The sequence below is a fragment of the Mustela erminea genome, chromosome 2, assembly GCF_009829155.1.
Source record: "Mustela erminea isolate mMusErm1 chromosome 2, mMusErm1.Pri, whole genome shotgun sequence".
Lineage (NCBI taxonomy): Eukaryota > Metazoa > Chordata > Mammalia > Carnivora > Mustelidae > Mustela > Mustela erminea.
The window spans coordinates 101,494,553-101,638,398 of NC_045615.1; the positions used below are offsets into that span (position 1 = coordinate 101,494,553).

Genomic DNA, 143,846 nt, shown 5'->3' on the forward strand with positions numbered 1-143,846 from the left:
GCACCTGCTGTTGGTAAGCTGGTGCTCACATTGGGTCAGACACAGACGGTTACTTTACATTCCACGTGACTTAATACAACACCCCTAAGCATCCCCATTTTACGAGTCAGAAGCCTGAGGCTGCATGCCAGCTGTCGGGAGTTGTGTGTCTGCCCTGCTCCAGGGTGGTGTTGCTGACATGAGGTGACACGGGTGGTCAGGAGGAGCAGCTGGGATGAACTTTATACACTACCATGGAGAGCAGCCGGGTCCTGCAGGGAAGAGGGGATGGGGGTCCATCCACACAACTAACGTCACATGCTCTTCAAGAAGAGAGAGCTCTTCCTTATTCCAGGTTCTGGGTCCTGCAGGGGACCTACTGAGCCTCCTAGTGGGGCGAGCTGTCGGTGAGGACCATATTAACTGCACACACATGGACGTGGACTCATAAACAGACCGTATCTATGGAGGAGGCGTGGGAGGCCATGGAAGGTGTCTGTGAGACAATTTCCAGCCAGCTGGAAAGTGGAGGGAGCTGCTTCTTCACCAATGAAAGGGCACGTACAAAGGGCCTGAGGCAGGAAAGGGCTTGAAGTGCAGGGAGGATCTGGCCATACAGCACCAGTGGAGGGAGGAAGCCAGCTCACTGCAGCTGGAGGAGCCATGGCAACCAGGACACAGCAGAGGACAAGGGTCATGAGGATGGGGACAGCGGGGGCTGGCAACAGCTAAGGGAAGGATGCATTTGTAGGGATTGGGAAGTGAGGCCAGAAAGGCAGGGTGGGGCCACTTCTGAAAGGCTCTAGGACTTGGGCAGGGGATCAGGGTCTGGTGGGGAGACACTGGGAGCTATGGAAGATTGGAGGCAGGATTCCATGGTCCAGGCTGCCGGCCAGGGAGGTCATTGGCACTGGGGGCAGCTCCCAGGCACATTGACCATGAAACAATCTAAGCCTCCAGGCCTGTCCCAGCTGCTCCAGAGGACAGACAACACTGAGTTCACAAGATTCACTGGGCCATGGTCCAGGGTGCCCGTCTGCAACCCCCACAAAGAACGTTCAGGATGTTCCTTTTTCTAATTGCCCAGAACAAGTCCCAGGCACCTTCGTGTGCAGCGGTGGCTGGATCAGGAGTCACAGGCCAGAGAACCCAGGTGTGACACTGGAGACATATTCCCTTTGCCACCATGGAGCTGCCGGCACCCTGCATTCTTTTTCCAGAACTTTGACTCAAATGTGCAGTGTCTGGGGGCATCTCACTGGAGCGGGGAAAACATGTCTGTCACTGGCTTGTTCCTGACAACAATGTGCTATTAGTGACTGAAGCCAAAGAATCCAGAAACTGAAATAGCTTCCTGCGGCTGGGCCCACCCAAGTCTGTTGCCAGGAAGTTCCATTCCTCCTTGGCAGCCTCTCTGGGCAGCCAATGCCAGCCGCCGAGTCAAGGAGAGCCGGGGCTCTGACAGGGTCACACAGGCCATCCTAACCTTGTCCCCAGCCCTGGCAGCTTCCAGCCTCCAGAGCCTGAAGGCAACATCGGTGTTGGAGTCCAGGCTGAGGGATCTTGTGTTGGCTGTTCCAGGAGACGATGCCGCCGCCGTGAGGACCATCATGCAGGGGCTGTGGCTCACACAAGCGGCTCAGGAGGGTGGAGAGGGTGAAGACCACTCAGGGAGGAGAGGAGATGCCCAGACAGAGGGAAGAAGAGGGATCAGAGATTCAGACAGGTGGACATGGGCGTTCGGGATGATAGTGTTTATAGGTGAGATCCCTCCAGGGGACAGTGCTCTCCGGAGGCCCCATTTCTCAAGCACCAGCATCACTGAGAGCTCAGAGATGGGCAGCTCCCTCCAGGCCTCCTTGATGATTGAGACCATGGCAGACCTAGGTGGGCTGCTAGCTCGGGGTATGGGGGGATCACCGGACACAGAATTAAGAGGCCAGGTGACGGCACGGAGCCGTCAGAAGCAAAGTTAGGTTGATCATGGGAACACGTGGAGGTCGGCATGGCATGGGACCACTGTAAGCCATGGAGGTGATAGTACACAGCACTCATGTGGGAAAATAGATGGACAGGTGAACCACACACCGTCTGCATGACCTCTCTGGGGCCATGAGGATCGCTGAGTCCAGAAGCTGAGGGTAGTCACACCAATGACACATCTGGATTCCTTGCCCAGGTTCCAAACTCAAAACCCTCTGATGGAAGGAGAGCTCGTCCCTGGGAGGAAGGAGGCTGCAAGGGCCCAGCAGGACCCCATGGAAAGGATTCCTCCATCCCTTCCCCAAGGTGGCTCCTGGTCACTGGACGCTGGGATAGAGGATTGGCACTGTTTTGAGGATGAGGGACTTCAAGCAGCCTCAAATACCCATTAGCACCCGAGTTTCTGGGGTGAAGCATTCAGGAGTGATTAGCAGGATGTTTCTCGCTCCCTGTCCTTCCTGAGGTTACAGTGAGGACTCAGCACGGACTCCTGAAGCTGGGGCTGGGCCAGAGGAATGGCTAGCTTGTGGCTGGCTCTTGGGGCTTCTGAGCCGGTGCTGGCTGTGGGCAGGACAGAGCTCCTCCCTGTGTTTCCCTTGCACAGAAGGCTGCGGTGACCCACGATGTGGCTGCTGGCTTCCTCCAGACAAGTCTCTGGGGGAGAGCACACTGTGACCACCGCCCTGGGGCACATGGTACTTGGGAGTCTGCTGAGAAGTGGACAGCACTGGTTTATCCTAAGCTAAATAAACCAATCTGAGAATGACAATTACTATGGGATTTCACTGATATGTGGAATTTAAGAAAAAAAAAAAAACAGGATCATAGGGGAAGGGTTGGAAAAATAAAAGAAAACGAAATCTGAGAGGAAGACAACTGAAAAGACTCTAGCAAAAACTCTAGGAACAAACTGCGGGTTGCTGGAGGGGATGTGAGTGGAGAGATGGGGTAACTGGGTGATGGGCATCAAGGTGGGCACATGATGTGATGACCACTGGGTGAACACGTTATTGGTTAAATAATTGAATTTAAATAAAACAATTAAAAAAATTGACATCAGTGCCCAGACACTGGTGATGGGGGTGGAGCACCAAATAGTGATGTCCAAGGGCCACCCCCTCTTCTGGCTCAGATGACAACACTGCTGTGAGTGCCACTCCTCCTGCTCCTGTCCCCGCCTCCCCATGTGTCGGGAGCACTGTTCTCTGCTAGGGGGCCAGTCACCAGTGGACAGCAAGTGATGGCCAGCAGTAGCCCTTGCCCACCAGCCACTGGGATGGGGCTGCCTGGCTGGCTTCCCATTCTCACACAGCTGGTGGTACTGCGGTTCCTGGTGGCCCAGCCCATGGAGCCCATCAGGGTCTTCATGGTTCCCCACAGTCACATGGATGTGGGCTGGATCTACACTGTGCAGGTAGGTGCCCATTCACCATCCCCCAGAACCCCTGGAGATCAACTTCCTTTTCCCTGCCAGATCCCAGGGTGGATTTGAAGCCTGGTGTTGGCTGACAACCTCAAGGCAGCAACCTAGGTTATGACCTGACTCTGCTGGAGACCAGGGAGGCTCACTTGGGCTGCTTGGCTCCGTCTATGGCCTCAGTTTCCCCATCTGTGCAAGGGATAGTCAGGTGAAGATACATGGGCTTGACTCAGGCCATGGTCGCAGTCCATGACTGGGCCACCACGGGTGGGCTCTGTTCCCGTTCTGAGCCCCATGTCCCCCTTCTGTAGGATGGTACAGGTCTCCGACCCTTCGTATGAGCTGTTCCCTCTTCCCAGAAGACCTTCCTCCAACAAGTCGGCTTGTCCCCCCCATCCTGTGTGTGGCTCCACAAAAAGCATTTTCTGGTGGGGCCTTCCTGGCATCCCTGTGTGTGCCCCTATTCCCTTCCCCTCCTCCTTTCCATGCACATTTGGTAGGGGGCTTGGTGTTGGTCCCTTGTCCCCACCAGAAGGCTAGCTTCACAGGCCAAGGGCTTCTTACGTTATATTTCCTGGCATGTTCTCACCACCCTGACAGACAGAAGAGGTGCACCAGCTATTGCTGAGTGAGTGAATGAATGGGGGAATGAACAAACGAATGAATGAATGCAGGAACAAAGGAATGAATGAATGAATGCAGGTATGAAGTAGTACAGGAATGAATGCATGCAAGAAGGAACGAATGCAGGAAAAGGATCAGGAAGAGAATGAGATTTGCTCAGGATCCTGGGTCAGGCGACTGCATATTGTCACCAAGACTGCCTCTAGCTCTTTTGTGGGAACAGGAAGAAAACCCAGAAGAGAACAAACACTCTCTGGGATTAAGGATATAGTAACTTTTCTGAGGACATTTTTGAGGGGCAGCTGGAGAGAGACTCAGCAAGAGAATCTGATGCTGGGGGAGGCGTGTGGAGTCCAGTTCTGGGACACACCGGACAGCCTCTGGGGGGACACTCCGCTGCCTGTGGAGATTGCTGAATGGTGGGGAAGCATGCTTGGTGCCCTTAGTTACAGAAGAGAAAACTGAAGCCCGGAAAGCGTTGGGGTTTTGCCTGAGGGAACCCAGGAATGACCCCTCTTTCTGAGGCCTCCCTGCCAGGGATCTTTACATTTCATTAAGGAGCCCCTCTGGGCACCACCTTGTGCCAGCCTGGAGACACATATAGGAAGCAGCTATGGCTAATCCCGAGGAGCCTCTAGCCTGGGGGAGGCAGGTCAGGAGATGTCCATGACCACTCGTGGGGCCAGGAGTGGCTCCTCTCCGTCTCAGTTCTCAACATCAGTGCCTCTCATCTCAGCCCAGGCAGGCCCCATGGGGTCCCTGGACCTCCTCCCTGTCACCCTATGACTTCACTGGGATGCCTCCCTACTGCACCCTCAGGCCCAGCTACTCTGCCCCTTGGGGAAGCTGTCTCTGTCCCCTGGGCACATCCTGTGTCATGGTCTGGAACATCACCTCTCTCCCTAGAACAGCAGGATCTCATCAGAGGCGGGAAAGTCATACCACTGTCTCAGGGCCAGCTGGCACTGTGTGTCCAGCACAGAGCAGTCCCCGTGGGTCTCTGTTGGAGTGGCAAAGGAGGAAGAGAAGAAGAGCCCAGGGCAGATGCCCAAAGGGAGTTGTAGGGTCCAGGGACCCTGTGTCATGGGGATTGTAGTCCTGGATCCTTGGGGACAAGCCTCTGGGATCATCCATAGGGACTGGTGTGATGGGGTGCCCCCTCCACAGGAAAGCCTACAGGCCTATGCATCCAACGTGTATACCTCCGTGGTGCAGGAGCTCATGCTCCAGGAGCATCGCTGCTTTATCGCCGTGGAGCAGGAGTACTTCCGGCTGTGGTGGGATGGCATCGCCTCGGAAAGGCAGAAACACCAGGTATTGCTGTCTGCAGGGGCTTCTGGGAGGGAGGGATGCCCAGGCAGGGAAGCCCTGTGTCCGGGGCTCTGTGGTCTGAAGCTCCCAGGCCAGGTGCACACATGACTTGTTCAGCTCTGGTTTGTGCTCAGCCCAGCCCAAAGGATGGGTTTGGTTTTATCTGCTTTTGTGGCTGTTGGTGTGAAATGGCGCTCTAACAAGTCAGCCCTGCACTCATCTTGTGTGGAATGGGGTCTCTTTGGACCCCACCTCCCATTTCATCTACCATCTGCATGGCCCTGTGACTTGCAGCTGGCCACCCTGCCCAGGGTGCCCCAGTGCCTTCATTTAAAGTACCCCTGGGGATAGAGTATTATGCCTCCATCAGAAAGGATGAATACCCAACTTTTGTAGCAACATGGACGGGACTGGAAGAGATTATGCTGAGTGAAATAAGTCAAGCAGAGAGAGTCAATTATCATATGGTTTCACTTATTTGTGGAGCATAACAAATAGCATGGAGGACATGGGGACTTAGAGTGGAGAAGGGAGTTGGGGGAAATTGGAAGGGGAGGTGAACCATGAGAGACTATGGACTCTGAAAAACAATCTGAGGGTTTTGAAGGGACGGGGGGTGGGAGGTTGGGGTACCAGGTGGTGGGTATTATAGAGGGCACGGATTGCATGGAGCACGGGGTGTGGTGCAAAAATAATGAATACTGTTATGCTGGAAATAATAAAAAAAATAATAAATTTCATCATAAAGAGCTTAAAAAAAATAAAGTGGGTCACAGAAGGCATCATGGGGTGCAGGGTTAGAGAGGCCCTGGGAAGCCAGTCTCCAAGCGGTGGGCCAACCTAGGATTCATTCCAGCCTCAGGCAGAGGTGCATTCTGTGAGCTGTAGGTCCTGCCTGTGTGAATGGGAGTGACCTCCCCCTCCTCAGGTCTGCTGGGTTCTGATGAATGCAGGATGTGTGAACCTGGGAGGACACTGTGGACCTGGTCCCCTCCCTGACATTCACCTTCCTCTAGAATGGTCACTGACAGAAAGGTGAGAGACTTGTCCAAGTAGCAAAGCTGAGAAGGTGAAGGGAAGACTTCACTGGATCCCACTTGAGGGGTGTCTTGAACCTGCACCTTGTGGAGTCATAAGAAGGAACCTTGCATGGTGTGGGCGCTGGCCAAGTGCCAGGAGCTGGCTTCTACTTTTCACGGTCCATATCACTACGTCCTCCCAACAGGGTGTATGGATAGTTACTCCATGCTGCACAGATGATCCTGGTTCAAAGAGGGTAGGTGAATGGCCCATGGAAACAGAGCTGATACTGGATGGGTGGGACACTGAGCCCGGCAGGTCTGAGTGAAGTGGGTCTCTCAAGGTGTCCAGGGGTGGGCTACCCTCTATGGAGACACCCCAGACCCAAATGTCTCTCCTCATCCTTGAGGAGGGATGTGACCCAGCAGAATCCTGGGCAGACCACTCATGGCATGGCTCCCTGGAAGCAGGGACTTTTCTCTACTTGCTCCTATGAACCCCCAGTGTCTGGAAAGTGCCTGGGATGTGGTAGGTGCTCATGTAAAACAGTATGCAGCAGGAGCCCATTCAATCATCTTGGAGTGAATAATCATATATTCATAATATAATATTCAATAATTCAATGATTCAACAATTCAATAATTCAATGATTCAGTAATCATAATCATATCAGGACCCTGATAGTCCTGAAAGCAAATGGGAACTACAGTATCCAAAGAATGCACTGGACTCACCACCACTAACTGTCTCTCCTTACTGCCCATCCCTCCATTCTTTCATTTATTTAAAAAATACTTATCAGCCAAAAAAGCAAGACCCATTGATATACTGTGTGCAAGAGACTCATTTTAGACTATAAGTCGTCTCCAGATTGAAAGTGAGAGGGTGGAAAGCCATTTATTATGCTAACGGACATCAAAAGAAAGCTGGGGTGGCAATCCTTATATCCAACAAATTATATATTAAACCAAAGACTGAAATAAGAGATGAGGAAGGACACTATATTTTAATTAAAGTGTCTGTCTAACAAGATCTAACCATTGTAAATATTTATGCCCCAAACATGGGAGCTGCTAATTATATAAACCAATTAAAACAAAATTAAGGAGGGGGAGGAGTCAAGATGGCGGAGAAGTAGCAGGCTGAGACTGCTTCAGCTAGCCGGAGATCAGCTAGATAGCTTATCTAAAGATTGCAAACACCTGAAAATCCATCGGCAGATCGAAGAGAAGAGGAACAGCAATTCTGGAAACAGAAAAACAACCACTTTCTGAAAGGTAGGACCGGCAGAGAAGTGAATCCAAAGCGATGGGAAGATAGACCCCGGGGGGAGGGGCCGGCTCCCGGCAAGCGGCGGAGCAACGGCGCACAAAATCAGGACTTTTAAAAGTCTGTTCCGCTGAGGGACATCGCTCCAGAGGCTAAACCGGGGCGAAGCCCACGCGGGTTCAGCGTGGCCTCAGGTCCCGCAGGGTCACAGAAGGATCAGGGGTGTCTGAGTGTCGCAGACCTTGCGGGTATTGGAACGGGAAAGCCGGCTACAGAGACAGAGCCGACAGTAAGCTCACAGCTCGGTGTTACCTTGAACTGGTCCAGGCTCGGAGAGCTCGGAGCGCGGCCGGAGGTCAGGCAGACGGGAGTAACTGGGCGCTGTTTTCTGAGGGCGCACTGAGGAGTGCGGCCCTGGGCTCTTGGCTCCTCCGGGCCGGAGACCAGGAGGCCGCCATTTGTATTCCCGTCCTCCGGAACTCTACGGAAAGCGCTCAGGGAACAAAAGCTCCTGAAAGCAAACCCGAGCGGATTACTTACCCCGGCCCCGGGTAAGGGCGGTGTAATTCCGCCTGGGGCAAAGACACTTGAGAATCACTACAACAGGCCCCTCCCCCAGAAGATCAACAAGAAATCCAGCCGAGACCAAGTTCACCTACCAAGGAGTGCGGTTTCAATACCAAGGAGAGCAGCAGAATTCCAGAGGAGGAGAAAGCCAAGCACGGAACTCATGGCTTTTTCCCTGTGATTTTTTTTTAGTCTTGCAGTTAATTTAATTTTTTTCTTTTTCATTTTTTGTTTTTTTTTTTTTCTCGCCTTCGGGTAAAATTTTTTTTTTTTTTAACTGTTACCTTTTTCTTTTTTAACGATTTTTTACTAGTTTATCTAATATATATATTTTTTCTTTTTTACATTTTTCTTAGGTGTTTTCCTTTTTTTTTTTATTCTTTTCTTTTCTTTTTTCTTTTTTTTTCTTTCTTCCTTTTTGAACCTCTTTTTATCCCCTTTCTCCCCCCTCACGATTTTGGATCTCTTCTAATTTGGTTAAAGCATTTTTTCCTGGGGTTGTTGCCACCCTTTTAGTATTTTACTTGCCCCTTCATATACTCTTATCTGGACAAAATGACAAGACGGAAAAATTCAACACAAAAAAAAGAACAAGAGGCAGTACCGAAGGCTAGGGACCTAATCAATACAGACATTGGTAATATGTCAGATCTAGAGTTCAGAATGACAATTCTCAAGGTTCTAGCCAGGCTCGAAAAAGGCATGGAAGATATTAGAGAAACCCTCTCGAGAGATATAAAAGCCCTTTCTGGAGAAATAAAAGAACTAAAATCTAACCAAGTTGAAATTAAAAAAGCTATTAATGAAGTGCAATCAAAAATGGAGGCTCTCACTGCAAGGATAAATGAGGCAGAAGAAAGAATTAGTGATATAGAAGACCAAATGACAGAGAATAAAGAAGCTGAGCAAAAGAGGGACAAACAGCTACTGGACCACGAGGGGAGAATTCGAGAGATAAGTGACACCATAAGACAAAACAACATTAGAATAATTGGGATTCCAGAAGAAGAAGAAAGAGAGAGGGGAGCAGAAGGTATACTGGAGAGAATTATTGGGGAGAATTTCCCCAATATGGCAAAGGGAACGAGCATCAAAATTCAGGAGGTTCAGAGAACGCCCCTCAAAATCAATAGGAATAGGCCCACACCCCGTCACCTAATAGTAAAATTTACAAGTCTCAGTGACAAAGAGAAAATCCTGAAAGCAGCCCGGGAAAAGAAGTCTGTAACATACAATGGTAAAAATATTAGATTGGCAGCTGACTTATCCACAGAGACCTGGCAGGCCAGAAAGAGCTGGCATGATATTTTCAGAGCACTAAACGAGAAAAACATGCAGCCAAGAATACTATATCCAGCTAGGCTATCATTGAAAATAGAAGGAGAGATTAAAAGCTTCCAGGACAAACAAAAACTGAAAGAATTTGCAAATACCAAACCAGCTCTACAGGAAATATTGAAAGGGGTCCTCTAAGCAAAGAGAGAGCCTACAAGTGGTAGATCAGAAAGGAACAGAGACCATATACAGTAACAGTCAACTTACAGGCAATACAATGGCACTAAATTCATATCTCTCAATAGTTACCCTGAATGTTAATGGGCTAAATGCCCCTGTCAAAAGACACAGGGTATCAGAATGGATAAAAAAACAAAACCCATCTATATGTTGCCTCCAAGAAACTCATTTTAAGCCCGAAGACACCTCCAGATTTAAAGTGAGGGGGTGGAAAAGAATTTACCATGCTAATGGACATCAGAAGAAAGCAGGAGTGGCAATCCTTATATCAGATCAATTAGATTTTAAGCCAAAGACTATAATAAGAGATGAGGAAGGACACTATATCATACTCAAAGGGTCTGTCCAACAAGAAGATTTAACAATTTTAAATATCTATACCCCCAACGTGGGAGCAGCCAACTATATAAACCAATTAATAACAAAATCAAAGAAACACATCAACAATAATACAATAATAGTAGGGGACTTTAACACTCCCCTCACTGAAATGGACAGATCATCCAAGCAAAAGATCAGCAAGGAAATAAAGGCCTTAAACGACACACTGGACCAGATGGACATCACAGATATATTCAGAATATTTCATCCCAAAGCAACAGAATACACATTCTTCTCTAGTGCACATGGAACATTCTCCAGAATAGATCACATCCTCGGTCCTAAATCAGGACTCAACCGGTATCAAAAGATTGGGATCATTCCCTGCATATTTTCAGACCACAATGCTCTAAAGCTAGAACTCAACCACAAAAGGAAGTTTGGAAAGAACCCAAATACATGGAGACTAAACAGCATCCTTCTAAAGAATGAATGGGTCAACCGGGAAATTAAAGAAGAATTGAAAAAAATCATGGAAACAAATGATAATGAAAATGCAACGGTTCAAAATCTGTGGGACACAACAAAGGCAGTCCTGAGAGGAAAATATATAGCGGTACAAGCCTTTCTCAAGAAACAAGAAAGGTCTCAGGTACACAACCTAACCCTGCACCTAAAGGAGCTGGAGAAAGAACAAGAAAGAAACCCTAAGCCCAGCAGGAGAAGAGAAATCATAAAGATCAGAGCAGAAATCAATGAAATAGAAACCAAAAAAACAATAGAACAAATCAACGAAACTAGGAGCTGGTTCTTTGAAAGAATTAATAAAATTGATAAACCCCTGGCCCGACTTATCAAAAAGAAAAGAGAAAGGACCCAAATAAATAAAATCATGAATGAAAGAGGAGAGATCACAACTAACACCAAAGAAATACAAACTATTATAAGAACATACTATGAGCAACTCTACGCCAATAAATTTGACAATCTGGAAGAAATGGATGCATTCCTAGAAACATATAAACTACCACAACTGAACCAGGAAGAAATAGAAAGCCTGAACAGACCCATAACCAGTAAGGAGATTGAAACAGTCATTAAAAATCTCCAAACAAACAAAAGCCCAGGGCCAGACGGCTTCCCGGGGGAATTCTACCAAACATTTAAAGAAGAACTAATTCCTATTCTCCTGAAACTGTTCCAAAAAATAGAAATGGAAGGAAAACTTCCAAACTCATTTTATGAGGCCAGCATCACCTTGATCCTAAAACCAGACAAGGATCCCACCAAAAAAGAGAGCTATAGACCGATATCCTTGATGAACACAGATGCGAAAATACTCAACAAAATACTAGCCAATAGGATTCAACAGTACATTAAAAAGATTATTCACCACGACCAAGTGGGATTTATTCCAGGGCTGCAAGGTTGGTTCAACATCCACAAATCAGTCAATGTGATACAACACATCAATAAAAGAAAGAACAAGAACCATATGATACTCTCAATAGATGCTGAAAAAGCATTTGACAAAGTACAGCATCCCTTCCTGATCAAAACTCTTCAAAGTGTAGGGATAGAGGGCACATACCTCAATATCATCAAAGCCATCTATGAAAAACCCACCGCAAATATCATTCTCAATGGAGAAAAACTGAAAGCTTTTCCGCTAAGGTCAGGAACACGGCAGGGATGTCCATTATCACCACTGCTATTCAACATAGTACTAGAGGTCCTAGCCTCAGCAATCAGACAACAAAAGGAAATTAAAGGCATCCAAATCGGCAAAGAAGAAGTCAAATTATCACTCTTCGCAGATGATATGATACTATATGTGGACAACCCAAAAGACTCCACTCCAAAACTGCTAGAACTTATACAGGAATTCAGTAAAGTGTCAGGATATAAAATCAATGCACAGAAATCAGTTGCATTTCTCTACACCAACAGCAAGACAGAAGAAAGAGAAATTAAGGAGTCAATCCCATTTACAATTGCACCCAAAACCATAAGATACCTAGGAATAAACCTAACCAAAGAGACACAGAATCTATACTCAGAAAACTATAAAGTACTCATGAAAGAAATTGAGGAAGACACAAAGAAATGGAAAAATGTTCCATGCTCCTGGATTGGAAGAATAAATATTGTGAAAATGTCTATACTACCTAAAGCAATCTACACATTTAATGCAATTCCTATCAAAGTACCATCCATCTTTTTCAAAGAAATGGAACAAATAATGCTAAAATTTATATGGAACCAGAAAAGACCTCGAATAGCCAAAGGGATATTGAAAAAGAAAGCCAACGTTGGTGGCATCACAATTCCGGACTTCAAGCTCTATTACAAAGCTGTCGTCATCAAGACAGCATGGTACTGGCACAAAAACAGACACATAGATCAATGGAACAGAATAGAGAGCCCAGAAATAGACCCTCAACTCTATGGTCAACTAATCTTCGACAAAGCAGGAAAGAATGTCCAATGGCAAAAAGACAGCCTCTTCAATAAATGGTGCTGGGAAAATTGGACAGCCACATGCAGAAAAATGAAATTGGACCATTTCCTTACACCACACACAAAAATAGACTCAAAATGGATGAAGGACCTCAATGTGCGAAAGGAATCCATCAAAATCCTTGAGGAGAACACAGGCAGCAATCTCTTTGACCTCAACCACAGCAACATCTTCCTAGGAACAACGCAAAAGGCAAGGGAAGCAAGGGCAAAAATGAACTATTGGGATTTCATCAAGATCAAAAGCTTTTGCACAGCAAAGGAAACAGTTAACAAAATCAAAAGACAACTGACAGAATGGGAGAAGATATTTGCAAATGACATATCAGATAAAGGACTAGTGTCCAGAATCTATAAAGAACTTAGCAAACTCAACACCCAAAGAACAAATAATCCAATCAAGAAATGGGCAGAGGACATGAACAGACATTTCTGCAAAGAAGACATCCAGATGGCCAACAGACACATGAAAAAGTGCTCCATATCACTCAGCATCAGGGAAATACAAATCAAAACCACAATGAGATATCACCTCACACCAGTCAGAATGGCTAAAATAAACAAGTCAGGAAATGACAGATGCTGGCGAGGATGCGGAGAAAGGGGAACCCTCCTACACTGTTGGTGGGAATGCAAGCTGGTGCAGCCACTCTGGAAAACAGCATGGAGGTTCCTCAAAATATTGAAAATAGAATTGCCCTATGACCCAGCAATTGCACTATTGGGTATTTACCCTAAAGATACAAACGTAGTGATCCAAAGGGGCACATGTACCCGAATGTTTATAGCAGCAATGTCCACAATAGCCAAACTATGGAAAGAACCTAGATGTCCATCAACAGATGAATGGATCAAGAAGATGTGGTATATATACACAATGGAATACTATGCAGCCATCAAAAGAAATGAAATCTTGCCATTTGCGACAACATGGATGGAACTAGAGCGTATCATGCTTAGCGAAATAAGTCAAGCAGAGAAAGACAACTATCATATGATCTCCCTGATATGAGGAAGTGGTGATGCAACATGGGTGCTTAAGTGGGTAGGAGAAGAATAAATGAAACAAGATGGGATTGGGAGGGAGACAAACCATAAGTGACTTTTAATCTCACAAAACAAACTGAGGGTTGCTGGGGGGAGGGGGTTTGGGAGAAGGGGGTGAGATTATGGACATTGGGGAGGGTATGTGCTTTGGTGAGTGCTGTGAAGTGTGTAAACCTGGTGATTCACAGACCTGTACCCCTGGGGATAGAGTATTATGCCTCCATCAGAAAGGATGAATACCCAACTTTTGTAGCAATATGGACGGGACTGGAAGAGATTATGCTGAGTGAAATAAGTCAAGCAGAGAGAGTCAATTATCATATGGTTTCACTTATTTGTGGAGCATAACAAATAGCATGGAGGACATGGGGACTTAGAGTGGAGAAGGGAGTTGGGGGAAATTGGAAGGGGAGGTGAACCATGAGAGACTATGGACTCTGAAAAACAATCTGAGGGTTTTGAAGGGACGGGGGGTGGGAGGTTGGGGTACCAGGTGGTGGGTATTATAGAGGGTACGGATTGCATGGAGCACGGGGTGTGGTGCAAAAATAATGAATACTGTTATGCTGGAAATAAAAAAAATAATAAAATTAAAAAAAAAACAAAAAAAAAACAAAATTAAGGAAACACATAGATAATAATACTGTAATCTTAGGCAACTTGAACACCTCCCTCACTACAATGGACAGGTCATCTAAGATTAACAAGGAAACAAGGTCCTTGAATGACCCACTGGATCAGAGGAGCTTTACAGATACATTCTGAGACTTCCATCCCAAAGCAAGAGAATACACATTCTTCTGAACTTCACCTGGAACAATCTCTAGAATAGATCACATACAGGGTCACAAATCTGGTCTCAACTGGTACCAAAAGAATGGAATAATTCCCTGTGAATGTTCAGACTACAATGCTTTGAAACAGGAACTCACTCTCAAGAGGAAATTTGGAAGGAATACCCAAGTTTTGTATCAACATGGATGGGACTGGAAGAGATTATGCTGAGTGAAATAAGTCAAGAAGAGAGAGTCAATTATCATATGGTTTTGCTTATTTGTGGAGCATAAGGAATAACATGGAAGACGTGGGGAGATGGAGAGGAGAAGGAAAGAATTAAAAAAACATGGAGGGTAAAGAGCATCCTAGCAAAGAATGCATGGGTCAACCAAGAAATTAAAGTAGAATTTTAAAAAATTCATGGAAACAAATGAAAATGAAAACACAACTGTTCAAAACCTTTGAGATGCAGAGCACCTGGGAGGCTCAGACATTAAGCATCTGCCTTTGACTCAGGTCATGAACCCAGGGTCCTGAGACAGAGCCGCACATCAGACTCCCTCCTCTGTGGGAAGCCTGCTTCTCCCTCTCCCAGTATCTCTGATTGTATATCCTCTCTCTTGCTTTCTCTGTCTCTGTCAAATAAATAAATAAAATATTTAGAAACAAAAGCAAAAACAAAAACTTTGAGATGCAACAAAGGCAGTCCTAAGAGGGGAGTATATAACACTACAGACCTTTCTCAAGGCACAAGAAAGTTGTCAAATAGAGAAGCTAACCTTACACCTAAAGGGGCTTGAGAAAGAACACCAAATAAAGCCCAAACCCAGCAAGAGAGAATTAATAAAGATTAGAGCAGAAATCAATGAACTAGAAGCCAAAAGGACAGTAGAACAGATCAAGGAAACTAGGAGATGATTCTCTGAAAGAATTAAGATTGATAAGTCCCTGGCCAGACGCACCAAAAAGAAAAGAGAAAGGACCCAAATAAATAAAATCATGAACAAAAGAGGAGAGATCACAACCAACACCAAAGAAATACAATTCTAAGAACATATTATGAACAACTATACACCAACAAATTAGGCAATCAGGAAGAAATGGATGCATTTCTAGAAACATATGAACTACCAGAACTGAAACAGGAAGAAACAGAAAACTTGAACAGACCCATAACTGGCAAGGAAATTGAAGCAGCCATCAAAAATCTCCCGATAAACAAGAGTCCAGGATTGAATGGCTTTCTGGGGGAATTCTACCAAACATTTAAAGAACAATTAATACCTGTTCTTCTAAAGGTGTTTTAAAAAATAGAAATGGAAGGAAAACTTTTGGACTCATTCTATGAGGCTAGTGGCATCATAATTCCAGACTTTAAGCTCTCATCAAGACAGTATGGTACTGACACAAAAACAGGCACATAGATCAATGCAGCAAAATAGAGAGCCTAGAAATGAACCCTCAATTCTATGGTCAACTAAACTTTAACAAAGCAGGAAAGAACATCCAAGGGAAAAAGATAGTCTCTTTAGTAAATGGTGTTGGGAAAATTGGATAGCCATATGCAGAAGAACGAAACTGGACCATTCCCTTACGCCATACTTTTGAGTCCATCTAAATGGACTCAAAATAGATGAAAGCTCTAAATGTGAGACAGAAACCCATCAAAAGAGGAGAACATAGGCAGCAACTTCTGCAACCTCACCCATGTCAACTTCTTGTGAGACATGTCTCCAAAGGCAAGGAAAGCAAAGGCACAAATGAACTACTGGTATATCGTCAAGACAAAAGTTTTTTTTTTTTTTAAAGACAAAAAGCTTTTGCACAGCAAAGGATACAGTCAACAAAACCAAAAGACAACTGAGAGAATGAGAGATGATATTTGCATGACATATCAGATAAAGGCTAGTATTCAAAATCTATATTGAACGTATCATACTCAAAACCAAAGAACAAATAATCCAATCAAGAAATGGGCAGAAGACATGAACAGATATTTCTCCAAAGGAGACATAAAAATGGCCAATACGCATGAAAAAGTGCTTAACATCACTTGATATCAGGAAATACAAATCAAAACCACAGTGAGATACCACCTCACACCAGTCAGAATGGCTAAAATTAATAAGACAGGAAACAACAGATGTTGATGAGGGGAACAGTGTTGATGAGGGGAACCCTCCTACACTGTTGGTGGGAATGCAAGCTGGTGCAGCCACTCTGGAAAACAGTATGGAGGTTCCTCAAAAAGTTGAAAATAGAGCTACCTTATGACCCAGAACTGACACTACTAGAAATTTACCCTAAAGATACAAATGTAGTGATCAAAAGGGGCATGTGCACCCCAATGTTTATAGCAGCAATGTCCACAACAGTTAAACTATGGAAAGAACCTAGATGTCCATCAATAGATGCATGGATAAAGAAGATGTGGTGTATACACACACACACACACACACACACACACACACAATGGAATACTACTCAGCCATCAAAAATGAAATCTTGCCATTTGCAATGATGTGGGTGGAGCTAGAGGGTAATACACTAAGAGAAATAAATCAGTCAGAGAAAGACAATTATCATATGATCTCACTCATATGTGGGATTTAAGACACAAAACAGAGAATCATGGGGAAGAGAGGAAAAAAATAAAACAAGACAAAATCAGAGAAGAAGACAAACCATGAAAGACTCTCAATCATAGGAAACCAGCTGAGTGAGGGTTGCTCAGGTGAGGACGTGTGGGGAATGGGTTAATGGGATGATGGGCATTAAGAAGGGCATGTGATGTAATGAGCACTGGGTGTTTTATAACATTGATGAATCATTGACCTCTACCTCTGAAACTAATAATACATAATATGTTAATTAATTGAATTTAAAGTTTAAAGGGTTTATAAAAAATACCAGCCAGTCATGAGGCAACACAAGCAGGAGGACACTCTCCAACATGCCTGGCCTGTAATCCCCACAGTGATCAAGCCGAGCAAGAAGACATAGGGGTTGAAGAAGTGTTGGGTATACAGGACAATGACAAGACATGACAGGGGAGGCTGGGCCCCATTCTGGACTGAGCCCCATACCAGTAACAGGGCATTCATTGAACAACTGGAAACATTTGGATGAAGTCTGGATTAGTTACAGTGTTGCATTAATGGTAAGTGTCCTAATTTTGAGAATTGTACTATGGCTATAATTACTCTGTCCTGACAAAACACACAGTGAGGGAATAGGGAGCAGGTATTCTATGTCCAACTGGTACTTCTGAATGGCTTAGAGAAAACTGTACCAGGTTATAAGGAGATATGGGAGCTCTATGGCAAATAGGTAAAGAAAGTTCACAGCGAACAAAACAGGGGAAGGGATCCACAGGAACTGTTTGCACAATTTTTGCAAGTTTTTGATACATCTGAAGTTATTCCAGCAGTGACAATTTAACAGATATAGATACAGACATGGAGACAGAGGAAAAGGTAGACAAGGAGGTAGATACAGAGGTAGATATGGCGGTAGAGACAGAAGTAGAGACAGAGCTACAGGTAGTTTCAGGTGGAGGTAACACAGATCAAGTAGCAACCATGGGCCAGGTGCTGGTGTGGGTGTTGGGAGGCAGGTCTGACCTGCTGCTCTTGCAGAATGAATGCACATGTGGGTGTGGGGGAAGGCACCATGGGACACCAGAGTCATGTCCCCACAGACCCAGCCCAACTCTGGGGTTCTAACCTGGCTTTGTTCTCTCTGCTTGTCACCAAGGTCCGCCATCTCCTGGCCACAAGACGCCTGGAGTTTGTCATCGGGGGCCAAGTCATGCATGACGAGGCCGTGACCCACTTTGATGACCAGATTCTGCAGCTCACAGGTTAGGTCTCCCTTCCCCACCTCAGGTTATCCTGGGGCCTCCAAACACACTGGGACTGGGTTCCTGAACCCCAGCTCTGGACCGGTCTTTCCCTCTGAGCAGGACACTGCAGCCGCGTGAGTGCGTGGTCTCGAGACCAGATGACCTGTATCTATCCTGTGTCTGTGCATCCCAGCCCCAGGACCCTGGGCAAGGGACGTCCCCTCCCTGGGCCTCCCTTTCCTCATGGCCCAAAGGAGTTTGACGGCACAGCCTCCCTCACCTGTGAGGGACCAAATTGGGAGGTCCCTTGTGAGGATCAAATTGGATCAAATTGGGACAATTCCTTGGGGCACACGAAGTGGAGCCCGTGGCTCCCAGGAGATAAACAGTGAGGGTTAGATGCCATCCCCGTCATCCCCACCAGTACACACAGCACCACCTGCACCAGTGAGGCCCCCCTCTCTGCCTCTGTTACTCAGGCCACCACCTGCATTGACACTCTCTCCCCATCCACACTGACAGCCACAGCACCATGTATACCACCTGTGTCACCATCATGATGACCACCATCATCACTTCCAATGTCATCACCACCAGCGTCCTGAACGCACCGCCCCATCCGCACCCCACCCCACCGCCGCCACCTCCCCTGTCATCACCACCCGTCCTCTAACACATCAGTGGGCAGAGGCACGGGCCCTCCTCCTCGCTCTGAGGTGTCTCTTTGCCATGACAGGCCCCTGCAGGCTGCCCGCCGGGGAGGGAGGGAATGGAGGGGGCCCCATAACCCTGCCCTTGAGGGCCGCCCACCCCCACCTTAGTCTGAGACCTGACACTTCTCTGGAGGGAGAGGGACCTGCCCGCAGCACTCGGTGACCAGGGAAAGCTGAACGTGGCCGCCGCCCCGTCCTTCCACTCGCTGAGGGGCCAGCTCCCCAGCTGGGACCCCCCACAGAGGTGAGATGAGGGCAGGTCCCTGAGCGAGAGCTGCACACCCACTGCATCCCGAGTGGGAGAGCGCGTCATGGATCAGGCTCCTGGGCGCCACCACTGCAGTGCAGAGAAGTGAAAGGTCTGGCCAGGAGGAGGGGACACACCTGTGACCATCCGGGCCCCTCCGGTTCAGGGATTGTCTACCACTAGCTCTCGGTGGGGCCCCAAACCCCTACTCCTAGTTTGTCTTTGGTCTGCAGGGATGCTATGGGATGTAGGCCAAATGTCCTTCTCCTGTCTCATTGGTCAGGATGCAGTCACGTGACCCGAAGGGCCCTCAAGAGATGCTGGGGAATGGCCTCCAACACTGAGCTCACAGCCCATTGGTCAGGGAGAGCCACGTATCTTGGAAGGCGGGGTCTAGCCTAGGGACTCTGCACCTGCTGAAGCTGATAGGGAGGGTGGGCTTCTGAGACTAGAAGAAGTAGGAGGACCCCGGTCCATGGGATAATTAGCAGTTTCCTTCAGTAATCACCTCTTCATTTGGGGCTTGGGGGTGCTTTGGGCTAGAGGGCCAGGAACCTGAGGAGCAGCGACTTGAGTCTTTTTTTTTTTTTTTTTTAAGGTTTTATTTATTTATTTGACAGACAGTGATCACAAGTAGGCAGAGAAGAAGGCAGAGAGAGAGAGAGAGAGAGAGAAGAAGGAAGCAGGCTCCTTACTGAGCAGATAGCCCTATGTGGGACTCGATCCCAGAACTTGGGGATCATGACCTGAGCCGAAGGCAGAGGCTTTAACCCACTGAGCCACCCAGGTGCCCCTGGCTGTTTTTTTTTTTTTTTAACTTAATTTTTTCCCCCGTGTTCCAAGATTCATTGTTTATGCACCACACCCAGTCCTCCATGCAATACGTGCCCTCCTTAATACCCACCACCAGGCTATCCCAATCTCCCACCCCTCCCTTCCCAAACCCTCAGTTTGTTTCTCAGAGTACACAGTCTCTCATGGTTCGTCTCCCCCTCCGATTTCTCCCAACTCACTTCTCTCCTTTACCCAATCTGACTTGCTGTTTTTAATGAAGGTGGGAAATCTTTCCCCAAAACAAAGCAAGCTTAAGGCACACATCTTTTTGGCTCCAACTGGGGTCCATGCCCAACTCTGGCTTCCAACCAGGCTGAGAAAACAAGTATCTGCCAGAGGGGAATGAACTCGCCACGAGCAGCTGAGACCAATGTCAATTCATCCTTTGGGGTGGGTATGGCACCCCCTAACAAAGTGAGGATTCTCTGAGTGCAGGAGAAGGGGATACTGAACAGGCAGCAATCAGGTCTGCCTGGCTCTGGCTCCCTGTCTATAGAGAGGGCTCTTCTTTGTACTACCTGCCCTCTTTCCTGAGATGCTATTGTCCACTCCCTCATAATCCCTGACCCACAATCCCCAGATCTTCCTTTGCCTCCACTGCTCCCTCCTGGTCTCCTCTGCTTCTTGATCACCCTCTGCTTCCTCCCCCTGCTGTCTCTGAGGGCCTGGAATCCCATGCCAGGTCTGTGCACCCTGGCTGGTCCTCATGCCCTCCCGGGTGCCTCAGACCCTGACCTTCTCAGCCACTGACATCTGGCAGCACTCCCCTCTCCTGACTTGGCCAGGCCTCTGGTCTGTTCATGGCTCTGTCCAACAGGCCTGGGGTCCTCTGGAATGGCTCAAGCCCACGTGGTGACTCTAACGTCATGGACGAGTGAAGGAAACATCGGGGAATCCTGGTGTGGCCCCCTCAGTGTTAGGATCTCCTGCAGCTCAGCCCCAGATGACACTCTAGCCCCATGGAAGGTCAGGGACCCTGAGTGAGCAGGTGGCAAGGGGCCCCCTCCTGTCACCAGCAAGGCGGTGCTTTCTTTGCAGAAGGACACGGGTTCTTATATGAAACCTTTGGGATCCGGCCACGGTTCTCCTGGCAAGTCGACCCCTTTGGCGCCTCTGCCACGACCCCCACCCTATTTGCCCTGGCGGGCTTCCACGCCCACGTCATCTCCCGGATCGACTATGACCTGAAGGGTGCCATGCAGAAAAACCAAGTGAGTCATGAGCCACATGCGCTGCTGCCTCTGGTCGCTGCCTTCTTCCCTCTGTGTGCAGGGCCTGTTCCCATGCCCCTGCAGGAACGAGTATCCTCTCCAGCATGACTCAGGCAAGAGTGGTCTGAGACAAATGCAGGCTGCCACGGGCAGCAGCAGATGAAGGTGGACTTGGGTTCTAGTGGGCGAGAGAAGCAACGTTGTCCTGAGCCCCTCCACAGGCCATGTTGTGCATGGAGTTCCCTTCCCACATTGGTCCACTTCTCCCGCAGCTGACTCTGTGCTGCTTGGGCCTGGGTGGGGCCTCCCCATTTCCCCCACGCAGAAACTGAGGCACAGAAGAATCAGGGAACATGTGTGTGGTTCCAGCATCCCGCTGGCTAGTACTTAATAGAAGCAGGATTTCTCTGTCCTTTGTGACCCAGACCGGGTTCTAACCATGAGGGCAATAAACAACAGACTGCAGGCTTTGTGAGAGGCGGGCAGCTCCCTGTGCCAGGAGGTAGTCAAGCAGAGCCAGAATGAGCTTCTCTAGCGGGCCTTGGCAGAGACAGTGGTGCTGGAGGTGGAAGGGTGCAGGAGCAGGCTGGCTCCTTCTGGAGGGCAGTTTCTACCACCATATGAAGCTGTGGGTGGTCCGAGGGAGTTGAGAGGAGCCCGCAGAGGGGATGGAGTCCTGAAACCTGGAGGGAGGCCCAGGTGGGGCTGGGGGAGGTGGAACCAGGGCAGCTGTGTTGTCCCTGGGCCTTCATTCTGTTTTCTTGGGGTTTTCAGGGTCTACAGTTCGTGTGGCGAGGGTCCCCATCCCTGGCGGCTAAGCAGGAAATCTTCACGCACGTCTTGGACCAGTACAGCTACTGCTCGTGAGCACCTCCTGGGGTGGCCTGTGTTCTAAGCACCCTCCCTGTATTACCACAGACACTGCCCACTCTTCATCCACCCCCTCGGCAGATGCTCTGAGCTCTCCAGCTAACAGAAGGAGAAACCGGGGAAGGGCCACTTAGCCCTGGCCATGGTCAGCTGTGTCGGGGTCTGGGTGGTTCGGGTGGCCAGCTCCAAGGTCTCCACATCGTTGGAGCAGCCAGCCTGAGGGCTCTTCGGGTGGGAGGCCCTGGGTTCAACCCGCTCTGGCCCTTTGTACCTGGGAGGCTGTGGGCAACAGGCTTGCCGGTCCTGGAACAGGAGAGATTAGCAGGCAAGGTGAAGGGCAGATGGCGAGAAGGATGCCAGACACGGACTTCAGGACCGATCATTCTTGTTTGTCAGGCTCCGCTCTGTGCCAGGCCTGAGCCCAGTGTTTTCTACTGATGTCTTTCCTTTATCCTTCATGACAACCATCAGGACATTTTATGGATGAGGAGACAGGCTGAGAGGATCCAAGTGGCGGCTCCTGGTGGCTGGTCCGGTGTCCACCCTATGTTACCTTGTGCAGCCCAGAGTAAGGCAGGGAGGACCCTAATGGGGGCATCGACCCACAGGGTCGATCTTGGGTTCTCTGCCATGTGGACCAAACTGGAGCCTGAGGCAAGAGGGAAAATCCAGAATACTGCCCTTGTCCTTAGAAAAATGTTGGGCTTCTGTTCATGACAATTTGCTTTGCATTAAGTCTGAGTTTTGAAATAGGACATTAACTTATCTCTATGTCCCATACGGAGACTCAGCACTCCCTTACCATTCACCCTGGGACACAGTGCCTCTCTTGCCTCACCCCACTTGGGGCCTTAGACCCAGGTCTGATGGTCATCTTATTGGCCCTGAGAATCCCGAAATGAAAGGAATCCCTTGAGATCCCCAGGGGTGGAAGTTGGGAGGCACGGACTGTGGGCTCCATGTGTTGAATGAGGCAGTGTGGGTCCAGGGAAGGGGCCGTGTTCAAGATACACAGCTGGTCAACCATGACATGTGTGTTTGAGCCCCATCGTTCCGCAGTGCTCTTGTGGGACAGCATTGAGCTGCTCATCACACAGGTGGGAGAAGGAGGGCATCTGGGTGGCTCAGTTGGTGAAGCATCTGCTTTCAGATTAGGTCATGATCCCTTGGTCCTGGGATGGAGCCTCATAGCAGGCTCCCTGCTTAGTGGGGAGTCTGCATCTCTTTCTCCCTCTGCCTCTTCCCTGGTTTTGCTCTCTGGCTCACTCCTTCTCTGAAATAAATAAAAGATTAAAAAAAAATACTGGGAGATGGAGGCCTGAGTGATGGTCTGCACTCCCTGAGCTGCCTGGGTCCAGCTGCACCCTGCCTGACCTTCTGGACCCCAAGCTTCCTCTCTTCTCAAGGTGGAATCAGCTAACCCTTTACACCCCTGCAGGGAAGGCTTTTACTGGGATGGCTCGGCTGTCTTCCCGGAGCCTCCCTCCAATAGGCTATTTCAACCCAAGTCTGCACCCATCACTTGGAACAACATGAAGTACTATGTAGATCTTCTTGTGGACAATGTGAAAGAACGGGCTGCCTGGTTCCAGACATCACATCTCCTCTGGCCCTGGGTAAGGCGGGGTCCCACACCCTAGTGTCCCCAACACAGCTTTGGACTCCTGTCTAGTCTCACCCAACCAGGCTCTTCAGGGACCAGGCCGGGCTGCCATCATCAGCCCTGGGCCATGGTCTCTTTCCTCTACACCACATGGCCTCACCCCTTCCAACAGCTCCTCCCAACACTTGGGACTCCCCCAGCTTCTCCCACCTGAAATACAGCCCCTGGCCCATGCCAGCCGCCAACTCCCCTCAGTTCCTTCCTCCTCATCTTTCCATCTCAGTGTTGGGATGTGAGGCCTAGGCTGGAATCCTGGCCCCCTGCTCCGTCGTTGTGTGCCTTACCCCCTGGGTCTCAGTTTCCTTGTCTCTGAAGTAGGAATCAGGACAGGTCCTGCCTCACAGGCTTGATCTAGGGCTGACAGGAGACATGCCCCATGACAGTGTTAGACATGGACGTCCTCCTCCTCACCATCACGTGCAGAGCTCTCTTTCATGGAGCACCCCCAGGGCACAGGCAACTTCCATGTGATATATTTGTCTCATCCACTTACTATGCCTTATGGGCCTAGGATGCAAGCATGGCCGGTATCCCATTTTGGAAATGAGGGACCTGAGAACCAGAGAGGTCAAGGCATCGTCTTGAGGCTGCACAGCCACATTGAGGGGCAGCTAGGATGGGGATTCATGCTCAGACCCCAGCAGGGCACTCCCTAGCCTGTCTTCTTACATCTTGACTGCTTGTGGAAAGGGGCACAGAAGGTCTGTAATTGTGGGTGATAGCTGTTATCCCTGTTATTCATAACTGTCAGGTGTTATAATTAATGATATTGATGGATAGTAATACTGTTGATCTTTTAAAAAGGCCCTGGGGAGAAATAAGTCAGACAGAGAATTCCAATACTGCATGATCTCATTTAATGTGATACTAAAGTCATCAAGCATAGATGAAGAGATAAGTTTTGCAGTCTCTGGAGTTGAGGGGTGAGGGAGGAGGCTCTGGGCAAGGTGGCTGAAGGTGCGGACTTCCAGTTATACAAGAAACATGCTCTGGAGATGTAATGCACAGTATGATTTAAAACTAACAAGATTTTAAAGTGAAAAAAGTAAAGAGGAAGGAAAGAAGGAAGGAAGTAAGACAGGACAGAAGGGAGGAAGGAAGGTAAGTGGGTGCAGGGATGCCCCTGGGGAGCTGGTTGGAGGTTCTGCCAGGGAGCCAGGAGGGCCCCTGATGGGGATGATGAGGGCTGGGCTGGGTTCTGCCTGGGCTGGGCTCTGCAGAGGAATTCCAAGGTTTTGTGCTGTGTCCCTGCATGCAGGGGTGTGACAAGCAGTTCTTCAATGCCTCGCTGCAGTTCGAAAACATGGACCCTCTGCTGGAATTCATCAACAGTAATACACCCAAACTCGGCATCTCTGTCGAGTATGCCACGCTGGCCAAATACTTCGGTGCATTGCAAGCTACCAATGTCACCTGGCATGTCCGTGAACACCAAGACTTCCTGCCTTATTCCTCAGGTATGACCCCGTGCAGGTTGGATGCAGATCTGGTGCTGGGGAGGGTGCCCACCAAGTCTGCTCTGCCGTGCTGATGGAGCTTTTGAGGGTCACTGGGGCCGAGATGGCCCCTGCTCCCCACACCCGCCCCCACACCTTGTCCCACCTAGCTATCCTAGGATTGACACTACACTCACAGAAGGGCTCCATAGCTTCCTATTTCCACATCCACAAGGCCTTGGCCGCCTTCACCCAGGAGGGCTACAAGGCTGTGAGCATGGTTACAGCTGAGGTGGGAGGGGCAGATTGATGTGGGCGGGGTTACACTTTCGTTCAAGTGTAACTACCTCCTTGTGTGCGTGGTTACAGTCCAGGTAGGGGAGGCTACGTGAGTGTGGGCGCGGCTATGCTGAAGTGGGCGGGGCTACACCGAGAAGGGAGGAGATAGAACACCTGCAGGTGTTCTGAAGGGGCTTGATTTGGTGCAACCCTCCAGGAGAGATAATGTTTATGTGGAGAGTGGACAGGTGCAGTGATCCCTGGTCCCTGCTCTGAGTCACTGGGGATTTAGAGCTTAGGCTGCAGGGCGCCCCTGCCTGACCAGGACACTCGGCCTGCTGGAGGAGCTGTGGACAGCTGTAGACAGCATACACAGCCTGTACCCTTTTCCCAGATCACAGGGCTACCCTTCCTGGTGAGTTCAGGTCATGTGGGAGAAGGTCAGGGAATGGAGACACTCCCCAGCCTGGGAGAAGGCAGAAGGAAAGAACTATAGGGATAGTCAACAACCTGTGAGACCCAGCCATGCTGCCAGGAGGCACCCAGCCCCCCTCCTACCACCCAGTCTTAGTCAGGAGTCATTCCCTATGTGCAGGTCCACACAGCAGACACGGGATCCCTCAGCTCTCCCCGATCCCACCTCCCTGGGTGGCCCACCAGGGCACTCCCTAGCCTGTCTTCTTACATCTTGACTGCTTGTGGAAAGGGGCTTGTGGAAGGTGGCCAGTGGAACCCCAGTGATTGCAGGCTTGTCTCGGACTCCCCATTGCCACCGAGTCACATGCCAGCACTCAGGGCCTATGTCAGCTGGATGCTGCCAGCTTGGCTCCCATCTTGCTCTCCTATCCAGGCCCTAGGCTCATGGGTTGTTCCAGGTTTCCCAGGTCCACCCTGGGCTCTCTGGTTCCCTATCCCAGGCCTGGTTCAGGCCAACCACATACTCACACATACCCCAACCCCTCCCTGGAATCCCTGCGCTATTTCTGGCCTACCTGGAGCAGGAGTCTTTGGCTGCCCTCATAGGTGACCCAGGCAGAGCCAGAGCCCAGGCCCCAGCTTCCTCAGCTCTCCTGGGACTTGGTCTCGGGAAGTCCCCAGGCCAGGGAGACTCAAGCCAACTGCCAGCCCTTCTCTCCAGGTCCACATCAGGCCTGGACCGGCTTCTACTCATCCCGCAGCAGGCTCAAGGGGCTGGCCAGGCGAGCCAGCGCTCTGTTGTATGCTGGGGAGTCCATGTTCACACGCTCTGTGTGGCCAGTCCCCCACCAGCACCTGGACCTGGACTGGGCCCTGAAGCAGCTTCAGCAGCTCCGCTGGGCTGTCTCTGAGGTAACGGCACCCCTCTCAGCAACACGATCAGGTTGGAAACCTTCTGGTCAGTGCACTTTCCCAGTCCCTGGTCACTAAAGGTCCATGTTTCAGAAGAGAACACTGAGGTGGCCTGTGGTCTCATGACAGGTGCAGGTGGACCCTGGGCCAGGGTTAGAACCAGGCTCTGATAGCCTTCAGCTTGTGGCTTCAGTAAGCTTTAGCCAAATTTATCCAGAGGGCAAAGGGCAAAGAGAAGCAGCATTAGTGTTCTACAGTCCTGCATGGATTCAGTCCCACTCCACTGTGTGTCCTCAGGCTCAGGACTTTCCTCTCTGAGCCCTAATTCCCTCCCTGTACACTGAGAAGCTCATGCCCACCCCAGGATGGTGGGGCAACTGAATGTGAGAATGTACATAAGCTGCTTGGCACGGTGGCTACCCCACAGCAAGTTGTTCCCAACGCTCTGTCTCCATGTGTCCCCACTGTACAGATGGGAAAACTGACAGAATATGACACTGTGTTGAGGGTGGAGTGGATAGACTTGAGTCCATTGGAGTGGGTGAGATCCGTGGCTTTAGCTGGTGGGGCCTCAGTCTCCCTTTGAGGAACACAAGCTCATCCCACACCCACTTCAGTACAGAGAATGGAAGGTGCCTGGAGCGTCCCAGTGGCACTCACAGGCACACTGCACAGCGGAGATGAAGCTGGGGCAGGTGCCTTGCAGATGTCTGTTTTCTGCCCAAGCTAGGGGACTCGGTGGGTTTCTGTAAGGTCGTCAGTCTTGGGGCCTCAGTTTCCTAGTCTGGAATGTGGTAGGGACTCTCATCTGCTCCACTAGCACCTGGTGAACGGGAAAGGAATGCCAGCCCCCAGGAGGTGGTCTGCAGAGGCAGGCCCGATCCAGAGTTTCCCCCACTTTGGTTGGGATGCAGGTGCAGCACCATCATGCCATCACTGGGACTGAGACCCCCAAGGTGAGAGACATGTATGTGAAGAATCTGAGGTCAGGGATGCAGGGTGTGCACAAACTGATGGTCTCCATTGTCCAGGACAGGACCCCGGCATACTCAGGTAAGTGAGGTCCCTGTGGGATGGCCCTGCATGTCTGAGAGGGGTCTCTGAACCCTTCTGAGCAGAGAGCTGGGGGTCACAGAGAGGACTAGAACAATCCGAGCCTCAGACTCTGTAACCACATCCCTTATGAGGCCTGAACCTTGCGTGATCCCTTCCACTTTCCTCTTCCTGGGGACATGACACAGAGCCCTGAGCAGAGTATGGGGCCTGCTGGGTATAGGAGTGCACTAGCCCACTGGTCCTATAGTCAGCTGCCCTGGTAGCTCTGCAGAACGTGTCTCTCCTGCCTCAGTTTCCCATGTAGCCAGGGGCCCCCAGGTGTGTTGGGTGAGTCCAGTGGCAGCAGGTAAGGGCAGTTTTCTGTGTGCAGACTCAGAAGCTAGGGGACATGTTGCCGTGGTCTACAACCCCCTGGCCTGGACGGTCACCACCCTTGTTACCCTGACTGTGGGCTTCTCCAGGGTCAGCGTCACAGATGAGTCTGGCCAGCTGGTGGCTGCACAGGTATGGCCCTGACAGCGTGCAGAGGGGCACACTTGCTGCTGCTGACACCTGTTCCAGTATGGCACTTCTGGAAATGGAAGCAGTTCACATGAACACATGACCATGGGGGGCCACACCTAGAGGACACATTTTGGGACCCTTATCCAGTAAGGTCAGTGGGATCCACCAGGGGACTCTCACTGATCTGTGAGCATCTGAAGTGCCCAGAAGTCCCAGCACTGTCCCCTCCCTGGAGGGTCTCCTGGGTGGCCTGCCCTGCTTGGGAGGCTTCTCCTCACGCCCTCGACATGGGGCATATTTGTGTTCTCATGTAAACATCCACTTTCTGTGGACAGGCCCTCAGGAGTCTTCAGACTTGTGGAGATGCTGGTGCTCTAGGCTGGCCCAGGTGCCTGTGTCCACACACCCAGACACCAGCTTGTGTGTGGTCTGCCCTCATTTCCTTCCATTGCCTGGAGCCAGCCGAGGGGCCCAGGGACCCTGCCTGTCCCCCAGTGCCAGGGTTTCCCTGTGGACGTGCAGGAGGTGCTGACATCAGCCACTCAGCAAACATTCCCGGAGGCACATTCTGGTCCTGGACAGCAGCATCACCCATGGGGAATGGGCGGGTCAGACACTTAAAGGACATGTGTGGTATGGAGTGATGACCTGGGGAGCGAGGGTAGTGGACCTTAGTTGATGCAGAAGGATGAGGAGTCATCTGACCTGGGCAGGGAGACGGGATGGTGTTGGTTTCAGCAGACCCAACCCCTAGCACCCCCTTCTTCACCCACACGCAACACCACTCTGAGTAAATGCACTCAACAAATATTTTGGACACCTATTGTGTGTCAGGCCCTGGCCTAGGTTCCAGGCTTCCTTAATAACCAAGCCCATGAAGTCCCTGTCCACAGAGGACTCATATTCTCACTCTGGGGAACAGGCAGGAAACAAAATAAGAATGTGTGAAATGTGACAGATGGTTGTGTTCCGACGAGGAAGATTGACAGAGCTGGAAGGGGGGCAGGGACAGGATATGTATGTCTCACAAAGCCTGGGTGGGATGGTGTGTGCAGCCATCCTGGGGTTACTGATAGAGCTTCCCATGGGGGCTCAGATGCTGCATTCTTCCCCTGGAGAGTGAGGGACTTGGCTGAGTGTGCCCAGTGTCCTTCTCCATCCCTCCCCCTTGGATGTCAGGGGACAGGGGATGGGGAAGATGGTGGGGTGAACAGAAAAACATCCCCTGGGGAAACTGGAGGGTGTGAAATAAGGGACTTCAGAGAGAAGGCTCTCCAGGAAGGGGGAATCGCATGAGCAAAGGCTCTGAGGTACGAAACAGCAGGGGTGCTTGGAAGTGAGGGTGGTGTCTAATGCTGGAGTCTGAGTAGTGAGGGAGGCTGGGGAGGAAGGTGGGGGCTGAGGCAGGGTCCTTGTGAGCAGGGAGGATGCCTGAAGGGAACTCAGCACAGTCCAATGATGGAAAGACCCTGCTGTCTGAGGGTAGTGAGCACCCTATCCAGGAGGTGTGCAAGTCACAGTAGAGTGAGGACACTGAGGGTCCTCCTGCCCTGATACCATTTTGTTTTCTTCTCTTGGCCTTGCAGATCCAGGAATCAAAAGAGAGGCAAACTGCTTATGACTTGCATGTGCTGACTACAATCCCGGGCCTCAGTTACCGACACTACAGTATCAGGCGTGACCAGGGGACTCAAGAAGACACCAAGCAGTTGGGTGCCAGTCTGGCTAAAACCTCCAACTTTGCCCGCAAGCCAGAGACACATGCCGGTCCAGGGGGTAGGCACCTAATTTCTGTGGAGAATGACTGTTACACTGTGTTCCTGGACGCTGACACTAACCTCATGCACAGCATCTTGGAGAGGTGAGGCACAGCCATTGCTGACTCAGACAGAAGTGTGTGCTGAGACCTGGACCTATCATTCCCCCACCTGCCTGTGTCCTCACCTGCTAGAGGAATCATCAGAAGATGGTGAAGGCCCTTCCTGTGTTATCAGCTTTATTTCTGCAACTGTGAAACTAGACCACTACAGGAAAACCCTGCATGAATTTTATCATTCCAGGGTTGTTGATCCACAAAGTGGATGTGAAACCTCACTCAAAGAGAATATATAATATTCACTTTACTCACTATCTTAAATTTAGAGAAACATATAACTATCCATGTACCCACCCACCCAACAACCACTTATGCATCTGTCTACTTACCCATTTTATACCCATCCATCCGCTCACCCTTCCATCCACCCATCCATCTACTCATCCATCTACTTATCCATCCATTCCCCCACCCACCCATCCATCCAACCACCATCCTTCTTGTTCATCCATGTATCCAACAACCCGACCACCCCCACAACCATCCATGTAGCCACACATCAAACTACCCATGCAGTGACCCATCTACCACTTTCATACACCTTCTCATCCATCCATCCTCCATCCATCCACTCATCCAACCACTATCCTCCCACTTGTCTATATATTCATCTGTGCATGCATGCATGCATGCATCCATCATTCCATCCATCCATCATTCCATCCATTATCCATACACCCACTAACCTTCTTCTTTAACCTTCTATCCATCCATCCATCCATCCATCCATCCATCCATCCATCCATCCATCTTTCCATACAGTGTCCTTATTGTTTATCCATTTATTCAACTAACCAATCATCCATCCATTCACTAACTCCCACAAGTATTCTTTTATATCCACACACCAAAGCACCCAACCACCCATAAGCTACCTTCTCACACCCTCAGATCCACCCTTCCTCCATCCATCCACACACCCAACCACCCATCCTTTCATCCGTCCATTATACTCACAGTCGTCTATTTACCCAACCACACAACCATCCACCATCCACTCATTCACTCACTCAACCACCCACCCATCCATTCCCTCACCTTCCATCCATTCATGTATCTACCTGCCTACATACCCAACCACACATACATCTATCCATCCATCCACATACCCTCCAATCTATCCATATATTGAGCTACTCACCCACTCATTCATGCCTACACACATATATCTATCCAATTATCATTTGATCTATCCCTGTATGTTTATCTTCCCATTCATCCATTCATCCATCCAACCATCCATCCATCCATCCAACCATCCATGCATCCATCAAACCATCCATCCACACATCCATTCATTCAGCAACTAGTTGTTGACAGCAGAGAAAGCAGGTGACCTCCAGGAAAAAGCCTCCCAAGTGTTTTGGGGCCAGCCCTGTCCATCCCCAGTTCACATCCCAGATAGTTGTCGTTCTACCCCAACTACATTTCCTGATGTGACCTCCCAACAGGATTGGAAATGCAGGAGGAACAGGAAGTCTGGGAGGAGTAGCTGGCAGAAAGTGAGGGAGGGAAAGAAAAAGGAGAGAGGAGTATGGGTGTGAGATGAGTGGTACCTGGCGATCACCCTGAGGGCAGCTGTGCACAGCTCTAGAGCCTACAGCACTAGGAAGTTCCCTGCAGGGGGACCCCAGCAGAGCTGTGCCCTTCATCATTCTAAAGATCTCCTGGAGAGAGGGTGTGGCAGGTAGAAGGAGCTGACTGCAGCCCCCTTGGGTGGGGAGGGGAGGATGGGGAGAGCAGTAGAACCTGGGGCGGCCAGGCAACTTCTGAGCCTCCCTGGTCAGAGCAGAGTCCCCAGGCTGGCCTTGGGATGCTTGTCCAGTCAGGCCTGATGCCCAGCTAGACAGCTCTTGCTGGGCCAGCCCCACCTCGCCTTCACTGTGTGCAATTCACGAAGGCCTCATCCTCAGCCATGACCCTTTACTCAGCATGTCCAGTAGTACACTCTTGGCCTGTTGACCATCCCTTCACCCCCATCTGTCTCTGTTCCTTTTGGCTGGGTGAGAACTGGGTGCTACTTATGGGTCCCTGAAACCCCCTCTGGGGTAAATCAATGGCCCAGTGCCTGACCACTGGTCACAGAGAGAAGGAGCTGTGGAAATGGAGAGCAGTGGCTCAGAGGAGTCTTTGTGGGCAGGAGGCACCTGGAGCCGGGCCTGAGGAGTGGAAGGGCCAGAGAATTCATGGGCACAGATGAGGGGGCAGCTGTTCCATGGCAGGACCCTCCTGTGCAGGGCCCGAGGGGGCAGCCACCATGTGCAGAGACCACCCCAGGGCAGGTTGGGTGGAGGGACCTTCTTTGTCACAGGATAGCACTATGGATAGAATTTGCTGACCAAACAGCTCAGCCATGGAAATGTTCCCCGTCTGTGGGGTTAGGACACTCAATGCTCAAGTGAGCATCATCAGTCATGGCCCCTCTGACTCTTCTCTGTCTCTGGATTTGTCTAAATTGGACATTTCATACCAGGGGATGAACTCCATGCAGCCCTGTGGTGTGGGCTTCCTACCCCTAGCATCGTGTGTCCAAGGTCCATCTATGCTGCCATGGGCATGAGCGCCTCGTCCCTCCTCAGGTTCAGTGTTATTCCCACCACAGATGGAGCACGCTTTACTCCTCCAGTCTCTCCCCAACAACACCCAGCAGAGCTGATGCAGGGAGTGGGGCGTGGGCAGCCTGCAGCCAGAAGGGAAAGGGTTTGGGCCACACTAATAAGCAGAACCTTTTCTGGCCTCTTCAGAGGGGCCAGAGGGGTCCTTCTCAGATGACCCCCTGCCTTCCCGTCCATGCCCAACACAATAGTACAGAAATCCCCCAAATGGGTGTGGAAGGGACACTTCTTTATGTTCTGTACCTGCAGACCCATCCCAGTATGTGACTGTGCCTTGACCACACATAGAGATACAATCCATACACATGTCTACACCATCCATGTGTCTACAGGGCTCTGAATTTCTGCCCATTCTTCCCCCACCCTCCGTCCCAACCCCAGTATCTGAACCGAATGGAATGAGCCCAGATCGTGTGGTTGGAACAGAACCTGAGTCCTGCTTGGACTCTTCCCAGACATGAGGTCTCGTACCAGGGATTAGGGCCCCCAGCCTCGGGGGCCTCGGGAGTGAGGTGGGTTCATATTCCCTGCCCTCGGGAGTCAGGAGGAGGCGGCGAAGTGAGCGAAGGTGCTGGCTCTTTACATCTGGGTGCCTGGGGGTCTGCATGATGAAGTCTTTGTTTGTGCTCCTTGGGGTTCCTCTGAAAGGTGTGGGGTGGCCCTGCTGGCTGCCTGATGACCAGGCACCACCTCTAGGGGACGTTCCCCCTGGGAAGCTTCAATACCCTCTGCTTATGCTCTCGGGTCCTGTTATACAGCCTCTGTCACCCTCCTGCGTGGGGTACCCCGGCACATGGAATGATCTAAGGTCACTTGGCTCAGGGGAGAGGGTGTCTCACGGACGTTATCTGAACCACATGCATAGGTATCACCAAGCAGTCTCGTGACTGTCATCGAGGTTCTGCTGAGGTCTCTTTACTCTGCTTCTTATGGAGGTGGGTGTCTGCATAGAAGGCTGTTCCCCAGCTCCCAGATGACAAGGACAATGCTCGGGACACACGTGCATGAAGAGAATACTGCTTTCCCTTTCCTGTCTCTGCAGAGAGAGTAACAGCACAGTGCAGGTGACCCAGGAGTTCATGGAGTACCATGTCAACGGTAATTTGAAATATGGCCCTATATCTGATAACTTTGTGTTTACACCCACTGAGAGTGCAAAGCGCCCATGGAAAAGTGTGGGGATGAAGATTGTGGCAGGAAAGCTCATGACGGAGATCCGGCAGTTCTTCTACAGGTGCGCTGGGGCTCCCTTGGTGCACTTGGTCGGGTTACGAGGGAGTCAGGGTCCATGTGTGTTCCTGACGCCAGCTCGTTCTTGGAGGGAGTCAGGATCCATGTGTGTTCCTTATACCAGCTTCTTCTCAGTGGGAACTTGATGCAGACGTGATTGCTCTGGACTGGGGTATCCTGGCCTCATTGCACATGCTGTACCTTGTGGGGGGTGTCCAAGGTCAGAGTTGGTCCAGGAACCCACAAGAATAATGACTTACACAAAAAGCCATGTGACAGCACAGAACTAAGCCATCCAGGTCAGCACCCCCCACCCAAGCTCTGTATTATCAGGGACCAGGCTCTTCCCATTATATTGCCCAGGATGGCTCCTGACTCTCTGCCTCACTGCAAGAAGGGGGGAGGGAGAGAAGGGGTCATGGAAACAGGAAGGAAGGAGAAGGAAGAGAGGAAAGAAGGAAAGAAGAAAGGAAGACAAATGGGGAGGGAGTGAGGAAGGGACGGAGGGACGGATGAAGGGGAAGGAGGATTGAGGGACGCCTGCAGAGTCCCGGAGCCTGACCCACCGAGTCCCAACTCTCCAGGAAGGAGAGAGACCGGAATTACACATATGCCATCTACTCCCGGCTTGCCCACGTGCCGGTCGGCCATGGTGGGGAGCTGCTCTGCCGTCGCATCGAGCAGGAGTACCGGGTGGGCCCCTTGGAGCTGAACCGTGAGGCCGTCCTGAGGACCAGCACCAGTCTCCACAACCGGCAAATCCTCTACTCGGACAGCAACGGTTTCCAGATGCAGCGGAGAGTCTTCCGGGAACACGCGACCAACAGCATCGCTCGGGTAGGCCCTAGGATGCCTGCTGGACCTGCACCCATGGGGTGGCCCTCATGGCCCTTTTCCAGAAGGCCAGAGCAAGAAGCCCGTTCCAGCACCACCTGTGAGCCCCTTGCCTACCTGTGCTGCTGGGGGTGGAGGACCCCGTCTCGGGTCACCCCTGGTGTCTTAAATCTGGTGCCACCACAGACACTGGGCCGTCCCTGTCCCTGTCTGTGCCTCGGTTTCCTTTGTGTAGATCAGAAATCTCAGAACGACTCCCCCAAGGAGTCGTTCTGAGATTTCTGAGCTGATGCTGGTCAAAGGCTTAGAGGGCCTGACCCCCGCCAGGTGCTGCAGCAGAGACACTGCCTGGCAGCTTGTTCAAAGTGATGAGCATGGCCCGAAGCCACACATCAGCTCCCCCATCCCAGGGCTCTAGCTCTCTGACCCTGGGCAAGGGGGTTGGCCTTCCTATAGCTCCCCACTGCCCCAATGAAAGGAATAACCTTGGTCCCCGGGGCTGGGAGGGTCAGCGGGATCAATCGAGGTGAAGCCCGCGGTGGGGGTCTCCTGTGACCCCAGTAATCATTAGTCCTTACTCCACCCGGGGGACCCAGTGGGCTATGTCCCCACCCTACTCTGCTTGTGAGTTCTGGTCCCTTCATCCCTGCTTGCTCACTCTCCCGTGCTATGCAGGGGCTCCTGACCGTCCTTTTGGGTCCTTCCAGGCCATTTGCTCCAGCAGAGCACAGAGCGTGGGGAGTGTGGCTGCTGCCCCAGACCAGACTCAGTCCTTTGTCTCTGTAGTAACCCTCAGCCCTGCATCCATAGCACGTGAGCCCCACGCACCCCCTCATCACTCGCATAGAAATGTGCACATTGGGTCGTGAGCTTGTTGTATGGGTGGGGAAATTGAGGTCCCAATGAGGAAACTCCGTTCCCAGCTCAGATGGGCAGGAAGCAGTGCATCTGTATGTGAATGACAGTCTGTTGGGCTCTGTGGTCAGAGCCTCTACCATAGTCTTCCTGCTGCACCCTGAGCAGTTGCTGTGTCCGTGTGGGGGACAGGCAGGGGTGGCCCGAGGGGGACCTTGACCAGCAGTCCTGCCCGTACTCTGCCCTGACACCAGTCTGGCCGTGTTTGTGTGCACAGAATTACTACCCCATGGTTCAGTCCGCCTTCATCGAGGACAGCCAAAGCAGGCTGGTGCTGCTGTCTGAGCAGGCACATGGCGTCTCCAGCCAAGGGAACGGCCAGGTGGAGGTAGGAAGTGGACCCTCCTGGCCACCCAGGGTGGAAGCAGGTGGGAGGGGGCCCTGTCAGACAGCTTTCCCCTGCAGGTCATGCTCCATCGCCGGCTGAGGAACAACTTTGACTGGGCTCTGGATTATGACCTCACACTGAATGACACCTCTGTTGTCCACCCCGTGCTCTGGCTCCTGCTGGGACCCCGGCGGCTCACCACCGGCCTGCGCCAGAGGAGTGGGCTGGCGCTGCAGCACAGACCCGTAGTGCTGTTAAGAGAGCTGAATGGTAAGGGAGTGTTCATACCAGAATGAGCCCACCTGGCCGGGTAGACCTGGGGAGGGGTGTGGACCACCCCCGATCTGGACAACGTTGGGCAGAAGGGAGCTCAGGGTCTCTGATCCAAAGTCCTCATATAAGATGTAGGCGAACTTGGGCAAAGAGGTTCAGGGTTCACTTAAGTTCATATAGGTGGTGGGAGCATTTCTGAGACACACCCATTCCACCTTCTGCCTTTTCCCTGAGTTTCCTTCATTTTTGCTCTGATGCCTTTCTTTCTTTCTTTCGTTCTTTCTTTCTTTCTTTCTTTCTTCTTTCTTTCTTTCCTTCTTTTAAAAGATTTTATTTATTTATTTGACAGACAAAGAGATCGCAAGAAGCAGGGAGTCAGGCAGAGAAAGAGAGGGAAGCAGGTTCCCTGCAGAGCAGAGAGCCTGACATGGGTCTCGATCCCAGTACCCTGGGATCATGACCTGAGCCCAAGGCGGAGACTTTAACAAACTGAACCACCCAGGTGACCCTTTTTTTCTTTCTGAATATGACATATTCAAAGGGAGCCAATATATGGCTTCACACCTAGAAGATCAACATTAGAATATTTGTTTTATTTGACTTCTTGGTATGCTGTCACCAGGTGAGGGAGATTCCTGTCCATGGTCTGATCTGCAAAGCTCATGAATTCCCTCCACTCAGACCACTACTGACTTAAAACAGGCTGTACCTGTATGAAAATAATTGAAAATGGGGAAAATAAATAATAATCATGTTTAGAGATGGTACTTTTGGAACATCATTAAACGAATGAAACACCTAGAGTCACCTGGGTGAATCAGTTGGTAGGCAGCCAACACCTGATTTCAGTTCAGTTCATGATCTCTGGCTTATGGGATCAAGCCCTGCATTAGGCCCCTGGACTGTAGAGGGGCCTGCTTGATATTCTCTGTCCCACTTCCTCTCTCCCAACCTCAGCAAAAGAAATGAGCACAATCGTCCCAGGCTTAAGTACAATAATTCCAGGGAAAGCTTCTGACTGGTGCATAGAGGAATTTGTGGTATGAACTTGGACCAATCACTATGGCCTGGGGACTGCAAGGAGGTGATGCCTCAGCTGGAGCCCAGAGCTAAAAGGGCTTTTCCTGGAAGGAGGAGGGGGCTGAGGTGCCTTCTGAGCTGGGAGGCCATTAATGACAAAACAAGGGAGGAGCTGGCATCCCACAGCTTGCACTGAAATCAGGCCTCTGCATGAACCTGCCCTGGGGTCTGGAACAAACCCCATCACCCCTGTGGGTGGTAGACTCCCCATCTCTACTTTGAAATGGCTGGACTAGAGATTCAGGGTCCTTCTGGCTCTTAGACTCTGTGATCTGAGCCCCTGGACAGGTGGGAGGAAAGGCATCCAGGTGGAAGGATGTCCATGGGCAAAGGCAGGAAAGGGGATGCCTGAGGCACTGGGACCAGCAGGTGCTTCAGGCTGTCCTCCCTGTGGGATTCACATGGGCAGGAGCCAGATTGCCTGAACAAGGGCACATGGTGTGCAGAGCTCTCACTGCCAGGAGGAGGAGCTTGGCCCCAATGCTTGTCCTGGCTCTGTGTGTCTATCCTGCAGCGATTGCCCAGAATCTCCCAGACCCCCAACAGCAAGAAGCTGTGACCCTACCCCCAGGTCTTCACCTTCAGATCCTCAGCATCCCAGGCTGGAACTACAGCTCCAACCACACAGAGCACCTGCAGAATCTTGAGAAAGGTGAGGCAGGTGTCCAGGGGAGCCAGACTCATGGCTCCTTCCCCATGGCGACCTGGCCCCATGTCCATCACCAGACAAAGTGGGCTCCTCTCAGAGTTGTCCTGCTTCTGCATGGTCACCTGATCCCCTTCTCTACCCAAAGCGGAAGCCCAGACCCACGGACAGGCTGTGGGGGACCAGTTCACTCAGTAAGCAGGGTACACTGTGGACATGGACCCCAGCCCAGGATATGTCCACACATTCTCTGATGGATCCCTGCTAACCCTACTACCAGCTCCCATTCATCATCCACCATCTGCCAGACCCTCTTCAGTGCAGTCCTGCTCCTCAGGGACACCTCCTAGAACCCCGAAAAGCCAGTCCCACTTGTCCTCTGAACCCAGGAAGCCTGACTGTCCAGAACTTCCATTCATTCACTGAACAGATGTCTCTTGTGCCGGGCACTGGGTAGTGCAATGACCAAGGCAGGCAAGGCCCCTAGATTCACAGAGCTCTCCATCTAGAGGGGGAATCAGCCAAGTCACCACCCAGTGATGTTAGTGTTCACATTATACCTCCATCAGGGCATCATGGAGGGCTTCCTGGTGGAGGTGACACCTGCCATGTGCTGACTCATCCTGTTGCCAAAGCTCCAGCCACACCTTATCTTCCCCTTTCCAGTGTGAGCACTCAAAGGCAGGGCTAGCTGCCCCTCAGGCACCCTCTTGTCCCCTAGAGCCCCACCTAGGTCCTGCCAGTCACCAAGGACGGCTCAGTATGATTCCAGAGATTTAAGAAGGAGGAAAAGGAAGAGACAACAGTCCAGATAACACGTTTATCTGATAAAGTGGATCTTGGGGACCATGGCTTACACCTGCAGCCAAGTGGCTTTCTAGCACTGAACCCCATTACCAGGAATCCCCGTCACAGAAGATGCTGGGCGGGAAGCCTCCCTACAAGCAGAGCGTTCCCTTCCCACTGGCATGTGTGGCTACATGCAAGAGAATAGGTCTCCTGTAGACAGCTAGCTCCCAAATAGGAGAAAGGGGCTGGCCTGGGGGTGCCCCAGACCTGTTGAATGAAGGTCCCTCCTCCCTGGAGAGCGGGGAGTGAGGGGCAGAGTGAGGGAAGCCTCAAGGATTGAGCGAGACCCAACCCCCATCTCCCCGAGCTCAGGGCCACATTATGAAGCAGGTGTGTCGTCCTGGACATCAGCATGTCCTCTTTCCACCCCACCCCCACCATCATCTGGAGACAGAGGACCTGCCTGACCCTAGGACTCCAATCCATAACCAGTCCCTGGAACAGGTAGAAGGGATTTTTCATAACCCGTGTGCAGCAGTAATATCAAGCAGGGACTATGTCAGTTGCCTCCCAGGGAGGCTGAGGGTAGGAAGTGAAGGGCAGGTGTCTAGTGCTGGGCCCAGCCTAGAGGATCGGCGCTGATGGGGGTCCTTCTGTTCCTGAAGGCCATGGAAGGAAGGCCAAGGTGGACCTCCGCCGTGTCCTGCTGCGGCTCCATCACCTGCATGAGGTGGGGGAGGACCTGGTCCTGTCTCAGCCCGTGAGTGTGAACCTGGAGGTAAGGGCCCTTCGACCCCTGGGACAAGCTCCCAGGCCATGGTCTGAAGCCCCAGCAGGCAGGCAAACCCCAGTGTGGAAATCCCCTCTGGCAAAGACCTCAGGAGAGATGCCTGGGGTGCTCTCGCTCACCCTGGAGGGGGTGCTGTGGGGGCACGTGGGCACTCCAACCTCCTCTCTCTGCATTCTTGCTGCTGCTTCTCTGGTCCCTTCCTGTGTCGCTGTGTCCCGCAGCCGGCCTCGCAGGCACAGCCTCACAAGCAGATAGGTCTGCAGAAGTGGGAAGGCAGCAGCAAATGGGGTACTGCTTCTGATTGCCTTCTCCCTGTGTCAATTCAGGGAAGCTTCTCCAGAAACCTCCCAACTCTGGGCCAGCCATCCCTTGCTGGTCAGGCCAGAAGGGGCCACCTACCTCTGTCCTCGCACAGGAGGCTGAGTCCCTGTTTTCTTGGAATGGATAACCACTCCTGGTCTCACCCTGGGCTGCCCCTTGAGCCATACTGGGGAGAAGGGTCTGGACGATGGAGGCAGTTCCTGTGCCTGCCTCCCCTGGGTATGCTTATTCAGTGCAGTTCCTGGGAAAGCATGCTGGTCCTGGCCTCAGTGGCCTCATCTGTGAAATGGGCACACAGTTCCCTCTGGGGATTTGCTGGGAGAATTCATGTGGTAGTGTGTTGTGCCCCAAGCATGGGTGTCGCTCCTGCTCCTGCTTTGCTTTTGCTCTGATCTGGGGCCTTGTTGATAGCTCACCCTCCCTGTGCTCCTGTCCCTCAGGTCTTGCTGCAGGGGCTGGGGTCCGTGGCGGCAGTGGAGGAGCGCTCACTCACAGGGACATGGGATGTGAGCACGCTGCGCCGCTGGAGCTGGAAGACTTGGGGTGGTCCCCACAACAGAGGTTTGAGAACTTCTGGTTCAGGCTGAGCCTGGGAATCCCAACCCTCCCCCAGCCTGGCTCAGGAGCAGGCCAGATCCTGCTTAGATCCCTTATGGCCTGTGTGACCTTGAGCGGGCTACTTGGCTTCTCTGATTCTGTACACACACACTTGGCTTCTCTGATTCTGTACACACACCATGGGTCAGTGTGTGTGTGCATGCCTGTGTGTGTGTCTGCAGACCACCCTGGGTGAGTCCTGAACTGGCAGGCATATCCCAGGGGGTCTGACATCTATCATGCTGTGTCTCACACCGCACACACCACCATCAGCTCCTGGGAACCACAGACAGCTTTATGCCCCCCAGTCTTTCCCATGCTGTTCCCTCTCCCTGGATCACCCTTGTCCCCTTCTCTCTGGCCCACTCCTCCTCAAGCTTTGATGGAGTCCAGGGCTGGGTCAGGCTCCACCTCCATTCCTCTCTCCCCCTCTTTCCTCTTTCCCATGGGTCTTCTCTGTCCACTGCATGCAGCTGAGTGCTTTCTACATAGCTGGACACTTAGTCGTTGGGAATAGATAGATGGTGTTGGATGGATGGATGGATGGATGGATAGATAGGTGGATAAGTGGATGGGTGGATGGATTTGTAGATTGATGATGGATAGATGATGAACGAATGGGATGGATGGATCGATTGATCGATGACAATGGATGGATGGATGGTGGTTGTGTGGATGAATGAATGGCTTTGCGTAAGTGTGAGTGTTTGTATGAGTGAAAGGAAAGATGGATTCATGGATACACTAATGGATCATGGATGGATGGAAGGATGGATGAATAGGTGATGATTGATGAATGAATAGATGGATTGGTAGATATATGATGAATGATGGATAGATGATAGATGAGTGGATGGGTAGATGGATGGATGAGTGGGTGGGTAGAGGTGTAGATGTGTCTTTCTGCAGGATGATGAATCGATGGTGAATGGATGGATGGATGGATGGATGGATGGATGAATGGATGGATGAACAAGCTTCCCTCTCAAGACTGAATTTAGTGGAACCCAGTAATATAAAGTGCAGCCCCACCAGGTGGCCTCAGTGAGAAAGTTCTAGGAATTGAGCCTACACCCCATGGGAAATGAGACCATGCATGGCCAGGACCACCTACATATTTCGCTAATGGGAGGGCCAAAATGCAAGGGGCCCATGGCAGTGGGAGTACTTGTGGGATGGGTCAGCCAAGGGCCTTCATCAAAGAGCCACATTAGAGTGTAGGTGGGTGCGGTGTATGAGGGGAATCTGGGTGGAAACATCCCGGGGAAGCAGGTGGTTCTGAGGACAGACCACCTCTGCTCCCCCAGGCAGCTCCAGCTCTCACTCGACATCCCTGCAAGGCACGAAGGTCACCATTTACCCGAAGGAAATGCGGACATTCTTCATCCACTTTCATAGCAGTGAGCCCTTGGCTGACTCTGTGACCTCAGGGCGACCCCAGGAGCCCCAGGAGAAGGAAGAGGACCCAGGACATGGAAAAGCAGCATGGGAAGATGAATGAGGGACCCCCCCCCCCCGCCACGATAAGCTAATGGAGAAAATGGTCAGATTGGGGGTTTTGTTGTGCTTTAAATAAAAATTGTGTTTCACATGTTCTCCTGGGGCTCTAGAGCTGGCCTCTCCTATCCTCCCACCTGGGTGATGTCTGCACGCACACTCACACTTCTTGTGCCCGTGCAGGAGTCATTGGGAAGCTCCCATAAGTGAGAGGGGAGTACCCAGAGTGACAGGAAAGGCACCTGCCACACAGGCCTCACCCCCTCTTGCCCAGGTCACCAGTGTGACGTGCAGGCCTACTGTGTCCCTAATGATGTGTGCGGATGAGGGCCCTGGCAGAACAAGGGGCCTTCTGAGCCTGTGGGGGGCATAGGGGTCCATTCAGGAAGGCTGTGGAAAGATGACCCTCAGGCTAGGGTGGGCTTTGTGGGAAGAGAAGATGCCTCAAGGCCTGAGCCCCGACAGGCAGGGTGCTGAGAGCAGGGGACAGAATCTGCTGGGGTATTTCTTTCTGCTCTCACTTCAGGCTCCTGGGCGGCCCTCCATGGGCTGTGTCGGAAATAGCCCAGGTGCCCGGTGTCGTGTGACGCTCTCCTAGAACAGGGACCTGGCATGGGAGTGGGAGCCTGAAGAGGATTCCCAGTACCTTTAGCTGTATGGGGTCCAAGTCTTGTGGGACTGATGGTACAGTGGAATTGGACTGTCCCTTGTCATCAAGGCATCTTTAGGAGTGCTTCCTTTGTTCCCTCATTGCCATTCCTGTGTGTGCTGGACTCTGGTCTGGACACCTGAACGGCAGGATCTGGAAGCCTCCAGCACATTGTGTGGTCTGGGTTCTTGACTCTGTCAGTGTGATCCGGAGTCTTCCTTGCTGTCTTTGGGCTCCACCTTAAACTCCAGCCTCGGGTCCCATCCTTCCCTGTGGATGACACAGTATTCACTGTGTCAGTCACATAAGCCTTCTCCCAATGCCTCTGACATGCAAGTATAGTCCTACTGCAGGGCCTTGGCACGTGCCATTCCTTCTGCCCAGAAACTCCTTCACACTCCTGCACTCCTGCACTGCTCCCTCCCTGGCTCATTCAGGTCTCTACTCCAGGTCACCTTCTCCTCTGACCACTCTATGGCAGGTATCACCAACACCGCCCTCCACCTGCCAGTCTCCTTCCCTTCCAGGCTTTCTCTTCCCTTGTTCATTATGGCAGGGATCGGCTGTCTCCTACTCCTGGACGTGTGCTTCACAGAGGAGGAAACTTCTGGCTGTTCCCCACTGTATCCCCAGGCTGGAAGCAGACGTAGGCACACGTGGCCCTTGATCAATGTTTAATCCCTGGATCAAAGCTGCAGCGATGAAGGTTGTCTGCGGCTTCTGTTCAGAGAAGAATGAAGTGGGGAAGATGGGGCCACACCCGCCCCGTCGACCTCTTGCATCCAGGACAGTTGTCCTGGGACTGCCCATCTCCTGGAAGGGCCCATTCCTCCAGGGACCTTCACCCTGGCCCAGCCTCCCCCAGGAGGGCCCCTGGGTGCATGTCAAGGCTCTGGGTGACCAGATCGGTCATCTGATGTGAGTCCCGGGGTGTGTTGGGGGCCTAACCTCATGCCCAGAAAGGGCCCCACGGCCCTGCATGGCCCACGCCCTCTAGGCACCCAGGGTTGGTGGTTCAAAAGCATGACACGGGGACAAATTGCTCTGATCCGAGGGTGATCTGAAATCCTGCAGGGACCCGAGGCAGCTGGGTGCTCATGGCAATACAAGCTGACATGGGTGGAACGGCCACATCAGCCGAGGCAGCCCCGAGGGCATTACCAGCATGAACCATAAATTATTCAGTGATCTGGATGCTGCTTTTGGGCAAATGGAAGCCCCACTCTGCTCCCACTTGCCCAGTGCCCACGATGCTGCTCTCAAATTCTGACATATCAACCCAGCTGCTGCCGTAAAATGTACCCGGCTGTTTCTGGAACAAAGCGATCTCCCACTGGGTCTTTGAGCTGCAGGTGAGGAGCTGGAATCTGAGCCTGGTTCCGTCAGGCACTGGCCGGAGTACACCCTCAGTGTCACCAGGACTGACTCTTGGATGGGCAGGGGCAGGTCAGCTGAGTTCTCCTGAGGATCACATGAGAACCTACAGGAATCTCATGGGGTCATGTAGGTCAGTGCCATGAACCCTCACGACATTCATTCATTGATTCATTGATTCATTTAGTAGGTGGCTCTCCCTGGACGGTGTGCTGGCCTCCAGAGAGAGACCCATGGGGGAAAGAAAGGTAGTCCTGGCCTTTGTGAGGGAGGCCAGTCCTTGGCCCATTTCACAGATGAGGAGGCTGAGGATTAGGGTGCCCCAGGGCGCTGTGGCATTGCTTCTCTCCTCCTCACTAGTCCCTTGATGCTCCTGAATGCGGGACACTGGTCTCCAGAGTGGACGTGGCACATCTCCAGGCACTCCCTGACAGGGTCCATCACATGGGCCACTAGGGCTTCTTCGTCTGGGTTTTTTTTGTTGGCATTTAGCCCGTGGATGGTTCTCACTCTGAACCTTTCAGGACAATCGACAGCTTCTGGATAGATCTCTTAGTGGCTTTAAGAAGTAGTAGACAATTGTGACCATCGATGCTAAGAAAAAAAAAGACCCTTCTTTTCACTATATCTGTATCTTTGGGATAAATACTTAGCAGTGTAATTGCAGGGTCATAGGGTAGCTCTATTTTTAGTTTCTAAGAATCTCCACACTGTTTTCCAAAGTGGCTGCACCAGCTTCATTCCCACCATGCCCTTCAATAGACGAATGGATAAAGAAGATATGGTCCATATATACAATGGAATATTATGCCATCATCGGAAAGGATGACTACCCAACTTTTGTATCAACATGGACAGGACTGGAGGAGATTATGCTGAGTGAAATCAGCAGAGAAAGTCAATTATCATATGGTTTCACTTACTTGTGGAACATACGGAATAACTTGGAGGACATTAGGAAAAGGAGAGGAAGAGTGAATTGTGGGAAATCGGAGGCGGAGATCAACCATGAGAGACTGTGGATTCTTAGACACAAGCTGAGGGTTTTGGAAGGGAGTGGGTGGGGTGATGCGTGAGCCTGGTAGTGGGTATTAAAGAGGGTATGTATTGCATGGAGCACTGGGTGTGGTGCATAAACATGAATCTTGGAACACTGTAAAAATAAAAAAAATTAAAAAGAATTAAAAAAGAGTAGTATATAAATAATAAAAAAAGAAGCAGTAGGCAAAAGAGAGAGAGAAAGAGAGAGGGAGACAAGCCAAGAAACAGATTCTGAACTCTAGAGAACAAACTGGTGGTTACAGTGGGGAGGAAGGTGGGAGATAAGGGAAACAGGTGATGGGAATTAAGGAGTGTGCTTGTTGTGCCGGGCAGGCAGTGTTGATGGAAGAGGTGAGTCGCTACATTGTATACCTGAAACTAATATTATACTGTATGTTAACTATACTGGAATTAAGATTTTAAACTTTAAAAAAGAAGAAGTGTACAGAGCTTTTGGAAACTGGCACGAGAATGAGGAGAAAACCAGAAATGAGAACACAAATTCTGTGCGTGGGTTCTACCCACAACTCTGGGTTCACATGGCAGACACCAAATGGCCCAGCAGGTGTATAAGAACCACACTGAGATTCTAGCTGCTCCCCATGCAAGGGCAACATCTTACACTTCAGAAGTTAAATGTTTGTAAAAGAGAAAGCAATACCCTTGTGAGTAACATAATAGTATCCTGGATGTCTACAGCATAGTACTCACAACATTCAGGACAGAAACCAAAATTCCTTGTTAGGGGAAGGAACACAGCTCAAGAGAGAAGAGAGTCAGCTGAGACTCATCCCAAATGTCGGAACTTAGAGACAATAGTTTTAAAGCAGATGAGGTGTCTGGCTGTCTCAGTTGGTAGAGCGTGCGACTCTTGATCTTGGAGTCAAAGTTTGAGCTGCACACTGGGGGTAGTGGGTTTAATTAAAAAATATTAAATCATAATTTTAAAGCAGCACTTGTCATGATGCTTGAGAATGTAAAGAAAAATATGTTCATGCTAAATTGAGACAGATAATCTCAACTATTGAGTGAACTACATGGAAAATCTAGAACTAAAAATAATGTGTCTGGGAGGGTGCTGTGCAGCTCAGTTGAGTGTCTGCCTTTGGATCAGGTCATGTTCCCAGGGTTCTGGGATCAAGGTCTGTGTCAGACTTCCTGTTCGCGGGAGTCTGACCCCCTTTCTGACCCTTCCCCCTGCTCACGTGCGCTCTCTCTCAAATGAATAAATTAAAAGTCTTTAATAAGATAAAATAAAAATATTTAATCTGGGATTTTAAAAAAATTCACTAGATGTGCTAAAAAACAGCCCGCATTCTAGAAGAAATCCTCAGTGAACTTGATGAGAGATCGGTAGAATCTACCCAATCAGAAGAACAGAGGACAGAAATTACATAAGAGCTACACGGGTCTATGAGACAGTACCAAAGTCTATGACAAGTGGTGTTTTCATGGAACATGACAAGAGAAAATGTGGCAGAAAAATGTAACGATGGGGGCGCCTGGGTGGCTCAGTGGGTTAGGCCGCTGCCTTCGGCTCAGGTCATGATCTCAGGATCCTGGGATCGAGTCCCGCTTCGGGCTCTCTGCTCAGCGGGGAGCCTGCTTCCTCCTCTCTCTCTCTGCCTGCTTCTCTGCCTACTTGTGATCTCTCTCTGTCAAATAAATAAATAAAATCTTAAAAAAAATGTAACGATGGCTGAAAATCTTCCCTATTTGAGAGGGACCTATATAAAGAAAAATATTCCAAGGCATGTGTCATAAGTTAAACTACAAAAAACCAAAGAGAAACATTTGAAAGCAGCCAGAGGAAAAAAGGCACTTTACAGACAAGGGAAGGATGGTGTGAGGATCGCTGACTTGTCATCAAAGACAATGGAGGCAAAAAAACAAAACAAGCAAGCAAGCAAACAAAAAGACAATGGAAGTCAGAAGACAGTGGAGTGACATCTGTGACCCACTGGAAAAGCCTGCCACTGGAAAATGCTATTTCTATGAAAATATTCTCCAGTAAGGAAGATGAAATAAAGACATTTCAGATGAAGGAAAAAGAACTCAGAGAATGCACTGCCCCAGCAGACCTGGGTTCCAAAGCATGAGAAAGGCGGCCCTCTGGAGAGATCAATGGGCAAGATGGAATCTTGAACCTTCTGGAAGGAATGAAGACCATGGGAAATGACAAGTATGTGGGTAAATATGAGAGACTCTTTTCTCCTGATTTCTTTAGAGTGTATATGATTATGTACAGAGAACTGACTACATTGTGCTGTGGGGCTTATAATGTACATTAGATAGAACATGTACAATAACTATAGAGAAAAGGAGGAAGGGAGGGAATGAATGTCCCCATCTGTTGATGAGTGGCTTCCATTTTTGGAAGTGGCATGAGATTGACTAAGTCCTCTGTGAACATCTCAGGATGTACTGTATAACTGTAGAGCAACCATTGAGAATTTAATGCAGAGAAAGAACTGAAGAGCCCATGGGAAAATCAAAATGGAATTCTAAAAAATGTCCAGGAATGAAATACTGATTCGTGCAACAATATGAATGAATCTCACAGATCTGCTGAGACCAAGAAGTCAAACACAAGCACACAGTGGGAGATTCCACTCAGACAATATTCTAGATCAGGTAAATGCATGTGTTGGTCCTTCAGATATGAGAGATGGTTGACTCTATGAGGGAGGGGAGGGCAGTCGACCGGACGGGGAACAGGAGATCTTTCTCATACATTTGTCAAAACGAACCAAATTGGGTACTCAAGATCTGTTTGCTTTACTGTATGACATTTATATCCCAATTTAAAAATCTTTTAAAAATGTTTATTTGAGGAAGTTTGTGTGGCTCAGTTGGTGAACTGACTGCCTTCAGCTCAGGTCATGATCCCAGGGCCCTGGGATCAAGTCGGCATCAGACTCGTTGCTCAGCAGGGAGCCTGCTTCCCTCTCTGCCTACTGCTCCCCTTGCTTGGGCTCAGTCTCTTTCTCTCAGAAACAAATAAAATCTTCTAAAATGAAATAAACTATTTATATGAGTCTCTGTATTATGATTTTGGCTTTTAAATAGAAAGCCAACTGCAGACACAAACGGCTCCTGGAAAACGGCTCTGCCACCATCCATAGCAGATCTCATTCCCATGAACATAGAACACAAGGCAACTAAAAAGCCACCAGGCCAAGACTCACTGAGGCCTCTCTGAGAGGTGCCTTCTGATGAAAGCTCATTGAAAGGAAGGTTCAGTCATGAAAAGGCAGAGGAAAGCATTTCTGGCACAGGAGGCAGAGAAAGGAAGGATCTGGAGTCAGCGTCCCTATTCCCTAGTGCTGCATAACAAACTGTCCCATAAAGCAGCAATGTATTCTTATCTCCATGGTTCTGTGGACTGACAGGGCCATCCAGGAGACATATGACTTCAGCTTTCTGAGCTGTGGTCCCTGACCTTTGCTTCTCTAAGGGTGGAAAGGAAGAGACCATTGTGATGCTTAATAAAGAGTAAACAGCAAAGGGCTGGTCTGATGCTGTCACTCATAAGTCATTGGCCCCGAGCTAGTTACCCCACCTCTCTGAGACTTGATTACCTTCATCTCCTAGAGGATGATGGTGAACATGAGTAAGATAATGCATATTTCAGTCATTTCAGCTAGTATTATTTCTCATATAAGTATCACCATCAGTACTTACTGAGTACCTCTGATGTGTCAAGAACCCCTCTGGTGGATCCCCATCTCCAGCTGTGATGTCTGGATCTGTAATGATGCAGCCAAACCCTGTCTCACTGTGACCCACTGGATATCTCTGGTTGTACTGGAGCCCTGCTCTTGACCTAACAACTTCCTCTGCTCTAAAATTTGGAACTCAACCCTGACCTTGCAGAGCTTCCTTGGGTACATCCACAATGCTCTGAATGCCGTGGCCAGGGCACAGTGAGTGCCATATCAGTGACAGCTGCCAGCTGCCATTATTCTCAGAGCCCTTTCCACTGGCTATTCCCTGGTTCTGTGACTTGGGGGCAATGGCCCTATTGCTCCTCAAGTTTCTGTGGAAACACCCCCATGGGGGCTGCTGCATTGTACAGGTGTCCTAGAAGCTTCCTGTCTCCTCTCAATAGCACCCTTTAGAGCAAAGTCAACAGTGTGGACAGTTGGTTGACCATTTGGATGTAGCTACAGTATCTTGTTTGTATCTACCTGGTGAGTCTAAGAGGGAAGCAAAGCCTGGCTTATGGTGTGCACAGTTGATAGGGGTCCCTGGGAGTGAAACCACATGCTACAGTTTCCAGTGTCTGAAAACCCACCTGGATCTCATGATTCATCTTCTTGACTGAATCCACATGCAGGGATTTGGGGATCCCTGCAAGAGGAGGGTTCCTCAGAGATGACACAGGAGAAACTGTGGCCTCGGGGGTACAGTGACTTGCCTGAGATCACTAAGTCAGTTACAGGAGAGCTGAAAAGAGAGCCAGGCCCCTGATCCTGGATGAGCATCCACTGCTTTGAAATTATCTCTTTTCATTGAGTCTGTGGGTGCAGAGGAGAGCAGAGCCATCTAGGAGAAATATGCCCAGCTCTTTTATTTTTTTAACCCCTAATGCTGGAGATAGCACTTGTCTCTCAGGGGCTGCAAATCAGGAGTACCCGCTTTTATAGCCACCGCACCTTGAAAGCATCTTGTTAGTCAAGTTAAGTTACCTTGAGGGTGTCCAGCTATGATGCCCTTGTGATGAATCATAATGGGTTTCAGTTGGTTTGTGTCACTGAGGCATTTGTTGAAACATAGGTTTGTCAGTAGTGCTTTCTGAAATGAATTTTCTACACATGCTTTAAAAATATGCGAGTTTTTCCTCCTAAAAAAAAAAAATGTGAGTTTTTCCTAATGCACTGTGGGATGTATTAGGCCTGAATTTCATAGATCTATGTTCTTCAATCAGTAATGTATCTCTGGACAAAACCAAAAGAAAATCTATAGAATGGGAGATTTGGGGGAATATCTTATCAGACAAAGGGTTAGTATCCAAAATATATCGAGAACTTACCAAACTCAATACCCAAAGAACAAATAATGCAGTCAAGAAATGGGCAGAGGACATGAACAGACATTTCTCCAAAGAAGACATCCAGATGGCCAGCAGACCCTTTGAAAAAATGCTCTACATCCCTCAGCATCAGGAAAATACAAATTAATACCACAATGAGATACCACCTTACACCAGTCAGAATGGCTAAAATTAATAAGACAAGAAACAACGAGTTTTGGTGAGGATGTAGATAAAGGGGAACCTTCTTACACTGTTGGTGGGAATGCAAGCTGGTGCAGCAATTCTGGAAAACAGTATGGAGATTCCTCAAGAGCTACCTTATGACTCAGTAATTGCACTACTAGGTATATACCCCAAAGAGACAAATGTAGTGATCTGAAGGGACATGTGCACCCCAGTATTTATAGCAATAATATCCACAATAGCCCAACTATGGAAAGAGCCCAGATGTCCATCAACAGATGAATGGATAAAGAGAATGTAGTGTATATATAAACAGTGGAATATGACTCAGCCATCAAAAAATGAAATCTTGCCATTTGCAATGATGTGGGTGGAACTAGAGGGTATTATGCCAAGTGAAATAAGTCAATCAGAGAAAGACAATTATCATATGATTTCATTCATACATGGAATTTAAGAACAAAACAGAGGAGCATAGAGGAAGGGTGGTAAAAAGAAAACAAGACCTCATCAGAGAGGGAAACAACTAGTAAGAGACTCTTAACTCTAGGGAATCAACTGAGGGTTGCTGGAGGGGTGGAGGTGGGGGGACAGGATAACCGGGTGACTGGAATTAAGGAAGGCACATGATGTAATGAGCACTAGGTGTTATATACAAGAGATGAGTCATTGACCTCTACCCCTGAAACCAATAATACACTACATGTTAATTAATTGAATTTAAATAAAAAAATAAATAAAACAGAGCCAATTACAGAGGAATATAATGATGATGATGATGATGATGATGATGATGATGATGATGATGATGGTGGTGGTGTATCTCCTAGTCCTGGGAAGGGGTGGGTGGATTGTAGGCACCAGGGCGGCATTTTGGAAACCAGTGTGATGTTAGGCAGCAAGAGCTAAGAACCCTTCATCCTCCCTGACACAGCATTTCCATTTGGGGGGATTTGCCCTGGGTAAAGTGTATGAAGAAGGAACAGTAAACTTGTAGGCCTAAATGGACTCACTGCAGAATGATTTAGTAGTGAAGATCAAACAAAACAGCCCTGTAATCAACCCAAAAGGGTGACCACAGAGACGTGGTTTTCAGCTGTGTGTTTATTGGCATCTGATCCTTTAGGTACTTACAGACCACGGGGGAAAGGACGTAGCTGGCCAGTGGTGTTTATTCTCAGAGAGACTGTCGCTTACACTTCCTCCTTGTCCACCTACAAGAACGTCTGTGGGGACGTCTGTGTGCAAATAAATGCATATCATTTAGGAAAGCTTTTGGCTGAAAGTAAGAGAAAAATTGGCTAAATGCACTGCTGATAGCTGGATCCTAAGGAGATGGGGCTGCAAACAGCACCTTGAGCCCAAAAGTTAGAGAATGTTGTCCAGAAGTGGTAGTGTGATTCCATGACACCTTGGGAGTCAGGCTCCTGCCGTCTTCCAGGACTGCTATGCTCAGCCCTGCACCAGAGCCCCTGCATCATATCTGGTTCTATCTTTCAGTAAACTAGTGGAGCTGGGCAGAGGGAAGCACTGGGCTTCCTTGTCCCCCTTCTCGGGGGCAACCCACCCTGGGGACGTGGAGGTATTCCTTCTGAAGAAGACCCTCCCGAGACTCTATGCAGGACAGCTCAGCAACTAGGGATGGTGGAGATGAGATCCCATAGAGTTGAGCCTATGGAGTGGCAGAGAACACACCCACATGAAGAGGAACATGCTGTCTTTATGATCCCTGAGACATGGGTCAATATTTTTAGGTGTGGCTTTCTTGTTCATGATCAAGAGGTGGCAGCTGCACACCCAACAACTGCCACGTGTGAGCTCGAGCAGGGGCTGAAGGACAAGAACCTTCTTGCAAAGCTTGCCTTACATTTGGGGCTCTCTTTCCGGTCACCCCATGCTCCAGCTTCATGGGACACACGGGGTCATCTGAGCTGCTTCCCAGGTCCCACCACTCCCCCATGTGGGGAGTGCCAGCTACTGCTGCCAGAGGTGAGGGTGGGCTGTTTCCTGCCAGCTGAAGCTGAAAGGCTCATGAGCCACTGGTCTGCAGCAGAACAGCCGAGCCACAAGCTTCTGCCAATGAGACAGCATTTCTGGGTCCCGTCTGGGAGGGACCTTCAGAGTCTGGGTACCGCTCCATGGCATATCTCAGTAGGGAAAACCGGCAGCCACCACTGGAATAATTTGGTCTTTGGGAAAGGACAGAGTCCTCTGGTGCTGAGCTGGGAGAGAATGTTGGGGGCAGAGAAGGGTCCTTCCTGTTTTGGTCTGAATTGCTCCTCTGCAGCTTCAAAGACTTTGGAAGACAATGCCTCCTTCAGGTCTCACATCCCTAGGAGGCTGGGGTGGGGTGGGAGGGATGGGGGTCACTGCAGACCAGGGAGTGACCTTCATGTGGGCAGGGATGGTGTCTGTGTGAAGGCATGGCCCTGTGTCCCCCACTTCTCACAGGCAGACGCTTGACCTGACCATGTGATGGACCAGACCTGATATTTGGTAAAGAAATATGGCCAGGGCACCTGGGTGGCTCAGTGGGTCGAGCCTCTGCCTTCAGCTCAGGTCATGATCTCGGGGTCCTGGGATCTAGCCCTACATCGGGCTCTCTGCTGGGTGGGGAGCCTACTTCCTTCTCTCTCTCTGCCTCTCTGCCTACTTGTGATCTGTCAAATAAATAAAATCTTTAAAAAAAGAAGAAGAAGAAGAAATATGCCCCTGTGTGTGCTTAGATTCTGCAGGGATTTTCTGTCCATGTTAAGTGGAGCTGCATCAGCCAAGACTCAGTGAATTGGGAACCATTTGGGATGGTGGGCAAACCCACCTCATCAGACAAAAGTAGGGGGCTGAGCTCTGCAAACCTTGTCTAGAACAAGTGTTTCACTAAACACCGCCTCCTTTAGCTTAGCCTAGCCGAGCATCCGAAGAGTGTAGCTGCTCCACAAGTTATGAGAGGTGTGAAGCATGATATGGGGGAGGCAGCATGGAGGGCAGTGGGAAGCCAGTGAGTAGGACCACCAGTCAGGATGGGGTGACACCCAGGGGGCTGATGTACTTGATGCAGCGAAGGCCCCCACAGCCACTTCTTTGCTTTTTCCACTGGGAATCCCAGCTGCCCCTGCCCGTTCCTGTCAACCCACGCCAGGTTGGTGTGTGCCCTTGTGTGCCACAGAGTGGCATGTGATATGTGACCCTCAGTGCCCACATGCTGGCCTCATGCAGAGCAGACAGGTGGTGGTGGATTCAGGCAGCCACATCATTTTCTCTCCACTTCCCCCTGGACACCGCCAAGCTGGTGTCTGGGCCATGCTCTCAGGCTTGTGCATCAGCTTCCAACCCAGGGCCCTCAGCTGCATTGGTTCATCTGGGAATGAAATGGGAATCATCTCTGCCTCCCAGGATTGCTTCAAGGATTCCAGAAGGCAGGGAATGACAGGCACTACCTGCTATCAGCATTTAACAGTGTCTCCTTTGCAGCCTTATGGCACCATCCTTACTTCTTCTGAGGCATCATGCTTCTCTCCCTCCTACAAGCACAGGGGATAGCTGTCACTTTTTTTTGGTTCTCAGCATCTAAGCCCTCTTAATATGGGAATCCTCTGCTTATAGAATCTGAGCTCAACTCCCACTATAAGGATGGAGTAGAAAGTGCTGGATACTGGTTTCCCAGTCCGCCTTGTAGCTAGGGTGCATGCATATGACTTGGGCTCTTTGACTGGGAAGCCAGTGAGATGACAAACCAGGGATAGGTGGAAGATGCACACTATGAGGGACAGCGGAGAGTTCCCAGCAGTGGAGGCACCATGACAAACACTGTGGATTGAGTGGTCCCTTCCGTTTGCAACTTCAGAGATTGAAAAGTCTTGGGCGTCAGTTCTAGAGGGTGAATATGTTTTCAAAGGACCAGCAATGTGGCAGCCCATGGACCCATAATGTGTTTCACATGCGAGTCTGAATTTCAAGACCAGGGACAGTGGCTACCTTAGACCCAAGAGAAAGAGCAGGACACGACTTGAGCTCTTCCAGCTGATCAGCCTCATCCCTGGAAAGGGAGGGGTTCCAAGTAGGGAATGGGGACAAGGGATGGAGGAAGAAGGAGAGATGGGAGGATGGGCATGCCCAATGCCAAAAGTCCCAACCGTAGGCAGGCATAGGCACTCCAAATGTTCCCAATGACTTACTTCACCTGAGAACCTGTGTGGGAGAGAAGCCTCAGAATTTGGCTTATGGAAACAAAGACTCACATTCAATTGTGGTATTGCTCCGATCCCAAAGTCATCAGGATTCTGCCCCTTGGCCTCATTCCTCTCTTTCCACTCAGGCCCATTTTCCTTTCCTGGAGAATTTAAGTTACAACCACCCCCTTCTCTTCAGCACGCTCAGTTTTTCCACAAGCAGAGAGCTATCATCATGCCAGGAACACAATTCCTTGGAATCATCCAGCAGTGTACTGACCTAATTTTCCTGGCACTCTGCAGCCCCTCCTCATCTTTTCTCCCTTAACCATACCTGTGCCCTTGACGCAATCTTGTACGTTTATGTGTGTGCTGGTCCATTTCTGCCGCCGGCAAGGCGCTCAATGGTCTTGAATGAAACAATTCATTCTCATCTGGATCTCTTCAGGTCCTCCTGATGGCAGTGGCATGGCTCAGCCTGGCACCATGGGAGCCTCCAAATCCTCTCCTGATTTCCACCTTGATCCCAAAAGACCACACTCCACACAGTAGGCAGAGCGATCTTGTACCACTGCCGCCCCATCTCAACCTCATCCCCGCCCTCATCCCTCCCTCTCTGCTCTGGAGAGACCTTGCAGCTCATAGAGGTTGGCACAGACCACAGCAGAGCGTGTCCCCACAGGGTTGGATGGTTCCCTGTGAGCCTAAGAGCACGGGCTCTGAAACAACCATTTGCAAGCCCAGGAGAAGCTACGCTGCTAGGGAATGGCCTGGCACCTGGCTGGGCTCTCTGAATCCTACTTCTGGCCCACAAAGCTGTGCCCTCCCATCTTCCTTCCTCACCCCCACACCGAGGGCTCTGTTTGTGGAGGAGTGCTGCCTGGAAGGCTGAAGGGGCTGAGGCAGGTGAGAATGGGGTGTGGGGTCTCAGGATGGTACTGAAGGAGGCTGGCCGGGGTGCCTGGAGCCCTGACCTTCAGATGGGACACAGGGCAAAGGCTAACCAGGGACTGGAATACACAAGGTGGTACTGGAGCCTGCCATGGTCTCTGGTGTAGCCTGGAGGTACCAGGGACCAGGCATGGCAGCCCCTCCTCCCTGCCCTCCTCCTCCTCCTCCCCTCATCTTCCTCCTCCCCATCCTCTCCCTCCTCCTCCTCCTCCCCATTCTTCTTCTCTTTCTTCTCTTCCTCTCCTATCTCTCCCTCCCATGCCCCTCCATCCTTTTCTCCTATCCCTTCCCCATCTCTTCCTCTCCTGCTGTTCCTTGTCTTCCCCCTTCTCTGTCCCTCATCCCTGAGGCAGCTCAGAGCAGGAACAAGGAGTGTGGGGCGCAGGACACAGGGTGCATATGCAGGGTTGGAAATAGGTGAGGCGGGTGGGGACGGCCAGCACAGGGAAGGGGTTGAGAGGCTGAGACTGGAGTGTCCAGGGCACACTGGTGCTCCACTCCCCCGTGGCTCCTCCTCCATGCCTCTGCTCCCCGTCCCCCCACTGCCTCAGATGCCTAATTGCAATGCCTGTTTTATGGAGAAGACACAGAGCTTGGGGTACAGTGAGGAACTCAGTCAAGGAAAGCAGCTATGGCGGGACTCAAACTCTTGACTGTTGGACTCTGGCCTGAGACCTGTTTGTGTTCCCACATTCCCAAGCCTAGACCTACCCAGGGCAGGGGTCACTGCTCCCCTACCTGGCTGATTCTGGAGGAACTGAAGTGTGGAACAGGGCCCAGAGAAGCCAGTTACAAGGAGGGAGGACAAAGGGGGCTCCCAGGGTGCCCTGTCTTCCACTCCAAGGGCGCCCTGAGGCAGCACATCTCCTGTTCTCTGGTCTCCAAGACCAGAGCCTGGCACAGAATCAAGGAAAGTGGGTGTTAAGCGAAAAAAATCGGAAAACAGGTCCATGGAGCAAAAAGACTCAGCCTGGAAAGCGCGCACCTGCTGTTGGTAAGCTGATGCTCACATTGGGTCAGACACAGATGGTTACTTAACATTCCACGTGACTTAATACAACACCCCTAAGCATCCCCATTTTACGAGTCAGAAGCCTGAGGCTGCATGCCAGCTGTCGGGAGTTGTGTGTCTGCCCTGCTCCAGGGTGGTGTTGCTGACATGAGGTGACACGGGTGGTCAGGAGGAGCAGCTGGGATGAACTTTATACACTACCATGGAGAGCAGCCGGGTCCTGCAGGGAAGAGGGGATGGGGGTCCATCCACACAACTAACGTCACATGCTCTTCAAGAAGAGAGAGCTCTTCCTTATTCCAGGTTCTGGGTCCTGCAGGGAACCTACTGAGCCTCCTAGTGGGGCGAGCTGTGGGTGAGGACCATATTAACTGCACACACATGGACGTGGACTCATAAACAGACCGTATCTATGGAGGAGGCGTGGGAGGCCATGGAAGGTGTCTGTGAGACAATTTCCAGCCAGCTGGAAAGTGGAGGGAGCTGCTTCTTCACCAAGGGAATGGCAGGTACAAAGGGCCTGAGGCAGGAAAGGGCTTGAAGTGCAGGGAGGATCTGGCCATACAGCACCAGTGGAGGGAGGAAGCCAGCTCACTGCAGCTGGAGGAGCCATGGCAGCCAGGACAGCAGAGGACAAGGGTCATGAGGATGGGGACAGTGGGGGCTGGCAACAGCTAAGGGAAGGATGTACTTGAAGAGACTGGGAAATGAGGTCAGAAAGGCAGGGTGGGGCCACTTCTCAAGGCTCTAGGACTTGGGCAGGGGATCAGGGTCTGTTGGGGAGACTTTGGGAGCTATGGAAGATTGGAGGCAGGAGAATTCCATGGTTGAGACTGACGGCCAAGGAGGTCATTGGCACTGGAGGCAGCTCCCGGGCACATTGACCATGAAACAACGTAAGCCTCCGGGCCTGTCCCAGCTGCTCCAGAGGATGGACAACACTGAGCTCACAAGGATTCATTGGGCCATGGTGCGGGGTGCCCATCCGCAACCCCCTACAGACCCACAAAGAATGTTCAGGATGTTCCTTTTTCTAATTGCCCAGAACAAGTCCCGGGCACCTTCGTGTGCAGTGGTGGCCAAAGCAGGAGTCACAGGCCAGAGAACCCAGGTGTGACACTAGGGACATGTTCCCTTTGTCACCAGGGAGCTGCTGGCACCCTCTGTTCTTTTTCCAGAGCTTTGACTCAAATGTGCGGTGTCTGGGGGCATCTCACTGAAGCAGGGAAAACACGTGTCCCACTGGCTTATTCCTAACAACAATGTGCTATTAGTGACTGAAGCCACAGAATCCAGAAACTGAAATAGCTTCCTACGGCTGGGCCCACCCAAGTCTGTTGCCAGAAAGTTCCATTCCTCCTTGGCAGCCTCTCTGGGCAGCCAATGCCAGACGCCTAGTTGGGGAGAGCCAGGGCTCTGACAGGGTCACATGCCACCCCAACCCTGTCCCCAGCCCTGGGAGCTTCCAGCCTTTAGAACCTGATGAACACACGTCCAGAGTTGGAGCCCAGGCTGTGACATCTCATGCTGGCAGTTCCAGGAGACGATGCCGCTGCCATGAGGACCATCATGCAGGGGCTGCAGCTCACACAAGCGGCTCGGGAGGGTGGAGAGAGTGATGCCCACACGATGTGGAGAGGAGGTGCCCAGACAGAGGGAAGAAGAGGGATCAGAGATTCAGACAGGTGGACATGGGTGTTCGGGACGATGGTTTATAAGGTGAGAACCCTCCAGGGGACAGTGCTCTCAGGAGGCCTAGAGGATGCTCCCATTTCTCAAGCATCCCAAGTATCACCAAGCTCAGCATCACCGAGAGCTCAGAGATGGAAGGCTCCCTCCAGGAGTGGCTGATGATTGAGACCATGGCAGATCTGTGTGGGCTGCTGGCTCAGGGGGTCACAGGACACAGAATCAAGAGGCCAGGTGACTGCACGCAGCCATCAGAAGCAAGGTCAGGTGGATTCCTGGAAACATGTGGAGGTTAGAATGGCATGGGACCGTTGCCAGCCATGGAGGTGACAGTACACGGCACTCCTCGCGGGGAAACAGATGGACAGGTGAACCACACACCGTCTGCATGGCCTCTCCGGGGCTATGAGGATCGATGAGTCAGGATGCTAAGGGTAGCCACCCTAATGACAAATCTGGATCCCTTGCCCAGGTTCCAGACCTGACCCAGGTTCCAAACCCAAAACCCTCTGATGGAAGGAGAGCTTGTCCCGGGAGGAAGGAGGCTGAGAAGGTCCAGCAGGACCCTATGGAAAGGATTCCTCCATCCCTTCCCCCAGGTGGCTCCTGGTCACTGACTGGACACTGGGGAGAGAGAATTCGCATTGTTTTGAGCACTAGTGACTTCAAGCAGCCTTAAACACCCATTAGCACCTGAGTTTCTGGGGGCAAGGCATTCAGGAGTGATTAGCTGGGTGTTTCTGGCTCCCTGTCCTTCCTGAGGTTGCAGTGAGGGTTCAGCACGGACTCCTGAAGCTGAGGCTGGGCCAGAGGAGCGACTTGCTGGTGGTTAGCTCACAGGGCTGCTGAGCTGGTGCCGGTTGTGGGCAGGACAGAGCTCCTCCCTGCGTGTCCCCTGCACAGATGGCTGGCTTGACCCGTGACGTCGCTGCTGGCTTCCTCCAGACGAAGCTCTAGGGGAGAGCACACCATGACCACCGCTCTGGGGCACATGATATTTGGGAATCTGCTGAGAAGTGGACAGCACTGGTTTATTCTGAGCGGAATAAGTCAATCAGAGAACGACAATTATCATGGGATTTCACTCATATGTGGAATTTAAGAAAAAAAAAAACCAGGATCATAGCAGAAGGTATGGAAAAATAAAAAAAGATGAAATCTTAGAGGAAGACAAACCAAAAGACTCTAGGAATAACACTAGGAACAAACTGCGGGTTGCTGGAGGGGAGGTGAGTAGAGAGATGGGGTAACTGGGTGATGGGCATCAAGGTGGGCACATGATATGATGATCACTGAGTGTGATATGCAACTGATGAGTCACTGAACTCCTTTTCTGAAACTGACAACATGTTATAGGTTAAATAATTGAATTTAAATAAAATACATTTTAAAAAGTTGACATCAATGCCCAGACACTACTGATGGGGGCGGAGCACAGAATGGTGATGTCCAGGGGCCACCCCCTCTTCTGGCTCAGGTGACAACACTGCTGTGAGTGCCACTCCTCCTACTCCTGTCCCTGCCTCCCCATGGGTCAGGAGTGGTGTTCTCTGCTAGGGGACCAGTCGCCAGTGGACAACAAGTTACGGCCAGCAACTGCCCCTGACCACTTGCCACTGGGATGTGGCCGCCCCTCTGGCTTCCCGTGCTCACGCAGCTGGTACTGCTGCGGTTCCTGGTGGCCCAGCCCATGAAGCCCATCAGGGTCTTTGTGGTTCCCCACAGTCACATGGATGTGGTCTGGATCCACACTGTGCAGGTAGGTGCCCATTCAGCATCCCCCAGAATCCCTGGAGCTCAGCTTCTTTTTCCCTGCCAGATACCAGGGTGGGTTTGAAGTCTGGTGTTGGCTGACATCCTCAAGGGAGCAGCCTGGGTTATGACCTAACTCGCTGGAGACCAGGGAGGCTCACTTGGGCTGCTTGGCTCCAGTCTCTGGCTTCAGTTTCCCCATCCATGCTAGGGATAGTCAGGTGAAAAGACATGGGCCTGACTCAGGCCATGGTCACAGTCCATGACTGGGACACCTTGGGTGGGCTCTGTTCCCGTTCTGAGCCCCATGTCCCCCTTCTGTTGGATGGTACAGGCCTCAGACCCTTTGCATGGGCTGCTCCCTCTGCCCAGAAGGACTTCCTCCAGTAAGCCTAGTCCCCCCCAACCCTGTGTGTGGCTCCACAAAAGACACTTTCTGGTGGGGCCTTCCTGGCATCCCTATGTGTACCCCTATTCCCTTCCCCTCCTCCTCTCCATGCACGTTTGGTAGGGGGCTTGGTGTCAGTCCCTTGTCCCCACCAGAAAGCTAGCTTCACAGGCCAAGGGCTTCATACATTATATTTCCTGGCATGGTTTCACCAGCCTGATAGACAGAAGAGGTGCACCAGCTATTGCTGATTGAGTGAATGAATGCAGGGATGAATGAATTCAAATGAATATGCAGGAATGAATGATCAAATAAATGAATGAATGTTCAAATGAATGAATGAATGAACACAGGAATGAATGAATGCAGATATGAAGAAGTACAGGAATGAATGCATGCAAGAAGGAATGAATGCAGGAAAAGGAGCAGGAAGAGACCAAGATTTGCTCAAGATCCTGGGTCAGGTGACTGTATATTATCACCCAGGCCACCTCCAGCTCTTTTGTGGGAACAGGAAGGAAACCCAGAAGAGAACAAGCACTCTCTGGGATTAGGAATACAATAACTATTCTGCGGATGTTACTGAGAGGCAGCTGGACTTCAATGGGAGAGAGAAGCAGCAAGAGATCTGATGCTGGAGGTGGGGGCAGAGGAGTCCAGTCCTGGGATGCACTGGGCAGCCTCTCTGGGGACACTGCTGCCTGCGGAGATGGCTTATGGTGGGGAAGCATGCTTGTCACCCTCAGTTATAGAAGAGGAAACAGGCCCAGCAAGGGTTGGTGACTTGCCTAAGGGAACCCAGGAATGACCTCCATTTTTGAGGCCTCCCTGGCCAGGGATCTTTGCATTTCATTAAGCAGCCACTCTGGGCAACACCATGTATCAGCCTGGAAACACATATGGGAAACACCCATGTCTGGTCCTGTGGAGCCTCCAGCCTGGGAGAGGCAGGTCAGCCGATGCCCATGACCATCCAGGGGGCTGGGGGTAGCTCCTCTCAGCTTTAGATCTCATCATTACCTCCCTTCATTTCAGCCCAGACGGGCCCCGTGGGGTCCCTGGACCACCTCCCTGTCACCCTGTGGCTTCATTGGATGCCTCCCTACTGTACCCTTGGGCCAGCTATCATGTCCCCTAGGCATGTCATATGTCATGGTCTGGAACATCAGGGCCAGCTACCGTGCCCCCTCAGGGAAGGCGTCCCTAGCCCCTGGGCACATCCTGTGTCATGGTCTGGAACATCACCTCTCTCCCTAGAACAGCAGGATCTCATCAGAGGGGAGAGAGCCATGTCACTGTCTCAGGGCAGCCGGCACTGTGTGTCTAGCACAGAGCAGTCCCTGTGTGTCTCTGTTGAAGTGGTATAGGAGGAAGAGAGGAAGATCCCAGGACAAAAACCCACAGGGAGTGATGGGGCCCAGGGACCCTGTGCCACTGGGATTTTAGTACTAGATCCTTGGGGTCAAGCCTCTGGGACCCTCCATGGGTGCTGGTGTGATGGGGTGCTCCCTCCACAGGAAAGCCCGTGGGCCTATACTTCCAATGTCTACACCTCCGTGGTGCAGGAGCTCATGCTCCAGAAGCATCGCCGCTTCATTGCTGTGGAGCAGGAATACTTCCGGCTGTGGTGGGATGGCATCGCTTCGGACAGGCAGAAACGCCAGGTACTGTGGTCTGCAAGGGCCTCTGGGAGGGATACCGAAGCAGGGAAGCTCCGTGTCCAAGGATGTGTGGCCTGAAACTCCCAGACCAGGTTCACTGGGCACTTCACATGACTTGTTTAGCTCAGGTTTGTGCTCAGCCCAGCCCAAAAGACAGGTTTGGTTTTATCTGCCTTTGTAGCTGTTGGTGTGAAATGGCACTCTAACAAGTCAGCCCTGCACTCGTCAGGTGTGGAATGGAGTCTCTTCAGACTCCCACCTCCCTCTTCACCTACCATCTGCATGGCCCGTGGCTCGCAGCTGACCACCCTGCCTAGGGTTTTTCATTGTCTGCATTTAAAGTGGGCTGCAGAAGACATCATGGGGCACAGGTTCAGAGAGGCCCTGGGAAGCAGGTCTTCATGGGGGATAGCCTGAAACTTCAACCTCAGGCAGGAGTGCATTCTGTGAGCTGCAGGTCCTGCCTGTGCAAATGGGAGTGACCTCCCCTTCCTCAGATATCCTGGGTTCTGATGAATGCGGGACATGGGCACCTTGGAGGACACTGTGGACCTGGTCCTCTCCCTGGCATTCTCCTTCCTTCATAACAGTCACTGAACATGAGGGACAGGGAGGTGAGAGACTGCCCAAGTGGCAAAGTGAGAAGGTAAAGAGAAGAGGTCACCATATCTCACCTGAGGGGTGTCTTGAACCTGTACCTTGTGGAGTCATAAGGAGGAGCCTTGCATGCTATGGGCACTGGGCATCTGCCAGGCACTGGTCTCTACTTCTTACGGTCCACATCACCACATCCTCCCAATAGGGTATATAGTGGGGAAAGTTACTCCATGCTGCATAGATAGTCCTGGTTCAGAGAGAGCAGGTGAATGGCCTGTGGTTGCACAGCTGATAGAGGATAGGTGGGACACTGAGCCAGGCAGGTCTGAGTGAAGCGGGTATCTCAGGGTGTCCTGGGGGTGGGCTGCTCTCTACATTGACACCCCAAACCCAACTGTCTCTCCTCATCCTTGAGGGGCAATGTGACCCACCAGAGTCCTGGGGAGACCACTTTTGATATGGCTCCCTGGAAGCAGGGACATTTCTCTACTTGTTCCTATGACCCCCCAGTGCCTGGAAAGTGCCTGGGATGTGGTAGGTGCTCCTGTAAAACAGTATGCAACAGGAGCCCATTCAATCCTCCTGGAGTAAATAATCATGACCCTGACAGTACTGAAAACAAATGGAAACTACAGTCTCCAAAGACTGCACAGGACTCACTACCACTGTCTCTCCCTACTGTCCCGTCTCCATCCCTCCATTCCTTCATTTATTGTAAAAATACTTATTAGCCAAAAAAGCAAGACCTATTGATATGCTGTGTGTGCAAGAGACTCATTTTACACTGTGACTCATCTCCAGATTGAAAGTGAGAGGGAGGGGCTGCCTGGGTGGCTCAGTGGGTTAAAGCCTCTGCCTTTGGCTCAGGTCATGATCCCAGGATCCTGGGATCGAGCCCCACATCGGGCTCTCTGCTCAGCAGGAGCCTGCCTCTCCCTCACTCTCTGCTTGCCTCTCTGCCTACTTGTGATCTCTGTCTGTCAAATAAATAAATAAAATCTTAAAAAAAAAAAAGAAAGTGAGAGGGAAACCATCTATCACGGAAATCTATCTATCATGGAAATCATGGAAAACCATCTATCATGCTAATGGACATCAAAAGAAAGCTGGGGTGGCAACCCTTATATCCGATAAATTAGATTTTAAACCAAAGACTGTAATGAGAGTTGAGGAAAGACACTATATTATAATTAAAGTGTCTATCCAACAAGAAGATCTAACCATTGTAAATATTTATGCCCTAACATAGGAGCCTCCAATTATAGAAACCAATTAAAATAAAATTAAAGAAACACATAGATAATAATACTGTAATCGTAGGCAACTTGAACACTCCCTCACTACAATGGACAGATCATCTAAGATTAGCAAGGAAACAAGGTCCTTGAATGACTCACTAGATCCGATGAACTTCACGGATACATTCAGAGACTTCCATCCTAAAGCAAGAGAATACACATTCTTCTGAACACACCTGGAACAATCTCTAGAACAGATCACATACCAGGTCACAAATGAGGTCTCAACTGGTACCAAAAAAATGAAATTATTCCCTGTGAATTTTCAGACCACAATGCTTTGAAATGGGAAATTACTCACAGGAGAAAATTTAGAAAGAATACCCAACTTTTGTATCAACATGGACGGGACTGGAAGAGATTATGCTGAGTGAAGTAAGTTAAGGAGAGAGAATCAATTATCATAAGGATTCGCTTGTTTGTGGAGCATAAGGAATAACACGGAGGACATGGGGAGATGGAGAGGAGAAGAAAGAATTCAAAAACATGGAGGGTAAAGAGCATCCTAGCAAAGAACGAATGGGTCAACCAAGAAATTAAAGAAAGATTTTAAAAAATTTATGGAAACAAATAAAAATGAAAACACAACTGTTCAAAACCTTTGAGATGCAGAGCACCTGGGAGGCTCAGACATTAAGCATCTGCCTTTGACTCAGGTCATGATCCCAGGGTCCTGAGACAGAGCCGCACATCAGACTCCCTCCTCTGTGGGAAGCCTGCTTCTCCCTCTCCCAGTACCTCCATTTGTATATCCTCTCTCTTGCTCTGCTCTCTTTCTTCCTCTCTCTCTGTCAAATAAATAAATAAAATATTTAGAAACAAAAACAAAAACAAAAACTTTGAGACGCAACAAAGGCAGTCCTAAGAGGGGAGTATATAACACTACAGGCCTTTCTCAAGAAACAAGAAAGTTCTCAAATACAGAAGCTAACCTTACACCTAAAGAGGCTGGAGAAAGAAAACCAAATAGAGCCTAAACCCAGCATAAGAGAATTTATAAAGATTAGAGCAGAAATCAATGAACTAGAAGCCAAAAGAACAGTAGAACAAATCAACAAAACTAGGAGCTGATTCTCCGAAAGAATTAAGATTGATAAATCCCTGGCCAGACACACCAAAAAGAAAAGAGAAAGGACCCAAATAAATAAAGTCATTAACAAAAGAGGAGAGATCACAACCAACATCAAAGAAATACAATTCTAAGAACATATTATGAACAACTATATACCAACAAATTAGGCAATCAGGAAGAAATGGATGCATTTCTAGAAACATATGAACTACCAGACTGAAACAGGAAGAAATAGAAAACCTGAACAGACCCATAACAGGCAAGGAAATTGAATAAAAAATCTCCCAATAAACAAGAGTCCAGGGCTGAATGGCTTTCCAGGGGATTGAATGGGAGAAGATATCTACCAATATTTAAAGAACAACTAATACCTGTTCTTCTAAAGGAGTTTCAAAAAATAGAAACGGAAGGAAAACTTTTGGACTCTTTCTGTGAGCCTAGTGGCATCACAATTCCAGACTTTAAGCTCTATTACAGAGGTGTAATCAAGACAGTATGGTACTGGCATAAAAACAGACACATAGATCAATGAAACAGAATAGAAATCCCAGGGTGCTTGGGTGGCTCAATGGGTTAAGATCCTGCCTTCAACTCAGGTCATGATCTCAGGGTCCTGGAATTGAGTCCCACATCAGGCTCTCTGCTTGAAAGGGAGCCTGCTTCCACCTCTCTCTCTCCGCCTACTTGTGATCTCTCTCTCTGTCAAATAAATAAGCAAAAATCTTAAAAAAAAAAAAAAAAGAGAGAGAGAAAAGACAGGCTATTCAGTTAATGGTGTTAGGAAAATTGGACAGCCAGTTGCAGAAGAATGAAACTGGACCATTCCCATACACCATACACAAAAATAGACCCAAAATAGATGAAAGCCTTAAATGCGAGACAGAAATCCATCAAAAGTGGAGAACACAGGAACCAACTTCTGTAACCTCCGCTGCAGCAACTTCTCGTTAGACACGTCTCCAAAGGCAAGGAAAGCAAAAATGCACAAAGGCAAAAATGAACTACTGGGACTCCATAAAACTGAGGGTTTTAGAGGGGAGTGGTTGGGGGGATGCATGAGTTTGGTGGTGGGTATTAAGAAGGGCATGTATTGCACGGAGCAGTGGGTGTTTTACATAAACAATGTATTTTGGAACAATGCTTCAAAAACAAATGATGTATTTTATGGTGACTAATGTAACACAATAAAAAAACAGACCAAAAAAATTTTTTTTGAGACAAAAAGCTTTTGCACAGCAAGGGAAACAGTCAACAAAACCAAAAGGCAACTGACAGAATGGGAGAAGATACCTGCAAATGACATATCACATAAAGGCTAGTATCCAAAATCTATAGAGAACTTATCATACTCAACACCCAAAGAACAAATAATCCATTCAAGAAATAGGCAGAAGACATGAACAGACATTTCTCCAAAAAGACATACAAATGGCCTACAAACACATGAAAACATGTGCATCACTCAGCATTAGGAAAATACAAATCAAAGCCACAATGAGATAACACCTCACACCAGACAGAATGGCTAAGCTTAACAAGATAGGAAACAACAGATGTTCATAAGGATGCAGACAATGGGGAGCCCTCCTACACGGTTGGTGGTAATGCAAGCTGGTGCAGTCACTCTGGGAAACAGCATGGAGGTTCCTCAAAAATTTGAAAATAGAACTACCCTATGACCCAGCAATTGCACTGCTGGGTATTTACCTAAAGATTACAAATGTAGTGATCCAAAGGGTCACATGCACCCACTGTTTATAGCAGCAATGTCCACAATAGCCAAACTATGGAAAGAGCCCAGATATCCAGCAACAGATGAATGGATAAGTAAGTGTGGTATATATACACAATGGAGTACTACTCAGCCATCAAAAAAAGAAATCTTGCCATTTGAAATGATGTGGGTGGAACTAGAGGGTATTATGCTATATGAAATCAATCAGTCAGATAAATAAAATCAATGCACAGAAATCAGTTGCATTTCTCTACACCAACAGATAAAGGCAATTATCATATGAATCACTCATATGTGGAATTTAAGACAAAACAGAGGAGCATGGGTAAGAGAGGAAAATATAGAGCAAGAAAGAAGCAGAGAGGGAGACAAACCATAAGAGACTCTTAATCAAAGGAAACAAACTGAAGGTTGTTAGAGGGGAGGGGGTGGGGGATGAGGTAGCAGGATAATGGGCATTAAGGAGGGCATGTGATATAATGAGCATTAGATCTTATATAAGATTAATGACTCATTTAAAAAAAAACCCAGCTTCTATTTTCATTGATGGTTCTACTGTATCTCTGGTTTCTATCTCATTGATCTCAGCTCTAATCTCAATTACTTCCCCTCTTGTGCATAGGGTTGGCTTAATTTGTTGTTGATTCTCTAGTTCTTTGAGGTGTAAAGAGAGCTGGTGTATTTTGGATTTTTCAATTTTTTGAGGGAGGCTTGGATGGCTATGTATTTCCCCCTTAGGACCGCCTTTGCTATATCCCATAGTTTTGGACAGAAGTGTCATCATTCTCATTGGTTTCCATGAATTGTTTAAGTTCTTCTTTGATTTCCTGGTTGATCCAAACATTCTTAAGAAAGGTGGTCTTTAGCTTCCAGGTGTTTGAATTCCTTCAAAATTTTTCTTGTGGTTGAGTTCCAGTTTCAAAGTACTGTGGTCTGAGAATATGCAGGGAATAATGTGAATCTTTTGGTATAGGTTGAGTCCTGATTTGGGACCCAGTATGTGATTGGTACACCATTGGCCAAACTAATCAAAAAGAAAAGAGAGAGGACCCAAATTAATAAAATTATGAATGAGAGATCACGACTAACACTAAGGAAATGGAAACAATCATCAGAATTTATTATCAACAGTTACATGCCAATAAATTATGCAACCTAGACGAAATGGATGCATTCCTGGAAACCTATAAACTTCCAAAACTGAATAAGGAAGAAATTGACAACCTGAATAGACCAATATCAAGTAATGAGATTGAAGCAGGGGTCAAAAACCTCCCAAAAAACAAGAGCCCAGGACCTGATGGATTCCCTGGGGAATACTACCAAACTTTCAAAGAGAAATAATACCTATTCTCCTGAAGTTGTTTCAAAAAAACTGAAGCAGAAGGAAAACTTCCAGACTCTTTTTATGAAGCCAGCATTACCCTGATTCCCAAGCCAGGCAAAGACCCCACCAAAAAGGAGAATTTCAGACCAATATCCCTGATGAATATGGATGCTTAGATTCTCAACAAGATCCTAGCTATAGGATTCAACAGTACATTGAGATTATGCTGAGTGAAATAAGTCAAGCAGAGAGAGTCAATTATCATATGGTTTCACTTATTTGTGGAGCATAACAAATAGCATGGAGGACAAGGGGAGATGGAGAGGAGAAGGGAGTTGAGAGAAATTGGAAGGGCAGGTGAACCATGAGAGACTATGGACTCTGAAATACAATCTGAGGGTTTCGAAGGGGCAGGGGGTGGGAGGTTGGGGGAACCAGGGGGTGGGTATTAGAGAGGGCACGGAAAGCATGGAGCACTGGGTGCGGTGCAAAAACAATGAATACTGTTACGTTGAAAAGAAATAAAAAATTAAAAAAAAAAAACCCAGTACATTGAAAAGATTATCCACCATGACCAGATGGGATTTATCCCTGTGATGCAAGCATGGTTCAACATTTGCAAATCAATCAATGTGATAGAACAAATCAATAAGAGAAGAGAGAAGAACAACTTGGTCCTCTCAATTGATGCAGAAAAAGCATTTGACAAGATACAGCATCTGTTCCTACCTAAAACGCTTCAGAGTTAGGGATAGAGAGAACATTCCTCAACTTCATGAAAGCTATCTATGAAAATCCCACAGCGAATATCATCCTCAATGGGGAAACGCTGACAGCCTTCCCGTTGAGCTCAGGAACATGACAAGGATGTCCATTCTCGCCACTGTTGTTCAACATAGTATTAGAAGTCCTACCAACAGCAATCAGACAACAAAGAGAAATAAAAGGTATTCACATTGGCAATGAGGAAGTCAAACTCTCTCTTCGCAGATGACATGATACTTTATATGGAAAACCCAAAAGACTCCACCCCTAAACCACTAGAACTCATACAGCAATTCAGTAATGGGGCAGGATACAAAATCAATGCACAGAAATCAGTTGCTTTCTTATACACTAACAATGAAAATATAGAAAGGGAAATTAGAGAATCGATTCCATTTACTGTAGCACCAAGATCCATAAGATACCTGGGAATAAACCTTACCAAAGAGGTAGAGAGGAACTACAGAACACTCATGAAAGAAATTGAAGAAGACACAGAAAGATGGAAGACCATTCCATGCTCATGGATCGGAAGAACAAACATTGTTAAAATGTCTATACTGCCTAGAACAATCTATACTTTCCATGCCATTCCAATCAAAATTCCACCAGTATTTTTCAAAGTGCTGGAACAAGCAATCCTGAAGTTTGTATGGAACCAGAAGAGACCCCAAATTGCTAAGGAAATGTTGAAAAAGAAAAACAAAAGTGGGGGCATCAAATTGCCTGATTTCAAGCTTTACTACAAAGCTGTGATCACCAAGACAGCATGGTACTGGCACAAAAACAGACACATAGACCAGTGGAACAGAGTAGAGAGCCCAGATATGGACCCGCAACTCTAACATCAAATAATCTTCGATAAAGCAGGGGGGAAAAAGCCGGTGGAAAAAAGAGTGTCTCTTTAATGAAAAGTGTTGGGAAAATTGGACAGCTATGTGTAGAAAATTGAAACTCAACCATTCTCTTACACCATACACAAAGATAAACTTGTAATGGATAAAAGACCTCAATGTGAGGCAGGAATCTATCAAAATCCTAGAGGAGAAGATAGGCAATAACCTCTTTGATACTGGCCACAGCAACACCTTTCAAGACATGTCTCCAAAGGCAGAGGAAACAAAAGCGAAAATGAAAAGCTTCTGCACAGCAGAGGAAACAGTCAACAAAACAAAGAGGCAACCCCCAGAATGGGAGAAGATATTTGCAAATGACAGTACAGACAATGGGTGATATCCAAGATCTATAAGGAGCTAGTCAAATTTAACACACACAAAACAGATAATCATGTCCAAAAATGGGCAGAAGACATGAGCAGACACTTCTCCAAAGAAGACATACAAATGGCTAAGAGACACATGAAAAAATGTTCATCATCACTAGGCATCAGGGAGATTAAAATTAAAACCACATTCAGATACCACCTTATACAGTTAGAATGGCCAAAATTAACAAGACAGGAAACAACATGTGTTGGAGAGGATGTGGAGAAAGGGAAACCCTCTTACACTGTTGGTGGGAATGCAAGTTGGTGCAGCCACTTTGGAGAACAGTGTGGAGATTCCTCAAGAAATTAAAAATAGAGCTTCCCTATGACCCTGCAATTGCACTACTGGGTATTTACCCCAAAGATAGAGATGTAGTGAAAAGAAGGGCCATCTGTACCAATGTTCATAGCAGCAATGGCCACAGTCGCCAAACTGTGGAAAGAGCCAAGATGCCCTTCAACAGACAAATGGATAAAGAAGACATGGTCTATATATACAGTGGATTATTATGCCTCCATCAGAAAGGATGAATACCAACTTTTTTTAATCAACATGGGTGGGACTGGAAGAGATTACACTGAGTGGAATAAGTCAAAGAAAGAGACTCAATTTTCATATGGTTTCCTTTATTTGTGGTGCACAAGGAAGAACACGGAGGACAAGGGGGAGATGGAGAGGAGAAGTGAGCTGGGGGAAATTGGAAGGGGGAGAAGAAGCACGAGAGACTGTGGACTCTGAGAAACAAATTGAGAGTTTTGGAGGGAAGGAGGGTGGGAGGTTGGGTGAGCCTGGTTGTGGGTATTATGGAGGGCAAGTATTGCATGGAGCACTGGGTGTGGTGCATAAGCACTGAATTCTGGAACACTGAAAAGAAATAAAAAATAAATATAAAAAACATTGATGACTCACTGACCTCTTCCTCTCAAACTAATAATACATAAGAGTATGATTAATTGAATTTAAATTTTTAAAACCTTTGAAAAAATACTTACCAGTCAATCATGAGACAGCATAAGCAGGAGGCCACTCCTTAAAATCCCTGGCCTGTAATTCCTGACATGATCAAGTCAATCGAGAAGACATAGCAGCTGAAGAAGTGTTGAGAATACAGGACAATGATGAGACATGACAGGGGAGTCAAGACCCCAACCTGCACTAAACCCACACCTGTAACGGGGCATTCATTGAACAACTGGGAACATTTGGGTGAAGTCTGGATTAGCTACAGTATTGCATTAATGATAAATGTCCTAATTTTTAGAATTATACTATGGCTCTAATTACCCCGTCCTGACAAAACACACAGTGAAGGAATAGGGAGCAGGTATGTTATGTCCAACTGTTACTTTCGAATGGCTTAGAGAAAATCATACCAAGCTATAAAAAGATGGGGGGGTGCTATGGCAAAAAGGTAAAGAAGGTTCACAATGAATAAAACTGGGGAAGGGATCCATGGGAACTGTTTGCACAGTTCTTGCAAGTTTTTGATACTTCGGAAGTATTTCATCAGTGTAATTTAACAGATATAGATACAGACATGGAGACAGAGGAAAAGGTAGACAAGGTGGTAGAGACAGAAGTAGAGACAGAGCTACAGGTAGTTTCAGGTGGAGGTAACACAGATCAAGTAGCAGCCATGGTCCAGGTGCTGGCGTGGATGTTGGGAGGCAGGTCTGACCTGATTCTCTTGCAGAATGAAAGCACATGTGAGTGTGGAGGAAGGCACCATGAGACACCGGAGGCATGTCCCCACAGACCTAGCCCAACTCTGGGGTTCTAACCTGGCTTTGTTCTCTCTGCTTGTCACCAAGGTCCGCCATCTCCTGGCCACAAGACGCCTGGAGTTTGTCATCGGGGGCCAGGTCATGCATGACGAGGCCGTGACCCACTTTGATGACCAGATTCTGCAGCTCACAGGTTAGGTCCCCCTTTCCCACCTCAGGTTATCCTGGGGCCTCCAAACACACTGGGACTGGTTCTTGAGCCCCAGCTCTGGACCAGTCTTTCCCTCTGAGCAGGACACTGCGGCCACGTGAGTGCAGGGGTGTGGAGCGTGGTCTCGAGACCAGATGGCCTGGGTCTATCCTGTGTCTGTGCATTCCCAGCCCCAGGACCCTGGGCAAGGGACGCCCCCTCCCTGGACCTCCCTTTCCTCATGGCCCAAAGGAGTTTGACGGCACAGCCTCCCTCACAGGGTACTTGTGAGGATCAAATTGGGACAATTCCTTGGGGCACACGAAGTGGAGCCCGTGGCTCCCAGGAGATAAACAGTGAGGGTTAGACGTCATCTCTGCCATCCCCACCAGTACACACAGCACCACCTGCACCAGTGCGGCCCCCCTCTCTGCCTCCATTACTCAGGCTACCACCTGTATCAACAACTCCCCACTCCGTCCACACTGACAGCCATAGCACTGTGTACACCACCTGTGTCACCATCACGATGACCACCATCATCACTTCCAACGTCATTACTACCAGCGTCCTGACTGCACTGCCCCCATCCGCACCCCACCCAACCATCGCCACCACCCCTGCCATCACCACCCGTCTTCCAGCATGTCGGTGGGCAGAGGCATGGGCCCTCCTCCTCGCTCTGACATGTCTCTTTGCCATGACAGAACCCCGCAGGCTGTCCGCCGGGGAGGGAGGGAATGGAGGGGGCCCCCTAATCCTGCCCTTGAGGGCCGCCCACCCCCACCTTAGTCTGAGACCTGACACTTCTCTGGAGGGAGAGGGACCTGCCCGCAGCACTCGGTGACCAGGGAAAGCTGAGTGTGGCTGCGCCCCCTCCTCCCGCTCACTGAGGGGCCAGGACCCCAGCTGGGACTCCCCACAGAGGTGGGACTATGGCAGGTGTGCTAGCGAGAGCTGCACCCCCTGCCCCCCCGCATCCCGAGGGGGAGAGCCCAGCTTGGGTCAGGGGTGGGGGTGCCACCACCGCAGTGCAGAGAAAGGAAAGGTCTGGCCAGGAGGGAGAGATTGATCTGTGACCATCCGGGCAGCTCTGGTCCAGGGGTTGTCTATTGGTAGGTACAGGCCAGGCCCCCAAGCCCTTACCCCAAGGTGTCTCTCATCTGTAGGAATGCTATGGGGTGTGGGCCAAACTTCCTTCTCCTGTCCCATTGGCCAGGATTCTGTCATGTGACCAGAAGGGTCCTCCAGGGATGCTGGGGAATGGCCTCCGACACTGAGCTCACAGCCTATTGGCCAGGGCAAGGCACATGCCGTGGAAGGCATGGTCTCGCTGAAGGACTCTGCACCTGCTGAAGCTGAGGGGGAGGGTGGGTTTCTGAGACTAGAAGGAGTAGGAGGACACCGTTCCATGGGATAATTAGCAGTTTCCTTCAATAATCACCTCTTCATCTGGGGCTCGGGATGCTTTGTGGTAGAGAGCCAGGAACCTGAGGAGCAGCGACTTGAGTCTTAAGGGCATGTCCCCTACTGCACTGGTGGGTTGGTTTGGGGTCCCCTTGGGCAGCTCATTGATGTTTCCCTGTGTCTTATGTACCTGCCCTGCTGGTCCCCAACAGCTGCCCCAGCTCCAGGCATCATACTGGCATATATTCCCACTCAAGTCAGAAAAGGGACAAAGGGACATTTGTCCTGACTCACTGTTTTTCTTTTAAATTAAATTTATTTTTTTCCGTGTTCCAAGATTCATTGTTTATGCACCACACCCAGTCCTCCATGTAATACGTACCCTCCTTAAAACCACCACAAGGCTCACCGAACCCCCCACCTCCACCCCTCCAAAACTCTCGGTTTGTTTCTGAGTCTATAGTCTCTTTTTTTTTTAATTTTTATTTCCAGCATAACAGTATTCATTATTTTTGCACCACACCCCGTGCTCCATGCAATCCGTGCCCTCTATAATACCCACCACCTGGTACCCCAACCTCCCACCCCCCGTCCCTTCAAAACCCTCAGATTGTTTTTCAGAGTCCATAGTCTCTCATGGTTCACCTCCCCTTCCAATTTCCCCCAACTCCCTTCTCCACTCTAAGTCCCCATGTCCTCCATGCTATTTGTTATGCTCTGAGTCTATAGTCTCTTATGGTTCATCTCCCTCTCCGATTTCTCCCAGCCCACTTCTTCTCTCCTTCAGCCAATCTGACTTTCTGTTTTTAATGAAGGTGGGAAATCTTTCCCCAAAGCAAACCAAGCTTAAGGCACGCATCTTTTTGGCTCCACCTGGGGTCCATGACCACCTCTACCTCTGGCTTCCATCTAGGCTGAGAAAACAAGTATCTGCCAGAGGGGAGTGAACTCGCCACGAGCAGCTGAGACCAATGGCAATCCATCCTTTGGGGTGGGGATGGCACCCCCTGAACAAAGTGAGGATTCTCTGAGTGCAGGAGAAGGGGATACTGAACAGGCAGCAATCAGGTCTGCCTGGCTCTGGCTCCCTGTCTATAGAGAGGGCTCTTCTTTGTACTACCTGCCCTCTCTCCTGAGATGCTATTGTCCACTCCCTCATAATCCCTGACCCACAATCCCCAGATCTTTCCTCACCTCTGCTGCTCCCTCCTGGTCTCCTCTCCTTGCGCACTCTCTGCATCTTCCCCCTGCTGTCCCTGAGGGCCAGAAGTCCTGCGTTAGGTCCGTGCACCCTGGTTTGTCCTCATCAACTCCTGGGTGCATCACACCTCGAACTTCTCAGCCACTGACGCCTGCCAGCACTCATCCCTCTTGACTTGGCCTGGCCTGTTCATGGCTCTGTCCAACAGGCCTGGGGTCCTTTGGAATGGCTCAGGCCCATGTGGTGACTCTAACGTCATGAACGAGTAAAGGAAACATCGGGGAATCCTGGTGTGGCCCCCTCAGTGTTAGGATCTCCTGCAGCTCAGCCCCAGATGACACTCTAGCCCCATGGAAGGGCAGGAGCCCTGAGTGAGCAGGTGGCAAGGGGCCCCTTCCTGTCACCAGCAAGGCGGTGCTTTCTTTGCAGAAGGACACGGGTTCTTATATGAAACCTTTGGGATCCGGCCACGGTTCTCCTGGCAAGTCGACCCCTTTGGTGCCTCTGCCACGACCCCCACCCTATTTGCCCTGGCGGGTTTCTACGCCCACGTCATCTCCCGGATCGACTATGACCTGAAGGGTGCCATGCAGAAAAACCAAGTGAGTCATGAGCCACATGCGCTGCTGTCTCTGGCCGCTCCCTTTATCCCTCTGTGTGCAGGGCCTGCTCCCACGCTCCTGGAGGAACGAGTATTCTCTCCAGCAAGACTCAGGCAAGAGTGGTCTGAGACAAATGCAGGCTGCCGTGGGCAGCAGCAGACAAAGGTGGACTTGGGCTCTAGTGGGCGAGAGAAGCAACGTCGTCCTGAGCCCCACGACAGTCCACGCTGCACACTGAGCTCCCTTTCCACATCTGCACACGTGTCCTGCAGCTGACTGTGTGCTGCATTGGGCTGGGTGGGGCCTCCACTTTTCTCCCACGCAGAAACTGAGGCACAGAAGAATCAGGGAACATGCGTGTGGCCCCAACGTCTCACTGGCTAGTTCTTAATAGAAGCAGGAATTCTCCCTCCTTTGTGACCCAGACCAGGTTCTAACCATGAGGGCAATGAAGCAACAGACTGCAGGCTTTGTAAGAGGCGGGCAGCTCCCTGTGCCAGGAGGTATTCAAGCAGAGCCAGAATGAGCTTCTGTAGCGGGCCTTGGCAGAGACAGTGGTGCTGGAGGTGGAAGGGTGCAGGAGCAGGCTGGCTCCTTCTGGAGGGCAGTTTCCACCACCATATGTGACTGTGGGGGGTCTGAGGGTGTCAAGAAGAGCCCGCAGAGGGGATGGAGTCCTGAAACCTGGAGGGAGGCCCAGGTGGGGTTGGGGGAGGCGGAACCATGGCAGCTGTGTTGCCCCTGGGCCTTTACTCTGTTCCCTTGGAATTTGCAGGGCCTACAGTTCGTGTGGCGAGGGTCCCCATCCCTGGCGGCTAAGCAGGAAATCTTCACGCACGTCTTGGACCAATACAGCTACTGCTCGTGAGCACCTCCTGGGGCGGCCTGTGTTCTAGGCACTCTCCCTCTATTACCAGAGACACAGCCCACCCTCCCATCCACCCCTTTGGCAGATGCTCTGAGCTCTCCAGCTTACAGAAGGAGAAACCGGGGCAGGGCCGCTCAACACTGGCCCGTGGTCAGCTGTGGCGGGGTCTGGGTGGTTTGGGTGGCCAGCTCCAAGGTCTCCACATCGTTGGAGCAGCCAGCCTGAGGGCTCTTCGGGTGGGAGGCCCTGGGTTCAACCCGCTCTGGCCCTTTGTACCTGGGAGGCTGTGGGCAACAGGCTTGCCGGTCCTGGAACAGGAGAGATTAGCAGGCAAGGTGAAGGGCAGATGGCGAGAAGGATGCCAGACACAGACTTCAGGACCAGTCATTCCTGTTTGTCAGGCTCCGCTCTGTGCCAGGCCTGAGCCCAGTGTTTTCTACTGATGTCTTTCCTTTATCCTTCATGACAACCATCAGGACATTTTATGGATGAGGAGACAGGCTGAGAGGATCCAAGTGGCGGCTCCTGGCGGCTGGTCCAGGGTCCACCCTATGTTACCTTGTGCAGCCCAGAGTAAGGCAGGGAGGACCCTAATGGGGGCATAGACCCACAGGGTCGATCTTGGGTTCTCTGCCATGTGGACCAAACTGGAGCCTGAGGCAAGAGGGAAAATCCAGAATCCTGCCCTTGTCCTTAGAGAAATGTTGGGATTCTGCTCATGACAATTTGCTTTGCATTAAGTCTGAGTTTTGAAATAGGACACTAACTTATCTCTATGTCCCATACTGAGACTTGACACTGCCTTACAGTTCACCCCGGGACACAGTGCCTCTTTCGCCTCATCCTGCCCCAGCCCTGCTCAGGGCTTTGGATCCATGTCTGATAGGCACCATAGTGTCCCCAAGGATACTGTGATGAAAGGAATCCCATGAGATCTCCAGGGGTGCAAGGGGGGACACACAGACTGTGGGCTCCATGTGGTGGATGAGGCAATGTGGGCCCGGGGAAGGGGCTGTGTTCAATGTCCCATGGCTGGTGAATCATGACACATGGGATAGTGCCCCATCTGCTTGCAGAGCTCTTGTGGGCCACCACTGAGCTGCCCATCACACAGGTGGGAGAAGGAGGCCTGAGAAGTGGTCTGCACTCCCTGAGCTGCCTGGGTCCGGCTGCACCCTGCCTGTCTTTCGGGACCCCAAGCTGCCTCCCTTCTCATGGATGGGCTCCACTAACCCTTCACTCTCCTGCAGGGAAGGCTTTCACTGGGATGGCTCGACTCTCTCCCCAGAGCCTCCCCCAAATAGGAAATTCCCAGATATGATTGAGCCTGTCGATGAGAACAACATTAGATACTATGTCAATCTCCTTGTGGACCTTGTAAAGGAGCGGGCCGCCTGGTTCCGGACATCACATCTCCTCTGGCCTTGGGTAAGGCAGGGTCCCACACCCCAGTGTTCCCAACGTAGTCCTGGACTCCTGTCCACTCTCACCCAACTAAGCTCTTTCAGGGTTCGGGCCAGGCTGGCCAGTGCCTCTTCCCTGCCCACCACACAGCATCCATCTCTTCCACCAGCTCCTCCTACCACCTGGGACTCTCCTAGCCTCTCCCACCTGAAATACAGTCCCCGGCCCTTGCCAGTCCCCAGCTCCCTTCAGCTCCTTCCTCCTCCTCTTCCCATCTAAGTGTTGGGATGTGAGGCCTGGGCGGGAATCCTGGCCCTGCTCTGTCACTGTGTGCCTTACCCCCGGGTCTCAGTTTCTTCATTTCTGAAGTGGAGAGCATGACAGGTCCTGCCTCACAGGCTTGATCTGGGGCGGACAGGAGACATGCTCCATGACAGTGTCAGACACGGACATCCTCCTCCTCCTCTTGCTCCTCTTCCTCACTATCACACGCCGAGTTCTCCTTCACTGAGCAACCCCAGCGCACAGGCATCTTCCATGTGATATATTTGTCTCATACACTCAGTGTGCCCCATGAGCCTAGGATGCGGGCATGGCTGGTATACCATTTTGGAAATGAGGGACCTGAGAACCAGAGAGGTCAAGGCATCGTCTTGAGGCTGCACAGCCACATTGTAGGGCAGTTAGGATGGGGATTCGTGCTCATACCCTAGCAAGGCACTTCCTAGCCTGTCTTCTTACATCTTGACTGCCTTTCTTGTTTTCATGCATCTTTAGTATTTTAGCCATTTTTATTTGTTATTACTCTTTATATGTGTGAATATATTAATAAATGAGTGTTTGAAGGTAACATCCCATTTTGTAACACATTAAGTCAAAATGCAACTATATGCGACTTTTTATGAGTCTTAACACATAGAAACACAAAGAAACAAAATAATAATGTATATACTTTCTCAGGAGTTCAAAAGCTGATTGTTATTTGCAAAGGAAAACAGAAATCCTGGCTGCAATGATTTGTGTCCAGATCACAAAACTGTGCCAGTCCTGCTCTGGACCCTCCATCAGCGGATGCAAGGAGGTCTTTCACAGTGCTGTCCCGCACCTGTACATGTGGAGTCTGGGCCCATGCACATGGCATGCCAGTGTGACCTTTGTGGAGACAGCTGTCAGGAAACAGGGAGCCCCTGGTGGGAGCCAGTCATGACTTGGCCTCAGTTTGACGAAGGACCCTTGACTGCAGCAGGTGTATCTGGGGCCACTGCAGCCCCACACCAGGTGTCTGTGAACAGCTGACAGGGAAGGAATATTGCAGAGCAGCCTCTCTCTCCCCATCACTCTTTGTTGTGAGTTCACACCAAATTCCTAGGCGAGATGATGGGGATAAACTCTTTGAATCCACGTCCTCAGGCAGCATGAGAGCTGATGCTCCTGCAGGTCCATCACACTCACTGGCTGCTTGTAGGATGGATCTGGCTGGGGCTCACCTGCAGATCCCATGAGAACTCATGTTCCCCTCCTGTTTTGTTCATGAGAGGCCGGGAGTGACCTCCCCTAGGAAAGTTCCAAAAGCCAGGAATTGCAGATATTTCAGGGAAGCGATGGGAGCTGGTGGGGTGTGGCTAGGGTGTGGGCCATGAGATAAGACACCCATGTGACACTTGGGAACTGCTTCACCCAGACTCACACTGTGAATTCTGCAAACTTTCGACAAGGACAACTGGGAATTACCGTGACTGTCTGGGGATAACTTGAGTTAATGCTACAGCTCTCTCTCTCTTTTTTCTTTCTTCCATTTTTTTTTTATTTTAAAAGATTTTTTATTTATTTATATTCAAGAAAGTATGAGAGAGAGAGTGAGCACAAGCAGCGGGAGTGGCGGGCTGAGGGAGATGCCAGCTCCCCCCTGAGCCAGGAACCTGTTGCGGTTCTAGATCCCAGGACCCTAGGATTATGACCTGAGCTGAGGACAGACGCTTAATTGACTGAGCCACCCAGGTGCCCCTCTCTCTTTTATATGGAGATAAAATTCACATATCATATGTTCATTTTGTGTGCAACATAACGATTCCATATTTGTCTAGGTTGAAAAACGATCCCCACAGTAAGTCTACTTAACATCCACCGTCATATACAGTTACAAAGTATATCTTCCTAGAATGCTTACCTTTAAGATCCATTCTTTTGCAACTTTAAATATACAATACAATATTATTACCTGTAGTCACCATGCTGTCCCTTACATCCCCAGGACTTATCCTCAAACTGGAAGGCTGTACCTTTCGACTCCTTCACCCATTTTACCCGCTCCTCACCCCTAATTCCGTAATTCTATAAGTGAGATCCCAAGGCTTTTGTCTTTCCCTGTCTGACTTACATCACTGAGCATTCTGCTGTCAAGTTGTCCCATCCATGTTGTCCCCGCATTGAGATTTCCTTCTTTCTTTAGTGGGCATGATTGCCTTGCACGTCCATACCACATCTTATCCACTCATCCATGGGTGGACACTCAGGTTGTGTCCATGTCTTGACAATTGTGAATAATCAGGGTAAAAGGACATAGAGGAGCATGGAAATGAACCCAGGGGCGCATACATCTTTTCAAATTAGTATTGTCACTTTCCTTGGGTAAATAGTCAGATTGCTGGATTATGGGGTAGTTCTATTTTTCAGTTTTTGAGGAAACTCTGCATTGTTTTCCATAGTGGTTACACCAGTGTGCACTCTCACCCACTGTGCAAAAGCGTTCTCTTCTCTCCACACTCTTGCCATTACTTGTTCTTTCCAGTTGTTCTGACAGTAGGCATTCTGACAGCTGTCAGGTATATCTCACTGTGGGTTTCCTTTGTGTTTCCCTGATGATGAATGATGTGGACCTTGTTTTCATGCATCTGTTGTCCATCTGCTGGTCTCCTCTGGAACAGTGTCGAGTCAGGTGTTCTGTTCTACTCTTACATATTTTCTTGGTCTTGAGTATTGAGTTCTAGAAGTTCTTATATATTATGGATATTAATTCCTTATCAGATATTTGATCTTCAAATATTTTCTCCCATCCAGTAGGTTGACATTTCATTTTATCAGTGGTATGCTTTGTTATGCAGAAGGTTTTTTAAAAAATGTAGTCCCACTTGTTTAGTTTTGCTTCTGTTGCTTTTACTTTTGGTGTAAAATCCAAAAAAACATCACCAAGATAGATATCAAGGACTATACCCCCTCTGCTGTCTTCTAGGAGTTTTATGGTTTTAGGTTTGTATTCAAATCTTTAATCTATTTTGAGGTAGTTTGTATGTGTGGTGTAAGATGGTAGTCCCATTTCATAATTTTGCATGAAGCTGTCCAGTCTTCCCAACATCATTTACTGAAGGGACTGTGATTTCCTTAGTATATATTCTTTGATCCTTTATCACAAATTAACTGATCAGATATATATGGTTTTGTTTCTGGGCTCTCTAATCTGTTTGTTGATCTGTATGTCTGGCTTTATGCCAATGCCACACTCTTCTTAGTACCACAGTTTTATAATGTGGTACAAAATCAGGGAATGTGATGCCTCCAGCTTTGTTCTTCATTCTCAGGATTGCTTTGGCTCTTCAGGATCTTTTGTGGCTCAATACAAATTTGAGGACTGTTCTATTTCTGTGAAATATGCCATTTGAATTGCATTGAATCTGTAGATTGCTTTGGGTGGTATGGACTTTTTTTTATTGTATCTTTATCTTTCTTTGAAATTTTCATTTTGTTTTTTCAGTGTTCCAAGATTCATTGTTGGTGCACCACATGCAGTGCTCCAGGCTGTATGGGCTCTCCTTAATACCCACCACCAGGCTCACCCAATCCCGTACTCCCTTCTCCTCCAAAACCCTCAGTTTGTTTCTCAGAGTCCACAGTCTCTCATGCTTCATGTCCCCGTCCAATTTCCCCCAACTCACTTCTCCTTTCCTTCACCCACTGTCCTTTGTGTTATTCCTTATGCTCCACAAGTAAGCAAAACCATATGATAATTGACTCTCTCTGCTTGACTTATTTCACTCAGCATAATCTCTTCCAGTCTCGTCCATGTTGATACAAAAGCTGGGTATTCATCCTTTCTGATGGAGGCATAATACTCCATTGTATGTATGGACCATGTCTTCTTTATCCATTTGTCTGTTGAAGGGCATCTTGGCTCTTTTCACGGTTTGGCAACAGGGGCATTGCTGCTATGAACATTGGGGTACAGATGGCCCTTCTTTTCACTACATCTGTATCTTTGGGGTAAATACCCAGTAGTGCAATTGCAGGGTCATAGGGAAGCTCTATTTTTAATTTCTTGAGGAATCTCCACACAGTTTTCCAAAGTGGCTGCACCAACTTGCATTTCCACCAACAATGTAAGAGGGCTCCCCTTTCTCCACATCCTCTCCAACACATGTTGTTTCCTGTCTTGTTAATTTTGGCCATTCTAACTGGTGTAAGGTGGTATCTGAATGTGGTTTTAATTTTAATCTCCCTGATGGCTAGTGATGATGAACATTTTTTCATGTGTCTCTTAGCCATTTGTATGTCTTCTTTGGAGAAGTGTCTGCTCATGTCTTCTGCCCATTTTTGGACATGATTATCTGTTTTGTGTGTGTTAAATTTGACTAGCTCCTTATAGATCTTGGATATCACCCATTGTCTGTACTGTCATTTGCAAATATCTTCTCCCATTCTGGAGGTTGCCTCTTTGTTTTGTGGACTGTTTTCTTTGCTGTGCAGAAGCTTTTGATCTTGATGAAGTCCCAAAAGTTCATTTTCGCTTTTGTTTCCTCTGCCTTTGGAGACATGTGTTGAAAGATGTTGCTGTGGCCAGTGTCAAAGAGGTTATTGCCTATCTTCTCCTCTAGGATTTTGATAGATTCCTGCCTCACATTGAGGTCTTTTATCCATTACAAGTTTATCTTTGTGTATGGTGTAAGAGAATGGTTGAGTTTCAATCTTCTACACATAGCTGTCCAATTCTCCCAACACTTTTCATTAAAGAGACTCTCTTTTTTCCACTGGCTTTCCCCCCCCTGCTTTATCGAAGATTATTTGATGTTAGAGTTGCGGGTCCATATCTGGGCTCTCTACTCTGTTCCACTGGTCTATGTGTCTGTTTTTGTTTCAGTACGATGCTGACTTGGTGATCACAGTAAAGCTTGTAAAGCTTGCAGTAAAGTTTGCAGTAAAGCTTGAAATCAGGCAATGTGATGCCCCCACTTTTGTTTTTCTTTTTCAACATTTCCTTAGCAATTTGGGGTCTCTTCTGGTTCCATAAAAACTTCAGGGTTGTTTGTTCCAGCACTTTGAAAAATACTGGTGGAATTTTGATTGGAACGGCATGGAAAGTATAGATTGTTCTAGGCAGTATAGACATTTTAACAATGTTTGTTCTTCTGATCCATGAGCATGGAATGGTCTTCCATCTTTCTGTGTCTTCTTCAATTTCTTTCATGAGTGTTCTGTAGTTCCTCTCTACCTCTTTGGTTAGGTTTATTCCCAGGTATCTTATGGATCTTGGTGCTACAGTAAATGGAATTGATTCTCTAATTTCCCTTTCTATATTTTCATTGTTAGTGTTTAAGAAAGCAACTGATTTCTGTGCATTGATTTTGTATCCTGCCCCATTACTGAATTGCTGTATGCGTTCTAGTGGTTTAGGGGTGGAGTCTTTTGGGTTTTCCATATAAAGTATCATGTCATCTGTGAAGAGAGAGTTTGACTTCTTCATTGCCAATGTGAATACATTTTATTTCTCTTTGTTGTCTGATTGCTGTTAGTAGGACTTCTAATACTATATTGAACAACAGTGGCAAGAATGGACATCCTTGTCATGTTCCTGAGCTCAACGGGAAGGCTGTCAGCGTTTCCCCATTGAGGATGATATTTGCTGTGGGATTTTCATAGATAGCTTTCACGAAGTTGAGGAATGTTCTCTCTATCCCTAACTCTGAAGCGTTTTAGTCAGGAATAGATGTTGCATCTTGTCAAATGCTTTTTCTGCATCAATTGAGAGGACCAAGTTGTTCTTCTCTCTTCTCTTATTGATTTGTTCTATCACATTGATTGATTTGCAAATGTTGAACCATGCTTGCATCCCAGGATCAATCCCACCTGGTAATGGTGGATAATCTTTTCAATGTGCTGTTGGATCCTACTAGCTAGAATCTTGTTGAGAATCTAAGCATCCATATTAATCAGGGATAATGGTCTGATATTCTCCTTTTTGATGGGATCTTTGCCTGGTTTGGGAATCAGGGTAATGCTGGCTTCATAAAAAGAGTCTGGAATTTTTCTTCTGCTTCAGTTTTTTGAAACAGCTTTAAGAGAATAGGTATTATTTCTTCTTTGAAAGTTTGGTACAATTCCCCATGGAATACATCAGGTCCTGTGCTTTTTTGTGGGGGGAGGTTTTTGATCATGGCTTCAGTCTCGTTACTAGATATTGGTCTACTCAGGTTGTCAGTATCTTCCTAATTCACTCTTGGAAGTTTATAGGTTTCCAGGAATCCACTGATTTCTTCTAGGTTGCTTATTGTATTGGCATATAACTATTGATAATAATTTCTGATTATTGTTTCTATTTCCTTGGTGTTAGTCATGATCTGTCCCCTTTCATTCATAATTTTATTAATTTGGGTCCTCTCTCTTTTCTTTTGGATTTGTTTGGCTAGTGGTTTATCAATCTTATTGATTCTTTCCAAGAATCCCCTTCTAGTTTTATTGATGTGTTCTACTGTATCTCTAGTTTCTATCTCATTGATCTCTGCTCTAATCTTGATTATTTCCCTTCTAGTGTGTGGGGTTGGCTTAATTTGCTCTTGGTTTACCAGTTCCTTGAGTTGTAAAAAGCGCTGGTGTATTCTGGATTTTTCAGTTTTTTGAGGGAGGTTTGGATGGCTATATATTTCTCCTTAGGGCCACCTTTGCCATATCCCATAGGTTTTGGACAGCTGTGTCTTTATTCTCATGGGTTTCCATGAATTTTTAAAGATCTTCTTTGATTACCTGGTTGATCCAAACATTTTTGAGCATGCTGGTTTTTAGCTTCCAAGTGTTTGAATTCCTTCCAAAAGTTTTCTTGTGGTTGAGTTCTAGTTTCGAAGCATTGTGGTCTGAGAATATGCAGGGAATAATGTGAATCTTTTGGTATTGGTTGAGCCCTGATTTGTGACCCAGTATTGGTCTATTCTGGAGAAAGTTCCATGTGCACTTGAGAAGGATGATTATTCTGCTTTTTTAGGGTGGAATGTTCTGTAAGTATATATGAGGTCCATCTGGTCCAATGTGTCATTCAAAGCTCTTGTTTCTTTACTGATTTTCTGCTTGGATGGACTGTCTGTTACTGAGAGTGGCATGTTAAGATCCCCTACAATTAATGTATTCATATCAATATGACTCTTTATTTTGATTAACAGTTGGCTTATGTAGTTGGTTGCTCCCATATTGGGACATAAATATTTACAATTGCTAGATCTTCTTGGTGGATAGACCCTTTAAGACTGTGAACTCTGAGAAACAAACTGAAGCTTTTGGAGGGAAGGGATATAGGGTTGGGAGGGCCTGGTGGTGAGTACTAAGGAGGGCACGTATTGCATGGAGCACTGGGTGCGGTGCATAAACAGTGAATCTTGGAACACTAAAAAAATATATTAAATTTAAAAAAGAATTATGTAGTGTCCTTCTGTATCTCTGACTACAGTCTTTAGCTTAAAATCTATTTTATCTGATATGAGAATCTCTAACCCAGCTTTCTTTTGAGGCCCATTGGCATGCAAGATGCTTCTCCATCCCTTCTCCTTCAGTCTGGATGTATCTTTAGGTTCCAAATGTGTCTCTTGTAGACAGCATATGGATGGGATCTGTCATTTTATCCAATCTGCAACCCTGTTTCATTTTATGGGAACATTTAGGCCATTCACATTGAGAATGATTATTGAAAGATACATTTTTATTGACATCATGTTGCCTGTGAAGTCTTTGTTTCTATAGATTGTCTCTATAAATTTCTGTTCTATGTCACTCTTGGGTTCTTTAATCTTTTATAGAATCTGCCCCCTCCAATAGTTCTTGTAGTACCGGCTTGATGGTCACATACTCTTTTAACCCTTGCTGGTCTTAGAAACTCTTCATCTCTCCTTCCATTCTGAATGCCAACATTGCTGGATAAAGTATTCTTGGCTGCATGTTCTTCTCCGTTAGTGCCCTGAATATGTCTTGCCAGCCCTCTCATGCTTCCCAGGTTTCTGTGGACAGGTCTAATGTTATTCTGATGGACTTTCTTCTGTACATAAGGAATCTCTTCCCCCTAGCTGCCCTCAGGACCTCTTGTCTAAAATGATGATTTGTGAATTTCGTGGACATTTTAACAATATTAAATCTTGGCATCCAGGAGCGCAAGATATCTTTCCATTATTTGTGTCTTCTTCAAGTTCTTTCATTAGTGTCTTATGGTTTTTGATGTACAGGTCTTTCACCTCCTTGGTTCAGCTTCTTCCTAGGTATTTTATTCTTGTGATGCAGTTACACATCAGCTTGCTTTCTTTTTTTTTTTTTTATTTCCAGCGTAACAGTATTCATTATTTTTGCACCACACCCCGTGCTCCATGCAATCCGTGCCCTCTATAATACCCACCACCTGGTACCCCAACCTCCCACCCCCCGTCCCTTCAAAACCCTCAGATTGTTTTTCAGAGTCCATAGTCTCTCATGGTTCACCTCCCCTTCCAATTTCCCCCAACTCCCTTCTCCACTCTAAGTCCCCATGTCCTCCATGCTATTTGTTATGCTCCACAAATAAGTGAAACCATATGATAATTGACTCTCTCTGCTTGACTTATTTCACTCAGCATAATCTCTTCCAGTCCCGTCCGTGTTGCTACAAAAGTTGGGTATTCATCCTTTCTGATGGAGGCATAATACTCTATCCCCAGGGGTACAGGTCTGTGAATCACCAGGTTTACACACTTCACAGCACTCACCAAAGCACATACCCTCCCCAATGTCCATAATCCCACCCCCTTCTCCCAAACCCCCTCCCCCCAGCAACCCTCAGTTTGTTTTGTGAGATTAAAAGTCACTTATGGTTTGTCTCCCTCCCAATCCCATCATGTTTCATTTATTCTTCTTCTACCCACTTAAGCCCCCATGTTGCATCACCACTTCCTCATATCAGGGAGATCATATGATAGTTGTCTTTCTCTGCTTGACTTATTTCGCTAAGCATGATACGCTCTAGTTCCATCCATGTTGTCGCAAATGGCAAGATTTCATTTCTTTTGATGGCTGCATAGTATTCCATTGTGTATATATACCACATCTTCTTGATCCATTCATCTGTTGATGGACATCTAGGTTCTTTCCATAGTTTGGCTATTGTGGACATTGCTGCTAAAAACATTCGGGTGCATGTGCCCCTTTGGATCACTACGTTTGTATCCTTAGGGTAAATACCCAATAGTGCAATTGCTGGGTCATAGGGCAGTTCTATTTTCAACATTTTGAGGAACCTCCATGCTGTTTTCCAGAGTGGCTGCACCAGCTTGCATTCCCACCAACAGTGTAGGAGGGTTCCCCTTTCTCCGCATCCTCGCCAGCATCTGTCATTTCCTGACTTGTTGATTTTAGCCATTCTGACTGGTGTGAGGTGATATCTCATTGTGGTTTTGATTTGTATTTCCCTGATGCCGAGTGATATGGAGCACTTTTTCATGTGTCTGTTGGCCATCTGGATGTCTTCTTTGCAGAAATGTCTGTTCATGTCCTCTGCCCATTTCTTGATTGGATTATTTGTTCTTTGGGTGTTGAGTTTGCTAAGTTCTTTATAGATTCTGGACACTAGTCCTTTATCTGATATGTCATTTGCAAATATCTTCTCCCATTCTGTCAGTTGTCTTTTGATTTTGTTAACTGTTTCCTTGGCTGTGCAAAAGCTTTTGATCTTGATGAAATCCCAATAGTTCATTTTTGCCCTTGCTTCCCTTGCCTTTTGCGTTGTTCCTAGGAAGATGTTGCTGCGGTTGAGGTCAAAGAGGTTGCTGCCTGTGTTCTCCTCAACGATTTTGATGGATTCCTTTCGCACATTGAGGTCCTTCATCCATTTTGAGTCTATTTTTGTGTGTGGTGTAAGGAAGTGGTCCAATTTCATTTTTCTGCATGTGGCTGTCCAATTTTCCCAGCACCATTTATTGAAGAGGCTGTCTTTTTGCCATTGGATATTCTTTCCTGCTTTGTCGAAGATTAGTTGACCATAGAGTTGAGGGTCTATTTCTGGGCTCTCTATTCTGTTCCATTGATCTATGTGTCTGTTTTTGTGCCAGTACCATGCTGTCTTGATGACGACAGCTTTGTAATAGAGCTTGAAGTCCGGAATTGTGATGCCACCAACGTTGGCTTTCTTTTTCAATATCCCTTTGGCTATTCGAGGTCTTTTCTGGTTCCATATAAATTTTAGCATTATTTGTTCCATTTCTTTGAAAAAGATGGATGGTACTTTGATAGGAATTGCATTAAATGTGTAGATTGCTTTAGGTAGCATAGACATTTTCACAATATTTATTCTTCCAATCCAGGAGCATGGAACATTTTTCCATTTCTTTGTGTCTTCCTCAATTTCTTTCATGAGTACTTTATAGTTTTCTGAGTATAGATTCTGTGTCTCTTTGGTTAGGTTTATTCCTAGGTATCTTATGGTTTTGGGTGCAATTGTAAATGGGATTGACTCCTTAATTTCTCTTTCTTCTGTCTTGCTGTTGGTGTAGAGAAATGCAACTGATTTCTGTGCATTGATTTTATATCCTGACACTTTACTGAATTCCTGTATAAGTTCTAGCAGCTTGCTTTCTTAATTTCTTTTTCTGATAGTGGATTGTTAGGCTACAGGAGTGCAACTGATTTTGCATGTTCATTCTGTACCCTGCTACTTGACTGAATTTGTTCATTAGTTCTAGCCATGATTTAGAGGAGTGTTTCAGGCTTTTTATATGTAATACCATGCCATGTTCAAATAGTGACACATTTACTTCTTCCTTTCTCATATGGGTGCCCTTTGTTTCTTTTCCTTGCCTACTTGCTCTGGCAAAGCCTTCCAATGCAATGTTGACTAAATGTGGACAAGATGGGTATCATTGCCTAGTTCCTCATCTCACAAGAAAACCTTCCAGATTTCCACCATGGAGTATGATTCTAGATTTGGTCTTGTCATAATGGCCTTTTTTTTTTTAAAGATTTTATTTATTTATTTGACAGACAGATCACAAGTAGGCAGAGAGGCAGGATGGGAGGGGAACAGGCTCCCCTCTGAGCAAAGAGTCTGATGCAGGACTCCATCTCAGGACCCTGGGATCACGACCTGAGCTGAAGGCAGAGGCTTTAACCCACCAAGCCACCCAGGTGACCCCATAATGGCCTTTATTGTGTTGAGGCATGTTACCTCCATTCTCATTTTTTGAGCGTTTTTATCCTACATGGATGTTGAATGTTATCAGTTGGTTTTTCTGCATCTGTGGAGAGGATCATAGATATTTTATCCTTTATTTTATTAATCTGGTGCATCCCGTTGATCGGTTTGTGGATGTTGAACCATCCTTGAATTCCTGAAGTGAGTTGCAGTCTATCATGGTGTATGATCATTCTGACAGATTGTTGACCTTGGCCTGCTAATAACTGTTAAGAATTGTTGCATCTGTATCCATCAGGGACATTGGTCTATGATTTTGCTTTATGTGGTGTCCTTGTCTAGTTTTGGTAACAGGGTAATGTTGTTTCTAACATATGAGTTTGGAAGTGTTCCTTCTTTTTCTGTGTCTTTGGAAGAGTGTGAGAGGGATAGGTAATAATTTACCTATAAATGTTTGGTTGAATTCACCAGTGACGCTGTCTGGTCTTGGACTTGTGTGGGTGTGGAGGTTTTGGATTCCTGATTCACTCTCCTTAGTAGTAATTGGTCTGTTGAGATTTCCTATTTCTTCTTGATTCAGTCTTCATAGGTAGGTACTACTAGGAATTAGGGGAGCTTGGGTGACTCAGTCATTAAGCTTCTGCCTATGATCCCAGGGCCCTGGAATTGAGCCCAACATCAGTCTCCCTACTTGGTGGGCAGCATGCTTCTCCCTCTCCTGCTCCCATTGCTTGTGCTCTCTCTTTCTTTCTGTAATTCTCTGTCAAATAACTAAATCAATCTTTAACATAGAAGGAATTTATTCATGCTTTGCCTTTACATTTTGAAAGTGAGCTCAAGGTCAGCAAATGTGAGTCATAGCTATTATCACTGATATACATAATTTTATCATTAAAATTAGTGATGTTGATAATTAGTAATACAGATATATGTTCAGAATAGCTCAGAGACTGAAATAAGTTAGACAAATATCTATTCTATATATTTTCACTTATACGCAAGATCTAGAAAAACCAAACTGATGGAAATAGGGATTATATTTGTGGTTGCCAGAGGTGTGTGTGGGGGAAGGTGGGGGAATTGGGTGACGGTGTTCAAAAGGTACAAATGTCCAGGTATAAGATAGATAAGTGCTTGAGATATAAAACATGATTAAAGGAAGGACGGAAGGAAGGTAGGGAAGAGACAGAAAGGAATATAGGAAGGGAGAAAGGAATTAAAGAAGGGAGGGAGGGAGGAAAGGGTTAGGAAGGAAGGAAAGGAGGAATGTAAGTAGGTAGGTGCAAGAATGTACTTGGGGAGCTGGTTGGAGCTTCTGCAAGGAAGAGTGGGAGGGCCCCTGGTGGGGGTGATGAAGGCTGGACTTGGTTCTTCCTGAACTGGGCTCTGCCCTGGAATTCCAAGGTTTTGTGCTGTGTCCTGGCCTGCAGGGGTGTGACAAGCAATTCTTCAACGCTTCACAGCAGTTTGCCAACATGGACATTCTGCTGGACTACACCAACTCTTACAAATCCAGGCTGGGCATCTCTGTGGAGTATGCCACGCTGGCCAAATACTTTGGTGCATTGCAAGCTACCAATGTCACCTGGCACGTCCGTGAGCACCAAGACTTCCTGCCCTATTCCTCAGGTATGACCCCGTGCAGGTTGGTTGCAGATCTGGTGCTGGGGAGGGTGCCCACCGAGTCTGCTCTGCCATGCTGATGGAGCTTTTGAGGGTCACTGGGGCAGAGATGGCCCCTGCTCCCCACACCCGCCCCCATATCCTGTCCCACCTAGCTATCCTAGGATTGATACTATACTCACAGAAGGGCTCCAGAGCTTCCTATTTCCACATCCACAAGGCCTTGGCCGGCCGCCTTCACCCAGGAGGGCTACAAGGCTGAGAGCATGGTTACAGTTGAGGTGGGAGGGGCAAATTGATGTGGGCGGGGTTACACTTGCAGTTCAAGTGTAACTACTTCCTTGTGGGCGTGGTTACAGTCCAGGTAGGGGAGGCTACGTGAGTGTGGGCGTGGCTATGCTGAAGTGGGCGGGGCTACACTGAGGAGGGAGGAGATAGGACAATGTCCTGCAGGTGTTCTGAAGGGGCTTGATTTGGTGCAACCCTCCAGGAGAGATAATGTTTATGTGGAGAGTGGACAGGTGCAGTGATCCCTGGTCCCTGCTCTGAGTCACTGGGGATTTAGAGCTTAGGCTGCAGGGCGCCCCTGCCTGACCAGGACACTCAGCCTGCTGGAGGAGCTGTGGACAGTGTGGTCTCCTGACCATACAGCCTGTAGCCTTTCCCCGGATCACAGGGCTGGCTACCCTTCCTGGTGAATTCAGGTCATGTGGGAGAAGATCAGGGAATGGAGACACTCCCCAGCCTGGGAGAAGGCAGAAGGCAAGAACAAGAGGGACAGTCAACCACCTGTGGGACCCAGCCATGCTGCCAGGAGGCACCCAGCCCCCCTCCTCCCACCCAGTCTTAGTCAGGAGTCATTCCCTATGTGCAGGTCCACACAGCAGACACGGGATCCCTCAGCTCTCCCCGATCCCACCTCCCTGGGTGGCCAGTGGAACCCCAGCGATTGCAGGCTTGTCTCGGACTCTCCATTGCCCCCGAGTCACATGCCAGCACTCAAAGGCCTGTGTCAACTGGGTGCTGCCAACTTGGCTCCCATCTCCCCCACCGCACCTGGGAGGTGTCCCAGACCCTTGGCTCACAGGCTGTTACAGGTTTCCCAGGTCCACCCTGGGCTCTCTGGTTCCCCATCCCAGGCCTGGTCCAGCCCAACCTGATCCTCACAGTTACCCCAGCCCCTCTCTAGAATCCCTGGACCATTCCTGGCCTGGCTGGAGAAGGAGTCTATGGCAGCCCCCATAGGTGACCCAGGCAGAGCCAGAGCCCAGACCCCAGCTTCCCTAGCTCTACTGGGACTAGATCTCAGGAAGCCCCCAGGCCAGGGAGACTCAAGCCAACTGCCAGCCCTTCTCTCCAGGTCCACATCAGGCCTGGACCGGCTTCTATTCATCTTGCAACCAGCTCAAGGGGCTGGCCAGGCGAGCCAGCGCTCTGTTGTATGCTGGGGAGTCCATGTTCACACGCTCTGTGTGGCCAGTCCCCCACCAGCACCTGGACCTGGACTGGGCCCTGAAGCAGCTTCAGCAGCTCCGCTGGGCTGTCTCTGAGGTAACGGCACCCCTCTCAGCAACACAATCAGGTTGGAAACCTCCTGTGCAGTGCACTTCCCCAGCCCCTGATCACTAGATGTCCACGTTTCAGAAGAGAACACCGAGGTGGCCTGTGGTCCCATGACAGGTGCAGGTGGACCCTGGGCCAAGGCCAGAACTGTGCTCTGATAGCCTTCAGCTGGTAGTTTCAGTAGGCTTTAGAGCCAAATTTACCCAGAGGGCAAAGGGCAAAGAGAAGCAGCATTAGTGTTCTACATTCCTGCATGGATTCAATCCCACTCCACTGTGTGTCCTCAGGCTCAGGACTTCCCTCTATGAACCTTACTTCCCTCCCTGTACACTGAGAAGCTCATGCCTACCCAAGGATGGTGGGGCAACTGAATGTGTGAATGTACATAACCTGCTTGGCACGGTGGCTGCCCCACAGCAAGTTGTTCCCAATGTTCTGTCTCATGTGTCCCCACTGTACAGATGGGAAAACTGACAGAATGTGTCACTGTGTTGGGAGCGGAGTGAATAGATTGAGCCATTGGAGTAGTCAGGACACATAGCTTTAGCTGGTGGGGCCTCAGTTTCTCTTTGGGGAAGACAAGCTCATCCCATGTCCACTTTGGTACAGAGAATGGAGGGTGCCTGGAGCATCCCAGTGGCACTCACAGGCAGACTGCACAGCAGAGGTGAAGCTGGGGTGGGTCCCTTGCAGATGTCTGTTTTCTGCCCAAGCTAGAGGACTCAGTGGGTTTCTGCAAAGTCATCAAACCTCTGGTCCTCAGTTTTCTACTCTGGAATATGGTAGGGATGTCCACCTGCTCCATTAGAATCTGGTGAGAGGGAAGGAGAGCCAGACTCCAGGAGGTGGTCTGCAGAGGCAGGCCCGATCCAGAGTTTCCCCCACTCTGGTTGGGACCCAGGTACAGCACCATGATGCCATCACTGGGACTGAGACCCCCAAGGTGAGAGACATGTACGTGAAGAATCTGAGGTCAGGGATGCAGGGTGTGCACGAACTGATGGCCTCCATTTTCCAGGACAGGACCCCGGCATTCTCAGGTAAGCAAGGCCCCTGTGGGATGGCCCTACCTGTCTGGGAGGGGGCTCTGAACCCTTTTGAGCGGAGCTGGGGGTCATGGAGAGGACCTGAACAACCTGAGCTTCAGATCTGTAACCATATCCCTTGTGCATCCCTGAGCCCTTGGTCTGAGCTTGGCAAGTGCCTTGACTCCTCTGAGCCTCCATGTTCTGTGTGTGATGGGAAGATGGGGAGGTCACCACTGAAGCCCGTCCTAATAGCCAACTGAGTTAGGTGTTTGATCAGCACCCAGCTTACAGTGTTTACTGCTATGCCTGGAGAGTCTGTAAGCTAAGAGGTGCTCTTGTCCTCACTGTGTAGCTGAGGACACACCAGAAACAGAGACTGTGGACATGCCCGGGGTCACCCAGCTGGGAGGAGCAGAGCTAGAATTGAACCCAGGGACTGAGCTGCAGGATTGCAGAGGATACAGGTGTTCTCAGGGACATGACCCCGTCTGGATTGCCCAACTCCCTCCTAAGTTCAGTTTGGGTGCTGATTCCAGGCCCTTTGACAGCAAAGGTTTCACACATCCGGAGTAACAGATCATGCAGCCTGAGACTGGGAATTGTGAACCAGAAAGTCATGGGGCACTGGGACACCTCGGCCTCCCTCCCAGTGCCTGATGTCGTGTGCACAAGGCCTGCTGCAACCTTCCCAGCACCCCACCTCAGCCTGCGCTCTGTCATGGTGCACCTCACATCTGACCTCCCTGCTCACCGGGTCTGCACTTCCTTCCGTCTGCATCTGTCGGCAATGCTGTCTGACCTTCAGACCAGTGAAGGCCCTTGGGGACCATGCATGCAATGCCCAGCGTCACAGCCCACTGATCTGGGGGTTGGCTGGAACAGAGAGCAGCAGCAGAGCTGGAACTGAGTTTGATTTCCCTGCCAGGAGGGGCCGTCCATTCCCATGACCTCACCAGGGTGACTTGTCTGAGCAATGAAGGGGTGGAGGTCAGGAAAGGTGTCCCAGCCACAGGGAACAGCGTGGGCAGGGGCACGGGGCTGGAAAGTGTGTGATGTGTTCAGGGGCCCAGGATTCATCAGATGAGCAGAGTTTATCTCACTGGGAGTAACGAATGGACAGAGAAGTAACCCAGAGTCACATCACTGGGGCTCAGACACTGGGCTAGGTGATTGGACTGGACCTCCAGCCTTCCGGGAATTCTCCAGTCCTTCCCAATGCCAAGGGCTCAAAGGAAGGTGTGTTGGGAGCCACACCTTAGTAGCTGGTCAGGTCGGACATGTGACTGTACTTCTAGGGGCCTCAGTTCCCTTGTTAAACTAATGGGGCTGTCAGGGTTGATGTGTAAGGAGCATGGGGATCCTCTCAGTCCAGAAGGACACAGTGTTATCCCTTCCAGCATCCCTGGCCTGGGGAATGGACACAGAGCCCTGAGCAGAGTATGGGGCCTGTTGGTGTAGAAGATCACTAGCTCACTGGTCCTATACTCAGTTCCCCCGGTAACTCTGCAGGAATGTTTCTCTTCTGCCTCAGTTTCCCATGTAGCCAGGACCCCCAGGGGTGTTGGGTGAATCCAATGGCAGCTGGTAAAGCCAATTCTCCGTGTGCAGACCCAGAAGCTGGGGGACACATTGCTGTGGTCTACAATCCCCTGGCTTGGACGGTCACCACCTTTGTTACCCTGACTGTGGGCTTCTCCAGGGTCAACGTCACAGATGAGTTCGGCCAGCCGGTGGCTGCACAGGTATGGCCCTGACAGCGTGCACAGGGGCACACTTGCTGCCGCTGACATCTTTTCCAGTAGGGCACTTCCTGAAGTGGGAGCAGTTCACATGAACACGTGGCCATTGGGGCCACACCTGGAAGACACCCCATAGAGACCCTTATCTAGTAAGGTCAGTGGGATCCACAAGGGGACTCTCACTGGTCTGTGAGCATCTGAAGTGCCTAGAAGTCCCAGCACTGTCCCCTCCCTGGAGGGTCTCCTGGGTGGCCTGCCCTGGTTGAGAGGCTTCTCCTCATGCCCTGGACATGGGGCATATTTATGTTCTCATGCAAACATCCACTTTCTGTGGACAGGCCCTCAGCAGTCTTCAGAGGGACACTTTGCAGAGATGTTGATTGTCCAGGCTGGCCCAGCTGCCTGTGTCTGCACACCCAGACACCAGTGTGTGGTCTGTCCTCATTTCCTACCACTGCCTGGAGCCAGCCGAGGGGCCCAGGGACCCTGCCTGTCCCCCAGTGCCAGGGTTTCCCTGCGGACATGCAGGAGGTGCTGATATCAGCCACTCAGCAAACACTCCCGGAGGCACATTCTGGTCCTGGACAGCAGCACCACCATGGGGAATGGGCAGGTCAGACACTTAAAGGACATGTGTGGTGTGGAGTGATGACCTGGGGAGCCAGGGTAGCAGAACTTGGTTGATGCAGGAGGAGAAGGAGTTCATCTGACCTGGGCAGGGAGACGGGATGGTGTTGGTTTCAGCAGACCCAACCCCTAGCACCCTCTTCTTCACCCACACACAACACCACTCTGAGTAAACACACTCAACAAATATTTTGGAGTCCTACTGTGTGTCAGGTTCTGGCCTAGTTCCGGGCTTCCTTAATAACCAAGCCCATGAAGTCCCTGTCCACAGAGGACTCATATTTTCACCCTGGGAAACAGGCAGGAAACCAAATAAGAACGTGTGGAATGTGACAGATGGTTGTGTTCTGACGAGGAAGATTGACAGAGCTGGATGGGGGCAGAGACAGGGTATGTGTGTCCCACAAAGCTTGGGATGGGATGGTGTGTGCAGCCATCCTCGGCTTGCTGATAGGGCCCCCAAGCTTCCCATGGGGGCTCAGATGCTGCATGTTTCCCCTGGAAAGTGAGGGGCTCAGTTGAGTGTGCCCAGTGTCCTTCTCTATCCCTCCCAGGTCAGGGGACAGGGTGATGAGGAAGATGGTGGGGTGAACAGAAAAATGTCCCCTAGGGAAATTGAAGGGTGTGAAATAAGGGACTTCAGAGAGAAGGCTCTCCAGGAAGGGGAAATAGCATGAGCAAAGGCTCTGAGGTACGAAACAGCGGGGGTGCTGAGAAGGGAGGGCAGTGGCTGATGCTGGAGTCTGAGGAGGGAGGGAAGCTAGGGAAGGAGATGGTGCTGGGGCAGGATCTCTGTGAGCAGGGAGGATGCCTGAAGGGAACTCAGCACAGACCAATGATGGAAAGACCCTACTGTCCATGGGTAATGAGCACCCTGCCCAGGAGGTGTGCAGTCACAGTATAGTGAGGACACTGAGGGTCCTCCTGTCCTGAAACCCACTATATTGTTTTGTTCTGCTGGTGTTTCAGGTTCAGGAATCGAAGGAGAAGGAAACAGCTTATGACTTGCATGTGCTGACCACAATCCCGGGCCTCAGTTACCGACAGTACATTATCAAGCGCGCCCAGGGGACTCAGGGTGCCACACCTGTCAAAACATCCAAATTTGTCCGTAGGACAAAGACACATGCTGGTTCAGGGGGCAGGCACCTAATTCGTGTGGAGAATGACTGTTACACTGTGTTCCTGGATGCTGACACTAACCTCATGCACAGCATCTTGGAGAGGTGAGGCACAGCCATTGCTGACTCTGAGGCAGAGGCGTATGCTGAGGCCTGGGCATGTCATATCCCTGTGTTCTTGCCAGCTGCCTGTGTTCTTGCCAGCTAGGGGAATCACCAGAAAGGGGTGAAGGCCCTCGTGTATTACTATTTTAATTTCTGCGTTTGTGAGGCCAGACCAGTACAAGTCTTGACCCTTGTGCCACAGCTATTGATCCATATCCAATCCATATCCAATAACCACCCATGCATTCATCAGCTTACCTGTCATCCATCCACCCATCCACGCACCCCCCATCCATCCATCCATCCATCCATCCATTCTTCCTTCCATCCATCCATCCATCCATCCATCCATCCATCCATTCTTCCTTCCATCCACTCCCTGTCCATCCATATACCACTTACTTACCATTCATTCACTCCCACACATACATCTATCACTTATCTTTTGATCTACCTATGTATCTGTTTTTCTGTCCATCCATCTGTCCATCCAGCCAATAATAACCTTCTTCTCCTTCCTTCCTTCCTTTCTTTCATCCATCATTCCTTCCCTCCATCAGCTATCCTTGATCATCCATTTATTCAACTAACCAACCACACTTCCATCCACTAACCCCCTACAACCATCATTTTATATCCACACACCAAATCACCCAGCCACCCATCAGCTACCCCTCCCACACACCCTCCCATCCATCATCCTCCATCCATGCATACATCCAAACACCCATTCTTCCATCCATCCACTATCCTCCCAGTTGTCTCTATATTCATCCTACCTTACAACCATCCATCCATCCACTCACTCACTCAACCATCCACCCATCCATTCACTCACCTCCCATCCATTCATATATCTATCTGCCTACATACCTAACCACACACTCTCCCATACGTCTGTATATCCACCTACTTACCGATTCATTCACACCTACACACATCTATCCATCCACTTATCATTTGACCTATCCATGTCTGTTTATCATTCCTTTCATCCAGCCAGCCAGCCAGCCATTCATCCATCCATTTACACATCCATTCATTCAGTAATTGTTAATAACAAAGAAAGCAGGTGACTCCCAAATAAAAGCCTCTCAGATGTTTTGGGGCCAGCCTTGTCCACCCCCAGGTCACATCCCAGAAAGTTGCATTCCAGCTGCATTTCCTGATGTGACCTCCCAACTGGATTGGAAGTGGAGAAGGAACAGGAAGTCTGGGAGGAGCAGCGGGCAGAAAGTGAGGAGAAGGAAAGAGAAGGGAGGGAGGAGCATGGGTGTGAGGTGAGTGGTACCTGGAGCTCACCCTGAGGGCAGCTGTGCACAGCTCTGGAGCCTCACCACACTAGGAAGTTTTCCATAGGGGGACCCCATCAGAGCCGGGTCCTTGTCATTCTAAAGATCCCCTTGAGAGAGGGTGTGGCAGGTAGAAGGAGCTGACTGCAGCCCCCTTGGGTGGGGAGGGGAGGATGGGGAGAGCAGTAGAACCCGGGGCGGCCAGGCAACTTCTGAGCCTCCCTGGTCAGAGCAGAGTCCCCAGGCTGGCCTTGGGATGCGTGTCCAGTCAGACCTGACGCCCAACTAGACAGCCCCACCTTGCCTTCCCTATGTGCAATTCACGAAGGCCTCATCCTCAGCCATGACCCTTTACTCAGCATGTCCAGTAGTACACTCTTGGCCTGTTGACCATCCCTTCACCCCTGTCTGTCTCTGTTCCTTTTGGCTGGATGAGAACTGGGTGCTCCTTAGGGTCCCTGAAATCCCCTCTGGGGTAAATCAATGGCCCAGTGCCTGACCACTGGTCACAGAGAGAGGAGCTGTAGAAATGGAGAGCAGTGGCTCAGAGGAGTCTTGGTCAGCAGGAGGCACCTGGAGCCAGGCCTGAGGAGTGGAAGAGCCAGAGAATTCATGGGCACAGATGAGGGGACAGCTGTTCCATGGCAGGACCCTCCTGTGCAGGGCCCGAGGGGGCAGCCACCATGTGCAGAGACCACCCCAGGGCAGGTTGGGTGGAGGGACCTTCTTTGTCACAGGATAGCACTATGGATAGAATTTGCTGACCAAACAGCTCAGCCATGGAAATGTTCCCCGTCTGTGGGGTTAGGACACTCAATGCTCAAGTGAGCATCATCAGTCATGGCCCCTCTGACTCTTCTCTGTCTCTGGATTTGTCTAAATTGGACATTTTATACCAGGGGATGAACTCCATGCAGCCCTGTGGGGTTGGCTCCCTCCCCCTAGCATCCTGTGTCCGAAGTCCATCCATGCTGCTATGGGCATGAGCGTCTCGTCCCCCCTCAGGCTCGGTGTTATTCCCACAGCAGATGGAGCATGTTTTACTCCTCCAGTCTCTAGCTGACGGCACCTCGTGGAGCGGATGCAGGGAGTAGGCGGCAGGCAGCCTGCAGCCAGAAGGGAAAGGGTTTGGGCCAGACTAATGAGCAGAACCTTTTCTGGCCTCTTCAGAGGGGCCAGAGGGGCCCTTCTCAGATGACCCCCTGCCTTCCCGTCCATGCCCAACACAATAGCACAGAAATCCCCCAAATGGGTGTGGAAGGGACACTTCTTTATGTTCTGTACCTGCAGACCCATGCCCCGATCCCAGTACGTGGCTGTGCCTTGACCACACACAGAGGTACAATCCATACACGTGTCTACACCATCCATGTGTCTACAGGGCTCTGAGTTTCTGCCCATTCTTCCCCCACCCTCCGTCCCAACCCCAGTATCTGAACCGAATGGGATGAGCCCAGATCGTGCGGTTGGAACAGAACCTGAGTCCTGACTTGGGCTCTTCCCAGACATCAGGTCCTGTGCCAGGGATTAGGGCCTCCAGCCTCGCGGGCCTCGGGAGTGAGGTGGGTTCATATTCCCTGCCCTCGGGAGTCAGGAGGAGGCGGCGAAGTGAGCGAAGGTGCTGGCTCTTTACATCTGGGTGCCTGGGGGTCCGCATGATGAAGTCCTTGCTTGTGCTCCTTGGGGTTCCTCTGAAAGGTGTGGGTGGCCCTGCTGGCTGCCTGATGACCAGGCACCACCTCCAGGGGACGTTCCCTCTGGGCAGCTTCAATACCCTCTGCTTACGCCCTTGGGATCCTGTTATACAGCTTCTGTCACTCTCCTGCGTGGGGTCCCCCCAGCACATGGAAGGATCTAAGGCCACTTGGCTCAGGGGAGAGGGTGTCTCACAGACGTTATCTGAACCACGTGCATAGGTGTCACTGAGCGGCCTCGTGACTGTCATCGAGGTTCTGCTGAGGTCTCTTTACTCTGCTTCTTATGGAGATGGGTGTCTGCATAGAAGGCTGTTTACCAGCTCCCAGATGACAAGGACAATGCTCGGGACACACGTGCATGAAGAGAATACTGCTTTCCTTTTCCTGTCTCTGCAGAGAGAGTAACAGCACAGTGCGGGTGACCCAGGAGTTCATGGAGTACCATGTCAACAATCTTGAGTTTGAGGAACTCAGTTCTAATTACTACCTATTTTTACCCAACGGTACTGCTGAACCAGCATGGGAGGGTGTGAAGTTGGAGATTGTGGCAGGAAAGCTCATGACTGAGATCCGGCAGTTCTTCTACAGGTATGCTGGCACATGTACAAGGAAGTCAGGGTCCATGAGTGTTCCTGACACTGGCTCATTCCCAGAGGTAGTCGGAGCCAATACATGTCCCTGAGACCAGATCGTTCCTGGAGGGAGTTGGGGCCCATACGTGTCCCTAACACAAGGTTGTTCCCGGAGGGAGTCAGCGTCCATGCGTGTTCCTGATACCAGCTCATTTTTTATGGGAGCTTGATGCAGACATGATTGTTCCAGAGTGGGGCATCCTGGCCCCACTGCATGGGCTGTACATCCTGGCAGGTGTCCAATGTCAGAGCTGGGACAGGAACCCACAAGGATAATGACTTACACCAGAAGTTGTGTGACAGCACAGACCTAAGCCATCCAGGTCAGGCCTCCCAGCTCCGTATTATCGGGGGACCAGGCTTTTCCCATTATATTTCTGGGGCTACCCAGAAACCTCAAATGAGGATCAACCTGCAGGCCACTCAACTGTACCCCAATTATACAGCCTACCCTGGGCACTAATGCCCTGTCTGACACAGCCTGAGCCCAGACCTCCCGACCGACACCCAGATATCTGGCCGCACACTGAGTTCATGGCAGGATGAACTCCCTGACTCTCTGCCTGACTCTCACCCAGGATGGCTCCCTGACTCTCTGCCTGACTGCAAGAAGGAGGGAGGAAGAGAAGGGGTCATGGAAACAGGAGGGAAGGAGAAGGAAGAGAGGAAAGAAGGAAAGAAGAAAGGAAGACAAATGGGGAGGGAGTGAGGAAGGGACGGAGGGACGGATGAAGGGGAAGGAGGAGGGAGGGATGCCTGCAGAGTCCCGGAGCCTGACCCACTGAGTCCCAACTCTCCAGGAAGGAGAGAGACCGGAACCACACATATGCCATCTACTCCCGGCTTGCCCACGTGCCAGTCGGCCATGGTGGGGAGCTGCTCTGCCGTCGCATCGAGCAGGAGTACCGGGTGGGCCCCTTGGAGCTGAACCGTGAGGCCGTCCTGAGGACCAGCACCAGTCTCCACAACCGGCAAATCCTCTACTCGGACAGCAACGGTTTCCAGATGCAGCGGAGAGTCTTCCGGGAACACGCGACCAACAGCATCGCTCGGGTAGGCCCTAGGATGCCTGCTGGACCTGTACCCATGGGGTGGCCCTGATGGCCCTTTTCCAGAAGGCCAGAGCAGGAAGCCCATTCCAGTACCAGATGAGAGCCCCCTTGCCCACCTGTGCTGGAAGACCCCATCTTGGGTCACCCCTGGTGTCTGAAATCCAGTGCCACCATAGGCACTGGGTGGTCCCTGTCCCTGTCTGTGCCTCGGTTTCCTTTGTGTAAGATGAGTGCCTCCTCAGGGGGTCATTCTAAGATTTCTGAGCTGATGCTTGTCAAAGGCTTAGAGGGCCTGACCCCCGCCAGGTGCTGTGGCAGAGACACTGCCTGGCAGCTCGTTCCAAGTGATGAGTGTGGCCTGAAGCCACACATCAGCTCCCCCACCCTAGGCCTCCAGCCTTGGGACCCTGGGCAAGTGGGTTGGCCTCGCTATGGCTCCACGCTGTCCTGATGGAGGGAATAACAATGGTCCCCAGGACTGGGAGGGTCAGTGGGAACAATTCAGGTGAAGCCCCCTTGGGGGGTCTCCTGTGACCCCCGTAATCATTAGTTCTTACTTCACCCGGGGGACCCAGAGGGGTATGTCCCCACCCTGCTCTCCTTGTGAGTTCTGGTCCCTTCATCCTGCCTGCTCACTCTCCCGTGCTGTGCAGGGGCTCCTTTTGCATCCTCCCTGGACATTTGCTCCAGCAGAGCACAGAGCGTGGGGAGTGTGGCTATTGCCCCAGACCACACTTGGCCCTTTCTCTCTGTAGCAACCCTCGGCCCAGCACCCATAACAGGTGGACCCACACACCCCCTCGCCACTCCTGCAGGAATGTGCGCAGTGGGTCTTGGCCCCATTGAATCGGTAGGGAAACTGGGGATTGAGTGGGCTCAGCCCAGATGGGCAGGAAGCAGTGGAGCTGAATGTCAATGACAGTTTGTTGGGCTCTTATGGTCAGAGCCTCTACAATAGTCTTCCTGCTGCACGCTGAGGAGTTGCTGTGTCTGTGTGGGGGATAGGCAGGGGTGACCCGAGGGGGACCTTGACCAGCAGTCCTGCCCGTACTTTGCCCTGACAGCCAGTCTGGCCATGTTTTTGTGCACAGAATTACTACCCCATGGTTCAGTCTGCCTTCATCGAGGACAGCCAAAGCAGGCTGGTGCTGCTGTCTGAGCAGGCACATGGCGTCTCCAGCCAAGGAAATGGCCAGGTAGAGGTAGGAAATGGACACTTCTGGCTCCCCAGGGTGGGTGGGAGCAGGTGGGAGGGGGCCCTTCAGACAGCTTTCCCCTGCAGGTCATGCTCCATCGCCAGCTGTGGAACAACTTTGACTGGGCTCTGGATTATGACCTTACACTGGACGATACCTCTGTTGTCCACCCTGTGCTCTGGCTCCTGCTGGGACCCCGGCCGCTCACCGCGGGGCTGCGCCAGAGGAGTGGGCTGGCGCTGCAGCACAGACCCATAGTGCTGTTAAGAGAACTGAATGGTAAGGGAGTGTTCATACCAGAATGAGCCCACCTGGCCAGGTAGACCTGGGGAGGGGTGTGGACCACCCCTGATCTGGACAACGTTGGGCAGAAGGGAGCTCAGGGTCTCTGATCCAAAGTCCTCATATAAGGTGTAGGCGAACTTGGGCAAAGAGGTTCAGGGTTCACTTAAGTTCATATAGGTGGTGGGAGCATTTCTGAGACACACCCATTCCACCTTCTGCCTTTTCCCTGAGTTTCCTTCATTTTTGCTCTGATGTCTCTTTTTCTTTCTTAATATGACACATATGGCTTCACAGATAGAAGATCAACATTAAAAGACTTGTTTTATGTGACTTCTGGGTATGCTGTCACCAGGTGAGGGAGATTCCTCTCCATGGTCTGATCTGCAAAGCTCATGAATTCCCTCCACTCAAACCCCTACTGACTTAAAACAGGCTGTGTCTGTATGAAAATAATTGAACATAGGTAATGATCTGTTTAAAAATGGTACATTCAAACAGCAATTAAAAAATGAAACAGTTAGATACAATGTCATATCTGTCTCACCAATCCTTGAACTTTTTCTGTTCTACTCACTTGCAGAGGTTTTGATGAGAATGTGGTTATAATTTCTGCTTGCCTCAGTTTTAGAGCAGGACCCTCCCAGGTATTTGAGGCAAGGAGGCTGGTGCTCACTCTGGTATGAAGCACGTATGAGTGCCTGCCGTGTGCTGCACACTGGGGATGGGTACGGCCAGGCCCCTCCTGAAGGATTTGTCCTAAGCTCTCCACTGGGGAGCTGTGCTCATATACATCCCAGCTTCAGGGAGCATAGGGAGAGGTACTGGGTAAGAGTCTGCGACCTTGTGTGTTGGGGACCAAGATCCTGGAGAAGATCAGTATCAACTTGGAAGGGGGTCATTGAGTTTCTCTTGTTTGGAGGTAATAGACACGGAAGGCGCTGCTGGTTGGGTGGAGTGTGGACAAGTTCCTGGATTCAGAGCAGCTGGACAAGAGGTGTGGGCAGGCGAAGTGGGGGCAGGGCAGCTGCGGTCACAATCATCCTTCCAGGATGCCATGAGTTGCCTGCCTCTGGATCTCAGGTTCCCTATTCCAGAGAGGGGATCTGATTGGCCAGCAGGCAGGTGCTCCAGGATGAGTCAGTTGTTCCTTCCAGGAAGCTGGGAGCCCTTTCCACAGAGGGGGATGGCCCTGTGCCTGAGGAGGGCCCATGGCTAGGTCAGGATCTTTCACTGGCCCCACTCTGGTCTCTCCTGTTTGAAAGTGAGAGAAATTAAACATTTACTGGCTGAGCCCTCAGCAAACTCTACCTGAGGTGTGTGCACATGACTGTGGGAAGGGCAGGGGTACAGTTGGTGCTCAGAGGGGTGGACCTTGACGAGTCCATCCCTCTCCCTCACTCTCAGCTGTGCTTTTCCCTGTCTGCAAACTTCTTTATCCCCCTTACCGGGATGACGCTGTGAACTCCTGTGTCATGCATACCCCCTTCCACACCATCCCCTGCAGAAGGACTGAGCTCAATCTTCCCAGGCCAGGTGCAAAAGTCCCATGGAAAGCTTCTGATTGGTGCAGAGAGGAGCTCGAGGTCTGAGCCTGGACCAAACAATGTGTCCTGGGGACTGCAAGGAGATGGTGCTCCAGCTGGAGCCTAGAGCTGAAAGGGCTTTTCCTGGAAGGAGGAGGGGGCTGAGGTGCCTTCTGAGCAGGGGGGCCATGAATGACAAAACAAGAGAAGAGCTGGCATTCCACAGCTTGCATTGAAATCAGGGCTCTGCCTGAACCTGCCCTGTGATCTGGAACAAACCCCATCACCTCTCTGGGCGGTAGACTCCCCATCTCTACTTTGAAATGGCTGGACTAGAGATTCAGGGTCCTTCTGGCTCTTAGACTCTGTGGTCTGAGCCCCTGGACAGGTGGGAGGAAAGGCATCCAGGTGGAATGATGTCCATGGACAGAGGCACGAGAGGGGATACCTGAAGTGCAGTGACCAGCAGGTGCTTCAGGCTGTCCTCCCTGTGGGGCACACGTGGGCAGGAGCTGGATTGTCTGAACAAGGGCACATGGTGTGCAGAGCTCTCACTGCCATGAGGAAGAGCCTGGACCCAATCCTTTTCCTGTCTCTGTGTGTCCGCCCCACAGAGACTGCCCAGAATCACCCAAGCCCCCAGCAACAAGAGCCCGTGACCCTGCCCCCAAGTCTTCACTTGCAGATCCTCAGCATCCCAGGCTGGAACTACAGCTCCAACCACAGAAAGCACCTACAGAATCTCCAGAAAGGTAAGGCAGGTGTCCAAGGGAGCCAGACTCAGGGCACCTCCCCTTGGCAACCTGGCCACATGTCCATCACCAGACAAAGTAGGCTTCTCTCAGAGTTGTCCTCCTTCTGCATGGTCACCTGATCCCTTTCTCTACCCAGGGGGAGGGCCAGGCCCACAGACGGGCTGTGGGGGACCAGAGTCACTCAGTAAGCAGGGTACACTGTGGACATGGACCCTAGCCCAGACCTGTCCATGCCCATTCTCTGATGGATCCCTGCTAACCCCACTACCAACCCCCAATCATCATCCACCATCTGCCAGACCCTCAGCCTTCAGTGCAGTCCTGCTTCCTCAGGGACTCCTCCTGGAGCCCTGAACAGCCAATCCCACTTGTCCTCTGAACCCAGGAAGCATGATTATCCAGAGCTTCCATTCATTCAATGAACAAATATCTCTTATGCCTGACACTGGGTAATCAGCGTTGACCAATGTAGGCAAGGCCCCTGGACTCACAGAGCTCTCCATCTAGAGGGGAAAGCAGTCAAGTCACCAGCCAGTGATGTTGGTGTTCACATTAAGCCCCCAGCAGGGCATCATGGAGGGCTCCCTGGTGGAGGTGACACTTGTCATAAACTGACTCTTCCTGTTGCCAAAGCTCCAACTGCACCTTATCTTCCCTTTTCCACTGTGAGGAGCTCAAAGGCAGAGCTGGCTGCCCCTGAGCCACCCTCTTGTCCCCTAGAGCCCCACCCAGGTCCTGCCAGTCACCAAAGACAGCTCAGTAGGAGTCCGCAGATTGAAGGAGGAAAATAAAGAGGCAACAGTCCAGATAACACTTTTATCTGATAAAGTGCATCTTGGGGACCATTGCTCATGCCTGCAGTCAAGTGATGTTCTAGCACTGAACTGTATTACCAGGAATCCCCCTGTCACAGATGCTGGGCAAGGAGCCTTCCCTACCAGGCAGAGCATTCCCTTCTCACTGGTGTGCGTGGCCCCATGCAAGAGAATAGGTATCCTGTAGACAGCTGGCTCCCAAATAGGAGAAGAAAGGGGCTGGCCTGGAGGTGCCCCAGACCTGTTGAATGAAGATCCCTCCTCCATGGAGAGCGGGGAGTGAGGGGCAGAGCAAGGTGAACCTCGGGGATGGAGTGAGACCACTCCCCCCACCCTGTCTCCCTGAGCTCAGAGTCACCGTATGAAGTAGTTGTGTCGTTCTGGACATCAGCAGGTCCTCACCCCACCCACACCCTCACCATCATCTGGAGACAGAGGACCTGCCTGACCCTTGTGATCCAATCCATAACCACCCCCTGGAACAGGAAGAAGGGATTTTCACACCCTGTGTGCAGCAATAGCATCAAAGGGACTGTGTCAGTGCCTCCCAGGGAGGATGAGGGTAGAAAGGGAACTGCAGGTGTCGCATGCTGGGCCCAGTTAGAGGATCATTGCTGATGGGCTCCTTCTGTCCCTGAAGGCCATGGAAGGAAGGCCAAGGCAGACCTCCGCCGTGTCCTGCTGCGGCTCCATCACCTGTATGAAGTGGGGGAGGACCCAGTCCTGTCTCAGCCCGTGAGTGTCAACCTGGAGGTAAGGGCCCTTCGACCCCTGGGACAAGCTCCCAGGCCATGGCCTGAAGCCCCAGCAGGCAGGCAAACCCCAGTGTGAAAATCCCCTCTGGCAAAGACCTCGGCAGAGATGCCTGGGGTGCTCTCGCTCACCCTGGAGTAGGCGCTGTGGAGGTATGTGGGCATCCCTCCCTCCTCTTTCTGCATTCTTGCTGCTTCACCTTTTCTGGTCCCTTCCTGGGTCACTGGGTCCCGTACCCGGCCTCCCCAGCATGCTGACTGTTTCTCTTTGGTTCATTGTCTGTGGTCACCTGCAGGCCCAGCCTCACAAGCAGATAGGTCTGCAGAAGCAGGAAGGCAGCGGCAAATGGGTTCTTGCTTCTGAGTGCCTTCTCCCTGTGTCAATGCAGGGAAGCTTCCCCAGGAGCCTTCCACCTCCTCGCCAGCCCTCCCTTCCTGGTCAGGCCAGAAGGGGCCACCTGCCTCCGTCCCTGCACAGGAGACTGGGTCCCTGCTTTCTTGGCACAAGGGATGGATAGCTACTCCTGGCCTCAGCCTGGGCCACCCCCTGAGCCATACTGGGGAGAGGGGGTCTGGACGATGGAGGCAGTTCCTGTGCCTGCCTCCTCTGGGTATGCTTATCCAGTGCAGTTCCTGGGAAAGCACGCTGATCCTGGTCTCAGTGTCCTCATCTGTGAATTGGGCACGGAGTTCCTCTGGGGATTTGCTGGGAGAATTCATGTGGTGGTGTATTGTGCCCCATGCGTGGGTGCCACCCCTACTCCTACTTTGCTTCTACTCTGATCTGGGGACTCAGGGGTAGCTCACCTTCCTTGTGCTCTTGTCCCTCAGGTCGTGCTGCAGGGGCTGGGACCGGTGGTGGAGGTGGAGGAGCGCTCGCTCACAGGGACGTGGGATGTGAGCACGCTGCACCGCTGGAGCTGGAGGACAAGGGATGGTCCCCACAGCAGAGGTTTGAGAGCTCCTGGTTCAGGCTGATCCTGGGAATCCCAGCCCTCCCCCAGCCTGGCTCAGGAGCTGGCCAGACCTTATTTAGATCCCAGCTATGCCCGTTATGGCCTGTGTGACCTTGAATGGGCTACTTGGCTTCTCTGATTCTGTACCATCCAGAATCTACCACGGGTCTGTGTGTGTGTGCATGCCTGTGCGTGTGTCTGCAGACCGCACCCCCTGCCTCTGTCCTGGGTGAGTCATATCCCAGGGGGTCTGATATCTGTCATGATGTGCCTCACACCACACACACCACACACACCATAGGCAGCTTCATGCTCCCCAGTCTTTCCCATGCTGTTCCCTCTGCCTGGATCACCATTGTCCTCTTCCCTCCGAGCTGCTCCTAAGCTTGGCGGAGTCTAGGGATGGGCCACATTCCTCTTCCATTCTCCTTTTCCTCTTTCCCCTCGTTCTTTTTTTCATGGGTATACTAGTGGATCATGGATGGATGGCTGGGTGGATGGATGAGTCTATGGAAGTGTGAGTGTTTGGATGGGTGAAAAGAAGGATGGATTCAGGGATGGACTAATGGATCATGGGTGGATGGATGGATTAATGGATGGGTGATGGATGATGAGTGAATAGATGGATTGGTAGATATATGATGAATGATGGATAGATGATAGATGAGTGGATACGTAGATGTGTAGATATGTTTTTCTCTTTGCAGGATGATGGATGGATGGATGGATGATCAATGGGTGATGGATGGATGGATGGATTAGTCTATTGGAGTATGAATGTTTGAATGGGTGGAGGGATGGATGGATTGATGGATGGACTAATGGATCAGGAATGGATGGATGGATGGATGGATGGGTGGAAGAATGGATGAAGAGGTTTCCCTCTCAAGGTAGAATTTAGTGGAACCCAGTAATAAAAAGTACAGCCCCACCAGATGGCCTCAGTGAGAAAGCTCTAGGAATCGAGTGCTATACCCCATGGAAAATGACGTCATGTATGGCCAGGACCACCTATATATTATGCGCATGGGAGGGCCAAAATGCAAGGGGCCCATGGCAGTGGGAGTCCTGGCAGGATGGGTCAACCAAGGGCCTTCAGCGAAGAGCCACAATAGAGTGTATGTGGGTGCAGTGGAAACGCCCCAGGGAAGCAGGTGGTTCTGAGGACAGACCACCTCTGCTCCCCCAGGCAGCTCCAGCTCTCACTCGACATCCCTGCAAGGCACGAAGGTCACCATTTACCCGAAGGAAATGCGGACATTCTTCATCCACTTCTGTAGCAGTGAGCTCTTGGCTGACTCTGTGAACTCAGGGTGACCCTGAGAGCCCCAGGAGAAGGAAGAGGACCCAGGACATGGAAAAGCAGCATGGGAGGATGAGCGAGGACCCCCCCCCCCCCGATAAACTAATGCAGAAAATGGTCAGATTGGGGATTTTGTTGTGCTTTAAATAAAAATTGCATTTCGCATGTTCTCCTGGGGCTCTAGAGCTGGCCTCTCCTGGGTGATGTCTGTATGCACACTCACATTCCTCGTGCCTGTGCAGGAGTCGTCAGGAAGCTCCCATAAGGCAGAGGGAAATACCCAGAGTGGCAGAAAAAGCACCTGCCACACAGGCTCCCGCCCCCTCTTGCCCAGACCACCAGTGTGATGTGCGGGCCTACTGTGTGCCTAATGATGGATGCGGGTGGGGTCCTGCCAGGATAGGGGGCCTTCAGAGTCTATGTGGGGGGGGGCATAAGACTCCATCCAGGAAGGCTGTGGAAAGATGACCCCCAGGCCAGCTGGGCTTTGTGGGAAGAGCAGACGCCTCAAGGCCTGAGCCCGGACAGGCTGGGTGCTGAGAGTGGGGCCAGGATCTGCTGGGTGTTTGTTTCTGCTCTCACTTCAGGGCTCCTGGGCGGCCCTCCATAGGCTGTGTCGGAGGTCCAGGTGCCCGGTGTCGTGTGACTCTCTCCTAGAACAGGGGCCTGGGGTGAGAGTGGGAGCCTGAAGAGGATTCCTAGCACCTTCAGCTGTATGGGGTTCAAGCCTCGGGGGACGGACAGTGCAGTGGAATCAGACTGTCCCTTGTCGTTTGAGGTACCTTTAGGGGTCTGCCTGTATCCTCTCATTTCCATTCTTGTGTGTGCCAGGCTGTGTCCTGGGCACCTGACAGATGGGACCTGGAAGCCTTCAGCACATTGTGTGGTCCGGATTCTCGACACTGTCAGTGTGATGCAGAGTCCTTCCCTGCGGCCTGCGGGCTCCACCTTGCACTCCAGCCTCGGGTCCCATCCTTCTCTGTGTCTGCCACATCAGCCTTCTCCCAATGCCTGTGACACCCAAGCACAGTCCCACCGCAGGGCCTTGGCCCATGCCATTCCCTCTTCCTGGAAACTCCTACCAGCTGGCCTGCACTGCTCCCTCCCTGACTCATTCATGTCTCTGCTCCAGGTCACCTTCTCCTCTGACCACTCTATAGCAGGTGCCACCAACACCGCCCTCCACCCTGCCAGTCTCCTCCCCTTCCAGGCTTTCTCTTCCCTTGTTCATTATGGCAGGGATTGGCTGTCTCCTACCCCTGGACATGTGCTTCACAGAGGAGGAAACTTCTGGCTTTTCCCCACTGTATCCCTAGGCTGGAAGCAGACGTAGGCACACGTGGCCCTCGATCAATGTTTAATCCCTGGATCAAAGATGCAGCAATGAAGGTTGTCTGTGGCTTCTGTTCAGAGAAGAATGAAATGGGGAAGATTGGGGTCACTCTGACCCTGTTGGCCTCATGCATCCAGGACAGTTGGCCTGGGACTGCCCATCTCCTGGAAGGGCCCATTCCTCCAGAGACCCTCACCCCAGCCTCAGTCTCCCCCAGGAGGGGCCCCGAGTGCATGTCAAGGCTCTAGGTGACCAGGTTGGTCATCTGATGTGAGTCCTGTAGTGTGTTGGGGGCTTCACCCCATGTCCAGACAGGAGCCCCAGGGCCCCACATGGCCTACCCCCTCTAGGCACCCAGGGTTGGTGGTTTAAAAGCATGACACGGGGACAAATTGCTCTGATCTGAGGGTGATCTGAAATCCTTCAGGGATTGGAGGGTGCTGGGTGCTCATGGCAATACAAGCTGACATGGGTGGTACGGCCACATCAGCCGAGGCAGCCCCGAGGGCGTCATACCTGCTAGCTGGTCTGCCACAGCCCAGCCTGGCTGAGATGCTGACATGGAGCTCCGGGACCTTTACAACTCTGGGGGAAGTAAGGGTGATCCAAAGCTTCCCTTAAGATGGAAGCACGAACCATAAATTATTCAGTGATCTGGATGCTGTTTGTGGGCAAATGGAAGCCCCACTCTGCTCCTACTTGCCCGGTGCCCATGATGCTGCTCTCGGATTCTGACTGCCTACCCTGTTGGACTCTCCACGTAGAAAGGGAAAGGCTCAGGCTCCAGCAGTTCTAACCATCTGGCTGATGCATCTCGGACTGTCTCTGCCCAGCTGGAATCTGAATGATTGCCAGGGGTCCCTGAGTAACCCAACGTTAACCAGCAGAAGAACCACCCAGCCGAGCCTGGCCTAGATTGCAGAATCATGAGCAAATACATGGTTGTTATTTTAAACCACTGAACTTGGGGGTGGCTTGTTACATATCAACAGCCAACTGATATCCTAAGTAAGACCCATCTACTCACTCACTATATCCTTCTCTGAACTGGTCCCCTCAAGATCAGCTCTGACCTTCTGGGCATATCACTCCTTGCTTAGAACCCAGTGTCCTTATCTATCAAAAAAGAAGGTATATGATTACCGAAGTACTTTTTAGCTCTGAAAATTCTGTAACATTGAAAGACCTCAAACAGGTTAGAATGAGCTTCAGAGCATAAAACAATGACACATAGTGTTCAGTTCTTAAGAGGGATAATTTGGCCACTGTTTTAATTGCAGTGTTTAAAACACCTTGAACATCTCAGCCAGGAAATTGTATATGAAACTAGTTTTCCTGTGGTTAAAGGACAATTGCAACATTAAGACACTCTAGCTTGAAAACAAAGGGTAAAATTTGAAGGCGGTATCCCAGACCCCTTCTTGAGAAATGGCGAATCAGTCTGTGTCTTGGTTCTTCCCAGAACTATCCAGAAGGCTAGTGCCATGTGTCAAAGATTTATGAGCTAAAGCACAAGAGGTATTCAGGAGAGAAAGTTGAAATGCCATTTAGAAATTAGCAAGTGCAATGAAAAAAAAAATCAATTGAGCCTCTGGCAGAAAAATGAGTGAGTGGAGTGGAAACCTTTACACCAGAGGAAATGGCATGTTCAGGAAATCTACCAGAAACCCAACCAAATGAATCCATTTTTACTTCATTACATTCAAGAGATTTGTATACCTCTGATCCAATTAAGTGCCCTTGCTGGGAGCCCATATCTACCCCAGTGCCCACCTGCACAGGTGTGAGCAATGCCACCCTATACCATCTTTTCCATCTTCTCTTTAATCTGGCTCCAGCACCTTCTAGCTGCATGATCTTAGCTCTCTGTGACTTAGTTCCTTCCTTTGGTTTCCATGATGCTGAGCAATACCTACCCTCTCTTCCCTTCTATTCCAACAATGGACTTGAGTAGTGCCTGGCAGGGTGAGTGTTCACTGTCATCAGTGGTCTTCAGCCTCTTTCCCTGCACCCCACATGTTTAGCTTATATTCTTGTTGACTCCATTTACACAACACATCTCAAATGCTTTTAACTCTCTCCATAATCATGGCCACCCACTACAGTCTCCAGAGACACCATCTGTAGTCCTGATGATCCCAGACACCTTCAGAATATTGTCTCCATCTCTTTCCCTGCTCCCTCCAATCTATTCCTGAAAGCAGCCCGAATCCTTTGTTAATATGTGAGAAAGATCATGTCACCTATCTGCTTAAAACCTTTCCCTTCGTGCACAGAATAAGCCCAAACTCCAGCTCACACCCAAATGGCCTGGCCCTGCCCCATATCCCAACCTCACCCTACGATGCTGTCCCCTGCTCAGGATGCTGGAAAATCACCAGCCACTTTCTGTTGCTAGAACATGGCTGGGTTGTGGCTGCTGTGTAGTATTGGCACTTGCTGTCCTCCCCTTGAAACTCCACCCCAAATAACTACCCCTTCTTTTTCTTCCAGCTTTGGCTCAAATGCCATTTACTTTGAATGTCAAATGTCATATAATCTTTGACCATCCAGTCTGAAGAAGCTCTGCCCCCTCGCTTTGTGTCCCAACATCCTGCTTTAGTTTTAGCATAGTATCTCTCTGAAATTGTCTTTGTTCATTTATTTGTTTACTTTTTCATTGTCTGTGCCCCTGCCCCACCCACATACACACACGCGTATGCTTACTTTCAGGCATGCACACATGCATGCATATATACCTATGATGCACACACATATGTGTACATGAGCACAGTTACAAAGCGCAGGAATGCGTGCATGCCCATGTGTGTACACACGCACACACACATACTCTGGAATGTAAACCTCCTGCTCCTGTCTTGTTAGTATCCCTCAACCCCTGGAACAGTGCCTGAATCATAAGAGTCCCTCTAAGAAATATTTGTCAAATGAATGAGATCAAGTATCTTATTTGTCCTCCAGCTTTGATACTCACTAGCTGTGTATTTGAGAAAGTCCTTGAGTTTGTCATAGTCTCAGTTTTCTCACCTATAAAAATAGAGATAATAATAATAGTTTTCATGGGGGTTATGTGAGGGTTAGCTGAGAAAAACGTGTTAGATGCTTAGACCAATGCCTGATGTGGGGTAAGTTCTCAATAATTGTTAGTTTTTCTGCTGATGATGGTAATGGTGGTGGTGATGGTGGTTGTGGCGAGGGTGGTGGTGATGAAGGTGTTGATGGTGGTGATGGTGGTGGTGATGGTGGTGGTGATGATGATGGTGATGATAGTGATGATGGTGATGGTGATGATGGTGGTGATAGTGATGGTGGAGTGGTATTGATGATGGTGGTGAGGGTAGTGATGACAGTGATGGTTGTGATGGTGATGGTGATGGTGGTGATGATGGTGGTGGTGATTATTGATGAGGGAAAGATTAACAATGAAGCACATTGGGTCCAGTTTCCGTACATAACAGATATAAGTGCTTAGGGTGGTGCCTGACAAATGGTAAGTGTCTAATAACTGTAGGTTACAAATCAGCTCAGTTTAATTCAAAAGCAAATGTGTCATCTTCTGATAAAACCCGGTGAAGCCAGATCCAATAAAACCACACAATAAAATTCTGATTTAACAACATTAGCTGGTCACAACAGAATTATAGAAAGATCTTCACTGTATTTTATTGCATCTTGGGGAATTTTAAAAATAATGTAATTAATTTTGCTCTAAATGTGAGGGCTTTAAACAGACTTACTGAAGTTACTATGATTTTTTTAAAAAATATTATTTATTTATTTGACAGACAGAGATCACAAGTAGGCAGAGAGGCAGGCAGGGGGTGGGGAAGCAAGCTCCCTGCTGAGCAGAGAGCCTGATGCGGGGCTCAATCTCAGGACCTGGGATCATGACCTGAGCCAAAGGCAGAGGCTTTAACCCACTGAGCCACCCAGGCGCCCCACAGTTACTGTAATTTGATTACACCTTAGAGCTAGAAAATTTTCCAAAGAATATGTGATTCACTCTTTCATTAATTCACAAACACTTAGTAGGCATCTACTCATTAAACACGTTCATTTTTGAGAAACTCAGAACTTACCGGAGGCTTCATTTTTCCATTCAGTGTAACAAACAGACCCTGGGATGAGATGGAGTCTGTCTAAAGAGTGGAGACAGAGATGAGTGTTTTCAAGGAGCTATTGTACAGGCCTAGAGAGGGGAGGGTCCTCACTGGATGGGAAGAAAGGTGAGGAGCAAGGGAAAGCAAAGTTTCTTCACAGGAAACTGGAGGGAGGGAGGACAATGATCCAGCCTGGCCACACAGATGGGCACCTACTTGTGTGGTTCCGTGCCACTCCACCAGGCTGGAGAGACTTTGTGTGAGTGTGTGAGCCAGGTGAGTGTGAAGGGGACAGGTGCAGGTGTGAGGATGGACAAGGCTAGACTAGTTCACAAAGGGCTTCCAAACCAAGCCAAGGGGCAATGCGGACTCAGGGACAGGTTGCACACAGGAGGACACCCTGGAAGGGGTGGGAAGGGAGTACCTGGGAAGGGAGGCCCCTACCTCTTCCCTACTTTGCCAAGTGTTCTACTTCGGAGAGCACTCACTCTGCAGACATCACCCATTCTCTCTCCTCATGAATGACCTACAGTTCAGAATAACTTAGGAAAATATTTTGCAAATCTCTCATGAAAATAAATCAAATCAACACTAATTTGGAGGCATTCTAAAAATGTCCAAATACAGATGGGTTGGATAAATTGGTCCGCTTCTATTTAGGAAGCGGAACAACACAAAAACAGAACCCTGTTATTGAGTGCCTAATTAGTTTTACGTAAGGAGAAAATAACTTTCCTCCCTTTGATTTTGTTTTTCTTTTTGGAAAGTACAATACCTGATATTCTTTTCTTGCATTATTATTCTTATCTTATGTATCTAAAGAGCAGGTGAAAACATTGTATAATTAATCTTTTCAATTTTGTGAACCTATGAAACTAACAGAAACTCAACTTCATTTATGGGATGAACCACCCAACTGGGGGTCCGATATTCTAGTCAGTACAAGAAGCATTGATCGAAGACCTGGTTGAATCGGGTACTGCCCAAATGTTGGCTCATCTCTCCTCACTTCATCCTTACACCTCTCAAGGCAGCATGGTTAAGGCTACTTTTATTTTTTTATTAAGATACAATGTATTATTTGCTTCAGGGTTACAGGTCTGTGAATCATTAGTGTTACACAATTCACAACACTCACCCATAGCACATACCCTCTCCAATGTCCATCACCCACCCACCTCAGCCCCTTTGACCCCCTCCCCTCCAGCAACCCTCAGTTTGTTTCCTGAGATTTAGACTCTCTTATGGTTTGTCTCCCTCCCCATCTCATCTTGTTTCATTTTTCCCTGCTTTTCCCCAGGACCCCCTGCCCTGCCCTGCCTCTCAGATTCCTCACATCAGTGAGATCATATAATAATTGTCTTTTTCTGACTGACTTATTTCACTTAGCATAATACCCTCTAGTTCCATCCATGTCATTGCAAATGGTGAGATTTCATTTTTTTGATGGATGCATAGTGTGTGTGTGTATATATATATGTGTATATATATATGCCCTCCTTAATATATATATACACTATGCATCCATCAAAAATGTATAAAAATGTATAGAAAAAGTATATATATGTACAGAAAAAGTATATATATATAAAAATGTATAGAAAAAGTATATATATATATGTATGTGTATATATATATATACACACACCCCACGTCTTCTTCAACCACTCATCTGTTGTTGGACATCTAGGTTCTTTCCATAGTTTGGCTATGATGGACATTGCTTCTATAAACATTTAGGTGCATGTGCCCCTTTGGATCACTGCATTTGTATCTTTAGGGTAAATACTCAGTAGTGCAATTGCTGGGTTGTAGGGTAGCTCTATTTTCAACTTTTTATAAAAATTTTATTTTATCTTTTCAGTGTTCCAAGATTCATTGTTTATGCGCCATACCCAGTGCTCCATACAATACATGCCCTCCTTAATACCCACCACCAGGCTCACCGAACCCCCACCCCCTTTCCCTCCAAAACCCTCAGTTTGTTTCTCAGGGTCCACAGTCTCTCATGCTTCATCTCCCCCTCCAATTTCCTCCAACTCACTTCTCTCCTTCTCCCAGTGTCCTCTGTGTTATTCCTTATGCTCCACAAGCAAGTGAAACCATATGATAATTGAATCTCTCTGCTTGACTTATTTCACTCAGCATAATCTCCTCCAGTCCCATCCATGTTGATACAAAAGTTGGGTATTCATCCTTCCTGATGGAGGCATAATATTCCATTGTATATATGGACCGTATCTTCCTTATCCATTCATCCGTTGAAGGGAGTCTTGGCTCTTTCCACAGTTTGGCAATTTTGAGGAAGTCCCATACTGTTTTCCAAAGTGGCTGCACCAGCTTGCATTCCCACCAACAGTGTAGGAGGGTTCCCCTTTCTCTGCATCCTCGCCAACACTGTCATTTCCTGACTGCAGTGAGGTGGTATCTCACTGTGGTTTTGATTTGCATTTCCCTGATGCCAAGTGATGTTGAGCACTTTTTCATGTGTCTCTTGGCCATTTGGATGCCTTCATTGGAGAAATGTCTGTTCATGTCTTCCACCCATTTCTTGATTTCATTATTTGTTCTTTGAGTGTTGAGTTTGATAAGTTCTTTATAGATTTTGGATACTAGTCCTTTATCTGATATGTCATTTGCAAATATCTTCTCCCATTCTGTCGGTTGTCTTTTGGTTTTGTTGACTGTTTCCTTTCCTGTGCAAAAGCTTTTGATCTTGATGAAGTCCCAATACTTCATTTTTTTCTCTTGCTTCCTTTGTCTTTGGTGATATTTCTAGGAAGAAGTTGCTGCAACTGAGGTTGAAAAGGCTGCTGCCTGTGTTCTCCCCGAGGATTTTGATGGATTCCTGTCTCACATTGAGGTCTTTCATCCATTTTGAGTCTATTGTGTGTGGTGTAAGGAAATGGTTCAGTTTCATTCTTCTGCAGGTGGCCACTTTTGAAAGAAGGCCCTGGAGATCAAAAATGTTACCCGAGAGTGGGCATCCTTGTCGTGTTCCTGATCTCAACGGGAAGGCTGTGAGATTTTTCCCATTGAGGATGATATTTGAAAGAAAAACAAAACTGGCAACATCACTTTGCCTGATTTCAAGCTTTACTACAAAGCTGTGATCACCAAGACTGCATGGTACTGACATAAAAACAGACACATAGACCAGTGGAACAGAGTAGAGAGCCCAGATATGGACCCTCAACTCTATGGTCAAATAATCACTGACAAAGCAGGGGGGAAAAGCCAGTGGAAAAAAGACAGTCTGTTCAATAAATGGTGCTGGGAAAATTGGGCGGCTATATGTAGAAGAATAAAACTCGACCATTCTCTTACACCATACACAAAGATAAACTCGAAATGGATAAAAGACCTCAACGCGAGGCAGGAATCCATCAGAATCACAGAGGAGAACATAGGCAGTAACTTCTTCAATATCATCCACAGCAACTTCTTTCAAGATATGTCTCCAAAGGCAAAGGAAATAAAAGTGAAAATGAATTTTTGGGACTTCATCAAGATCAAAAGCTTCTGCACAGCAAAGGAAACAGTCAACAAAACAAAGAGGCAACTCCCCAAATTGGAGAAGATATTTGCAAATGACAGTACAGACAAAAGGCTGATATCCAGGATCTATAAAGAACTTCTCTAACTCAACACACACAAAACAGATAATCATGTCAAAAAATGGGCAGAAGAGGGGCACCTGGGTGGCTCAGTGGGTTAATCTTCTGCCTTCAGCTCAGGTCATGATCTCAGGGTCCTGGGATCAAGCCCCGCATCGGACTCTCTGCTCGACAGGAAGCCTGCTTTCCCTTCTCTCTCTGCCTGCCTCTCTGCCTACCTGTGATCTCTCTCTCTGTTTCAAATAAATAAATAAAATCTTTTAAAAAAAATGGGCAGAAGACATGAACAGACACTTCTCCAATGAAGACAAACAAATGGCTTAGAGACACATGAAAAAATATTCATCATCACTAGCCATCAGGGAGAGTCAAATCAAAACCACATTGAGATACCACTTTACACCAGTTAGAATGGCCAAAATTAACAAGACAGTAAACAGCGTGTGTTGGAGAGGATGTGGGGAAAGGGGAATCCTATTACATTATTGGTAGGAATGCAAGTTGGTGCAGCCACTTTGGAAAACAGTGTGGAGATTCCTTAAGAAATTAAAAATAGAGCTACCCTATGACCCTGCAAGTGCACTACTGGGTATTTATCCCAAAGATACATATGTAGTGAAAAGAAGGGCCATCTGTACCCCAATGTTCATAGCAGCAATGGCCATAGTCGCCAAACTGTGGAAAGAACCAAGATGCCCTTCAACGGACGAATGGATAAGGAAGATGTGGTCCATATGCACTCCGGAGTATTTTGCCTCAATCAGAAAGGATGAATACCCAGCTTTTGTATCAACATGGATGGGACTGGAAGAGATTATGCTGAGTGAAATAAGTCAAGCAGAGAGAGACAATTATCATATGGTTTCACTTATTTATGGAGCATAAGAAATAACACGGAGGACATGGGGAGATGGAGTAGAGAAGGGAGTTGGGGGAAATTGGAAGATGAACCATGAGAGACTATGGACTCTGAAAAACAATCTGAGGGTTTTGAAGGGGCGAGGGGTGGGAAGTTGGGTGAGCCTGGTGGTGGGTATTACGGAGGGCACGTATTGCATGGAGCACTGGTGTGGTGCAAAAACAATGAATTCTGGTACACTGAAAAGAAATTAAAAAAATAAAAAATAAAAACAAAATGTTACTCGATTGAACCAAGGTCTCAGCACTGTGAATCCACTACTCCCTAACCTGCACACATGGACTGCAATGTACTGATTGACCTTGCTCTGAATAGAGAGTGTTCAAGTGGCCTGAATTATTAAGTAGGGGAAGTTCAGATACTTGGGTTCTAGAAAATACCAGAAGAGAGTAGAATGCAACTTAGAATAAGATGAGCCCAAATCAGCTTGTGGGAAGCCTGGTGCATATTTTTTTCCCATGGTTGCCATAGCAGAGGACCACAACGTGGGTGGGTGGTGGAAACAGCAGAAATGTAACCTTTCACAGTTCTGGAGGCCAGAGGTCTGAAATCAAGGTGTCCGTGGTGCCGCACTCACTCTCCTCAGGGAGAATCTGTTCTAGGCCACTTCCCCAACCTTCCTGGGTTTATAAACGCATCACAATAATCTCTGTGTCTGTCCTTTCATGGCATTTTTTCTCTGTGCCTCTTCTGATAAGGATAGGAGCTATCTTGCGTTAGGGCTCACCCTAATGTAATATGACTTCCTTTTGACTCAACTCCAAATTAGGTCATATTCACAGATACTGGGGCTAGGACCTCAACTTATCTTTTTGGGAGAAACAATTCAATCCACAACAGGATGCTTCTATTGATGGGGGCTGGTCAGAGATGGCGTCTTGGAGGAAGGGACAATTTTAAAAGTAGAATCAAACAGCCTCTTATTCAGTAAATCTTGAACAGTCACAGGGAGGCTCCAGCAGACCGGGGTAGAAAAGTGACACTTTTTTTATTTTTGAGAATGGAGGACTCTCACAGAATCACAGAGGTTTGTCAGCACATCTGGGGAAAGGCGATGACCGAGTATGAGCAGTGAGTATTTACTGATCACTTACTATGTATTGGCCAACAGGCTGTGAGGCAACATTGCGATGCTACCCAGCAAGGCTCTGGGTTCGAGCTGCTCGGCTTTGCATTTTGGCTCAGCTGCTTGCTTGAGTCTGGGCAAGGGGCTCGCCGCTCTGTGTCTTGGTTTTCTCCTGTATGGAGTGAGAACCGTAGCAGCACCCGCCACAAGGGATCATCCTGTGCACTAAATGAACGAATCCCCCTTAGGTACTTACACGAGTGCCCTGTGTACTGTGAGCATACAACTATGTTCAGTCATCATTGGATTCTACATCCTGTTGTCTTCTATAGAGCAAGCACTCAATACACATCATTCACTCAGCAAGCATTTATTAGGCTCCTACTCTGTGCCTCCACGATGAGGCATTTGTGTTGGTTTCCCGGCGCTCTGTCACCAAGTACTGTAGGGAGGCTGGAAGTCTGAAATCAGGTGTCGGCAGGCCCACGCAGCTTGCCAGGAAGACCCAGAGGAGGACTTCTTGTATGGACAGCAAATGGCTATCCATCATTCTCATGCTATCCTCGGTGCCACGAAGGGGTGGGCAACACCAGCCATATTTACAGATGAGCCAGCTGCATCTCAGAGAGGGGCTGCTTATCTTTTCAACCTTATGTCTGCACAGCCAAGCCCAACCACCTGCCCACCCTTCCCCAAGGTGGAGGCAGTGCTTCAAAGCCTCAGGTTGGGGCTCCCTATCGCCGGGCCCTGTGTGCTTGTGCTAACCATACCTGTTTTCAGAAGATTCTGGAAGGATTAGGAGAGAAAGAACCTTGAAGATAGATTTCCATTAAAAAAATGTATTTGAGGGGCACCTGGGGGGCCCAGCGGTTAAGCACCTGCCTTCAACTCAGGTCATGACCCCAGGGTCTTGGGATCGAGCCCCATATCGAGCTCCCTGCTCATTGGGGAGCCTGCTTCTCTCTCTCCCTCTGCCCCTCCTCCTGCTTGTGTTTTCTCTCTCTCACTCGCTCACTCTCTCTCTCAAATAAAGAAATAAAAATCTTTTTAAAAAATGTGTTCAAATAGGGATGCCTGGGTGGCTCAGTTGGTTAAGCGGCTGCCTTCGGTTCGGGTCATGATCCCAGCGTCCTAGGATCCTTGCTCAGCAGGGAGCCTGCTTCTCCCTCTGCCTCTGCCTGCCTCTTTGTCTGCCTGTGCTCACTCTCTCTGACAAATAAATAAATAAAATCTTTAAAAAAAAGTGTTCAGATAGAAGGGGAAGTCATGGAGAGAGGAAGTGAAGCAGGGGAAGGGTCTGACACACTTTGGCTAGTTTTGAAGATGGAGGGGACCGTTCCTGCGAAACAGAGAGGCCCCCAGGAGCTGAGAATGACTCCTTATCTATTGCCAACAAAGAAATGGGACCTCAATCCTACAGCTGCAACTTGTCTGAGTTCCCAAGAGCCTTCAGATAAGAGTCCAGCTCAGCCAACACCTTGGTTTTGGTGTTGTGACCTTCGAGCATAGAACACAGCAGAGCCCACCTGGATTTCTGATCTACGGACCTGTGGGGTAGTGAGTGGGTATTGTTATAAGAAAAGCATTTACTCATTTTACTGGCCTGCCCTTCATACTGAGATCATGTGTTTTCCACTTTCTGGGCGGCATTAATATAGTACTTCTCTTACACATAACGGTGATAAGTGCTTTCAGAAGCCCTTCTGTGGCAAAATGAACAGCTGTCAATACGCTGGTCCTTCAAGTTTCTGTGGGGAGATGCTTCTGGCTCATGAAGTCCTTCCCTGGCTGATCCCAAACTCCCTTCCCTGGTAAAATCCAACAGTTGTGAGCAGTTCTCAGGCAGGGCGCTAGCTACCTCACATCCCCAGAGCGTCAGGAACTCAGAGTGCATCAGGGGGCTATTTATAGATAAGGCACAGTTTTCTTTAAAAAGCCTTGCTGCAGTGAGCTCCCCCAGCAGCCCCCACAGGCCCAGAAATAACTCTGGATGTGGCCTTCCCCTTCTCCAGCCCCTGGTGCTGAAGACACAGATGCAGATACGCACTCTTGCCTCCAGGAGGCGCGGCTGGCAGAAGGTGGGCAGGGGCTCTGGGTCAGGCGCAGGACCTCAGGGACTGCTGTCAGGCAGGACTTGCCCCGTGAGATCCATCTGGCCTCAGCCTAACCCAGAGCCCTAGAGTCAGCCCGAGGGACCAAAACCAGGCTGCGCAACTGGGTAGAGAGGGGAGCCTGGAAAATTTCCTCAGCCTCCCTGGATCTGGCTCTCTCCTCTGGGAAATGGCAGGAATGAGAGCCCCGATGTCCCAGGGGCAGTAAGAAGGTGCCGTGAGACACAAGCCCTCCTTCTGTGCTGGGTGTTGCTGCTGTGATTAGTCTCTGCATGGATGGCACCCTGGTCTTGCCAAGGGGTCGTTGGGGGCTCTGAGAGATTCTGTGGCTGGTCAACAGGATTGGGAAGTAGGAGAGAAAGGAAATGACCTCTCTGGTTCTCCGGAAAGTCCTCCTACAGAAATGTATCCTTCTCCGGATGCTCCTTCTTCCTTTCATTCAGAGTTTCTGAAGTGATGAGCTCAGACTTGAGGCTGAGGCGGAGACTGGGGAACATGTGGGTTTGGAAGCCCAGCAGAAGGGGTCCCAGGGCCCTACCCACAGTTACCACACTTCCGGGGTGGCTGAGCCTTGCTCCTCCCTGACCACAAGGAAGCCAATGATCATTAGGGCTGCCTGGGCTCCGGGTGGGTCTGGCAGATTCTGGGACTCAGCCTGGGGAGCCCCTCATCCTCAGATATAAGCTATACTGTCCACTACCAGCTTTCTTGATAACAAGACTGGTATTTTGATGTCCCTTCTGCCTCTCTTGTAAGTTAATTGGCTCCAAATCTGGTAAGAGAGGTTATGTACTGGCCTCCTCATATTCTGCTCCCATCTAGCCAACACTTGCATCCAATAGGTGTATCAGGCAGGAACCTAGACTTAACCTGTCCAGAACAGCAAACAGTCCCTCCCCAAACCTGGGCCTTCCCGACTCTTCCCTCCCTGTCCGTGCAGAGGGCATCTGCACTGCTCACTCACCAAGACCCTTGCATTCCGCTTCACCTCCTCTTCCCCACCCTGCACTAGACCCTTCACTTCTATCTCAAGACATGCTCCAAGGCCTCCCCTATTCCCAGCTCCAATGCAGTGTCCCCCCCCACCCCCCGCCGGGGACTCCCACCTCTCACCAGGAGCAAGTTGGATGGAAGCGTAGGGGGAAGACCCTCATCAGACCAGCCCTTGCTCCTGCCCTTAGACCACCCCCCCCACACCCATGCAGGGACCTCCCGTCAGCCCTAGCCCCTGCAGGGCTGGCTCTGCCACACCTAACTCTCCCTAGCTCGGCCTTCCTCTGGGCGTCCCACTGCACCTATAGCTCTAACTGAGCACAGATGTCCCTGCGGATGCCCCCTTCAGCCCTTTCCCGAGGCTCAGGGGCTGGTGGAAGAGAATGGGGTACAAACAAGACAGGTCTCCAAGGCTTTGAGGCTCAGGACCACTGCAGGACTTCAAGTTAGCTGGGAAGTCTGGTGGCAGCAGTCAGAGCCGGCGGCAGAGTGAAGAATGGTGTTCCAAAAAGACACGTCCATGCCTCACCCCCGAAACCTGCGAACGTGACCTGTGTGCAGAGATGCTGGAGTCCTGCTCTTTGTGGGCACCCAGGTGGTGGGGCTTTGTTGTGACAGCCACGGAAGGCAATGCAGTGCCCTTATCAGGAGCCAGGCATACAAAGGAGGCATCAGTGAGTATTCCACAGATGAGATCACTGAGGTAAGAGTCCCTGGGGACCAGTGAGGTCCCAGCAGCCCTCTGACCATGGTCGGCATGCCCGTGGGGCCTGCCATCACCTCCATCCCACTGAAAGAGCAGTTCTTTCCCCGAGCGTCTCGCTGCCCACCCTCCTCTGCACAGGGTCTCTCAGGCGCTGTGCTGAGTAGAGTGGTTTCTGTCCCACATCCATGGCAGCCCCGCCAAGGTGATAAATGCAGTCAAGTGTAGGTGAGCGGGTGCTCGAGACCAGAGGGCAAAGCACAGTCCCAGAGTGAAACTTGGCAGTGAGACTCTAGCTGGACACTTGGCTGAGCTTCATAACTCAGACCTAATGGCACACACGCTCCTCTGCCAGCGGGGTCCTTCACCTGCACATCAGGCTGCAGCAGGATGCAGGGGCGCTGGGCACAGGAGAGCACTGGCTTGGAGTCTGCAGACTGGGGGTGCTGCTCCCACATTGGGAAGGCCCGTGATGTGCCAGGGAGCCTCCAAGCCTCCCTGCAGTAGGTCACCTATTCCTTCCTGCAACCCTCAAGCCTGGCATTATTAACTGTCTTGTGCACACAGAGAAACTGAGGCATGAGAGGCAAGGTACATTTTTTTTGAAGACTTTATCCATTTATTTAGAGAGAGCCAGAGAGGGGGAAAGGCAGAGGGAGAGAGAGGATCTTAAGCAGAGCACAGAGCCTGACATAGGACCCTGAGATCATGACCTGAGTCCAAACCAAGATTCGGATGCTTAACTGACTGAGCCACCCAAGTGCCCTGAGGCAAGGTGCATTTCTCAATGACCCATTACTGGCAAGAGAAATCCAAGTATACCCCATTCCGTACCCTCTGCACAATGCTCTGCTGCCTTCCTCCGACAACCATGTTTATCTCACCCAGACTCAGTTTCTTCATCTGTGAAATGGGGAGAATGAGCCCATGTTAGAAGGTTGTTTGGAAAAGCCCAAGTTTAAATAAAAAGAAGCCCACAAACTGAGGATTTTGGAGGGGGGGGAGCCTGGTGGTGGGTATTAAGGGCAGCACATATTGCATGGAGCACTGGGTGTGGTGCATAAACAATGAATCTTGGGACACTGAAAAAATGAAATAAAGTTAAAAAAAAAAAAAGAAAGAAAGAAGCCCACGAGGTTGATTTGGAAGCTTGAAGTCTCACTCAAATATTAGATGCTATTACTATCTCTCACAGGAGGTAGAAGAGAGCTGGAGATCAGAGGCTATGGTCAAAATCCCTCCTTCTCCCCATACTGGCTGAAGATGCTGGGCAAGTTACATGCCTTCCCTGGGCTTCCATTCCCTCGCTTTTTTAAAATGGGAGTAATGACAGTGCCTGTCTTGCAGGGATTCTGGGGAACTGGCTGAGAAAATGCAAAGATTTTAGAATGTGCTCAGCTCCTAACCAGTCCTCTGGAAATGCCTGTATCTTATTACCATGGGAACCTCCTGAGTTTGCAAACCTCCTTGTGCTCATGGGACAAAGCTCAAGTGAGGAGCAAATTCAGCTCTGACACTGAGCAGAGTCTGAAATGCACAAAGCTTGGAAAGGAAGGTTCAGAACGGTTATGTGACAGGCTGGAGACCACACAGCATTGTTGGCAGAGCTATGTTGGCCCCAAGTCTGTCTGACTCGAAGCCTAGTGCCCACGTGCTTTGAACATGCTAACAGAACACCCAGCTCTGAACACATGCACCACAAGAGTCTTCACAGGACAGCTCCTGAGGGGTCTGGTCCTTGTCTGTGTCTCCTCACACATAATAGGTTGTGCTCAACTAGCAGAGGAATGAATATTCACATGACTTATTCACATCACCTAATCTAGTTGGTAGTGACTCTTTGCTTGCTCTAACACAAATAATGTCATATAAAACGTGCAGCACAATCTTTAGTTTTTACCCGTATCCCTCCTCTGGTTCTTCCTTATTCAAAGAACCCCAACTTTGTTTGGGATGCCTAAAAAACTTCCCAGAATTCCTTGCAGCTAGGATGAGACAAAGGTGAAGATTATTGTGGGGTGGGGAGGAGTCTTCCAGAAAGGTTTTTTAATGGACTAACCCCAGGCCCTTTGTCCCTTCCTCCTGCTCCTTGCCTGTAACAGAGACAGGAGCACAGAGATGTAGCAGCCATTCTGTCACCATGAGGCTAAACAGATGAGGACAATGGCTGCCCACTAAGCTTGGCCGAGTGGAAAGGTGTTAAGAGTCAGGGACCTTGGTGGAGTGGCTGAGTTTCTTTCTTACTAGCTCTGGATGACCCCCGGGCCCCTTGGTGTTGGAATGGATAAACCTCTTTCCCTGCCCCCGCCCCCCACAAATGCTTTATTTCAAATAAAACCTTTCCCAGAAGCCCTGAGGAGTGAGCCTGATAAGGGTCCTTTACCTGGTGTTCAACACGTACATTATCTGGATACTGCAAGAACAAAACTCCAAAAATGGAGAGCTCAGCAAGACAGCAGTTCCAGTGTCCACTCACCCCTTCGAATTTCCCTTCCAGTTTACCTCCATAGACACTGTCGTCTCAATTTTGAACTTGGCTATAGTTTTTTTTACATTTCTTTTTATATTTCATCTGTCATTACTATGTGCTCAAGATTGGAGGAAAGGAAGTGAGCTTCAACTATGTGGTATGTGCTATCTTGACCCAAGACCCATTCTTCTTTCTATTTTGAATTATGAGATATGAGTCCTGTGTTGGGTAAATGATCAAACTCACACAAATAACTTGGTTTGAAGGATGTGGGCCAGAAGGATAAAGACAGAGTTACCTTCTGTAATCTCTATGTGTGAGGCTTAAAATGAGTGAAGCTCAAATCAGCAAGACATAAACACCCTCAACAAGATACATTCAACTTAAAAGGGCACACCTGCGGAATGGATAAACCTCTTAAGGGTTAAGGAGGAAGCAGGGGTCTTTCATAGAGTTGTTCCTGTCCTTAACCTCCCTCAGGTAACCTTATCCTCGGTGCCCTTCTCTGGTGTCTGCTGTGTGTGCCGGAATGTCCCTCATCTTGTAGGGCATCTTGTGGGTCACTGCCCTTGCAGTGGTCCCCTCCACTGTTTCTCCCTGTAAGCTTCTAACCCCGGGCCTCTAGCTTCTCACTGGTCAGCTCACTACACCCCTCATCCAGGTAACATAGAACCTTCTGGGTCCTACTGACCATGCGGTGAGGGCCTCCTGAGATTTCTGTCCACATGAGTGAAGATGTGGCTTCTCCCTGCCCTGCCACCTGTCCCCAGGAGGAATAACAATGAACAACAGCTCCTGCCCCAACCATCTCTCTTCTCAGAGGAAGGCTGCATTTAGCTCCACTGTTTTGGGGCCCAAGACGGACAGCGGGGGTTCTGTCTGTGCACAGCGGAGGCACTGTGCATGACAAGGCAGGTGTGTTTGATTCTAGGGTTCAGGAAACTGGTCCCATTGCTACCAAGCCCCAAGCCATGTTCTCCAATATCACGTTGTTTAGGGAGGTGCTGTTCAGCTCCCCACGGTGATGGACTGAGGTGTGTCTTCCCAACCCTTATGTGGAACTCCTAATCCCAGCATCTCAGAATTCGGCTGTATTTAGAGATTGTATTTACAGATGTAATTAAGGTAACATGAGATTGTTAGGGTGGGTTCCAATGTGATCTGACAGGGGTCTTCTTATAAGAAGAAGAGATCAGGACACAGACAGGCACAGAGGGACAACCGTGTGAGGACACAAGGAGAAGACAGTCATCTACACAGCGAGGAGGAGAGAGGCCTTGGAGGGAACCAGCCTACCCTCACCCTAGTCTCGCACTTCCAGCCTCCGGAACAGGAGAGAATAGATGTCCTCTGTGTGAGCCCCTGCCCAGGCTGCTTTACTATGTTGACCCCAAGCAAGTGAATACACCCCATCTACCTTCATTGAGTGTGATCACTGGGATGGTTTAGAAGCGGGTACCCTTCATTAAGCCCCCCTCACAGGCCTGACAAGGGACATCACACAGGATGGCCCCTCCCAGAGGTCCATGGAGGAGCCTGCCCATGTGGCTTCCCTTTACGCCCCTGTATACCCTGCAGGGGTTGGGGGAGCTGGCTGGTTTTATCTTTGGAACCTGTATCTCGCCTTGGCGGTCTGAGACTCTGCTGAATGATGTGACTTGGCAGGTAGGAAGCTCTGAAAACAGACCCGGGCCGCTGTACAGACTCCTGGGGACCCATGTGTGACATAGGGCTGCTCTCCTGCCTCCCCCTCCACCTGCCCTACCCCAGCACTTACTGAGCACCTACAGCATAGACCAAGAGCTATCCGTGAGGTAGGGGTACTGCTGTCATTATGTTACAAACAGAGAAACTCAGGCACAGTTCGAGAAGAGCCTGGATGCATCCAGGTCTGTTGGCCTCCTGAGCCAGCCAGCTCCCACTGCGTGGCTTTGCTCTCACTGGGTTCTGCCCTTCCTGACAAGGCAATGAGTTCCCTGAGCCAACCAGTGGGGGACTCAAGACAAGTGGGGCTAGTGAGTTCTGAGAACAAAGTCATGATTTCTGAGCCTTCCCCAGTGTGTCTCTGGGGTGCTTGGCACCAGCCTGTCTCTCCCCGGTCCCATCTGAAGCTCCCTCGTGTTCCACGTCCCTCCCACTGGGTCCCAGTGCTAAGCCTAGCTGGTTACGAGGCTGGGGCTGGGCCCAACACGGAAGTGCCCAGGAAGGTCAAAGTCTTTCTGTAATTGTTCACAGTCAACACCAACCCAGTCACAGCAGGGGCTCTCCCCACCCTTGCTGACCCTCACTCTGGAGGCCAGACACCGAACCGAAAAGTCAGCAGTTTGACCCAGACTCTGCAGCTGATATTTGGAGCAGGTGCAAAAGAACCCAGGTGTGAGACTCCAAAGCCCTCACACTTCACACCACGTCTGCCTCCAGGGCTCCTCCCAGTTGCCCCTCCCATTCCTGCAGCCATTCCTGCCCCCAAGTCCCTGGGTGTGGGTGGGCCCTGGGTGTGGACAGGCTCACTTATGGGGGCAGACAGAACACCAAGCTCTGCACAAGTGTAGGCCTGGTGGCCAGCAGTGGGAGCTCAGCCGTGGCTCTGCGGTAGATGGAAGGACCAGGAGGCTGCTGGGTGCCCGTCTTTTGATGCCACGAGGAGGTCACTGGGGAGTTGGCCATTATGGGGGTATCAGCAGGCACCTCCCCACTCACACCAAGCTCTTCTCTACTTGGCCCGGTGCCTCTTGGGTAACATCTGCTGAGCCAGCTTCGCTGCCTTGCAGGAAGGAGGTGGAGATGTGAAAACAGGGGATGTCTGTCAACAATTCCTACTGGCTTTCTAAGCAGTGTTTTTGGAAGTGTGGTCCATGGACCACCCAACCACCTTTCCCAGGGATGCTCTCAGGGGCCAGGGGCCCACAGATATACCCCCCAGGCAAGCAGAATCCTTCCCAGGACAGGAGCCCCCTGACCCCACCACCGGCTCCCTGTGTTTGAGGGTAAAGGCGCGGGTCCCTGGGTCTTAGTCACTGCATTTCTCCTTGCTGTGTGGCTGGGGGCAAGCATCCCTTACCAGCCTCATTTTCTTCATGCGTAAAAGCAGTTGAGAAGAACACCTCTGTCCAAACAATCTGACTTAAAAATGGACAAAGGAGGGGCACCTGGGTGGCTCCGTTGTTAAGTGTCTGCCTTTGGCTCAGGTCATGATCCCAGGGTACTGGGATCCAGCCCCGCATCGGGGTCCCTTCTGGTGGGAAGCCTGTTTCTCCTTCTCCTATTGCCCCTGCTTGTGTTCCCTCTCTCACTGTCTCTGTCAAATAAATACACTCTTCAAAAAAAAAAAAATGGAGAGAGGACTTGAATAGATATTCTTCCAAAGAAGACCCACAAACGGTCAAAGAGAACACAAGAAGTTGCTGGACACCGGTGGCCATCAAGGAAATGTAAATCACGATGGCAGCACAAGCCTCCATGTCCAATTGGGTGGCGAGAGTAACAGGAGATGTGAAGACTTGGAGAAAGCAGAGCCTCCCCAGTGGCTAGTGGGGCACTACAGGGATGGCCTGGGGAAACGCACGCCTGTCTGTCAGCTGTGCACGGATAAACAAAATTTCAGAACATTCCTCTGCTGTAAGGAGGGCTGGACAACTGAGACGTACACCTGGGCCAAGCCCCTTCTATTACAAGCAAGGAACCAAGGCAGGTCTCGTCCCCCAGCTCCCTTGTTTCTGTCCCCGTGCAGCTCCCTTGCCTCAGATGTCTGTGTCAGGTGTCTGAAATCCCACACGCCCAGAGTGGGAGGAACTGGTGATCCCCCTAGGCTTGCTGGGCCAGCATTGTCACCCCATTCACTGCATGCTGGGAACCCTGGCCCCCCAACCCTGTCCTTGACTTCCAGCTCTTTCTGCCTGTGGTAGGGTCTCCATGGTGGCCGCCATCAACTGCTTCTCTCCCTGGATGTGGGACCACTCCTCGCGTCCCCTCTCCTGGACTCTGGGCTGCCCGAGTGTCTTGTTTCATCAGGACGATGCAGCGGAAGGGACCTCTAGGACTCCCGTGTCTGCATCACAAGAACCACGTAGCTTCTGTCTGGGTCTGTTGAATTCACTCTTGAGTTGAATGGCTGGGGGGAAGCCAGCTGCCATGATGGGAGAATCCAAGTCACATGGAGAAGCCCCCCACAGGTGTCCTTGTCACCTGCCCCAGCTGGACTCCCAGCTGACAGCCGGCATTGAGCACCAGCCGTGGGACAGAGCCATCCTGAGTCTCCAGTACAGCTGTGACTTCAAATGAGCTGCAACCGCAGCTGTGTGGAGATGGAGGGGAAGAGCGTCGCAGGGGAGGGAACAGCAGCTGCGATGTCCCTGAGATACCGGCTGGCTGGAGTGGTGAGGAAGGCAGGAGGCGATGAGATGCAGGAAGTACTGGGGCTGACCTTCAGGCGGGTCAGGAAACTGTGAGCCTTGGAGGGGAGAGCCATTGGGCCACGTGTGAGAAAGGACAGAGACATGGGGTACCAGCTCAGATGCTCACGGGACCCCCAGACAAGGTTGGTGCCAGCTCGGTGATAGCAGACAAGGTGGCTGACACAGCTGGCCCTGGGATATACTTTTCGGGCAGAGCCATTAGGATTTGCCAGCACATGAGATGCGGGTGAGAGACAGAGTGAGGTCCAGGATGAAGGCAAGGATTTTTGGCCTGAGTGATGGGAAGCCTGAGTGCTGTCAAACTAAATACTGGATATGGATCCAGAAAAGTGGTAATAGATCCTTGCTGGAGGGATGGGAATAGGAAGAGGCCAAGTCACTCTATCCTGTTCTCTGCCCAGGTTTCTCCAGAAGATCTGGAAATAATCTAATTTCTTATTTGCTTCTATACTGTCTCTGTCCCCTACGGGAAGAAACTCCAGTTCAGTGCAAGTTCTGGCAGGTGTGGAGGGACTCAAAATTTCTGTGGAGTGGCAGGAAGGAGGTTCGGAGGAAGGGAAAGGAGTAGGCAGAAAGAAGGGAAGAGGGGAGAGCGGGAGGGAAGCAGGACAGGACAGGAGGGGAGGGGACAGGAATGGACCAGCCCATGCTGAACCTCAGACCTCCCTCCTCAGACCCTGAGCCTGTGTATGCGCCTCCCTCCAGCCTGGCCCTGCCTCACAGCTCAGAGAGGGACCTGCTGTTTCTCTTACCAGCGTCCCCAGAGGATCCCCTTCCATACGGAAGCACCTGGGGCTTCAGGCTTCAGGCTCAGCTTGCCCATGGCTCGCTTGTTCCAGAGCTGAGGAGCTCTTACAGAGCTCTTCTTTCTCATGAGGAAGCACACCTGTTGTCCCATCTGTCCTTACCCAGTGAGGAGGGGAGGAGCGCCTCCACAGCCCCCGGGGGCACCCTAAGCCTCAGCTTCTTTATCTGTGAAATGGGCCAAGAACTGGCCTCCTTTGTGATGGCCAGGAACACATTTCTTTCCCCCATGGGTCTCTGTCTAGAGGCCAGCACAGTGTTCAGGGAGAGCCACCTACTGAATGAATGAATGAATGAATGAACGAATGAATGTCATGAGGGTTCATGGCACTGACCTACATGTGATCCTCGGAGGAACCCAGCTCACCTGCCCCTGCTCATCCAAGAGTCGGTCCTGGTGACTCTGCAGGTCAGAACCAGGCTCAGATTCCAGCTCCTCACCTGCATGCAGCTCAAAGACCCAGTGGGAAATCACTTTGTTCCAGAAACAGCCACGTGCATTTTACATCAGCAGCTGGGTTGATGCGTCAGAATCCGAGAGCAGCATCGTGGGCACAGGGAAAGTGGGAGCAGAGTGGGGCTTCCATTTGCCCACAAACAGCATCCAGATCACTGAATAATTTATGGTTCGTGCTTCCATCTTAAGGGAAGCTTTGGATCACCCTTACTTCCCCCAGAGTTGTAAAGGTCCCAGTGCTCCCCATCAGCATCTCAGCAGGGCTGGTTGTGGTGGACCAGCTAGCAAGTGTGTGATGCTCTCGGGGCTGCCTCGGCTGATGTGGCTGTTCCTCCCATGTCAGCATTTATTGCCGTGAGCACCCAGCACCCTCGGGTCCCTGCAGGATTTCAGATCACCCTCGGATCAGAGCAATTTGTCCCCATGTCATGCTTTTGAACCACCAGCTCTGGGTGCCTAGAGGGGGTGGGCCATGTGGGGCCCTGGGGCTCCTGTCTGGACATAGGGTGAAGCCCCCAACACACTACAGGACTCACATCAGATGACCGACCTGGTCACCTAGAGCCTTGACATGCACTTGGGGCCCCTCCTGGGGGAGGCTGGGCCGGGGTGAGGGTCTCTGGAGGAATGGGCCCTTCCAGGAGATGGGCAGTCTCAGGCCAACTGTCCTGGATGCATGAGGCCAACGGGGCCGGGGTGGCCCCCATCTTCCCCACTTCATTCTTCTCTGAACAGAAGCCACAGACAACCTTCATCGATGCAGCTTTGATCCAGGGATTAAACATTGATCAAGGGCCACGTGTGCCTACGTCTGCTTCCAGCCTAGGGATACAGTGGGGAAAAGCCAGAAGTTTCCTCCTCTGTGAAGCACACGTCCAGGGGCAGGAGACAGCCGATCCCCGCCATAATGAACAAGGGCAGATGGAAGGGCCATGACGGAAGAGAAAGCCTGGAAGGGGAGGAGACTGGCAGGGTGGAGGGCGGTGTTGGTGACACCATAGAGTGGTCAGAGGAGGTGACCTGGAGCAGAGACATGAATGAGCCAGGGAGGGAGTGGTGCAGGCCAGCTGGTAGGAGTTTCCAGGCAGAGGGAATGGCATGTGCCAAGGCCCTGGGGTGGGACAGTGCTCAGGTGTCAGAGGCATTGGGAGAAGGCTGATGTGGCAGACACAGAGAAGGATGGGACCCGAGGCTGGAGTGCAAGGTGGAGTCCACAGGCAGCAGGGAAGGACTCTGGATCACTCTAAGTAGACTTTATACCTATTTTATTCCTTCAGTTATCCCAAGTCAGGTGCTTTGGAGAATTTGGGAATGAGTTAGTCCTTCCCCCAAGCAGCTCATGGTTGGGATTTTTTTGTTTGTTTCTCTGGGTTTTTGTTTGTTTGTTTGTTGTCCCAGCTTCTCAACACAGGTAACAGCTCTTTGGACGGTCCAGGGTCTTGTGGGAGAGCCTGAAAGTAGGAGCAACCCCTGTGTTCCCCCGCCTGTCACCACCCGCACAATCTGCATGTGCTGCTTTCCATCACCGCCTGGGCATCTGGGTGGACCACTGTGGCCTCAACAGTCAGGGAGAGACAGAGAGAGATAGTGACGGGACAGAGATAGACAGATAGACAGAGGTAGACAGACAGACGGAGTGGGATTGTCACAGTTACTTTGTATCATCTGAAAGACCAGCCACGTCACAGGATATAGATTTGGGGACACCACTTCGATATCAGCCTCACTCAGAAACATAAGGAGGTGACAAGGGTAACCCAGAGAAGGTTCAGGGGAGACACGTGTTCCCTGTGGCAGGCCGTTTGTGCCAACCTGTGTCCCCATGGGGCCCTTGCATCGTCCGGCAGCGCCTTGGGCTCAGCAGAGGGCTCGCTGCATGGGTGGGGAACGGGCTGCTCAAGGTGGCTCACTTGCTGCCCCTTCTGCCCAGCCTCCCCTCCCCACCCCCGGACTCTGCACAATGTCAGCTCCCCCACCTCCAGGTGTCACCTCTGGCAGTCCCCTTGGCCAACTGCTATTCGGCAGCACCCCTGTTGCGTCCGTACCATCTCTCACTTCTTTGTCTGAGTGCTTGGCCCCTGATGTCTCTGTTTTTCTAGATGTTAAATTATGAGAGCTTAGATACGTACAGAAGAATATAAGAGAGAGGCTGTGCCAATTACAGAGCATGGTAACATTTGGTAACTCTATGCCAAGCACCTGGCACGTTATTCTGTCCCCCTGCCTGTTTCAACCCCCGACCCTCCGCCTCCCTGTCTGCAGAGTGGCCGCTCTCCTGACTTTTTTTTTTTTTTTTTAAGATTTTATTTATTTATTTGTCAGAGAGAGTGAGTATAGGCAGGCAGAGTGGCAGGCAGAGGCAGAGGGAGAAGGAGGCTTCCTGCCAAGCAAGGAGCCTGATGTGGGACTTGATCCCAGGACACTGGGATCATGACCTGAGCCGAAGGCAGCTGCTTAACCAACTGAACCACCCAGGTGTCCCCGCTCTCCTGACTTTTATGCGTGTCATCACCTTGTTTCAGCCTGAAACCATCCAGCGCAGTGAGCATGGCTTTTGAATTTTATATAAACAGAACATTCTATGCGCATTTTTTGAGGACCTGGCTTTCTCACTGCACGTGTGTGTCGATGCGTGTAGTCAGTCTGCATTCATTTTTACCGCTGTGCCCTGTTCCCCGCCATGGACGTGCTGGCAGTTACCTGTAACCAAGTGTGAGGGCACATTTGGGTTGTTGCCCTTCCTTTGTTCATAGGATGATGAGCTATGGCCACGACTGCAGGCATCTCTGAGCGGCGGCTGGAAGAGTTTCTCCAGGTGTTCACTAGAAATTGCTGTATGTATGTACGTAAACATCAGCTTTCCTTCATCCTGACAACTTGTGTTCCAAATCCTTGGTACCAGTTCACCATCCCTCAGTGGCCTGAGACCTCGCCGACTGTCCACATCCACACACTTTCTATATTTTGCCAATCTGGTGGATACAGTCTTTCATGTGATTTTTAATTCCTATTTCCCTGGTGATCTTTTCGCATGTTTCCCAGAGCTTCTCATGACCTCATCTATGAGATGCTCGTGCTGGTTTTTGTAAACCCTTGTATTAGGTTCTTTAGCTTCCTGTTGACATTCAGAAGCTCTTTGTGCATTTCTCGTATTAATCAATTGCTCACATCCTGGGTAGCAAATACATCCTTCTTGTGTGTGGTTTGGCTTTTCACTCTGTTTTTGGTGTCTTAAGTTTGTGATTGACTGTAGTAAATGGTCTTCCTCTTTTCAACTTGTTTCAGAAATCCTGTCCTATCACAGGGTCATAAGGGTAGTCTTCTACAATGTCTTATACATGTTTTCAAGTTTTGCCTTTCCCATTTAAATCTCGAATTTACTCGGAACTGATTTTTGTGTAGGGTTTGAGGTAGGGATCTAAATGAAGTTCTTTTTCCAAAGGGAGAACACCTCCTCCAGGACCCTTTAGCACATGGGCTACCCCTTCTCACTGGTCTAACCAATATGTCCTCTCCACGTTACACCAGTTTCCTTATGGGCGTGGTCTGGATTCTGTTCTGCTCTGCTAACCGATGTTAAACCACTTGAAGTATCAGAGCTTTCTAATACATCTTGTTGTCTGAGAGGGGGAGTTCCTCGTTCCCTCCAACACCTCTTCCTCCTCCCAAGTCCATTCTTCTTCTAAAAATAAGTAACTCGTTACTATATTCCTATTTCTCTGTTCATGGACACACTCAGCTCTTTGTCCTCTTGTCTTTGCCCCTGGAGCTCTTTCATTTCTCTGGGGAGCCCTCTTCCCCCTTCACCTGGGTAAGTCCTGCTTGGTTGTTGGCTTAGCTCAAGCATCATGGCCTTTATTAGAAGAGCTAAGTGGTTTTTCTTCTAGTTCAATGATCCTTATGTGCTGTGTTGCTCGTGTTGCTCTTACTTGTTCTTTACTTAAATTTTTAAAAAACGTTATTTTATTTTTTCAGTGTTCCAAGATTCATTGTTTATGCACCAAACCCAGTGCTCCATGCAATACGTGCCCTCCTTAGTACCCACCACCAGGCTCACCCAATCCCCACATCCTTACCCTCCAAAACCCTCAGTTTGTTTCTCAGAGTCCACAGTCTCTCATGGTTCATCTCCTCTTCCGATTTCCCCAACTCACTTCTCCTCTCCTTCTCCCAATGTCCTCTGTGTTATTCCTTATGCTCCACATAAGTGAAACCATATGATAATTAACTCTCTCAGCTTGACTTATTTCACTCAGCATAATCTCCTCCAGTCCCATCCATGTTGATACAAAAGTTGGGTATTTATCCTTTCTGATGGAAGCATAATATTCCATGGTATATATGGACCTTATCTTCTTTATCTATTTGTCTGTTGAAGGGTATCTTGGTTCTTTCCACAGTTAGGTGACTGTGGCCATTGCTGCTATGAACATTAGGGTACAGATGGCCCTTCTTTTCACTACATCTGTATCTTTGGGGTAAATACCCAGTAGTGCAATTGCAGGGTCATAGGGAAGCTCTATCTTTCATTTCTTAAGGAATCTCCACACTGTTTTCCAAAGTGGCTGCATCAAATTGCATTCCCACCAGCAGTGTAAGTCTTACTGGTTGTTCCCCCCCGTTTCCCAACCTGCCTCCCCTCCCCTCGGCCGTGACTCCATCTCCACCCACCCAGCATCCAGTACCTGGGCTAATACACAGAGGTGATCAAGGAATGCCCATCTGAACAAACTGTTTCCACCTCAACTTGCTTTCTCTGCCCCTAAAATGCTCCTTCCCACAATCCTTCATCACATATGTGTAATTTTCTCAGTGAAAAGGAAAGGGAGGATGTTTAAGGAGAGCCTGTCTGGTGCCCATTTCAAAGATCTGTTCTCAGAGAATCCCATCCTCAGAGGCCCCGGCTGGCTGGTGACCACATAGGATTCTCTTTGATCGGATTCTTTCCATGCTATGAATGTATATGAAGTTAGAATTTTCCTTTCACAGGTAGTGGGTTGAATTTGGTTTCCCAGAAACATGTGTCAAGTCCTAACCCCAGTACCAGTGAGTGTGACCTTATTTGGAAATTGGGTCTCTGCTGATGTCATTAAATGGAAGGATCTCAGGATGAGAGATTGTCCTGGATATAGGGTGGGCTGCAGATCCAATGACCGGTGTCCTCATAAGAGAAAGGAGACTGGATGGATACAGTTGAGGGGTCAGAAATGTGCCTACCAATCAAGGGATGCCAAAGATTGCCAGCAGCTACCAAAACCCAGCACAGGCATGAAATGGATTTGCCTCTAAAGCCTCTGGGGGGCACCAGCCTACTAACTCCTTGGTGTCAGTCCTATAAGACTTATTTTGGACTCCTGGCCTCCAGAATGGTAAAACAACAGATTTCTGTGGTTTTAAGCCATCAAGTTGGTGGCAATCTATTACAGTAGCCCCAGGAAAGTAATGTACTGTGCGGAAGTTATCCAGCAGGAGATAGCTGGGAAAGAGAGCCTCTGACCCTTCCCTCCCTCCTAGACAGCAATGCTGTCAGCTTGAGCTGACGGTCACCACAAGCCCTGGGATGACTCAGGGACCTGTCAGCTCCATTTTCCAGTCAGAGAAGGTGTCCCCACCCCTCTCTCATCACGACTCAGCATTGCTTTCCTTCTGAGTCACTTCTAGAGCCTGCAGTGAGCTCAGACCAGACCCTGTGACTGTCCCCTCCCTGGGAGGACTTGGGGAATAAGTAAGGACTCTGATTAGCACCCCGGGTCCAGCCACCTCCCAGCCCCCTGCCCTCACAGCTGCCTTGTCCCAGAGCCCGGCTTGCTCACTGGTTGGGGTGGCATTTGTGGCACTAACACAGACTTGTCATTCCTTGGGCTCAGGCGTGGCAGAGGTGCTATTGGCAGGGCTCTTCTGCACTTGCTTGTCTCTATGGACAGCTCCTCCCGTCGCGTGCACAGCAGGCTGCTCTCTCCCTTCCTCCTCCTTTCGACACCACACTCCCTTGGCCCCTAAGCCTGTCCAGCCCCTTTGGAGATGCTCAGTGTCTCCTGCCTCCTCCAGGAAGCACAGCCCAGGCCAGGCCACCACCACCTTGGTGTGTGCCGTCGTACCAGCTCTGGCCTCATCCCCATGACAGCCTATACAGCAATCAGAGAGCAGTTTATGAATGAGCTGGGCACTCAGCTGTTTGGTTCATGTCTGCACTCCAAGTTCATCTCTTGGCTTCCAGCCCCACAGGATGCTGGGTAGTCAGGAAGGGGCCAGGTGTACTGTGCGCTTCTATTTCCTGTTCCTGGAACCCCAGTGTACACCTTCCACTCCTTCAGACTCGGCGCAGGGGACGCCTCTTCCGTGGAGGCCTCTCAGGAGGCGTTCGGGTTCGTGTGGCCCTTTTCTGGCCCACTCTGCCCCTTCCCTCCCCGTGTGCTTGCTGACCACTGTGAATTGTGAGCATCTTGAATTTGGGATGGGGTTTGTCTTGCTGCCTCTTGTAGTCCAGCCTTCTGCATGGAGTCCAGCCTGGGTTGCCCTCATCTGGGGAATCCTGTTCCTTTTGTGTCACTGTATTCCAGCCGGCTCCTCCCCAGTGGAATGAAAACTCTTTGAGAGCAGAACCCAGGTCTTAGTCATCTCTGCTGGCAGGTCCTGGGCACAGGACCTGACAGGAAGGAAGTGCTCAGTAGCTGTTTGCTGAATGACTGACAGATTGCACAGATGAGTGAGTCAATGCAGGATGGGCTCCAATGTCAGGGTACCCAGAAGTGGCCTTCACATCCTTATCGACTCACCCTTATCGACTCACTACAGTGGGTTATTGGGGGACCTGCAGGAAGGACTGGGGTCCCCTTTTGATCCAGACCCTCTGCAGGGCCAACCCAGGTTCCCTGGGTGTAGGGTTGAAATGGAGGGAGGCCCTTAGGGTGGGTGGCCAGGTGTGGCCTGGGAGCTGGGCACTGACCAGAGTGCTGAAAAAGCCCAAGAGACTTGTGCTGAAAAATCAGATAGGCCGTAAGGTAGCTTAAAAACGTAAAAACCCGGGCGCCTGGGTGGCTCAGTGGTTTAAGCCTCTGCCTTCGGCTCAGGTCATGATCTCAGGGTCCTGGGATTGAGTCCCACATCAGGCTCTCTGCTTGGCAGGGAGCCTGCTTCCTCCTCTCTCTCTGCCTACTTGTGATCTCTCTCTGTCAAATAAATAAATAAAATCTTAAAAAAAAAAAAGTACAAACCCAGGTGTTCTATGAAGCCAATTGCAGAAAGGCAGGTGCAGGTGGGGCACGGGGGCAAATGAACATGTCTGGATTGAAAAAGGCCAAAGCCTCTAATAGCCAGGGTGTTTTGCTCTAACATTCCAGCATGTTCTGGTGATTTATGGCTGTTGCTAGGTAACAGTACACCGAGGCGAGTGTGATTTTAAAGCCAGGGCTCCCGACCCAAGAGCTGACAGAAAGGGAAAACCATTCATCGGGCTGGGGAGCTGGGGGAGGATTTAAATGCTACCCAGAGGACCGGATACCATAAGAAGCAATTAGGGCGAAGCCAAGGGTATCCACCCCTCCGTGTTTGCAATCCTTCACAGGGGTATTCAACTGCAGGCTGCCAGCGTGGCGAGCCAGCTGCGGACATGGGCTTCTCCTTCAGAAAGGCACCAGCATGAATTTATCTTTGATTTTGCAGTAAATCGATTTAGTACGTGTCAGGTTTCTAACACAGCGCTGCTAGTATACAAAATGTATGAAGTGTGTAATCCTGATGGTCAGGATTAATTGTCCTCATTTTACATCACAAATGGCTCCCACCTCTGGACAACACCATTCATGTGCAAACACATACTGATGCCTGCTGCGCAGCCTGCTGGGGTTCAAGAGTGAACAAGAGAGAAGTCCATCCCTCCACCTCCCCGTGCCCTGCTGTCATCTCGTGAAGCTGACCTTTGGAAGGGGTTGGGGGGAGACGCTAAAGAACGGTCATGATTAACAAGCAAATTATATCTTATGTGAAGAAGAAAAAGCAAAGCTGAGTAAACAGGAAGAGGAGTTGGTGGGTGTGTGGGGGAGAAAATGGGGGAGGGGATGATTGCAATTGTAAGCAGTGGGATCCTGGCTGGCCTCACTGAGGAGGTGACATTTCAGCAAAGTCTTGAAGAAATGAGGCACCGAGTCTTGAAGATATCCAACGGGAAAAACAATCCAGGTGGAGGGACAATCCAGCAGGTGCAAAAGCCCTGAGACAGAAGAAATAGGAGGGAGACAAACAGGAGTAGAGTGGCTGGTCTAGGGCGAGCTGGGGGAAGAGCAGCAGGAAAAGGGAAGCAGGTGGTGTTGGATCCTCAGGCCACTGGAAGTAGCACTTCCTGGCAGGAAGAGCCAAAGCCTCGGTGGGGAGGGGGAGTCATGGTTCACTGGGCCGGTTTGTACCAGGTGCTGTGGGGGGTGTCCTGCACCTGAGGGGTGCGTGACTCATGCATCCGGTTCATGGGCAAGCAGGCTGAGAGGCACCTGTGGATGCCCCAGACGTGCGCTTGGCCTGAAAACAGGTCCAATCACTGATGAGTGATCCAGCTACTAAGGCTGGATTTGGATTTTCACTTGCCAGTTCCTTACCTGCCCGCTTCTCACCCGTTAACCTCACAGGGAGAGACACATGAGGACCAGAGGCTGACAGCAGGGGCTGGGCACCAGAGAACAGCTCAGGTCAGATCCTGGCTCCTCTGTGAGCTTCGCTGGGTGACCTGGGATGAGTGACTTCATTCCCCAGCCCCGTTTTCCTTCCCAATCTGTAGAACAGAGGCAGTGACATGTACCTGGCAGAAATGACTACAGTTTTTGAAGGAGGCCAGCTGGTCCGGCCCTGGGCACGGACTAGACTCTGACTGAATGCATTCTCCTCCTCATGAAGCATGCCTTCACTGACAAGGGCATTCAGTGTGGGGTTATAGATCGTGGAGACAAGCCCAGGTTCCCACTGCCTTTCTGTGCTTCCATAGTCCGCTGTGATTTCTTTTACCTGCACAGCACAGCAAATACATCAGAACCTCTATACTGGCACCCAACTTGTCCCATAACCAGGGCAAGCATCACTGTTGATCAATGATGGACTCAGCCCCTGGATTCTGCTCAAGCCAGCACTCCGGGCAGCCAGTGCCCAGACTCAGAGCTGGCATGAGCCAACAGCCATTGTCTTAATGCTTCACAGCTATCTCCCTGATGTCTGTCTGTCCTACTGGCTGAGAGCACCTGGATGAAGGGATGGGGTCTGATGCACCTCTGGGTTCCCACTTCCCTGGCAGAAAGGGTGCTCAGAACATATGATCAGGAGGGAGAGCAAGAGGGAAGGAGAGAAGCAAGAAGGAAGGTGGGAAGACAGAAAAGGAGAGAAGGAGCATGCTTGTAGGCAGAGTGGTCTGTATAGCTTTCTGGAAGAGCTGGGAGCTGAGCCGAGCTTGCTGTGTGTCATTTAGCGGAAGGATACAAGACCCTCTGTCCGAAGCAGGCTGTTGACACTACCTTTTCCTCTTTACCAGGACCCTCAGGTTCTTTGGGGGAAAGGCATAAGGTGCAGGCACAGCCCCCGCAGCCCAGCTTCATTCCTGGTTTTGAGATGGTTTCTCATTTGTGAAATGGAGGTGTCAATGCCCACTGGGTTGGGTTGTGACCGTTCACTGTCTACAGATACCCTGGAAGGTGCTTCGTCAATAGCACTGGCTTTTGGGACCCCTTCTTGCCTTGTACCTGCTCTTCCTCCCCTCGAGGAGCCCCTTTCTTGCCCTTTCCTCCCACAAACTTCTACTTATTCTTCAAGCCCCAGCTCAAGTGTCCCCTCCCCCTGCAGCCTTTGCTGATCCCAAGTGTACCCCTAGTGTTTGGAGGCCCCATCCCCTGATCCCCTTTCTTTTTAAAATTAACATATAATGTATTATTTGTTTCAGGGGTACAGGTCTGTGCTTCATCAGTCTTACACAATGCACAGCTCTCACCATAACACATACTCTCTCCAAGGTCCATCCCCCAGCCACCCCATTCCTTCTACCCGCTCCCCTCCAGCAACCCTGTTTGTTTCCTGAGATTAAGAGTCTCTTATGGCTTGTCTTCCTCTCTGGTTTCATCTTGTTTCATTTTTCCCTCCCTTCCCCTGTTATTCTCTGTCTTATTTCTCAAATCCCTCATATTAGTGAGATCATATGATAACTTTCTCTGATTGACTTATTTCACTCAGGATTATACTCTCTAATTCCATCAACGTCATGGCAAATGGCAAGATTTCATTTTTTGATGGCTGCTTAATATTCCATTATATATATATATCTCTATATATATATCACACACCACCTTTTCTCTATTTATTCATCTGTTGATGGACATCTGGGCTCTTTCCATAGTTTGGCTATTGTAGACATTCCTGCTATAAACATTCCGGTGCACGTGCCCCTTGGGATCACTACATTTGTATCTTTGGGATAAATATCCTGTAGTGCAGTTGCTGGGTCATAGGGTAGTTCTATTTTCAACTTTTTGAGGAACCTCCATACTGTTTTCCAGAGTGGCTGTACCAGCCTGGATTCCCACCAACAGTGTAGGAAGGTTCCCCTTTCTCCGTATCCACCCCAACATCTGTCATTTCCTGACTTGTTAATTTTAGCCATCCTGACTGGTGTGAGGTGGTATCTCACTGTAGTTTTGATTTGTATTTCCCTGATGCCTAGTGATGTTGAAGCACTTTTTCATGTGTCTCTTGGCCATCTGAATGTCTTCTTTGCAGAAATGTCTGTTCATGTCCCATTTCTTGATTGGATTATTTGTTCTTTGGGTGTTGAGTTGATAAGTTCTTTGTAGAATTTTGATACTGGACCTTTATCTGATATGTCATTTGCAAATATCTTCTCCCATTCTGTCAGTTGTCTTTTGGTTTTGTTGACTACTTCCTTTGCTGTGCACAAGTTTTGATTCTGATGAAGTCCCAATAGTTGATTTTTGCCCTTGCTTCTCTTGCCTTTGTGATGTTTCTAGGAAGAAGTTGCTGTAGCTGGGGTCAAAGAAGTTGCTGCCTGTGTTCTCCTCAAGGGTTTTTTTGGATTCCTGTCTCACATTGAGGTATTTCATCCATTTTGAGTCTATGGTTCAGTTTCATTTTTCTGCATATGGTTGTCCAATTTTCCCAACACCATTTGTTGAAGAGACTATCTTATTTCCATTGGACATTCTTTCCTGCTTTGTCGAAGAGTTGAGGGTCCATTTATGGGCCCTCTATTCTGTTCCACTGATCTATGTATCTGTTTGTGTGCCAGTACCATACTGTCGTGATGATTACAGCTTTGTAATAGAACTTGAAGTCTGGAATTGTGATGCCACCAGCTTCGGTTTTCTTCTTCAACATTCCTCTGGCTATTCAGAGTCTCTTCTGGTTCCATATAAATTTTAGGATTATTTGCTCCATTTCTTTGAAAAAAGTTGATGGTATTTTGATAGGAATTGCATTAAATGTGTAAATGGCTCTAGTATCATAGACATTTTCACAGTATTTATCCTTCCAGTCCATGAGCATGGAATGTTTTTCCATTTCTTTGTGACTTCCTCAGTTTCTTTCATGAGTACTGTATAGTTTTGAGTACAGATTCTTTGTCTCTTTGGTTAGATTCATTCCTAGGAATCTTATGGTTGGGGCACAATTGTAAATGGGACAGACTCCTTGATTTCTCTTTCTTCTGTCTTATTATTGGTGTATAGAAATGCATCTGATTTCTGTGTATTGATTTTATATCCTGACACTTCACTGAATCCCTGTATGATGAAGTCCTCTTGCAATAGTGCTTCTGGCCCCTTCCTGGACTGATGGAGTGAGCCCTGGCTGATTTGCATCCTGACCCCAGAACCTGTTCAGTGAGTGGCTGTTGAACAAGTGAATGTTCACTTGGGGAAG

At 49.7% G+C, this 143,846-nt stretch overlaps 2 protein-coding genes across 2 annotated transcripts; both read left to right on the forward strand.

Annotated features, from left to right (window-relative positions):
- Positions 1–3,238: 3,238 nt before the first annotated feature.
- LOC116584854 (epididymis-specific alpha-mannosidase-like) lies at positions 3,239–42,223 on the forward strand. Its single transcript, XM_032333776.1, has 19 exons — positions 3,239–3,376; positions 5,174–5,320; positions 18,110–18,215; positions 21,030–21,202; positions 21,977–22,065; positions 23,511–23,688; positions 24,994–25,192; positions 26,589–26,779; positions 27,694–27,832; positions 28,206–28,339; positions 29,926–30,200; positions 33,873–34,064; positions 34,645–34,897; positions 36,027–36,137; positions 36,215–36,407; positions 38,005–38,142; positions 39,591–39,703; positions 40,477–40,597; positions 41,941–42,223. The coding sequence occupies exons 1-19, from the start codon at positions 3,239–3,241 to the stop codon at positions 42,132–42,134; spliced, it is 3,084 nt and encodes a 1,027-aa protein (XP_032189667.1). The 3' UTR covers positions 42,135–42,223.
- Positions 42,224–59,857: 17,634 nt separating this feature from the next.
- LOC116582476 (epididymis-specific alpha-mannosidase-like) lies at positions 59,858–109,065 on the forward strand. Its single transcript, XM_032329891.1, has 19 exons — positions 59,858–59,995; positions 61,894–62,040; positions 71,911–72,016; positions 75,051–75,223; positions 75,999–76,087; positions 77,342–77,519; positions 90,324–90,522; positions 91,877–92,067; positions 92,981–93,119; positions 94,698–94,849; positions 96,443–96,699; positions 100,085–100,276; positions 101,121–101,373; positions 102,464–102,574; positions 102,655–102,847; positions 104,991–105,128; positions 106,587–106,699; positions 107,530–107,650; positions 108,844–109,065. Exons 1-19 carry the CDS (start codon positions 59,858–59,860, stop codon positions 108,969–108,971), a joined length of 3,018 nt encoding a protein of 1,005 aa, XP_032185782.1. The 3' UTR covers positions 108,972–109,065.
- The last annotated feature ends 34,781 nt before the right edge of the window (positions 109,066–143,846 follow it).

Bases quoted from the DNA above. Each gene is read 5' to 3' on its own strand.
- LOC116584854 (XM_032333776.1), top strand. From the start codon at position 3,239: ATGGGGCTGCCTGGCTGGCTTCCCATTCTCACACAGCTGGTGGTACTG. The intron at 22,066-23,510 runs GTGAGCACCTCC...ACACCCCTGCAG, and splicing joins GACCAGTACAGCTACTGCTC to GGAAGGCTTTTACTGGGATG. The intron at 40,598-41,940 runs GTTTGAGAACTT...CTGCTCCCCCAG, and splicing joins GGGTGGTCCCCACAACAGAG to GCAGCTCCAGCTCTCACTCG.
- LOC116582476 (XM_032329891.1), top strand. From the start codon at position 59,858: ATGTGGCCGCCCCTCTGGCTTCCCGTGCTCACGCAGCTGGTACTGCTG. The intron at 76,088-77,341 runs GTGAGCACCTCC...ACTCTCCTGCAG, and splicing joins GACCAATACAGCTACTGCTC to GGAAGGCTTTCACTGGGATG. The intron at 106,700-107,529 runs GTAAGGGCCCTT...CTTGTCCCTCAG, and splicing joins CCGTGAGTGTCAACCTGGAG to GTCGTGCTGCAGGGGCTGGG.